The sequence below is a fragment of the Rattus norvegicus genome, chromosome 2 (genome assembly GCF_036323735.1).
Source record: "Rattus norvegicus strain BN/NHsdMcwi chromosome 2, GRCr8, whole genome shotgun sequence".
NCBI lineage: Eukaryota > Metazoa > Chordata > Mammalia > Rodentia > Muridae > Rattus > Rattus norvegicus.
The window spans coordinates 45,224,486-45,368,664 of NC_086020.1; the positions used below are offsets into that span (position 1 = coordinate 45,224,486).

Here is a 144,179-nt window from a genome sequence, read left to right on the forward strand (position 1 = left end):
AAAGAAAAGAAAAGAAAAACAAAAACAAAAACAAAAAAACAAAAACAAAAAACAAAAACAAAAACCAAACCAAACCAAAAAACCCAGCTTGCAAAGCAGCTGAAAAAATGCTATAGCTGTTCTGGTGAAACAGACTCTCTGTAATGAGACCCTCCATCACAGAGCCTGTGCATCAGGCACAGAAAGAACATCTTTCCAGATAGACTTCCATAAGAGATAGCACGTGCAACAGCTTCACCCACATAGCAGACACTCAGCAAGTGTTAGGTCCTCCTGCTTGGTTGAAGCACTAGGCTGCAAGCCCATGGCTTTCTCTCAGTGTTTTTTTCTTTCTTTTTTTCGGAGCTGGGGACCGAACCCAGGGCCTTGTGCTCGCTAGGCAAGTGCTCTACCACTGAGCTAAATCCCCAACCCCTTCTCTCAGTGTTGTAGAATGGGTTTTCTTACGGCAGACACACTGCTGCTCCTAGAATAGAAATCTGTCTCTGTGAGCATTCACCTGGTGCAGTGGGGGATGGGGAAAGGGTGTGGTGGAGCACTCTGATCTTGAACGCTACCGTTTCTGGTTTTATGATCTTCTCTGCAAGTGACTGTGCATACACCTACCTGGATGAAACTTCTCTTGATAAAGAGATGGACTTGTCTGGGGTTATTTCTGTCTATGGCCAGGGTCCTGGTGAGTTGGATTTTTGTTGAGTAAGTCAATCAATAGGTTCTTTATTCTCTCTCTCTCTCTCTCTCTCTCTCTCTCTCTCTCTCTCTTCTCTCTCTCCTGTTTTCTTCCCTTCCTTCTCTCTTCGATACTTCTCCCTCCCCTCCCCTTCCCCTCTGCTCCTCTCCTCTCCTCTTCCCCTTTTCTTCCACTGTCTTTCATCTGGGGACTTCACAATGATCCACCATAGCTAGGACCCAAGCAGTGTAAGGATGAGCGTTTGCCTCTCTCCCTCCACTCCATCCAGGCTGGGTAGCAAAAATTAGCACGATGAAATAGGAACATTTCTCCATGTGTGGCTGTTATCTGGCAGTTGAAAGGCAAAATTCAAAGGACAGCACATCCTTGGAAAAGCCTCTTCTCTCACCCTCTCCTCCAAGGAGGGAGGACTGTTTGGGGAGGAGTTGGAGACACGATCAGACTCTCCCGTTTTTTAGAGAGCTGCTATTTTATCACGTTTGTTATTAAGACTGTCCCTCCCCTTTGTCATTTCCTGTCACACTGATTCCTTAAACTAGAATTGGAGGTTCCTTCCCTATTCCTCTCCCTTCCTGTTCCTTCTGCAGACTTCTGCAATATCCTCTGTTCTATGCCCTCATAGGCTTGTGGTTTGGCAAACATAAAATAACATGATAGTTACTTTTCCCATTGCTGTAACAAATACTTGACAAAAACGACTTCCGGGAGGGAGGGAAGATTTATTTTGGTTCACAGTTTGAGAGCACAGTACATAGGATAGGGGTGTGAATCAGCTGGTCTCTCTCTGTCTCTGTGTCTCTGTGTCTCTGTCTCTGTCTCTGTCTCTCTCTCTCTCTCTCTCACACACACACACACACATACACACACACACACACACACGCACACACACGCACACACACACCACTCTGGTGTTTATCGGGCGTTCTCCCTTCTATTCAGTCAGGGATTCAAACCCCTGCAATGTCCAGGTCAGGGTGGTCTTCCCACCTCAGCTCTACCTCTCCCAGACACACTAGCTCCTTATCTCCTACCTGATTCCAGACCCCACCAACTGAACAACCAGTATTGGCCGCCACAGTTGGGATGCAGAAAGGTAAGGAATGAGGGGAATTGCTTTCCAGTATAAATGTGCATCAACCCCTTCCCTGTACAGGCATAGGAGGAGGCCGTAGAGATGGAGTATAGGATTACAAATGGCAATGGACCTCTAAACCAAGGTACAGGTTAGTGGATTTGGAAATCAGGGTGAGGGCTTCACAGCAATTTTGTAGCCCACTAGAGCTTCAGCTCTCTTAATTGCTTCAACAGTCCCAATGTGTTCAATACTTGAAACGCACACATACACACACACTCATACACACACATACACACACATACACACACACTCATACACACACATACACACACATACACACACACTCATACACACACATACATACACACTCATACACACACATACACACACATACATACATACTCATACACACATACACACGCACACACACATACACACATACATACACACATACACACACATACACACACACACACACACGTGCACACGCATGCACACAGCTGTGGATAGGACCATGGCTTAGTGCCATGGTCCGGTGGTGGAGTGTTCACAAGGACCTGGATTTGACCACCAGCACTCCAAAACAAAAACAAACAAAAAACCCAACTAAACGAACAACAACCAACCAACCAACCAACAAACCAAATAAACAACCCCCAACCAAAAAAAAATCTTAAAAGTTTATATGTACACATTTTATAACTGTTAAGAGCACAGGTATTAGTAAAGCACAATTGTGCCTAACAAAGAATTATGGTAAAAAATTGTTAGTGACTAAGACCTATTGGTTTTATGCAAGGTGTTGTTTAAAAAACAATCTTCAGTAACGGTTGGCTAATGGCTTTTTTGGAATTTTCTAGAGTCTTAAAGACTCTGGAAGTTTCTTATTGAATTAGCAGTCACAGTTTGGATTGAAATTTCATATTATATATTTGTTTATTTTTAAGCACCAAGCTTGGGCCAACGCTGGGTTAATATTTACTTTTTCCTTTATGCCTACTGGTATGAGGTAACTACAGACCTTGTGCTAATTGTAGAAGCGTGGGATGCAGGTGATAACCAAGAAGATGAACTTGTGAAAAGCATAGGAAAGGAGGCAGAGAGATGAGTGTGTTGTTTTTACATAAAAGGAATCTTCTGGCCTATCAGCAATTGATCTCACAGGGAAGCAACTTGGGCTGAGAATTCACTTTCACAGAAGTACTTTATTTATATAAGTACACTGTAGCTGTCTTCAGACACACCAGAAGAGGGCATTGGATTCCATTACAGATGGTTGCGAACCACCACGTGGTTGCTGAGAATTGAACTCAGGACCTCTGGAAGAGCAGTCAGTGCCCTTAACCACTGAGCCATCTCTCCAGCCCTTCTTTGCAGAAGTACTTTATAATATTCATCATGATGTCTTCCTCACAGGCTTTCAAATGATACTGTGAAGTTGTTGTTATAGTTGCTGATGGTAGTTTTGTGTGTGTGTGTGTGTGTGTGTGTGTGTGTGTGTGTGTGTGTGTATGTTGGTGTCTTAATGAAAGTGAATGGCAAACATTACTACTTTGTTTTCCTTATTTATTTTACATAGCAGTCCTTTGGGCCATCTGAGAAGCTCCCGTCTCTGAGGCCGTCCTACTTACATCCTTGTAGCCTTTTGGGTTGTCATGTCGATGAACACGCATCTGCTATCTCCCGGGAGCTACAGGCTTAAGTGGAATCTCTTAGATAGCTGGTTTGGCTTTTTGGAACCTCATCCTTGCAGGAAGAGAAATCTATCTGGAGAAAGGATTCAGTCATTTGTTGACCCTGTTTAAAAACATAAGTATGTACAGCTCAACAAGAGCAACAAGAAACAAGGATGCACCAAAAAAAGAAAGGGATCTGCACACCTTCCTCTCTAAGCTTCACGTTTTCGTGTGCCAGGAACAAACAAGGAAAGCTCCTGTAGGTCACATTTTCCTGCAGACAGCCTCCACTGGTTTCAGGGCAAAATGGCGCTGAAGGGGCAAGTGGGAAGAACGAGCTTCCTTCAGGGGAAACTTCAGATAGCTTAATGACTTTTTAAAATCTCTCTCCCAGAGAGCTCCAATCTTATGGAGAACTAAAGAGTCCTATGTTTTTTAGAAAAGCCATCCATCAAGCTATTTCTGAGGTACAAACTATATACAGAAGGCAACTGTCCGCTTTTGCTTAATTCACAGACTCACATGTAGTGTGGGGCCTGAAAGGGACAAGGAGATGAAATGCTAATAATGATCCGTCTTCCCAAGGGTCCCCTTTCTTTAAGCTTGACAGGGATCAACTATTTCTGCTGTCTACTCTCAAGAGGGGGAAGGGAACTGACTGATTTGTTCAATGTTTTCTCACTGAACCCCACTCTGTCTTGTTCAACCAGGTTGGCTGCACCAGGCAGGCATAGTGCAGGAGGAGCTGAGAGTTCTACATCTTCACCCGAAGGAAGATAGGAGCAGACTGAGCACGCTCAGGCAGCTAGGAGGAGGATCTCCAAGTCCACCCCACAGTGACACACTTCCTCCAACTAGGCCACACCTTCTAATAGTGCCACTCCCTGGGCTGAGCATACGCAAACCATCACAGGCCTGAACATCCAGGGGATGAACCTGGGAGGTTAGGAGGCTTGGACTCAAATTCCTGCAGCAGCATGGTGGGAGCAACTTTGGGAATTAGGGCTAGCTTTAAACACTACCTGGGACTGTCTAGCTGGCTGAGCTTAAACCACGTGTCCTTTGAAGCTGCAGCTTTCTTATCTGACTGAGAAGGTGTTTGTCAGGAGTGAATGGTTCCCTTTCCTGGCTGGGATTCCTTTGCGTGCAATACTTAGGTCAAGCCTTGGCTCCTGCAGTGCTCAGTAAGGAGCCGTTTCCATAGTTTGAGCTGAGAGTTTTGGATAAATCCTCCTATCTCTCCTGTATCTGAGACTTCATATCATTGTTTTGTGAAACGCAGCAGAATTTTGTGAAAGTGGTTGGCTCTCAGAAACAAGGAGGGACGAAAAATAAGAGCTGGGTACTGGGGGGGAGCTTCTAAACGTGGGCCTTGTTGCAAACCTGTTGTCCACTGAAGGTAGAGAAGCCAGATGGAGTATAGGGCTCTAGGACATGACACAGGAACCCATCCTGGGCAAGGGAGGGCAAACACATTTGGGAGAGCGACTAAGGTCATGGGAGAGAGGACATGGAGTGGGCTCACCGACCAGGGCTTCTTCACCTAGCAAGGCCTACGGAGCTAGGCTAGTATGCCAGGAAATGGGACTCGAGGGCAAACACTTCCATTTGCTCCTTTATTAGTGTCTACAGTTTTTGAAAGAATCCTTTTTAAAGTGTCATATATCTGCATTGTATTCACATCACCCCCACCGCACCCTCCCTCTACTGCCCCATGTCAAACACACGGTAAGCAACGATGCTTGTGCCTGACACTGTCTGTGTACACGGCAGCCATCCTCTTGTCTTCCTTGACAATAAAAAGACTGTAGTTTTAATGAGACGGCACCAGGCTCAGTTTCCGCAAGTGCTAATGATTGAATCAGTTATACTAGTCCACCCAGTGACTGCTGTGGAAGTGGTCATGTGACTACTGTTATGACCCAGAAAGCACGATGGCATTTTGCATCTACTATGTGGTGACCTGGGGATGCTCCCACACAGCTGTCCACGAACCTTAACTTCATCCGTAGCGTGCTCTAATTGTCTCACTGTGGAATGACTTACCTTGGGTAATGTTTGCTGAATGTAATTAATGTACAATGCCTTGGGCTTTTGTCTGTGTCTGACATAGAAGGTGACAGAGAAGCAGCTGGAGCAGAGGTAAACACTTTTAGAGATGGGTTAAAAGTCTTGAAACACTCTGGAAGAGAATATTAATGTGTTTTATTATCGAGCGCAGAGTAGATGTTCCTAGTGTCCTGATCTTATTAAGGTAATTACCCTGTACATTTCCAAACTGATAAGATTAGTGAAGATCCACGTTTGCCAATTCAACGTTTTGTGTATGTAGATGCTGCTTTGACCGTAGAAATGGTTCCAAGATTTTTGTTTATTAAAGTAAGATTAAAAGCCAATGGCTTACAGCACTATGGTCAGAATTCTCTACTTTTGTAATGACACAGGGTTAGGAAACAGACGGATGAAATATGAAAGTTTTGAAGCAGAAAAAGTTTTCATGTGTTTAATTTTAAGTGGAAAATTTAGAGCAAGATGGGCACCCCCGACCCTGGAATAACAGCATGAAAGCATGCTTGCAACCATTAAAGGAAGGAAGTGGAGAGACCTCGGTGGGGTGCACACTTTTGGGTACAGAAGGGAGGGTGACTGTCTTTTCTGCAGCAGGCACTTCTTGGTAAGGTCATAGTTTGGGAAGCGGAGGAGAATGTGGGCCCCAGAATGGGGTACTGGCAGGGCTCGATCTTTCGTCCTTGAAACTCATTGTCTGTGTTAGGTTCTGCAGAAGTAGGCCCAGAGATGACTTTCATAGTTCAGATCCTGTGAGGTATCCCAGGAAACACAGGCGATGGCTGGGCCTGGGAAGGCAGTCTAAAAAGGAATATGTTAACACTCAAAACACAGTGTGCAGCCAGAGCTTAGCCCCACCAGGGAACATTGGAAGGCAATGTGAACCATTCCCCAGAACTGATACGGTTCAGGGTAAGCCCCTCAGGTAGGGGTTGCAGGATGCATCTGGAGGGTGTTAATTCTCCAGCACTTTCTATCAAACATACTATCGGCACATTGGCTCTGGTATTGGGGGCCAGCTGAAGACCAACAGGTGCAGGTGCAGGTGCAGGTGCAGGTGCAGGTGCAGGTGCAGGTGCAGGTGCAGGTGCAGGTGCAGGTGCAGGTGCAGGTGCAGGTGCAGGTGCAGGTGCATGCATTGATGTAGGCTCGAGTATGGGAGGAGATCTAAGGAAAGCGGTGCATAGTGACACGCCCCACATGCCTTACCTGGCAAATCCAAATGCCAGTGGTGGTGTACGCCTACAGAATGTTTAAGAAGAATAAATGAGAAACACAAAGCTCTAGTTCAGTAGTTGACATAAAATAAACATTTGATAATGTTATTGTTACTTATATACTTAGGTTTTGCTAAGGTAGCAGCAATCCCAAGCCGAGTGTGACATCTTTTGCTCACATCAGTGGAGAATGAACAGCAGTGACCTTCTGAGGCCTGTTTGAAAGGCCGGGTCAGGGTCGTTGAGTGTTCTCTGACTCTGAAGTGTCCGGGCTATACAGACATAAGGGCCTGCCACTGACATATTTGTGCTCAAAGCTGCTGGCCTCTGCTTCTCTGACTTGAGCTGCAGTAGTAGAAGGCCCAGTACTCCATCCAGCAGCTACCTTAAGCACCCATTGTGCCACCTCACAGCTTCCTTGAGGAGTGTTGTTTACAGCAAGGCAGATTGGATATGCAGAGGTGCGAGCATGGATACTGAAGAGCTGGCTCTTACACTCTGGGAGCTGTAGGGGCTGAGAAGAGATGGTAAAACACGGAATACTTAAAATATGCACACTAAAGTAGAGACACTGGGCGTTCTGGGTGGGACTGGGGAGAGGTTTGAGAAAGATGCCCGAGGGGACTCCTGAACGAGGAATAGAAACGAAGCAGGCTGAGACAGAGGAGGGTTTGTATCCTGGGAGGCACGCAGAAGTAAATGGGTGGCAGACTGTGGCTGAAGTCGGGCAGGGGTGCATGGGGCAGGGAACTAGAGGTGGGAGGGAGTGTGAGCTGGCTTTGATGGAGGGTCTGATGTGTTATGCCTACACTCTTGGATTTTTCTCTACAAGCAGCGGAACCTCCCAAACTTTTAGTCAGGAAAGGGACACAAGGAGATCTGGGACAAGTGTGTGAGCTGGGGAAAGAAGAGGAGGGCCAGACAGAGTAAGATAGTGTGAGAGGTAGGCCAGTGAGTTAGAAGCCATTCCATCATGGAGGAGAGGCAGAAGAATGACCAAATGTGTGTGTACGTGTGTGTGTGTATGGTGTTTGTATGTGACTATGTATATGTATGTATGAGTGCATTCAAGATGTCATTTCTTAACTTGTTTGAGGCAAGCCTCTTGTTGTTTACTGCTATGTATGCCAGGGTAAGCCAACAAGCTTCTGGGAATTTTCCCATCTCCACCTTTGTCTTGCCAAGGAGAGTTGGGATTACAGGTATGCACTACTATGACCCTTTTTAAAAAAATTGCATTATTCATTTTTTTTATTCACCCATTCATTCCTTCTCTGTGTGTGTGTGTGTAAGTGCATGCCACAGCTTGTGAACGGAAGTCAGAACAACTTGCAGGAGTAGATTCTCTCCTGCTACCATGTGAGTCCTGGAGATAAAAGTCAGGTCCAACTCTGTAGCAAGTACCTTTACCTGCTGATCCACCCCACCATGCCCAGCACCTAGCTCCATGGGGGTTCTGGAGATCCGAACTCAGGTCCTTTGCTTGTGCTGCCGTACTTCACAGACTAAAGGACTAGAACAGGAGGGAAGGTGGAGCAGCGTTTTTATTGTTGGGAGAGGCTGAGGACAAGCATTTGAAGATTACTGACCTATCAGTTACCTCCTCCCAGAGCTTAAGGATGTTGTCTTCTCAGCAACCTGCACAAGGTCAACTCTGGATCCCTTTGAAATCCGCTGTCAGCTATGTCTGGATTTGTTTCTAGATGTCTTTTGTTCAATTATATCAATCTTTGGCATCTCTGTTGTAGGAGCTTGGAGAAAATATTTGATTCCATGGCTGCTTCTATTTCTAGAAAAGAAGCTTTCTTCTGGATGGTATATCAAAAAAAAAAAAAAAAAAAAAAAAAAAAAAAAAAAAAGGAAAAAAAGCCTTGGGAAAAACATGCCCGGGGATAGATCCCACGATCTGGAAGATGCATGAACATGCACGCAGTTGGAACATGCTCTGAATGGAAGATGCAAGGAAGGAGGCATAATGGGAAACTCATGGACTAGAGCATGCATGGGAATTAACATGCATGGGGTAGAACATGCATGGAATAGAACACACATTGGAGCGGAATGCGCACAGGCTATAGCATGCACTGGAACGAGAGAGATATACCGTGGACTCATGTCAGCTATTTGCAAAAGTGATGCATGATTTGAAGAACCATGTACTAAGTTCACCCTTCTGTTTGGATCGAGTCAAGATTCCGGTATGATACAAATACACAGGCCTTTAGGTCAAAGTCTGCTGTAGGAGAGCCAAGCACTAGTGAGTTTCAAACTCCTGCAACTATACAAAGAATGAAAGACGAGGCAAGTCATTTCTCTTCGGCATGCAGTCTCCAGAACTCTAAGAACCCATCTGCAACCGTTTATGGCTAGAAGCATGCGGACACCAACTCTTGGAGTCATCTATGCAATGCATTCCAGAACAGCAACGTTCTACTCTACCCTTAGTGAATAATGAATTATTATACAGTGAAGGAAAGCTTGTTCCAAAGAACCACCCATTTGTGCTCAATGACAATAACTTTATTCTTGGATCTTAACCACCCCCGGTTTTCTTGGACTGTGCTTTCCCCCTTCAGATGTGCACAACATCTTACAAAGAAGACTACCAAAAAAATGAGATGAAGGTTTGACACTTAAATGCTCTTTTGTAACACAGGCTTGCTTGCATGTGTAGTAGGGAGTATTACTCATATTCTAGCTTGGTAACTGTGCTTTAGGTGCAGAATGTAATGCCGTAGAGGATTTCTGGGTCCCCAACTGCCTCCCCGAGTTCTTTTTTTTCCTAGTCTTCATAACACTTAAGAGTCCCTTTAACTCCATTTTAAAACCTGGAGTCCTTGACTGGGGTGACAGTTTGGTTGATAAAGTTATTCTCTTACAAGCCTGGAGACCCCAGTTCAATCCCTTAGAATCCACATGAAATCTTTGGGAGTGGTAGTGCTAGCTTGTAATACCAGTGCTGGGGAGGCCTCACAGGCAGGCAGAACCTTGGGGTTTGCTGGCTAGCGAGCCCAATCTATTTGTCAGGTTCCAGGCTGATTCGAGACCATATCTCAAAACAAAACAAGGGACTTGAGAAATGGGACTGAAGTTAACCACCAGCTTACACACGCACATAGACATGGGTATGCGCGTGCACACACACATAGACACACACATAGACACAAGCACACACACACACACACACACACACACACACACACACACACACACACAGTACCACCACCACCACCACCACCACCACCACCACAACCACTATCACCACCACTGCCAAAACAAGTGGTATATTTGGGAGCAACCAGCAAAACAAGACAGCAAACATGACACACCCAGACACATACACATATGACACACCCACACACATACACACACTATCTGATTGATGTGGAATACATGGAGTCATGAACATTTTTATTTTTATCTAGAGTGGGTTGCCTGAATCTTTGGGGGTTCTTCTCTGCCCCGAACCCTTCTGCTTATTCATTACTATCTATTATTATTATTATTATTATTATGCCATTATAGATTCTTTGGAGGGAGTAAAGCAGAGTCTTAGAAAGACAGTAGGTAGGTTTCAGAAGTACCTTGACTTTCCTGTGTGGCAATCCTTAGTCATCACAAGCAAGACTGTTGGATACAGTCTTGTTTTTCTAGCTAGATCGGAAGGTCACTCTTCTCTTACTGGTGATAAAATAATCCTGTTAAACGTCGGCATCGGATGTGCAAGGGCTTGTTTGTCTTAGAAGTCTAGGTTACAGTCCGTTATTGAGGGAGGTTGAGGCAGGAACTCAGGCTGTTAGTCACACCACATCCACTGTCGAGAGCGGAGAGGACCAATCCTACACACGCTGCCGGCTTGCTTGTACTTCAGCGGATCTCCTCTACCCTTCTATGCACCCTTCCATGTCTCCCGTCGGCTAAGCTCTCTCAACTGTCCCAAATTCAAACCATTCCTTGTCTTTCCTACACAATTCCGTCCACTCCACATAATGGCAGCGGGGGGGGGGGGGCGGCGGAGGGGAGGGGGGGCCATTAACATACACTCTCTGAACCACACCTGCATGGTCCTTCTGCTGCCAGATGCTCAGTTTAAAAGGTGACTTTTTTATCATAATGGGACTCTTTTTTTTAAAGTGGCATTTATTAGATAGGATATCATTCTATGCAAAACTCGAATGTAATGGGCTAATTATTCCCAGGGCTGGGGACTATCTCAGCAGATGGCTTGCTTTAAATGCATAAAGCCCTGAGTTTGATCCCCAGGAATGAGAGTCTCCTGTGACATTCCGACAATTCCAGCACTCAAGGAGGTGGAGGCAGGGGGATCGGAAGTCCAAAGTCATTTGAGGCTAGCCTGTGAAGTGTAAGACCTTGTCTAAAACCAAAAAACAGTAAACAAACAAAAACCGAAAAGCCAACTCTGGGGGCTGGGGATTTAGCTCAGTGGTAGAGCGCAAGGCCCTGGGTTCGGTCCCCAGCTCCGAAAAAAAGAACCAAAAAAAAAAAAAAAAAAAAGCCAACTCTGAAAAGCAATTGAAAAGAATTTCTGGTTTAATAAGACAGGAGAGCACGTCGGACAGGGACCAACAGTTTCCAGGGTGTCTGGATTAAGACAGCCCCCACCTTCACCCCCCAGTTTCTTCTGCTCCAACAAATCACATAAAGGGAAATCACAGAACAGTTTAAGCCGTGGCGGAGTCGATTCACCCAATAGTCTATACAGTCTGTCCTTATCCCTGACCCCTACAAATTGCCCTACACAATCTACTCCCCTGGCTCAAAGCTTCCCCACCTAAATCCACCCAACAGTGACTTTTCCCATCCGCTGAATTGGGAGTGTGCCTGTGGAGTTTCCTTCGAGAAAGAAGAAATCAGTTTCACACAGGTGTAATGTCCTGCCCGGCTGCCTCTCTCCAACAGGACCCAGTTTTGTGCAACTCCACCCTTCCACTCCACCGCCCCCTCCCGCAACCCTGGCTGCAGTGCGAGGCTCCGGGTGAAGCCACCGGCTTTCATACAGCCCAGTGTGAGGGTGCTGCAGCTACCCGTTCTAAAGGTGACTGTCTCTCTGTTGTAATTACAAAAGCTCACTGCAGAACCTGAAACCTTGCTGGGAAACCATCTAGGGACACAAAGGACGCAGAGACCCTATCGCTTCAGAACTCAGCCCTTTCTAAGCTCTTTTTTCTGTAAAGGAGTTTTTTGTTTGTTTCTGAGTCTCTAGGATCCGAGATCCAGTTAGCTGATGGCTTGGAGCATGCCCACTGGGAAAGCCGTCGTTGGAGATTCGCACACAAGCGCCTTACTCTTCAGCTTAGGAAAGCAGGTTAAAAAAAAAAAAAAAAAGGCTGCGGTGTTCCAGCAAGCATGCGTGAAGCTGGAAAAGAGAAAGAGCAGGAGAGAGCATGCCACCAGAGTCCCTTGAAGGAGGTGTCATCCTGTGCTCATTCTCCTCTGCTGGTGCTCACCACCCCCTTTGCTCTGAGGGCTGAGTACTATAATCACTACGCAGAGAGTGTGGGGGAGACGTTTATTTTTAACGCTACCGCCAGCATCATCACAGCGTGTGAGATCCAATTTTACACTAAGCATCTGCTCAGCGTGTGGCCCTGCTGCCAGCCCAGCTGCTTTCTCCAAAGCTGAGCCGTGCTGACATTTCATGTTTTACCCCAACAGAATATGTGATAGGAAAAACGGAGGAGTTGAAACGTGCACCCTCAGAAGCTGGCTTAACATATGCATAACTTGTGGTCCAGCCGGCCGTTCACCGGGGAGCCCAGAAGGAAGACTGCCCGGGAGCTGGGACAGAGCTAGAGACAGCTAAGTCTCTCCCCTCTTTCTAACTAACAGAAGCTGATTTCTAGGGCGGCCAGGAGATCAGCTCAAAGCTCACATTTCTCTTGAGCCGGGCGTGGCCCTGGGACCAGGCTCTGGCTGATTAGAGTGTTCTGTGGGACTTCCAGGAAAGCTTCTTAGACTGAGGGGGTGAGGGTGGGCTGATACTGTCTTCGCCGCTCAGTTTCGCTACACTGGCTGTAGAACGGATAGTAGGGCAGCGCTCCGTGTAAGCCTGCTGGGTTCTGAGGCAGTTTTCAGATAAACCCTCTGTGGAGCTTGTAGCACAGAGGTAGAAGAGACCTTAGGCCTTACAAACCGTGCTGAGTCATGCAAGCACCAAGCCTTGACCTGCCTACTTTAAGGTTTCCTGCCCTCCCTCTGTCCCTCCCTCCCTCCCTCCCTCCCTCCCTCCCTCCCTCCCTCCCTCCCTCCCTCCCTCCCTCCTTCCCTCTCTCCTTCTGTGCCTTCCTCCCTTCTTTCCTTTCTTCCTTCTTTCCCGAGAGAAAATACCTTTGTGCACAGAAGTCACCGTTGTTTTGGTTCTCTATCAGAGCAGTCGTATACAATTTCCTAACTAACCGTTGTATCAATCTGAGGTTTATCATTAACAGACTGTATTCTAGGTCTTTATAGACACAGAATGCAGGAAACAGTGCCTGGCATCTGGTAAGTGTGCATAAAGGCTGCCTATTAATATCCCACCGGGGAATCACCATATTTACCAATCACCTCTGAGTTTATACTCTGAGAGAGGAATGACCAAACTTTAATGTGGCTTTATGCTGGGTTTAAAAGGCTGTTTTAACTGTAGCCCAAGCTTGCCTGCCGTATTTGATCTGTGACATTTGAATATATATTCAGTTGTGCCTTTATTTTTTCCTTCAGGGAACGTTACCTGTTATGGGGCACAGCTCACGATCATGGTGGGCTCCTAAGGGAGAAATGAAAAGAAGACCCTGACTTCAAAGTGATGGGGTTGGGACGGATGTGTGAGAGCAATGCCAGCATCGTCTGAGCACTTACTCCATGGACTCAGTGTCTTCATTCAGTGTTGATAACAGTTCACGGAAACCGGTGTTTGTACTGTTTTCCTTGTCAGTCCAGCACAGCTAGAGATGTAGTAGGAGACCAGCAAGGGCTGTAACGTTAGGAGTTAGTAAGCTGCAGCTTTCCTAAGGTGCGTTCAAAGCTCTTGACCTCAAGACAGCAAGCACGTTATCATTTATAATCGGGGCCCTGCTCTGTGGTGTAGGGCAGCTCTCGAGGTGGTCCTAAGATGGGCAGCTGAGCATCATCGGGGAAACTGGAAATGCAATCCCATTGGCCTCCTCGAGGGTGGGGCCCTGGAGTCTGAATTTTAATATTCTCTTTGGGTGAGTTTCGAGAACCGGTATGGCAGGTAATTCTTAAGGGAAATTTAGCTTTAGAAGGAGGGATAAGCAGGCACAGACAGATTCAGAACTCAACCACAGATAAACTATGCATGCACAAGGTTTGAGTTAATCTTCTTACTCTTCGAGAAAGTCAGGAAACCAGATTTATTGTGTATCTTCATTAGCTGCTTATTGACTGCAGAGATGGCTCAGTGGTTAAGAGCACTGACTGCTCTTACAGAGGTCCTGAGTTCAAATCCCAGCAACCACATGGAGGCTCACAAGCATCTGTAATGAGATCTGATGCCCTCTTCTGGTGTGTCTGAAGACAGCTACAGTGTGCTCACATGTAATAAATAAATTAAAAAAAAAAAGAAAGACACATTATTTGCTTATTTGAATATTCGTAGATTTCTCATGAGCTTCAGACTTGTTTTCTCATGCCCCAGGGATCTCTTAGTGGGCGTCCACGGCTGAGGACTCACAAGCAAGTGGGAAGCTACTGAAGAGCGGGACATTGCCCAATTGTGGGGATAAAAGCGAATATGTTCAACTCGAAAACCGCTTTACAGGGACACATGTTCCTTTTAGTTTGCTCGTTTCCGAAGCGTGAGAGCTGGGCAGGTCTGTGTTATTGGTACCCAAGATGTGGAACCAAGGTCTTTCTCCTTCGGCCTTCTCAGCATTCCCAGCCGGAGCCGCCATATCTGCACAGCGCTCTCTCTTGCTCTCTTTCCTGACCTCACCTCCCATCCGTCCAGGTCTCTGTGCGGGCTGCCAGAAAGTCAGATTTCGAGAGGAAATCTTTTATCTTCAAATATAGAGACACAATTGAGCTAAGAAAAAATAAATAAACAGGCAACATTAAACCTGCTTGCTAGGTGGGGTCCAGCCGGGGAGCCCTGCTGAGGACCATGGAAAGGCCACCAAGAGTAATTTTGATGCACACAGGCAGGCAGGGGTTTGCTGCTGCTCTGAGTTGGGCACCTGAAAATGCTTGGGAAAGACAAGTCCCAAGGGCGCGGAGAGGCTCCTCTGCTCTGTTCTGAGGAGGCTTCTGATGCTAACATGCATGAAAAAAAAATGAGAATTTTCTAATTCTAGTTAATTCTAGTTCATCTTTAAGACATAACTCCAAGTGTTAATGGAGAGGTTTTTTTGTTTTTGTTTTTGTTTTTTTTTGTTTTTTGGTTTTTTTTTTTTTTTTTTTTTTTGCCATCAGTTTCCTTGTCTGTGGTTTCTATAATGAATTCAAAGTCAATCATGAAATCAAACGTCCAGATGACACAAGGGAGGAATCAGCATTGCAGACTTGCTTGACCATTCCCATTTCTCTTTTAATTATGTTAAATCTAGTGATATGCATTTCTTGCCTTCTTTCTTCAAAAAGCAATCTATTTCAACTTTCCTCTTCTCTGATATATAAAACTCTCTATCTATCTATCTATCTTCTAAAATATCATAGGCAAGTGCAACGAGAATGGCTTTCAAATCCCCTTCCCCTGACTCACCAAAAGCAAAGGAATTATTTTCACAGGAAGCCCCATGACTGAAAATGGAAGCATTTCTCTATTTCATAGGAAGCAAGCATTTTGCAGGAAGTTCTCTCACTGAACCAGGGCCTGGTGTGGCGACACCTACAGGGTGACCTCACTTAACCTTCATTACCTCCCAAAGGTTTCATTTGATATTAGCATGTGACTTTGAGATTAGGTTTCCAACATGAATTCCAGGGGAGGTACCTATGGGCTGTGAAGGAGACTCAGAAGGGGGAGGAAGTTGCTTGTCCTCAGAAAGCGATGTTTCCTTCTCAGACAGGTTTGTAGCCTGAGTTGGTTGTAAACTTACAATGTACATGGCCCCCAACATGGGATCCTCCTTCCTCAGTGTGCCAAGGGCTGAGATTTCAGATGTACATTAGCACTCTTGTCCTCTGCCAGTGTCTCAGCCCATCCTGCCCTTAAGAACCGGACCATGGGTTGAGAGATCTGGGCTTAGACTCTGCTAGGTACAACTCAGTGAGTTCTAGAATGTCTCCCCTTCTCTCCAGGCCTCTATTTTCCTTTCTGACAATGAGGAGGTAAGACCACCTATTGCTTTCCTAGTCTGGATCTATGCGTTTTGGAACACAGGCCAGAGTATGCTATTCCTCACTGTCTCAGAGGGCACCTTCTAGGAGGCTCTGCCTCTGTTGTAAAAGTGACCCAACTAGCCAACTTCCCTGTACCTTGGTGGTGGGGGATGGGGAGTGGGATTTCAGTGTGTGAACTTTTGAGAGACCTTTATACCGTGGCAGATCCCTCCAGTTCCTTTGTCTGAGGCCAAGCTGATAGGCATCTCACCCGAGAAGAGAAAGTCCTCAGGTTACGGTGTCACCTCTTTCCTTGGAGGATGTGCTCACACACCAAGGCTGTGGAGAATTATGGGTGACAAACAGGATAGCGTGAGAGAGGACCAAAATAAATACAGCTCTCCCTGGAAGAGTGGTATTTTTATAGAATCATGTGGTTTCATGTCATGTTCCCTCCATAAAGAGCTCTCATGTTCTCCCAGCTCCTGATATGGTGTCTGTCCTGTAATTTTCAATTCGTTCCCACCCCACTTTCTACAGAACTATGTGTCCAGTGAGGTTAGGGTCATGCATCATTTCAGTTCACAAATTTTCAAGACTTCTTCCAGCCCAGTGTTTGTTTCCCCCCCCCCCCCGAGAGATACAGATTTTAAAAGTTTGATGGCTATGTATTTGCTTGATTTAATTCTAGAAAGTGATAATGGTTGTCATTGGGGATGAGCTTCCCTTGACAAATATATCCCTTGAAGTTAAAAAAGTAGTTGGTTTGAGTGAAAAACACCCCCCTCCAAAATTTAGGTAACGAGTTATACATATGTACAACATAAAGATGTACATAACATTTTTTGGAGGAAGGGGGGTAGGGGAAGGAGAGAGGAGGTTAAAGACTAACCCACTGAAGGGAAAAAAAGAAGGGAGTTTCAGATCTGAAGTAGGATCCACCTTGATCCAGAAGCACGAAGCAGAGAGCTAACTGGGAATTTCTTGAGCTTTTGAAGTCTCAAAGCTCAGCCGCTCACTTTGTTCACCCCCTTGCCCCTCCCACTTGCCCCCAGTGACATAGCTCCTCCAACAAGGCCACACCTCCTAATCCTTCCCAAAGAGTTTCACCCACTGGGGACCAAGAATTCAACATGGAGGCCATTCTCACTCAAACCACACACCTGCTCTGTGTACAGCAATGTAAAGGTTTAAAACCCCAAAGATTACTTAGTTCTTTCTCTTAGCTTTGATTTTTACCTCTGATAACTTTCCATTTCTATTTCTCAGACAGGAAGGCAGCCCAGGGACTGGTGGTGGGTGTGGGATGCAGGTGGCGATGTGGATCACCCCGGGGCCGTAGCAAAGATCTCAGAATGGTTATCTCTAGTTGTATTATGAGAAGTCAAGGTCAGCTCAGATTTATGAGGGCACTATCATAAAAGCTAAGCAAACAAGCAGGAACGTTAAATCAACTTCGAAGCTCTTCTGTGCTACGGAAGCCTGTGATCTGTCTCTCGTGGATGCTTTAATACCTTGGTTGTGTATGTTGGCTACCACCACTGTGAAAGGGGCACTCCACCTCCATTAGTTACTCACCAACAAACGAAAAGCCTAGGGTTCAGTATCCACAATGAGTGTGCTTAGGCCTTTGCTGTGAAAACACAAAGCATTTTAGTTTTATTTCAAACCTATATTTTTAAAAACTCCTTTTTGGGGGGGGCATGTGGGGGTGTCTTGTGAAACAGGGCGTTGCAACAAATTCCAGGCTGGCATGGAGCTCGCGATGTAGACCAGGGTGGCCTTGAACTTGCACCCATCCTGCTGCCCCAGCCTCCTAAGTGCCAAGACTATAGGCATGTGACACCCCACCCGGTTGGAAAATTGCTTTTAAACTTCTTCGCTAAGGAGTTTGAGTGATGGGGAAATCATGTTAAGCCATTTCAACAGTTTGGCTCTCCCCATCCTCATCTCAGGAACTGGACTGCTAGGCTTGGCCAAGAATAAATGCAACTTGGGTTTCAAAACCTTGCCCGGGCAGCTTTTGCTTCTGTGGGCTTTGAAGACAGAGATGTAAAATGTAGCAAACCTCAGGCAGCATTTACCAACAATGTTTCGGAGTATTAGGCCAGAAATTCTTCTTGGCCAGGATTCCCAGAGGTTTCTTTTTCCTTGTCTGAGGGGCCGGAACCCCACAGCCTCTGCAGCCCTCTTATCTGCCTAGCCTGTCTTTGATCCACCCACCTTAAAGGGAACAGGAACAGGTTTGTTTTCGACACTGTCACGCCCTCCATGGAAACAGTTTAAGTTGTGTATTAGACACGGCAAATTAAAAACATCTAAAAATAACACTTTAGAACGGGTTGTTTATCATTTCTTTTGAGTAAAATGTGAGTTCCGGTTTGGAGGGGGGAAAAAAAAACTTGACAAAAATAATCTTGCTGAGGAAACTCCTTTTTTGGCAATTTGAGATTTTTCTTGTCCTCTCCAATCTCCTCATGTCCTTTCGCTGTTGTTTAAAAATCATAAACAATATATTGGGATCAATCGAATCTATTAAAATCTTCTGGAAACAGCTCAATTCTTGTCATCTTAGAACTTGCAAATTGGCATTAGCTATTTCAATATTGTGGTTTCTTAAGGTATGCAGAGCTTTGGAATCATCTGTAGGAAGAGATTAATTTCCATTTGAGCTGTAATCATAATAGAAAGCAAAATATACCCCCTTAGAGGAGCTGTTATATATCTAATCATTTCCCCTGGAATGAACAACATTCGCAAGAGAATTTGAACTTTTAATCAGTTCATTGTTAATTCCTCAAATGGTATATCTAATGATACATTATTTAAGAAAGACGCTGTCTGGACTTTTGGAACTTGTGGTGGTTTGAATGAGACTGTCCTTCCTAGGCTCACATGTGTGAAAGCTCCTTACACAGTTGGTGGAATTGTTTGGGAAGGATTAGAGGCTGTGGCCTTGTTGGAGGAGGTGTGTCACTCGGAGTGGGCTTTGAGGTTTCAGGAGAACATGCCATTTTCAGTTAGATCTTTCTTTTTCTGACTCCGGTTGTTGTCTTAATATATAAACTCTTCGCTACTGCCACTGTGCCATGCCTGCCTGCCTGCTGCCATGCTCCTAGCCATGATGGTCATGATTCACCCTGTGGAATTGTAAGCAAGCTCCTAATTAATTGCTTTTTTAAAAATAAGTTGCTTTGGTCATGGTGTCTTTACACAGCCATAGAAAAATAACTAAGGCAGAGCTGAATTATACTGGAAATATTTTACTTAATAAGTAGATGGGAATGAAGAAATTGAGTTGAGATATTTCCTATCATTTTTGAAAATGAATCTAAATTCCAGTTCAAATCAAGTGGGAAGCATACATTTTAGTTTCTAGAATCTAGAATCTCATTGAAGACTCTCATAGTCTAGCCTTGGAACTGGGGCATGAGCCTGTCTCATCATGTGGGCTCATTAAAGGGCCTCCCAGATCATTTTGATTTGATTGGAACTGCACGAAAGTTTAAGCTCTTGTAGTTCTTAAAGATGAGAATGTAAGACCTAGAGCGAGGTGAGGAGACTAGAGCGTTTCTGGCTTGTGATGTTAGACGCATCAATATGACAAGCCAAAAACAGAGTTTTCAATGTAGCTCTCTAGTTAAAGCTCTACGTCCTGTTATTCTATTGGAAAAGAAGTTGTGCATTGGATCATTGGATGAGTCCTGATGTTATTCTCGAATTACATCCTTTACTTTCATTCATTTTTAGGTTTGTCCATAAACAGTGTCTCTGAGCCCTAATTTCTCAGTTGTGAAATGTCCAAAACAACAGCGTATGATATGGTTTTATGGTGACTGATGAGAAAATGTGCAAGTCACCTGTTAATAGAGGTCATTATCTCCGTGTCCTTAGTAGAAAGTCAGTAGCATTAAGAACTCGTGTACTTCATCATTCAGTGTACCTCCCCAGGTATCCCAGTCTCTTGTCTGTCATGCTTTCTCATTGCCAAGCCTCTTTTATGTGTGTTCTCTTCAGCCTCATTCTTCTCTGCTTGATCTGGTGTTCAACCCCTAATACCTAAATCTCCTACCTTAGGCTTTTCTATACCACCCGACTTTAACCCACCCGCCACCCCAGCCAAATAACTTCTTTTCTGAAACACTTTCTTATTGTCCGAAACAATTCAGGTATGTAGGTTACTTCTAAAAAGACTTGTAAATAACTATTTTCTCTAAAGAAAGAAAAAGCCAACACCATTCCCTTTCAGTTCTTGATCATGATTAGTTTTTTTAAAAAAACACTATCTGGAACAGAGAAATGGTTCAGTGGTAAAGAACACTCACTGATCTTCCAGAGGACCCTGACTTGATTTCCAGCCCTCACATGACAGCTCACAACCATCTATAATGCCTGCCCCAGGGGTTTGATTCTGTCTTCCAGTCTCTTTAGGCACTGAATGCACATGCTACACAGACATACCTTCAGGCAAAACACCCACACATGCAAAATAAAAATAAATAAGCATTTGCAAATATGCATTCTGTAAATAACCACATCGAAGGCACTCACAGACTAGTGTGGTATATGAGAAAAGTGCAGAGAGAGCAGTTTCTGTCCAGCTCTGACGATCTCCCTCCTCTGCCTGGGTACATTTATTTCTCAAGACCTCAGTTTCTTTATCTATAAGATGAGGCAGTTGGAGAGATAATTCTTGAGATTCCTTCTGGTTTTAGGAATACCCTGTGAATTAGTATCTCTATCAAAGGGAAATGGCCTTCTAGTACTGGTTAGTCAGGGAGTGCAGCTGACCACAGACGGATGCTCAGATTGTCCCCGTAGTTCCTTGTTGGAGAGAAGGAGCATAGACTAGCTCACAGCAGCATGGGTGGGGACATTTCTGCTGGTGGGTTGCTACCCTCTCTTCTGCCTTCTCTAGTCCTTGGGCCTGCTGGTCTTCAGCTGCACGGTGCTCTTAGATGGCTTCCTTGTGTGTCCTTGGTTGGCCTCTCCTTGGGTTGTGAGATGGCTGGGGGTTGGGGGGTAAATATTTCATCTCTATCCTGAAAGAGAGTAGCTCTATGTGTGTTAGAAGCAGAACATAGATTAAGCAGACCATAGATTTCTCTCCGCTATGGGGAAAACCAGGAGCAGTCTCACCAGGCAAGCGATCCAACCAAGGGCTTTGTTAGCCTCCCAAGGGTTGGGGCAGGGGGCACCCAGGGAATTCAGAAACAGGCATGTATAGAGAAGTGTTCTTATTTGTCTCTTGCCAGTTTTGTTTTTTAGAGTACGGAAAAGGCATGCTGTCCTCCTTAATGACAGCGGTCTGAGGAGCTGGGACAGAAGGTGCTGTGTTAAAAGGTTAATGTGAAACCTCGCTGTATGCTGAGCACTTAAGGCACCGCTAATGGGAACTTTCCAGGGAGAAGGGTGGGTGTTATTAACATGAAAATATGTATGAGGATCCTGAATGAAGGCTTTATATGATAGAGTTGGAAGATTATAGGACCCCCGGCTGTTGGAGGAGGGTGGGGAGGGCGGAGAATGGCTCTGGGAGGCAGACAGAGAGAAGGAGGGAGGAAGAAAGCCTTTGTGGGCTGCCTGTTTCAAGGGTCTAGAAGGAAGGTTTGGGGGATACTTAGTAAAATAAGAGACGGAAGAGCGGTAGCAGCCTGAAATTTTAAGTAGGAAGTACTAAGGTTCGTTTTTAAAAAAAGAAATAATTTTCGAGGGTGAGGCTCCTCTGGGAGGGAAACGTGGAGAAATAATTGTCTTTGAACTCGAGCCAGGCTGATCCAGTGAGCCACGCTGCCTTCCTTGAACTTTTGCAGCTAAGGCCCCCGGCTGCTCAGGCTGGACAGGGCTTGGAAAATGACATTGCTTTTACAAAACAGCTAGGACAGAGCATTCCCAGCCACAGGTTCTCAGACGGGCGCTGCAGTCCCAGCCGGCTCTGTCTGGTAACTGCTCTTTCCCTGCCCTGTTTCCCGTGGATGTGTCTACCTGGGCCTAACAGCCTCCATCTTGGACTAATCCTGCCAACATCTGACTGGGTGACAGATGCTATGCACATTTCAGAATGGACCTCTGAGTGGTGAAATACTGTCCCCACTCCATGAACGAGGAAACCGAGGCTTGGAGATTAGATTGTCTTTTTTTTCTCTTCTTATCCCGGACATGACTCAGAGCCAGGGTTTAATCCAAGCAGTTTACTGCCATATACCCAGTCTCCCACACTGTTACTCGATCCTGCACCTGCTTCCCCATTATTTTTTACCTCTTTTTTATTTTTATTTGTTTATTTATTTATTTTATATATGAGAGTACACTGTCAATGTCTTCAGACACACCAGAAGAGGGCATCAGATCCCATTAGAGATGGTTATGAGTCACCATGTGGTTGCTGGGAATTGAACTCAGGACCTCTGGAAGGGCAGTCAGTGTTCTTAACCACTGAGCCATTACCTCTTTGTCTGTCACTCAGATTATAACTATTCTGGAATGGGCCTCCGGCCTGTTCTATGATCAGGCTAGACATTGAAGGCCTTCAAAATGGTCTGCCCTCTTCACTTTCTTTGCTGATGCTCAAGGGTCTGCCTGGTTCCCTGGTCTTGCTATTTTATATTTTATGGACCTGTTGCTAATGTAGAACCATGGCACTTCCCCGAGGTTTCCTTTAGTACCACAGGTTGCCCCAGGTTCTACAGAAAAGTGGGATTCTCTGGGCACCGTGGCTGCTAACAGACAGGAAGTGAATTTTGGGGAGAGGAGATGTGCATGGAACATTGATACTGATTAGTGTGGAATCAGGCCCTTGGTAGTCTCAGAAAGAGATGAGTCTATAGGTTTGACTTTTTAGATGAGGCCAGGGGTGAAAAAATATTGACCTTCGGGATGTCCAGGCCAACTGGAGGAATTATGGCTCAGGATTTGGAAGGCTCTTGTTGCACATTTTGCCCTCTTAGGAATGGACCAGTATCTCCCTGGGCATAAAATAAGACAGTACGCAGGCAGATACACAATATTTACGTCTGAGAAAGAAAGGAGTCTTTCATGTCCCTTTGCCTGTCTGTATGTTAAAGAGTCTAAATCTGATTGGAGAAGAGTCACAGAGTGGTCACTGACCTGGAGGAAGAGAAAGCAGAATACTGGTCTGAAAGGTTCTGTGGGCCAGGGCTGTCTAGGGAGAAGGGTAGATCTAAGAGGCTTTTCTGGAGTGTAGGACACTCTTCCTCAGCCCCACCAAGGACAGTAGCAGGTGTGGAGTAGAGCTGTATATGCTGAAAATGGAGAACGGCAGCTCTCCGGAGCTCAGAGGACTGTGAGTGAGTCCCAGGCATCAAGCATCCAGCGTCTTACAATGTTGATGTTCGTTTGCTTTGCTTTGATTGTTACTCCACTTCTTCCCAGAAGCATGAATGATGGAATGGGGTGTATGGTGTATGGACACAGCCCGTATAGGAGTGGTTTGTTATCCGGGCTGATGCTATTGGCAACAGACTCCGGGCTTAGCAGAGCTTTAGAGAAGCATATATGCTATCTTCACAGTTGTCTATTGTCAGATGACGGCTGGACATTTCCTTGTCTACCACTTCACCTTTGATAGAAGACTTTCAAAATGCCTAGAACATGTGCTATCTGGACCCCTATGTATTTAACATTGTCACGGAGGCAGGAAAGTATAAAATCAACCTGCGATGCATAGAACGGCCTGCTAAAAGAACTCAGAAGGCTGTGAGAGGATGCGATAGGGACCAACGGTGTCCCCTTAGAGTCCCCTGGAACTCGCCGAGCTCCTGTTAGATTCCTTGTGTGTGATTTACATAGCAGAGGCAATCTGGTGTTCTGGGTAGATCTATTGGCCTGTGTCAGATCTGAATTCTGATTATATTACATTTCCCTACCATACGTCTTAGCAAGATACTTATCTTAGTCCCTGTGGGATGCTGTAACACAATACCTTAGACTACAAAATCAACGGACAATGGACATATATTGTTTCCCTCTCTGGAAGGTAGAAAGTCACAGATGGCTGTACCAGCAGATTGGGTATCTTGTGGGGGCTGGTTCCTTCAGTTGAAAAGGGACAAGGGTGTGTCCTGGGGTTTCTTTTTTCCTTTTCTTTCCCTTTTCTTCTTTCTTTTCCCTTCCTTACCTTTTCCCTCCCCTGGTCCATTTCCTTACCCTCCCTCCACGCTTTCCCTATGCAGCCCTAGAAAGCCTTAAACTCATGATGAAGTCCAAGCTCTCTCAAGCTTACGATGGGATTCCTACCCCAGTCCCAGTGCTGTAATTACCTTCATGGCCTACTCTGCCTGGCTTCCTCGGGCTGATTATCTGACACAATCCCCTTCCTGAGGGCTGTGCTCTTAGCACTCAATCACTCCTTTAACAGCTCCACCTCTCAGTCTATCACGTTGAGTGTTAGGTTCGAACATTTGCATTTTGAGGAGGTATCCTCCTTGGGGCAATCATTAACTCTTGACCACCCTAAGCTTTTGCCATCTGGGAAGGGTTACTAAAAGCTTCTTGAAGATGTTGGCGTGGACTGTCCCAACCAGGCAGAGTACTCAGCTCTGTGGCAGTGATAAGAAGCTAACAGATTTGGCTTCCCCAGAGTAATATACCAGAGGAACATTTGGGGAAGTCACTGCTGTCTAAATGGTTTGGTCAAAGTCCCAAACAAGCTTGGGCTAAGACGTCAGCGTAGGAAGGTATGAGTGACCTTCCCTGGTGACACGGAAGTAGCATTCATTTTTTCCCCCTCCACTCATGTATGACTTTGGTAGAGTGTAGAAAAAAAATGATGTTTATTATATTTCGTTCTTACCTTTCTCAGGAGCCTGTTCCGAATTTGTTGTTGATGACATTCCTTCTAGAGATCATGTCCCTATGTGTTCTAAAGAACTGCCCTGAGGTAGGGCGTGAGGCTCCCTAGTTAAACTTCTTGAGTCATCCTGGCGATGGGTGGATGCTATTGGCACAATCCTAGATTAGAAGTAAATCAAGCTGTTTCTGATAACTTTTGCTATGTTTAACATAGAATAGCCATTTCCCTACAGTTTGCTGGGTAGGGTACTGAACCCAGAGGATCTGACTAGGGAATGAGCAACCTGAGTGCCCTTTCTTTTTAAGAAATGTCACTAACATCTTTTGGAAACATCAGGAATGTGATTGCTGGAAGTCAGGGATGGGCATGAAGAGTCAAGATTTAATTCTAAGTTTAGAGTTCAGCCATTTTCCTACATCATGAGTTGGCATAGTATTAAAAAAAATGGCTGATTCAGTAACTAGACAGCAGGTTGGTATTATACAACTGTTTTGGTTAGAGTGAACTGACAAGGAGTTGGACCCCCAGGAGGAGAGAAGTTACTGCCCCACAAAGCCCAGGTAGATGCTGCTAAATGTTTGCTTAGTGAGCTGTTCTGACGTTTGGCTTATGTCCCCTCACTCCAGGTAAAGCATGGATGTTCAATAATCAGAATTCCCGGATAAAGGGCAAAGGCGATGAAGTGGACTATGGGACTACCAAGTATAGCCACAGTTAGCTCTGATCAATGGCTATATACATTTGGGGTCAGATGATAATACATAATTACAAGGTTTCTACGTTGTTAGTTATCGAGCCTGACATTCTAATTTTAGCCCCAGTCTTTCCAGTACAACTAAAACAACTAGTCCAGTACTTTGTTTCTAGATAAAACAGGTTTTTTTTAGGAGTCTGCTGTCACATTATTATACAAGAGTGATAAAGACTGATACTGTGGGGTGCTTCATGAACTGAGCTCCACTTGGTCTGAGAAGCAACCATCTACTGCCCGTGTTTGCTCTGCAGATTTGCCCTTGACATCAGAAACGGTGGTTGTGTCCTTGTTACCTTCCTGTGATGACAAAGTTTATGGTGACTTGACCTGGCTTCTGGTTTTGAAAGTGATCATTTTTAATTAAGTAGACACTCACTGGCCTGAGGGTATTTTCAGTGTCTGTCTACTGTTTGCTGAAGCAAAACAGAAAGGGAGAATATACCAAAGTAACAAACCCAGTCACTGTGTCTGCTATGACAGGGTTTATCTCTGGGTGAGGAAACTACGGAGGAAGGGCAGTATGGAGCATAGTAGGTCTGAGCGCCTACTATGAGCACTGTGATAGGAAGTGGATAAGGAAGTGTAACAAAAGTTTCTGTTTTGCTTGACTGTGCTGGCTGGTCTTACTTATGTCAACTTGACACACAAACCAGTTGTCTGAAGGAGGGAACCTTAATTGAGATAAGATGCAGCTCTAAGGCATTTTCTTAATTAGTGATTTATGGGGGAGGGTCCAGCCCATTATGGATGGGGCCATCTCTGGCTTGGTGGTACTGGGTTTTATGAGAAAGCAGGCTGAGCAAGCCAGGGGAAGCAAGCCAGTAAGCAGCACCCTCCATGGCCTCTGCACCAGCTCCTGCTTCCAGGATCCTGACCTGTTTGTCCTAGTCTGGCTTCCTTCAATGATGAAGACTGACTGATCTGGAAGTGTCCGCTAAAGAAACCCCTTCCTCCCCAACTTTCTTTTTTGGTCATGGTGTTTCATCACAGCAACAAAAACCCTACCTTAGACAATGACCTTAGAGCCTGGGCAGTGAGGCACTGTATGCATGTCAGAGGCAGAGGTCTCTATGAGTTGCTCTGTGAACAGGGTCTGCGTGAATGATGCACACATAAGGTCCTAGAAAATCAAAGTCAGGATCATCTCACAGGAACTGCAGGGCTTAAGTAGTCCAATGAAGGATGACTGCAAAAAGACGAGAGATCGAACTTCCTAGGCATGCTTTGTAAAACTTAGTATTGTCTGGAAATCTAACCAAATGAATTCACCCTGTTAGAAGTGGCCAGCAGGAAGGAAGTCTCGTCTTTGTGCCCAGGGTTGTTTTCCGTTGTTTTCCTGACAGGAAAATAGTCTGCCACCTCCTTTGCTTTGCCTAATGATGACATCACCTCCACAGCTGAGGGCTCAGGTGTCTTTGGAGGTTTTGTTAATACTGTCCTACAGACAGGGTGGGAAATTGGAACTCTTACTGTGCACTTGACAGAAGTCTCCTCCCTTTCCAGAGGCTAGTTCCACTAGAAATGGCACCATTTCTTTGTTACTCTTGGGTAGAAAACTACATGTAGATGGTGTCTTGAGAGTGATAACAAGTTTATCTGAAGAGAAGCTGTCCATGAGTCTAACATCAAATTGTCCCTGTGTCTTAGTTAGGGTTTTACTGCTGTAAACAGACACCATGACCATGGCAAGTCTGATGAGGACAACATTTAATTGGGGCTGGCTTACAGGTTCAGAGGGTCAGTCCATTACCATCAAAGTGGGAAGCATGGCAGCATCCAGCAGGCATGGTGCAGGAGGAGCTGAGGGTTCTACATCTTCATTCGTTGACCGCTAAAAGAAGAATGGCTTCTAGGCAGCTAGGATGAGGATCTTAAAGCCCACACCCATAGTGACACACTTCCTCTAACAAGGCCACACCTACTCCAACAAGGCCATACTTCCTAATAGTGCCACTCCCTGGTCCAAACATATTTAAACCACACCCTGTCTCGGGTTTTCATACATAGTATGCTTTAGTTGCCTATAACTGTGTTTGCTCGTCTCTTCTGAGCGTCACCTCTGCTGGGTGATGGGGACTACCGTGGGTTTTAATTTTCAGGATACCTATCTCAGAATTCCCACTCGCTTCAGTTTCCTACCTTTACCCTGTAAGAACTGAAATTTCTCATCCTGGAAATATATATCTATATATCTATATAATCTATATATCTATAATCTATATATATTCTCTATATATCTTGCAAATACATATATAATTATATATATATATACATATGCATGTGTATATGTATGTGGTATGCATGCATGTGTGTATGTATGTTCACATGTATGCAGGCACACTTTTTCTGAGGTCTATGTTCTTTAGCACTGGGAAGCTGGCTAGGTTTCTGAGACTAGGCATGATTTCCCTCCTGTTGAGTGGTCCTTAAGTCCAATGTGACAGCTGTTGGTTGCCACTGACACATGATTACAACTTATTATACCTTTGTGCATATCTTGCGGTGCTGGTCATTGCTATGATTCGGAGATGTGGCAGCTGGGTCGGACTGTTTAATTACTTTCTTCCCTTGGCAGCTTGCACAATATTTTTTGGGACCGTGGAGGCTAGACTGCAGGAAAAAGGCCTTTAGGTCAATCCAGATCAAAACACTGTAATTCTAAATCCCAAGTATATGATGTTTTCAGCAGTAGGGGTCTACCCCCGATCCTGGAGAGGCAATGGTGGGTTACAGCAATGGTCTATGTTGTTTGGATGACCCTGACTGACCATTTGAAGGGAGTTTTCTTGTGCCTAGAATTGGGAATTTGTCAATTTAAGTGGTTTAACTTACTTTAAGGTCACACACACACACACACACACACACACACACAGTGTATGATATTAGTGAAGTAGAGAATTGAAACTTTATCAAGCAACAGTGGTGTTATTGGTCCCTTGACCTTATCCTTTGGTTTTACCCTCCCCCTCCCTCCCTCCCTCCCTTCCTCCCTTCTTTCCCTGTCAGTTGCTCTGACTGGTAGGGCATGAGCTGGGCTTCATAGCCCCTGCAGTGGCCAGTGTACAGACAGCTGTTTTAAGTGCAAATTGAGCTCTTGCTGGGTAACTGCCTATAACAAGCAACGAATGCTTGCCAGGTCCTTAAATTTTTTTTTCTTTTCTTTTTTTCGGAGCTGGGGACCAAACCCAGGGCCTTGCGCTTGCTAGGCAAGCGCTCTACCTCTGAGCTAAATCCCCAACCCAGGTCCTTAGATTTTTGCTGTTACTCTTTCATTTATTTCTCTAGGTCTTATCTTTTCAGTTCCAGGTTTCTTGTTTTTAATTCAGTTCCTTTTATGTTTTCAAAAGTCTGAGAATGCCACTTACTTGGAGGAAGTGGTGAAGCACCCCTGTGTCTTCTTCCTTCTTATCCCCATGTGATGCCTCTCCAAACGATTGTACGGGAATCGTTTGCTCATCCACTGTTGCGACGCTGGGGATTAAATTCAGGGCCTTCTGCGTATGGGAAATTTCTCAACATAATTTTATTTTCTGAATAATGTCCGGCTCTGTGTTTCTCAGCAACTGTTTTTCTTTTCTTTTTCTTTTTCTTTTTTCTTAACGAAGATAAAATGCTTTAGAGACTCGATTACAATAATGACATAAGTTAGACATCCCAAGGGAGAGAGTTCACAAAGAGACTTCTCCAGTGGCGGAAGGGCAAGCCTATAACTGACCCTCATGCTTTGTTCTCTTCATGGGAAGGTTGATTTTAAAAATGTGCACAGAGCTTAGCGACTATTACAGAATACGATAGGCTCCAGGGTGTCAGTGAAATAGTATATCCTGGCTACATGGTGTTGGCAAGTCAGGTGGAATGCATCAGAAAGGGTACGACTGAGGATGTGCATTCACAGGTAGATGTGGGTGTCGCATAAGGTCTGTCTGGTGAGCCTGGGCCAAGATCCCCGACTGCAGAACAGAGTTGGGAGAACCTGGAGAGGGGGTGGGTTTTACTGAAGGAGTGAGGCACAAGGACGTGTGAGCCAGTTTGCACACAGCACAGAAAAACCTGATAGAACAATGACAGGCCTTGGAGATTCCAGAATTTAGAGTTCCTAAATCGGTCACTGTGGAAGAGAGACAACTCCTTTACTATTCCCTCCAAAGTAGGAGAGCCCTTACCGTGAGGAGAGGGATGGAAAAGCTTGAAAGGTCAGGGGCCACTTGGTTGGGTACCAGCAGGCTGAACTCTTGTGGGCACGGCAATAGCAACAGAACTTCTATTTGGTGTGGCGTCTCCAAGCGCCAGTGTCTAAGTACAGGACAGCCACACCCCTGAGCCACAGATGCCATCTGGGCACAGGACAGATGGGCAACCCTCCTAATCTCCATGCCTTTCAGGGCCTTGTCATTAACAAAAGCAGGGCTTTTGTTCAAACTTTTGCTCTTTGGGAGTGACTTTTGGGTTTGTTGTTGTTTAGTTTTGAAATTGTAAAATAAAGGGTCAAACATTTAAATGGAAAAAAGTTAAAAGACAATAACCAAAGATTGCTAAGATCCTAGAAGAGTCCTCTATTTCGTAAGCTGGAATCTAAATTATGACTTCTTTATCCCCGGCCCTCCAATCGCTTCAGACTCTGTGCTAATTGTTTCCTTGATTTCCTTACAGGTTTTTACTCTTTATGTGGGCATTTCTAAACAATGCTGGTGATTGCTACTTACTCCCCTCTTGCTATAACATTTCCTGTGTTTCCCCACGTCTTACTTTCCTTTTTCACTTGACATGCTGTTTATTAATAATTTCCTTGCTGTATGGTTCTCTGTTGTGGATTTTACCACAATGCAATGTGTTGATCCATTGTGCCCTCAGTAGACATTTAGGTCACTTCTGATTTGGTGTCATTATAGACTAGTATTGTCACCAAACATTCATATCCATACATGCTGGAGCACATGTGTACAGTTACTGGGAGGTTAAAAGCTAGGGACACTTAAGCTCACTCTTTGCTGGTTCCCAAGTGGGGCGTCCATTTTCTTCTATAAACAGTATTCCACAAGGGAGGCCAGGAGCTAAGAGCAAGATGGTGTCCTTGAGTCTTTTTTATGTTAAATGCACCCCAGTGCTTTGTTCTCATCCGTATGTATCTTGCTTTCTGGAGTCTACTTGCTTTTGTGCTGTGTTATAAAACAACGGACTTCACCGATTCCCATTCCAAAGTGCAAAAGAAATCTTGGCCTCCTGGCTCTCAAGCAACATCTTTGCTGAGGTCGATTTTAATAGAGCAACTCCAGCTTACGTTTTAAGCCAGATACTTTCTTAAGGATATTTTCATTACATAATGAAATAGAGGATTAAAAAAAATGGCCAAGCTATTCCCTCAGAGGCCTGCCTGTCCTTTTTATGATTCTGAATTAGCTTGACTTGGGTCTTGGTTGAAAGCAGGAGAATTATATAAGGGGATAGCTGAAAGTGATCGGATTAAAATATCTCACTAGCTCATGCTAGAGAGGACGAATGAGAACCTGGAGCGCTGTCCGAGGCATACGGTGGCGATCCCTCTAGAACTCGACACGCTTGGATGTCAACCGTGTCTCAGGCAGGAGACCGCAGCGAAGAGGTTCAGAGGGTACTCGTGCTGTTACGAGTTCTCTCTGCCAAAGTGGCAAAATGTCAAAATGGAGACTTTCCACAATGTTGCCCTTTGCCAGAGGCGAAGACTGAAGCAATTGAGAGCTGGAGCAGGCTGGGCAGCCGGCAGGCCAATGCATGTAATGCATAGCATTAAAGATAGTTAGCACAAAGAAATGGTTGTTATTGTGCTTCGTCCAAGTTGGGCTCAGTAGCTAATTAAGTGTAAGCGCCTTCTCCCCCCCCCCCCGTGGTCATATGCAGTTTTTGAATTCTTCCACCACTAACTGTTTTAAAGAAGAAGTTAAATGCAGAATGCATTGAGTTTGGTAGAGAGTTTAAAGGTCTCCATTTTCCCACTAAAGCTATTTAATATCAGCTGTGGAGTGGGTGTGTGTATGTGTGTGTGTGGAGGGCTGTGACCTCCCTTATTTTTACAACCATTGCCATGATTTCATGGTACTGGCAGCAGTCGCCCAAAGGGAAGAAGGAGACTTTATTACAGTAATTATATGCCAGAATGTGGGTATTAAAACAGAAATACTTTTCTACTGATAATTAAATGTCAAAGGAAAAATGACTTTGCCCAACCAGCAGCCCTCCGTTGTGTTTCTAATACACTAATGGCCTCTGTGAAGACAAGGTGGTGTCCGTCGTAGGTTAGAGGTTCAGATCCCGTGTGGCCTTCGGCTTTAGTTTCAGGATGGTAAATAGAGCAGTTGGAGAGGCGGGACATGTCAAGACAAGGTAGGTTGATCTCCCCCCTCTCCCCGCCCTCAGTGTAAAGTCAGATATGTATTTACTTGAAAAGATGTGGCCATGGGATCTGCAGACAGGGTGTGGCCCTCCCATTGAATTACACTGCTGTTTCTGCGATCCTGTGGTGCCAAGGATCAAACTTGGGGCCTTGCACATGCTAGGCAAACAGGGATCCCCAGGCCATACCGGATCCTTTATCTCTTTTCTCTAATATGTTTTGGTGCATTTGCGAATGCTGGAAGAAAAAGAATATGGCTGGAAATTTATCCATAAATAGTGTTTTTCTGACTTATTTAAAAATGTAGTCCTAATAAGATAAAGAAGGGCAGATATGTACCAGAAGACACAATTTTTAAAATTAGCCCTATGCTGAAAAAAAAAAATAAGCCTGTGGCTACTAAGTTCTATTCATCAAACACTGATTGGAGACCAATACAGGCCTGAGATGGTGAGTGTGATCCCTATGTCAGAAGACTGCATCAGGCCGAGTTTGATTCACTCCGCCATTGAGTTCGGTTCGAGCACCAAAACAACTTGTGAGTTTCTTTGACCACCCTCAAATAGCTAAAAGGTACAATTCTTTCTAATCTTTGATATGAAGTGGGCACTTGGATCATTTTCTGAGGTGCTGATTAGCCCGCGAGGATAAACAGATATTTGTAGGAAACCAGTAGCAAACATCAGAGCAAATTTGAGAGTTCAGTCTCCATCAACTGAGAATCGAGACACGGTGCCCTGCTTGAACTTTTGGCCAGTTGGTAAGCCACCCAGACCATCTGAAAGCTATCCTGGACCTTTCTATAATACGTGCGTTTGATTCGGATACAAATGCTTGAGGTTGATTTTCAGTTGGAGTTTCAGCCTGTACTGTTTTCTTCGTGGTCATGTGGAAGGATCTGGTTCAGTATGTCTAGAGGTAAGTTAACGGTGGATTCTGAAGTGGGGAATACCTGCGGGAAGCCTTGGTCTGGGAAGCACCAGTCACCCCAGTTCACAACAGTCTGGGGTACTTGCTGCTGCTGACAGCTGGCTTCATTTCTGGAAGTCCAGACTGGCGCTCAGATCATGACACTGATTCCTCCTCTGTGTTTCCTCTGTTCTCTGCAGTGGGGTTGTCTTCAACAATGAGCTATTCATGGGCCCTGAGCGAGCTACCCAGGACAGAGGAGACGGCTGCAGACCCTGCGGGCAGTTGGCCATGTTCCAGTCCAGATATTCTTGGGAATGTGGAATTATTTGAATCAAAGGGAAATAAATCTTTTGCAAATGTTAATACAAATGGCTGTGGGAAGGGCTTGGTGCTAAAAGAGTAGCTGAGGATTCTTGGTGCCTATTGAGCTATTTTTTTTTTTTTTGGCAGAGAACAACTAGGTTGCTACGGGAATGATAAAGACATGATGATCATGATATTTTAACAGCTCTCCTTACAGTGTTGTACTGTGTCCTCTTCAGCTACTCTGGGATGATAAAGCTTCCTCTTTGAATCATCTGACTCCTCTTATCTTCTGTTTAGTTTTCTTACTCGGTTGCATTTGAACTTGAAGGCGCAACACTCCGAGTCTGACCATGGGTCCAGCTGTAGCTTCCTTTCTTTGCACCAGCACATTCAAGGTTTCTATGGCCAGCTGTAAGCTTCCTCTTTCATAAGTTCAATTGGAAGAGGGTGTACCCTGGGAGATCTGAAAGACTCTATACTGTTCTGATATAATGGAAACAGGAAACTGTATAGTATGTGCCAAAGCCAGTTGTTCCGGGCTTCCACTGTGGGGAAGTCACTAAACTGTGCCTCTGTATTTGTAAAATAGAGACAATTGCATAACTACTGTGATGGCATGAGCTCCTTAGACCGTGTAGATAAAATTCTAGCAAGGTGATCACACGTATCTGTCTCTCAAAAAGCTAAAACTAGATCTACCATACGTCCCAGCAATAATTCTCCTGGGTCTTTACTCAAAGGACACCAAGTCACCACAGCAAAGATGCGAACACATCAATGTTTGCTGAGGCACTCCGCAGCAGCTAAGCTCACAGAGGAACAGATAAAGAAAATGCGGCCTACATCTCAACAAGAGGGAAATCATGTTGGGCACTGGAAATCTAGCCGACTAGTCAAGGTTGGTGAAGTCATGGAACTTGTCTACCCTCAGCAGGTGATGCCTACTAAACTAACATCGCTCCTAACTGTATCCTAAAAGGAAAGGAAATATGTTCTAGATACAGACTAGAGATTGCTTAGATATAAAAATGAATGAAGTTATACAGTGTGCAGGAAAGGAATGAAACCGGAGACAATCAGATTAAGCGAATTGAGCCTAGACTCAGAGGAACAAACATCACGTATTCCCTCACTTGCGGGCCCTGGATTTTATATAGATAGCTACATAGCACCATGTATGTACACATGACACAAAAGTAGAAGGGAAAGTGTCTAGGGGAATGAGGAAAAGTAATGTGAGACAGAGGGGAGAAGATGCAGAGAGGGGCGGCCATCACAGGAATATATTCAATGTATAATATATACATAAAGTATAATATATACTTTGTGAAAATGTTCCCCCATAGCACAGTACTATATACATTGAATGTATACAGTGAAAATCGAACAGCAAATACACCTATTACTTTGGCAGGCTCAGCCATAAGGGGGGAAGCAAATTTAGCCTCCCGTGTCTTCTTTGTTCTGTTATCGTTCAGCCTGCCTTTGGAATCATCAGTGTGGGTCATGGCCTGCTGGGGATACTAGCCTCCAACTTTATCTTCTGTGCTGGGATCTTCATCTACCTTTGGCCTTTCCTCCGTATCCCAATGACCCCTGAGCACTGAAGTGTCCTGGGACCCTGTATTTTCCTTTTTGTCTACTCTCAGCAGGTGATGCCATCTGCTCTCATCCCTTTCACTACTATCTGTGTGTTAATGACACCAACATTCATGTCTCCAGGCCGCAGATAAATCTCCTTTGTGTGTTCAACTGCAATCTCGAGACACACCTCTAATAGGACTCGTCTGCTAATTATGTCAATCAGTTTTATTAACTGGGTATCTAGGAGGCACCTTTGGGACTAGACTCACGATCATAATCCCCTGAAATCCAAGTCCTTCTCCCCTGGCCTTTATCATTCTTGCAAATGGGGATTCCACCCGAGATGCCTTTGATTCTTTTTCTCATACTCCACACCCAACCCACCAGAAAGCCCAGCTGGTTCCACCTGCAGGAATCTAATAGCTTCTCACCATCTCTGCTGATTCTGTCACAGTCCAAGACACTCCCATTCAAGCTACCACCATCATCGTTATGTAACCATAACAGGTCAACAATACGATGCAGCTGCTTCTCAACTTGTGGGCAACCTGGGGCAACCCTCCGTCTCCACAAATATTTGCATTACGATTCATAGCAGTAGCAAAACTACAGTTACGAAGAAGCAACTAGATAATTTTATGGCTGGGGATCGCCACAACATCAGGAACTGTATTAAAGGGTCACTGCGTTAGGAAGGTTGAGAACCACTGGTTTAAGTGGAAAGCAGGTGGGTTCTCTTTTATTCCATACCTTCCAATACCAAGAAACTGGATGAGCTGTCCCTTGTGTTGTCCCAAGACTAGGCCGCCTCTGCTTTTGGCTTTTGCATTTGCTCAAAATTTGGGAACAGCAACCCACTGATCTGCACAGAGCTGGTTCCTCATTTCTTGTCACCTGTTAATTAGTAAGGCCATCTTCTGCACCCTGCACAGTGGGTACCCTTCTCTTCTCCAGCCAGGAGCCTACTCCCTCATCTCCCCATGTGTGCCAACATCTGACATATGTTTTTCTTCACTACCAGATTTAAGAAGGCAAGAATCTTCTTCTCTGCTGGCATTATTATTTGTCCACCTGTTCGATAAATGAAGCAAAGGTCCCTGACAATTTGCCTTTAAGAACAGGAGATTGAAATAAGATTTTATTTTTATTGAAATCTTTCAGTATCCTAACCTAGTGTTTATCTAAATTTATTTACACAGTCCAACATGGGAATACGCCGGGGATGATAATTAATTTACCCTTCAAGGTTGGTGATACAGAGAGCGATTTAAAACTGCTTGGATATAACATGGGCGCCTGAATGCATGCTCCACTGAGCTCTACCGCTGAGTTACTTATTTCCAAGAGGAGTGCTATTTTTCTTAAAGAGATAAGTACCTTTAGCCTGTACTGGTGCAGTCACATCATATAAGAAAGTGGAAAAATATACCAATTGCTCATGTCAGGGAGCCAGGGGATGAACAAGACAGAAAGGGGCCAAAGTCACCTCTCTCTGGAGGATAAATAGTTCCATTCAGTAACTGTATGACTTCATTTCTTTAAACCTCAATTCCAGTATCCGTGAAGTAGGAGGCTTAGAGTATAGTATTTGTGAAGTCCATTCTCTCCCTCTCTCTCTCTCTCTCTCACACACACACATACACACACACACTCACACACACACACACACACACAACACTATAAAAGGTCTCATATTCAGATTCTCAGATAAAGCTTCTGTTAAGGACTAGAGCAACAGGTTACTGGTTGAGAGTATGTATTGTTCTTGCAGAGTACCCGTGTTTGGCTCCCAGCACCCATATCAGATGTCTCACAACTGCCTATCATTCCAGTTTCAGGGCATCTGATTACACGATACACATAGTCTCATGCAGGGACACACAGCCATGTATATAAAATAAATACATTTTATAAAACCTTCTGTTAAAATGGAAATCTCCTTGGGGGCCAACCTCCCTCTCTGCAAAACGGAAAGATGTTTTTGTCTAAGGCAGATTCTAAGACTCACGTTTGCGCGTGTTTTTTTGTTTGTTTTTTTCTCTCCTTATTTTCATTGTGCTTTTTTGAATTCTGCCCCTCTCCCACAATGATGGTGAAATTAAATTTCTCTTATTTCCTACCCCTTTCTTCTGTTATTTTAAATTTATTATCGAACCGTTTATTTGAAGCCGTGGTCACACATATGCACAGAAGATGAGGTCTTGTGACACACATTTCTAGATATGCTATACAAAGTTTTGTCTTGGTGACTGCCAGAAATGCCTTGAAACTGTGTGGGGGAGCAGAGTTCACTCTTGAGAACCAAGCTTTGCAGGAGGACAGGAAATGGTCTATTGAGAAACTGGTGACGTGAAAACACTGAAATCCATCTTCAGCCTGGGTTCTGGTCAGTTTGATTGGGAAATAGCAGCATTTTAAATCTGAATGTCTTCTCGTATTCCTGTGATCTTTGTTATGGTTTCTAGGCGAAGATCTGGGCTGCTGGGATAGTCTTTTGGTTAACTGATTACCCATAAGGGCTGCTTATACCTGTCTCTTAGCTGTGTGCCTTGGGTGCTTGTACAGGTGCAGAAACAGAGAAAGTAGAAGACCTGTGTTTGAGATAAAAGCCTTCATGAAAGGGAGATCATGTTAATATTTAACAAATGTGCATGGGCACTGGGCTGAAGTGGGAGCAGCTTTCTGGAAAGATGTTTATCAAATCTACAGTTCTTTCTGGTGTGTGTGCTTGGGAGTGTGTGTGCGTGTGCCTGTATATATGTGTGTGCAGGCCAGAGGTAAACTTCAATGTCATCCCTCAGGATCCATTCAGTCTGGTTTTTGAGATATAGTCTCTCACTGGGACCTGAAGCTTGCCAATTAGGCCAGGCTAGATGGATAGGAGACCCCAAGGATCTACCTCTCAACTTGAAAGTATTGGGCTTGCAAGTGCACATCACCACACATGGTTATTTATTTTACTTTTGTATGGGCTCTGATGATCTTACTTAGGCCTTAATGCTTGTATAGCAAGTGCTTTTTTTTTTTTTTTACAAAGTTGTAGACTTTAAAATGGGCATTAAAACCCCCTCCAAACACACCCATACACATACACACACAGGTCAGAACGAAAGAGGTGGGAATTTTCTCTGGAAAAAATGGCTGAAATTAGAGGCCATTAGAGTGAATTAGAATGGCTGAGGGGACATCACAATACCGTAGAGCTAAATAATGTTAACTGTGCACATGCGGAACCAGTGTGAATCTTTTCCCAAAGCATAGCATTTGCCACTGACGCCTGTGAGCATTTTCATGCTTAAAGATTTTAGAGGAAAGTAAGCACACTGGGAGAGAACCAAGAATATGTTTGAGGTCTTAAAAAGAAGTGATCACAAAAATCAATAATTTAGGGATCTACCTATTGGGCTAGTAGAGCAGCGAGCATAGGAAAAAATACATTTGTAATCTGTCCTTGGGTAGTTGATGTACTAACTCCTAGAGTGGTTATAAAAATATATACTCTGACTATATTTAGCATTAAATTTGAAATGCCTTGACTGGGTTTGTGTCAATTGAAGTTACATCAGAAATGTCAGCAAGCAGAGAGCAGAGGCACACACCACATGATGACCTGATTCCATAGGCAGACCAGCGCTGGGAAGCCAAGGAGGGGGAGGCTAGAGGTCGAGTTCTAGCTGCAGAGAACTTCTTTTTGCCCTTGAGGGCTGGGCATAGAGTGATTAGTCATCGTAGGACAGCAGCTATATCGCCTGTCCCATTGACTCATTTACTAGGAAAAAGGCCAAGTGTCAGGAAAGAGAGATGGGGTGGAGAGAAGGGGGAACTCATTATAGCGTTTTGTCAGGAACACCCAAATGCTCACGGATTCTACAACCTACACTTCATTCTTCTAACGCCATTCCACCGTTCAATCCATCCGACGAACAGTAGTCCATGAGTTCTGACAAAGATTGGGTGACATAAACACAACCAGGGACAATGTATACTCTCAACTCACAAAGTTCTTTTGTTCCTCTTCCCAAGTAACTCCTGGTCCTACCACACTCCCTGAGGCAATCCACAGCTATTCGTGTGAGAGCATGTATGTGCGTCTGTGTGTATGTTTGTGTCTTACCATTCGTTAGTCTGGGAATTTCATATTACAACCATAAAACATGTGCTCTCTTATATATAAAGATTCCTTCGCTTGACTTAATATTTTCGAGATGTCTGATTTTGAACAGTTGAAATAATGTACACCAGTCTTTGGAGATTCTTGGGTTAGCATCAGAAATGCTGGGCGGTGGTTGAACATGCCTTTAATCCCAGCACTCAGGAGGCAGAGGCAGGTGGATCTCTGAGTTCAAGGTCAGCCTGGTCTACAGAGTGAGTTCCAGGACAGCCAGGGCAGCACAGAAAAACCCTGACTCTATAATCAAGAATTCCAAAGTAAGTAAGTAAGTAAGTAAGTAAGTAAATATAAAATAATTTTTTTTAACTGAGGTAGAGAGGGTAATGCGGAGGAGAGGAAATGGACCCTAAGGTTAGAAACTCTGACCACTTGGTTTTCTGATGCAAGGTTGAGGACTGGTTCTTGTCAAGGTCATGCAGGTTGAGTTGAAACTGGAACCCAGGTCTCCTGATCCACTCTTGGAACAGGGAGCCAGCAGCTGAGTGAGGTGGTTGCTTTGAGCCAATGCCATGTGATACTAGAGAGTTTCGACAGAGCTTTGCTTAGAGGATGTGAAACTACACTAACCTCATGTGACAAGAGATCCTTGGAGGCCTTGGTGTGGGGCCAGGAGAGGAAGTCTGCATGGCTTCTGGTTACCGGCTCTACCTCTGAACCCACTGGCCTGGGGTGACTTATGGCGAACCTTCTCATTTGCAATAAAACGAGACATGGGGCAGGAAACGCTTTTCTACACCACCGTGCTTAAAGGCAGGGCGCCCCTAAAAAAGGCTGGGTGGGCGGGGCCTCTAAAAGGCACCTTCAGCCACACGCCCCTCCCAGAGCAGAGGATCTGGTGCTGAAAACACACCTCTTGGGAGGGAGAGATGCTGTGGTTACAGACACAGCCTTTGTGTCTTGTATGCACGTTCCAATTCAGCCCCAGATGACAATGACCTGGTAGTTCCTGCCTGCCAGCTGTTGGCTGGCCTCTGTGAAAGTCCCCAATGTTTGGGCCAATGCCTCGTGGGCAGGTATCCATATCACGAGGCCAACTGGCACCGTTGGCACCTTTGTTGGTCAAATGAGCACAGTGACTTGGAACAGAGGTGGCCGATCCACCCTCCCTACCAGCTGGCCGGTGGGAGCCTGTGGGCAGGTGCCCTGGGGAGAGAGAGGGTTCCGGTTGCCATGGTAACTGTTCAGAAAAGGAGGTTTCCTCCTCAAGGTCAGTTTGATCTCTTTTCTGCCAGGGGAAGAAATGGATCTGTGGCAGCCATGTCATGTATATCAATTCGTGTCTCATCTGTTTGGAATCTTCACTTCTAATTGGACCTATTATTAGTTAGTGTCTGGGAGAATCTGAGGGCTGGTGGATCTGTTGAGGGATGTCATTATAGTGAAGACTAGGTCACCAGAGAAGTCCCAGAAGAATTATTCCAGTGTATACCAAGCAGAGCTGGACAAAGAATTCCAAAGGCTTTTTTTTTTCTCCCAAGGCAGACTGGCAGGTTGGACGAGTTCTCTGGACTATTCCGGGATATGGAGATTAGCCCTGACTGAGGCCTTCACCCTAGATGTCCTTTGGCCAAACTGTCCTTGGCACAGGGGTGAAGGGACCCTTGTCAGCTTGCTGGGCCTGACTAGTTTCCCACAGTGAATTTACTGTAAAGGACCATGCATTCTCACCGATGCTGTCTGTTCTGCGAAGGTTCCACGTGTGCCTTTACCGATGTTTCTGGCTTTGACCAGAAAGTTCAACTCGTTCATCTACTCACTTCTGCACCTCGCTTCTGATGAAAGCTGTTCTCGCCCGGGTCACTGGGTTGAGCGTCAGTGATTTTCCCACCCAGCTTTTCCTCTGTGTGTTGGTAAAAAGATCCTCTGTTTCCGGCCTTGAGATGCTTGGGAGAAATACTAGCATCATTAGTGCAGGAACTCCTGGGGAGTGGAGGTTAGGGAACTGTGCTCTGTTCTGCCTACTGATATCTAGTCAAAATTATTTAGATCGGCTGGTAGATACCTAAGAATAGGAAATGTGAGTTTCTCTGGGTAAGCCTAAACACCTTGCCTGCAAGTGTGGCCATAGACACGGCTGTCAACTGTCTGACGTAGCCAGTGAGACTAGAGTAGATCGCCCCACTCCTTTTTGCCAGCTGGTTTTGGAGACCGGAATTTTTATGTATACATAAAAAGAGAAGTTCTTGTTATATTTAATGATTAACGGACTGAACATGCAAAGTGTTGTCCTGTGTCCTAGTGCTAAGTAAATATTTAGAATTTGTCTGGTGAGCTAGGACATGGGCACTACAGAGATAGACAAGGCATCATTTGCAACCCCAAAGGCCCTCACAGTCTGACAAGGGAGAGATGACAAGGAAAAGGTTCTCACAACTGTCAGGAACCATCGATGGAAACAGATGCAGAGACCCACAGCCAAACATTAGATGGAGCTTGGGGAGTCTTGCGGAAGAGCTGGGAAAAGGATTGTGGGAATCTGAAGGGAATAGAGACCAACAGAGTCAACTAACCTGGACCCGTGAGGGCTCTCAGAGATTAAACCACCAACTAAAGAGCGTCTATGGGCTTGACCTTGTTCCCTACACATTTGTATCAGAGGTGCAGCTTGGTCTTCATGGGGGTCTCCAACAACTGGAGTGGGAACTGTCCCTGAATCTGTTGCCTGCCTGTAGATCCCATTCCTCTAACTGTCCTCTTGCTTGACCTCAGTGGGTGAGGGTCCGCATAATCGTGCAGAGACTTGATATGCTAGGGTGAGGTGATGGATGCTCAGTAGAGGCCTCTTCCTTCTCAGAAGAGAAGGGGAGGGAGCTGTTGGGGGAGGGAGGCAAGAGGAGGGAAGGGGTGTGGTTGGGATGTAAAGTGAATAAATAAATTAGTGAAACAAAAGACTGTCGGGAAATTGAAGGCAAAGTTTCACTTGCCTTGTGGGAATGTTCTCTGGGTGGCAGAGGACAGAGGGGACTAGGCACGGCTAACTACCTTCTTAGGCAGTTCCAGTGACAAATCAAAGTTCCCTTCCACTGGATTCACCCTGGGTGACCAATGAGTTCACTGGGGTTGCTGACAGAGTATGGATGAGGGGTTACAAAGAGTCTATGTCATACCAGAATAGGCACACTGGGGGTTTGCACCCAGAATGGATGATGGCTTCCCCATGGCACATACAAGAGGCCTTCTCCATAGACCTTCCAACTTATGTATACGTCCAACCATTCCATGAGGCTGCATGTAATTAGGATTGAATTACATATAACTGGTTGAGAAGAGTAGAAAGGTCCCATGACCATCCTTCTATAAGAGAATGTCAATGTCAACAAGCAGACTTGTGACAATCTTCTGCAAGTAGGTACAGTTTGTACTCATGAAGGTGATGGCAGGTCGAGTCAGAGGACAGTTCTGTAATTTGAGAAGATAATTTATTATTCGGGTTGGAAGAGCACTTTTATAACCACATCTAATATAGGGAGATGAGTCCTTTCTTCTAACTTTCCTCACTCAGGAGGGCCAGCATTAAGGAGATTTGAATGAAACATATTTGTTCTGGGTAGGACTTTAGCAAAGGGAACACCCTCCCCCAAAATGGTCAAAATAAATTGTATCATAATATAACATCTAAAAAGAAAGAATGAGGAAAATTTATGATAAACAAATATGGAAATTTTAAATAAGGAGAACATTAGACCCTGCATACATATGTCCTTGTTTTACCCTGTTCTTCACTCTGACTCCAATGAAACTTTATAAAATTTGTCAATTTGATTCTTTTTAAAAAAAAAGCACTAACTAATAGGTTAGACAATGGAATATATGACAGAATTCTGGTTTTAGAGGGAAGTTTGTCAAGAGAATAAGGTGGGGGTTCCAAGAGGATGAGGTGACTGTAATTCTTTCTTCATGGTGGAGAAAAAGGAGATACTTGTAATAATGTGTTTTCAAGTGGTTTCTTATTCTACAACTGCAGCTCACCTCCCTTCACCCGGTATAACCTTCGGGTCTGCTTCATAGTTTATGTCTTGAATTCATGATGATTTGAGAGAAAGGAAGGAAGAAGGTGATGATGGAATAGAAGGACGTGGGCTGGTGAGAGGGGATGAAAATGTAGGAGGTAGGCAGGAGGCAGTGGGAAGAGGCCCAGGAGAAGCCTTACCCACCCACACTCTGGAGAGAAGGTGGGGATGGGCAGGGGGGGACTTTCTGCTGGCCTTCACAGTGTTAAAGGAAAAGAGAGGTCCTTGGACAATGGATACTGGGTGGTGCCTGGCAGGCAAGTCATGGTATGATATAATGCTTTGGTTTGCCCGTTAGGCCTGCTTACTCCTTCCCCCTTACCGTCTTACCCGAAGGTGGACCTGAGTAGAGCATATCAAAGGCTCTTTGCCCCTGGATTCCAGATGGACTGGAAGAAGAAAACAAAGTGGCTAGGGGCTCCCGCAGATCCTTCCTGAGCATTTGTTTAAGGGGACTATGCTCTTCTCCTAAGGGCTGCAGTTCCTGGTCAACATCCTCTTCCATTCCCAAGGACTCCTGGGAATCACTTCCTCTCACTTTTCCAGACTAGAAGTGACTGCTCACTCTTCATTGCTCTGACTGTCTGTCTTTTGTGGTTTCTATGTTGAACTCTCTTCAATGTGAGGATGCTATCTGTCTCTCACAGAGACTCCGATTTTGATATAGACACATGAACTGCAACAGCCTTATTTAGAACACTGGAAGCTGGAGGTGGAGGAACCAACCAGCTGCCTGATGGGAAAGGAGTACAGGTGGTTACTAATGCAGGACTCCATCATGGGTGGGTGATGTTTGAGTGACACTATGGGATGAGACCTTTCCTTCAGATGAAGGTGAGCCCCACTCTCCCATCTTTCCGGCTAGCGTCCATCTATAAAAACAGGTGCCACCCGGTCACAGGAGGTGGCTATGACCCAGTGGTCTTAAGAGGCACAGAAAGCACAGACAAGGACGTCATCCAATTGTAATTTCTGCTGCTCATCTGTCCCGCTTTCCTGGATTCCTTGCAGCTATGAATGGCCTTGGGTTACGATTTTCTTTAACATCATGGAAGTAATCTCCTCCACGACTGAAAGAATTTTAAAATATCTATTTGGAGGCAGAATAGCCTTAAAAAACAACAGGCTGGGGATGTGACTTAAGTGGCACTGTGCTTGCTGTACTGGCTGTCAACTTGGCACAAGCTAGAGTCATCTGAGGAGGGAACCTTGGTTGAGAAAATGCCTCCGTAAGATCAAGCTATATGGAAGCTTGCAGAGCATTATCTTAATTAGTGACTACTAGGGGAGGGCTTAGCCTTTTGTGGGTGGTGTCATCCCAGGGCTGGTGGTCCTGGATTTTTTATGAAAGCAGGCTGAGCAGGCTGTAGGAGCAAGCCGGTAAGCAGCACTCCTACCATGGCCTCTGCTTCGGCTCCTGCTTCCAGGTTCCTGCCTTGTTTGAGCTCTTGTCCTGAGTTCCTCCAATGATGAAGAAGGATATGGAAATATAAGTTGAACCCTTACATCCCCAAATTGCTTTTGGTCATGGTATTTTTATGACAGCAATAGAAGCCCTAACTAATAGACTCGCCTGGCATGCATGAAGCCACAGGGTCTATCTCTAGCGTAGTCTGTATAAACCAGCCAAGGTGGCACACAACTCCCATCCCAGTACTTGGAGGGTAGAGGCAGAACGATCAGAAGTTCCAGGTCATCCACAGCCACAAAGCAAGTTCAAGGCTGGGCTACATGAAACCCTACCTCAGAACACAAAGGACGGAATGCCACCATATCATAAAGGTAAAGTGTGATTCTTTTTTAAAAAAATATTCCAGTAATTTTGTACATTTATCCTATTAATTTGTTTTTGCCTGCCCCAAATTTTAAGTCACTGCCGAAGTACCAGACTATAGGCATAACAGTGTTTCAGGATGGTTGAGTTAGTATAGGCATTATTATTGTTACTATTATTATATCTGTTACCATCCCTCTTTTTCCCTTCCTCTTTCCCCCCTCTTTTTCTTTCTCCTCCCTCCCCATCCTCCTTCCTCTTGAAGACTGAGTTTTCCTTTAGTGGAAGAAGACAAAGACAGTACCAAGGAGTCCGCTTGGAGCACAGATACTCTGCCTTGGACAGGAAGAGTCCTGAGGCCCAGCAGTAGCAGCAGTGGTGCCCAGCTCCTCTCTAACCTCCTAGTGGAAGCGCTGCTTATAATGTACCTTCTTTTTGTGGTGCTCTATACCAAGACAGGAACAGAGCATGCATGAAGAAAGGAAGGCTGCGAACATGGCCAACAGGGACAGAACTGATAAGATGAACCAGGAGGGACTGGAGGCAGGGGATGGTCGCTGGCCACCTCACAGGAAGAACATCCAATAGCTGAGCCTCTGAAATATTGACAGGGTCACCAGACTTCCTACAGCTCAAATGATTACACTTACATATCAAAGGAAAAGGCAGCTCTGAAGCCTGGGAAAACACCTTATAGGAAGAAACAAAGGAAGAGATGGATGGAAGGGTTAGTGGTACTGTGTGGGGAAGTGATGAGGTTACAGGTGGATTATGCAGGTAATATAGTACCAGACTGGCTCCTGGAAATGAGGGATGAGATTGTGTTATGGTTAGAACCGGGGCTTGGAAAGAGGGAGAGAGGGTAACTCTTTCTCAAAGGCTTCTCATGGTTTTGTGGGTGGTGGTTTGGTTTTAGTTGTTTGTGTTTTTGTGTTTTTGTTTGTCTGTTTTTGAGTCAGGGTCTCTTTCCGGGGACTGAGCAAATCCTCCTACTTCAGCCACTGATTACTGGGACCACAGACTTGGGTCACCTTGCCCAGCTTACAAAGTACGATCTTGTAAGACTGAAATGTGGCAAGGTGTACTGACCCTGTGTGTTATTTGTAATAGGATCTTATAGGCAACGGATCAACACTGCGTTGGGCTTGAACTCCAAACGTAATATGATTCCGTGAGTTTCCCCTTGCTTTAGTTTATCCCATAATTATAATAGTTTAAAGTCTAAATTTAGCGTTCATAACCGCCTTTGTCTCTCTCTTTCTGTCTCTCTCTCTCTGTCGTCTTTTTCTCTGTGTATGTGTGTGATTGTGTGGGCGTGCGAGCATTCGAGCATGTGTTCGTGACATTAAGTGACATTTCCCCCGCCATTAAACTCCAAAGAAGCAACTTATTTATATTCATGTTATTATTCAATCCATTTTTCAGCTGACACTCAGCCTCTGTTAGTCAGGAAGCTGGGGAATGGCTGAGGCTAAACATCTGATGGAGATGCAGTCGTCCTTTCACATGACTTTGCCAAATGGGATCTTTGTATTGTAAACCAGACATTTTCCACCCGGAGAGCTGCCTTGACTTCACATTCAGATCTGCTGAATAAAAGGCTCACAAGTTTTCTGTGAACCTAGTATCACATGATGAGCACACGGGAGCAGGGAGCAAGACAATGGTGATGAGATCCCTGTTAGCTTCTGCACAGCTTCTTCTTTTCCTGCAAGAAGAGGGCTTACTATCTCTGCAGAAAACTTTGGGGGAAAATAACACTGGTTTTGGTGTAGCTTTGAGGCCTCCCATTGGTTGGAAAAGCTTTGGTATAAGAATCTGTCGTAGGGGGGTTGGGGATTTAGCTCAGTGGTAGGGTGCTTGCCTAGCAAGCGCAAGGCCCCGTTTGGTCCCCAGCTCTGAAAAAAGAAAAGAAAAGAAAAAAAAAAAGAATCTGTCGTAGGAAGGGACACATGGAATTTGGGAAGGTTACTTTAACAACCACAATAATAATAATCAATAGACTTCTTTAAAACTTGAAAGATGAGTGTCTAGTGCATTAGAGAAGTTGAAAAGCTGTAGCCTCTGCACCCATGGGATTCTACGTTGCATCGAGTCAGGGACAACACTGAGTGAGTCATCCTCCCATCCAAAGGTCACAATGCAAAATGTCAAACAACACCCATGGCCAGTCATAGGTGCTTCCTATGGGCTCCGTTCCTCGGTGGGAAAACCGGATGGAGCTCTCCAGTGTTACTTTGTATTGCATGGTTGGAGGTTTGCACATGACACGGCGGTGTGACTGGTTTTCTTTCTCAGTTTTGCCTCCACTCTTTTGAACAGTTTGAATGAAACCCAGAAGATGTGCATGGTTGAGCATCTGTGGGTTATGTGCATTGGAGAGAGTCCCTGAGTCCTATCAATGTACCCCAAAGAGCACCCCCAGGTTAGACTGACAGGCTAGCAAGAGACTAGATTTCAAAGAAAAATGAAAATTAGGCATTAGGTTTTAAGAACAGCAGCTGACCGGCTTACCAGAAGTTCACGTGGACAGACTCATGAGTTTTATCACTACGGGAGCTCAGGGTCACATGACGAGATGAAGTCTTAGGGTGCATCAGAGCAAGGAGAATCCTTCTATCAGGGACAGCCAGGGCGTGTGTGTTTTAACCTGATCTCGCCTTGGCTGAGTTCCATACAGTTGGAATGGCCCACGATAAACAACTCGGTTTTGAAATAGCCAGGTGATAGGAGGCCAATTTGTAACCATATCATCTGTGAAGCTATGGGAGGAAAAAATGGAAGGACTCATAATCTGGCACTAAATGAAAAGGTTCAGAAGGAGGCAGGAATGATTTTCATGTGGAAATTGTTTTATCTGAAAGGTTGAATGTTTAATGGAACTTAATGAAGTTTGTCTGGCATTTGGGCAGGCTAGGGCCTCGTGTGATCTCTAATGAGTAAGAGCTGTTCAAAAGTGGCAGGGACAATGGTCAGGACTGACTATGCCCAGAACCCCGAAGTCAGGCAGTGGAGGGAAGAAGAACATGAAGAACATGAATTCAAGGGTAACCTGGGCTACATAGCAACACCTTGTCTCAAACATAAACGGACAAACAAAACGACTAGGCTAGCTGCAAAGAGCACCTTGGATCCTTTAGAGCAGGTCAGGCACTGCTTTCTGTTAGGGAAGATGATAAGGTTTAAATCAGGATCCCACAGGCTCGAGAGGGATGGGTCCCCAGCCTTGCCATGCTATTTTGAAGGCTGTAGAACCTTTAGAAAGTGGAGCTCACATGGTCTCTAAAGACCTCATAAAGTGAATGAAGACCTTAAAGACGGAGGCACTGATGTGGCATACAGGCTGAGGTCCAGGTAGTCCAACAGTGGCTGTCTCTGGAAAGAAAGGTCAAGAATCCAGTAGTTATTCAGTCCCAATCTGGTGCCAATGTCCCAGAGGACTCCCAGAAAGATGCAGGACTTCAGAGTGTATTGTAATCCAGAAGAAATAGGCTAGAATATCAGTGAGCTAATGACTCAGCAGTAGAGTAGATGAACTTGCCAGCAAGAGTGAGGGTAAGCAGGCAAAAAGCAAAAGCTTCCTTCTTCCCTGTCCTTGTATTCCCTGCTAATAGGAGATGTGTCAGAGATTTAGGGTGGGCCTTCCCACCTCAAACAATTTTTAAAAAATCCCTTACAGCCACGCTCAGCTGCTTGGGTTTTCATTTGAATTCTATATCTAGGAATTCTATATCTATTCTATATCTATATTCTGCCAGGTTGACAACCAAAATTAGCCACCATGCCAGCTGTGATGGACTGGGATTCTCTAAAACTAAAATAAATACCCCTTTCTGTGTCATAAATTGTTTCTGTCTGCTAGGTATTCTTTTTATTTTATTTTCTGAGATCGTAATTAAATTACGATCTTCTCCCCCCCCCCCCCCCCAGGCTCCCTCCTTGGTCTCCTTCAAAGTCATGGCCTCTTTTTTCCACTAATCGTCACTATATATGTACAGTTGTGTATTGTATATGTATATGCATATATATTCCTAAATGTAGCCAGTTTAGCCTGTATAACACTGCCTATTCCCAGCTTTCCACAGTTCTTTGTGTAGGGTTGAAGACTTCTAGGCTTTTCCTTGTCCAATTTAACATGTTTGGTGTTATCTTGGGACCGTTTACATTTGGGTAGTCATGTTGATGAGACTTTAAGCACATAGCTTCTGATTTATAACAATGCCCAATAGCTAACTAATAGAGGCATGTAGCTGCACCATTTCCCTCTCCAAACTCTGTCTGCTGTGAAGCACACGGTTTGTCTCTGGAGGAGTGTAGGATTGATGGTCCTGCATTTGCTCTGCTGCAAGGCATGGCGACTGCTCGGGGAGGCAGAATGTGGGGAGTTTGGCAGCACTTGTCCCACACTGTGCCGGGCAGGTGCTGGGCCACAGGGAAGCATCGAGCCACTGCTTGGGGTGGGAGAGCACAGACTAAGGCATGGGACAGTCAGAGCTGGCTCTGGGGTCCCCAGGCCTGCGAAGTTCCCAGGCTCTTGAACACTCAGGTGCCATTCGAGGAAGAGCTAAGAACTAAGAATGGAATCTGGGCCTGAGGGCAGATCTAGCCTCAGATCTGCAGGCTTGGGCTTGGTGGCTGTCATGGCTGGGAGAGTGCAGAGAGGCCTTCTAGGAGAGATTAGACAGCGGCTCTGTAGACAAAGACCTTCTCCATGGCTTCCCACGGCGGATTCCGATAAAAAGAGACAGTCTATAGTTCCAAATCATTTATTTCCTTGGTGGAAAGTGGATGTTTAAAACCACACCCCACTTCTCAGGGTGGGCCTGTGATTAAATACCTTGGGATGTCTGGGAAGGAAAGCTTATTGGCTAAACCCTGCAGGCCTCTAAGTACCTCATTAGAATGGCGATCTCTGTCTTGAGCCTATGTGACCACAGACCACATCCTTTTCCTGTTGTCTTTGTCTGAGATATTAGGGATGCCTAATCTATATGTGGGGGGCTTAAGATGTTGGTTGTCCTTATGTAACTGATTGCCACAGATCTTTGGGGGGCTGTGACTAGTGACAGGGGCTTGGTACCTGGAAGCAGTTGAAGTTCCTACAGTCTCTTCAGGGTTTCTGGGATTGAGGACCAGGCTACCTCTCACGGTCCACCATCCCACAGAGAACCCCTTTCCTTCATTGTACCACCCACGAGAATAAACACATGAATACTAATGACTCCACATCTGGAGTTCCGCGCTGTTATGCTTCAATAATTATCTTTTACCAATAAATGTGTATGTGTGTACATGTGTGTGTACATAGGTGTATATATACACTAGTGTGTGTGCACATGGCCAGTGTGTGTTTGGTTTGTACTCATGTGTGTGTGTGTGTGTGTGTGTGTGTGTGTGCGTGTGCATGTGGACAGAGTTGATGTCTGGGGTCTTCCTCAGTCACTTTCCCCCCCTCTTCCTTACTTCTTGAGACAAAGTCTCTCTCTGAACCTGGAACTCACCAGGCTATTTAGCCCAGTGAACTGCTGAGATCGGCTTGTCTCCACCTCCCCAGTGCTGGGATTGGAGGCATGTGCTGTCACTCAGACTGGATGTAGCCACTGGGGGTGAAGGGCAGGCCCACATTTATGGCAAGCACACTGTTAACTGAGCCACCTTCGATGTCCTCAGCCCTACAGGTAGACGCACTTTTATCTCTCTCGACTGTACTGTCTCTCATGGATTCCATCTGCAACAAGGTCTTAAGGAAAGACAGAGGCAGGGGATTAGCTTGCATCTTTCGAATGAAAACACACACGAAAAAAAAATCTTTGTATGCCATGGAAGCCAAAAGTCAGGGATGGTTCGTGCTCACCTGCGTCTACACTGGAAACTGCTTTGGTCTGGTTCTTGTGGGTGACAAGGAATTATCTTTACAGAGCACAGGAGAAATGGTACAACCCTGCCTGTTGTTCTTCTGGGTAAGTGGGCACGCGGGCCCTTTCTGGTTCCATTTTATTTCAGCAGGAGAAGCAGAAAATAAAGATGAATATTTGGCCATGGATGTCTAGCTGTGACCTCAGCGTTTGAGAAAGATTAATCCCTCCTCTCTCTTGACTCAGCTATCGAGAAGGGCCGCACGCGGTGTGTCTGAGCTGGGAGAAGACAGGAAACCGAATGCTCTTAGGATGAAGAGTGGCTACTTCAGGAGATGGAGGAAAAAGCCCGGAATGAAGGAGGACTGTTTTCCCCCTCTCATCTAGCGGGCCCCTGGAGACCCCTTTCAGAATCCGGCAGCCCTCCCATTCGTGTCTTTGCAAGGATGTGCAGGGCCCCGAGGAGTTCCTGAGGAATCCTGCAGCTGTTGGGGCCTCGGAGGAGATGGGCAATGTGTCTCCCAGTCCTTGTTAATCCCACAAACGGCCCATTGAGGGGAGTGGGAGAAGGGAGAGGCAACCAGGATTGCCCCTGAGGTCCCTCAATGGGGGTACTGTTCAGGCTTGGGTGGAGGCCAGCCCTGACCCCATGCTGGTTGTTAGGGCTTCATTCTTCCCTAGGAGGTGGCTGGAAAGGCAGTGAGCAGCTGAGGCTCAAGGGAAGGGACTGCTCTTGTTCCTCACAGGCGCTGCTGACAAACGAGGGGAAGCACTTCCTCTTTAATTGTCTCTATTGTTCATTACATTTACATCCCGGCATCAGCCCCCTTCCTTCTCATTCTTCTCTGCCACTCAAGATCTCTAAGTCATGGGTTTTCCCTTTCTCTCTCCAATCCTTCACCAGACAAGAAACAAATATCATTTTCTCTTCCCTTCTGTACCAATTCCCTTAGGCAGCTGGCTTATGGAGCAAGTGGGAATGGCTGCAGGTTTGCTGTTGGGCTACCATAGTGCCTGCTACGTACACATCTGTCAGTCATTCTGACTGCCCAGCACCCACCCACCTTCCTCTTTCTTTTTTTTTTTCTTTTTCTTTTTTTTCAGAGCTGGGGACCGAACCCAGGGCCTTACGCTTGCTAGGCAAGCGCTTTACCACTGAGCTAAATCCCCAACCCCTCACCTTCCTCTTTCTGCTCTATTACCTTGATTTTCTTTCATTCTAACACAGCTAGCCAGTGGGCTTTGGTGGCATAGACCGGCCTCTGGGTTTGGGAGTAGACACAGCATGTGTTAATAGAAGGTGGACGATTTCTTCTTTGGGATTTGTGTAGTGGATAGGTGGGACCACACTGGGCTGAGTCGTTAAAATCTGGAAAGAGTGTGCTGGCTGTATTGAGAGGGAGACTATGTCTACTGTGGCTGCCAAGTGGGTACAGTCTCGCCGGGGAGCGGTGTTATCACCTTTGCTACCACTGGAGACAAGCCATGGTGAGAACAGAGGCTTGGCAACTGCCCCTTCTCATTTTAGAAAAGGGAGCATCAGCTGAGGAAATACCAGATTGGCTTGTGGACAAGCCTGTGACGCATTATCTTAACCAGCGATTGATGTGGGAAGGAACTGATGTTTGCTATGGGAGGTGCCATGCCTGGGCTGGTGGTCCTGGGTACTATAAGAAGGCAGTCTGAGCAAGCCATGGAGAGCAAGCCAGTAAGCAGCACCCCTCCATGGCCTCTGCACCAGCTCCTGCCATGACTTCCTTCACTGATACACTGTTTCCCAAACTCTTGGCCTTTCTCAGGCGCGAGTGACTTAGCAGATTACAAGCCTACACTACCACACTCAGCTAAAACTGGATTACTATTGACCATACTGGAAACTAGTCTCTCTGAGTGAAGGTTGAGACAGTAATTATATTGTTTCCTGCTTCCAACTCCCCATTCAGGCTCCCCTTGTTAGATAATTTGCAGTACCAGAGAGAAGATTCACTGATAACCATCCAAAATCTCAGTCTTGATGAAAAGAAGGTTCATCTATTTGGTGCCTCTCTACTAGGCCCCTTCTGTGTCTCCCAGGGTCTGTGATCAGAGGCCCAGCCTCACCCATCCATTCAGCAGTCACTTATGTACCGACTGCATGGCATGAAATGGTCCTGTGCAGCTTCCCAGCAAGCCTTGGAGAAGTCTGACAGGCAACATAATAAAAACAACCTCTTCTGCTATTGGAACACCCACTGAGGAAGGGATTAGTCAGTGGGTTGGAGAAAGGCCGTGCAAAGGACAGGAGCCTTGACTGTGCATTCAAGGAGGCTCTCAGGGGAAAAAGCTCAGCCCTACGTCTTAATACACGTCCCATGCTCTCTAGTGCACAGGAGTCTGTGGCCCTAGCTACCCACTCCTTTCTCTGTTTTTAAAACTTTCAAGAGAATGTGTAAAGTCCTCTTGCTGGTAACCATGGCTGCACAAGTGCTGGAGACAACCAGTGGAGAGAAACAGCTTCGCATAGCCAGTCCGCAGCCCAGGTAAGGGTACCAATCCCAGTAGCTTCTCTATTTCTGTTTACCGCTTCAACGGTGTGTAAGCACTCCACCCATATACTAAGTCTTTTGCATACAACGTACATAAAAGTATACAAAATACTTTTGATTTCAATGCTCAGAGTAGGTTCTGTTACCTATACTACAGTGGCTACAATGTTTATTCATTCATTCTGAGGTATGGTCTCCCTGTATAGCCCAGGCTATATTGAAACACACAATAGAATTTATTGCCTCAGCTTCCCCTGTGCTGGGATCATAGGTGCAGACTGTCACACCTAGCTGTAATTACTGTTTTTAAATTTTCTGATAATTTGCTGTCTTAAAATATTTGCTTTTCGGGGAGAAACTGCCTTCCCCAAGACTAGTGAATTCTTAGAAGTAGCTCATCTGCCATATGTAAACTAACAGACTCAGCACAATGATACCCTTGCCCCAACCCAACCCCTTTAACACATGACACCAGTGTTCATCCAACCATGAACGATGTGGTCCTGTGTCATATGTGTCCTCGTCACGTGACACGTCTTCACAGGGGATGTATTAAAATTGTTCTTTCTGTGTTGCTGGCTTCCCAGTGTCATTACTCAAACAACTGTGCAAGTTAAAATCTCCTGTTGCAAGAGTGGAGGAGGAGGATTGGGGTAAGTGTTAAGGCCTTCTCAGTCTTGTCCCTTATCTTGTCTCTTGTCCCAAGTACAATGTTGTGGAGTAGTAGATCTCAGTAAACTTTTTTTGGGTCAGCACTTAAAAGTGAAGGCAAAAGGTCTTGGCATGATGTTTTTGAGTTTTGCCAAACCCCAACATTGCGCTTGGAACCCTCCTCTCCCCATCAGACCTCAAGAATTACCCTGTCCTCTTTCCATAGCCACATCAAACGTATTTCTTAATCTTCTGGGAAGCCATACACTCGGCAGGCAGATCTCTGATCCTGCTTCAGCAAAAGCAGGGCGTGGTCCGAATTCAATCAGGAGAATTCTCCACGGAGTTTGTCCAGAGTATTGGCTGACAGCCTATTCCTCCTGAGCTCCTGCAGTGGGTGAAAGGTTTGGTAGACAAACATTCTACCATTATTCGTGGGCGACAAGGACATTGATGTTACTGAGAAGGTCTTGACCCGCCCCAAGCAGATGAGCACTATCAGAAGGACACCTGTGACCATGTGTCTCTTCACACGGAACCCAGCCCCGACAAGGCCATCTCTGAGTTCAAGGTTTAGCAATAAACTAATTTATTATTAGCTTTAAAACATTTTATGACAAGAAGCTCGTGGAATTGTGTGAAGTAAATAAACCACATTTTACTATCCCCTGTAGTTCTGACATCAAGATTGACTGTCAATCAAATTAATCAGTTGTAGCCCAAATAGAAGAGAGACAGCAAAATGTCTACAGAGCTTTGTAAAACTTCAGACTGTCCTCATACCATATTCACGGGCAAAGACGGAGGAAGGACACAGGCCAAAACTCTGTGGCTTCTGTTGTCTTGAAAGAGGGGAGTTGTCTTTGTCTTAGAGGAGTGGCAGAGAATACTACTACCTTAGGTTCCTTACTTGTTATCTAGTTGATATGAGTCCTTGTTTCTTATTTAGACAAGGATAAGTTTGGTCACTGGGGAGATTTCTAATTTTAGGAGTGAGGTATGAGAAGCCATGGCTGTCACGTTTGCTATGCCGAGATCTCATTGCTTTGCAGCCTAACCTAACCCTCCATTGAGCAAGTTGATTAAACACCTTAATCTTTCTAAGCTCCAGGTTCCTCATCCATAAAGTTCTTAGGGACTTGAGAAGGTTAATAGAAGTTCCTTGTATATTGTTTAGTTCCAACCTTGTAGACCTTCCGGAAGCATTAGTCACACTTACTGCTGTAATTAAGTTATGTGAGTCCATCACTTTAAATGATTGCAGATAGATGAATGGATGAGCCAAATTAGACTATCGATGACAAACCCTGAATATCCATCTCTGGCTTGGTATGTAACTGTAGTCACCTGTGTATGTCTGGGAGAGGGGAAGATATTGGACTTGGCATCATAACAGGTCACATGATAGGATATTAGATGGGACATAATTGACCATAGGTTCTAGGACTCACCTAAATGAAAAAGCCATTTGAGGCTATACAAGTCTATAGGGTTCACAATGGAAGACAGGGTACCAGGCTTTGAGAATAGTGATAAAGTAGAGGATACAGGGTGGTTAAACTTTTGTGGATGGAGAGATAGATTTACAGTATTGGGAAGAGAACAACTGATTCAAACCTGCAGCAGTTTGAGGGTTGTTGGAAGAAAGTGGCTAAGGCTAGCAGATGGAAGTTATGGATAGGTATTTTTATCTGTCTTTGCAAATGGGTGGCAGAGACTTCTAGAAATGGGTAGTGGGATGTGCTGCCACTCAGGATTTCTAGAACTGTTTAGTTTGTCTGGGATGTTTTCCAGGAATGCTGAACAAAGGTCTCACCCAGGAGCACAGGGAAGAGACTTGTTTTACAGCCGCGTGGGTGGGGTTGATGGTCACAATAGGAAAATTTTCCTTGGAGACAAAGTCTCCAAGACAGAGTGGACATTAGGCAAGGTCCAGAGCTGGATACAGAACGGACCTTCAGTAACTATTAGTCACCGTTTATTATGATGATTATAAGCCTGAGGTTTCAAAAGTTTATGGACAAGTGGACTGACTGCTGAGTTACACTGACTGCATGGGAGACCAGAAATCTTGAAACATTTTCTGGGCTTTACACTGACTTGATGTGTAACTTCAGTTACTTCTATAAGTCTGGGAGTGGGGAGAGATGGGAAAAGTTTTGGGGACTGGGTATGGATAACACACACAGGGATAGGGAGACCAGGGCCAGTGCTGATAACTGGAAATAACTTTCTAGAGTGTAGTGCACTGTGAAAGGAGATCAATGAGAAGAGACCAGAGAGCTTTCTTTTATTTTTTATCTTGAAATAGGACCATATTCTGGGAACTGTGGGAAGGTATAGAAGGATGTTAAACAAGGGAGTAACATGGCCAGAGAATGGTGTGGAAAGATCACTCTCATTGACTCAAGGCCCACAGAGAGGAAGCAGGGAGCCAGTATTTGTTGATAACCTGCCGTGACCTGGAAACTCCACATGAATGATAGCATACCATACTGTCAGCCATTGATTGGGTGGATGCTTGCCTATATTTTATAAATGGACAAAGAACACCAGAGGCTAAGACTTTTTCAACATTCCCTAGTTATTAAGCAATGGATTAATACTAAAATACTACTGGGTCTGATCCCCAGGTCTGGGATTGTTTAAGTCCAATGAAAGCAAAACTTCGTATAGTTTAGAAATATGCAAAGTTGAATCTTCAGAATGATTAGTGGATGCTTAAGTCTTGTCCCTATCGCACTGAGGCATGCCAAGCCATAGACTTTCCTCTTGGGTGACCCACTGCTTTCAAGTCCTCCTCCCTAAAGCCATCAGGCCACGGACCACCTAACACTCTTTTCTAGAATTTGAGGTTGGTGCTTTTGTTTGGTTTCTGTCGGTGGTTTGTGCTTTTGAGTAGCTGGACACTTGGGTGTTGGCTTCCCACTATGCAGGTGGAGAAGCTGGGAGACAGCTGCAGAGACAGAGGGCTGTAGAGAGGAGTGAGAAGGGTGTTTTAGTCAGGGCTCTCTAGTTTTCTTAATGTGTCTGACGTTTCCCCTTCAGTGTAGAATAGCTAGAGTTAGTCTCTGTTGCTTGGGAAGAAGGTAGTGAGGGACTGAGGGAGATAGGCAGAGGGGAAACATGGGCAGAAAATGATGACTAGCAGGATTTGGGGGGCAGGGGGGTCCCTTATGTTTTCTCAATATCCCAGTACTACCAAGTGTAAAAGTAAGGGCTTTTCTGAATAATGACACAGAGACCTTTATATTTATTAAAAGCTTCAGGCACTATACCTGGGTAGAAACTAGGCTATTCTAACCTGACAATGCTGACCTGGCCCCCTTCCCAGCCACATGACCCGTTACCTGCCATGTCCAAGTTGTCCTTACCGAGACTCTCAGCATCAGTTAACAGTAGCCTTTTTCTCATTTTGCTCAGCAGTGTGGCATCTGAATGAGGAGGTAGGTATGGGAACGTGGATTTAGTGAGGAGGAAGCTGCAAGTCTAGGATGGCTACTGACACGGTGGCCCATCTCTCCTTTCTCTCTCCATTTCTCTTAACTCTTATATGGACCAAGAAAAAAAATTACATCTGATAGAAGCCTCTCTTCCTTTGACCTAGAGCCATGTTGAGGACTGGTGACTTTGGGGTCTCTATTGAATGGAAGCTGATGAGTATTGGAAACAGAGATTGGATGATGATGCCTCTTCCTTGCCCCACACTTTTTCTCCATGACCATTCCCTTTGGAATGCCTAGGAGAGGCTTCACATCTTAGTGATATAGGGCCATGAAAGTGAGCCATGTACAGTCCTGGTAAATCCTGTGCTCGAGTCTTTTCCTTTCTTGTTCACACCTCTGTAGCATCTCTGTCTGGGTGTCACTCAGGTGATTTGCTTCTTGTTCCTAAAGATCTGAGCCTCGGGTGCTTTGCAACTTAGGCTCACTTCTCTTGGAGGAAAAAGAAACAATACGAACAATACAATACAAACTGAGCACCCTTGCGACTGAAGATGGATGGCCTTCCTTGTTAATCATGAATGATTCAGAACAATGACAAGTTAAGTCAGTATCTCAAGTTAAGTCAAGGTTTGCGATTGTATTACCAGAGAAACGGAATGGGATGCATGCAGAGACCTGTGGAAGCAGATGTACCACACCACCTGGCTCCAGAAATTCTGGAAACTACAGAGTTCTGTGGTCTACCACCCTTAAGCTGGGGAAGCAGGACAGCTGGTGGTGTAGTGTCAGTGCGAGCCAAAGCGAGCCAAAGGAAGGACAGAAGGAAGAAGACAACAGGCAGGACAGCACCAACAGAGGAAGTGAATTCTCTCCCTTTTTGCTCTGACTAGCCATCAAGGGCCGTATCTATCTATCTATCTATCTATCTATCTATCTATCTATCTATCTATCTATCTATCTATCTATCTATCTATCTACACGGTATGCTTGCTAACGTACACAGAAGTGAGAGCATCTTTTCTAGTCCATCAAATCAAATGCTTGCCTTCTCTAGGCATAGTGAAAACAACCTCTCACCAACTCCCTGGAGATCCCTTAACCCAGTCAAGTTGACACACACAATGCAGTTCAAGCTTAGAATCAGGGAGAGTGTCCCGGTGAGGAGCATCAGTTCCTCACCTGTTAGCATGGTGAATGCGGGGTTTAAAAGGTAAGGGAGCAGTGCGTGAGGAAAAGCCTGCCCTGCTGAGGAGGTGAAAGGGCTAGGGAGCAGCAGGTTGTTGTGAACATGAAGTTTCTGTCCAGTCTGATCGAGTGGGATTAACTCCGCATCTGGGAATCTTACACTCTCCCGTTTCTCTCATTTCCCTAACGCCTTGCTTTTACCTCTTCACAGCCTCTCGGAAGCCTGAGGAATTTATTAATGAGGTCCAATTATGAGAAATGTCAGGGTTTTAATTAACTTTGGATGTATGGCTGACCGGTCCAGTTCAGCCCCCCCACCCCGAGAGAATGCACATTAAACAGGATTTGCTATGAATTACAGTCGATTTCCTTGCTGTTCTGCAATTTCAGTCCTATAAGCCCTTCCCCACCATCCATAGCACCCCCATCTCCCCTTCCTCCTCCTCTTCCTCCCCAACCCCTGATGTCACATAGCAGTGGATTTTAGCTGACCCCTGTGCCCCCACTTTGAAACAATATGATAAGCAGAAAGCTGCAGACTAGTAGCACTGGCCGGCTTCTGTCTCAGGCTTCTCCTTCACTTGTGGCTTTTGACTAGGTGCTATGGAGAGACTTTTCCTGGCCGTTCCCACTCTGCTCTCAGGGATAAATAGCCTGTTTGCTCTTCTGGGCTATTTTTGAAGACAGATTAGAGACTTGACAAAAACACTTGGAATAACTCTTTGAGCAGGTTTTCCAGACACCAGTGGAAAGAAACAAAGACTTGGGTAAGAGAATAAGAGAATAATACCGTTCTGTTTACCATTCCTGATGCTTCAAGCCTCACAAAACAAGCCGTGGGTCCTTTCCAACCACGGAAACTGCAAGTTTCCAGGGCGTGGTCTCCTGAGCCTCCCTTCGCCCTGAGAGTTAAAGCCTCCCATCAGCTGCTGTGGGAATGCCACACGTGGTACTCTTTTGGTCATTTCCTCTCCTGGGAGAAGTCGGGGCTCCACCCTGTGTGGTTTCACAAAATGATGCTAGGCTCCTGGGAGCCTGTGGCAGCGAATTGCTAACATCCTCCCAACTCCTGCAGGGGTGAAGAGCCTCTGCTCAGCTGATTAAACATTCTTCAAGGGAAGACTTTTAAAGGGACCATTGCATAGTGTGGCTAGGTTTTCCACATGTAAGCATTCTGTTTTTATAAGGCGGGAGGTGCTGTTTTTGCTTTGTATTTAAAGGAAACGAAGTTGGTTAGAAGACTGGCTTTCAGAGGTGGGAGGTTCAACACAGCTGCTAAATAGCGAATTTATTAAAACCTCAAAAAAAAAAAAACAAAGAAAAGAAAAAGAGTAAAAAATTATTTAGGCACAAAGGTAATAAACCTCTGAATGTCACCAATTCCCCCCGATTTTCCTGTGTTTTGCTATGTTCTACATTTCGGCCAGTGTGGTGTGGAAGCGATATAGAACCGCACACCATGGTTTATTTCTCCTTAGGGATGTTGCTGTCATGATCGACCTTTGATGTCAGCCACGGTGGAAGCTTTCCTGCTTTTGAAACTGACCAATGTTACAAACCAAGGCTTGATCTACTTATTAGTGGAGTCTAGATCTAGGAGAATGATGGAGAAGGTGTGGGAAAAATCTGAGTCTACAGATTTGTCTACAGTTGGACATGGCGTCTCAAGCCTGGAATGCTAAGGCTTGGGATGGTGAGGCAGGAGGATTGCAAATTCTAGATCAGCCTGGGCTGCATAGCAAAATCTCATCTAATTTTTTTTTGAGAAGTCTGGTGACAGGAGACTTTTAGGGGAGAGGGGGGGTTCGGAAAGGGGCTATCAGTGGGGTAAGTGAGGATAGTGGGGGGTTATGATCGAATTGTAATTACATGTCTGTGTGACAATAACAGTAAACACAGCATTCTGCGAAACTATCTTGTACTGCTTTAGTTTGTGTCTGCAGTTGGATCGCATCCAAAATGGAGAAAATATTTTCTGTTCTCGAAAACTCTTGACTTATGAAGGAAGTCGGTTGTGTCTCTAGCCTGTGCTGATTCACTTCCTTCTTACCTCAAGAGAATGAGTACCAATTGTCACACCAGAACTCTCCCTGGCGAGCTGCTGTTAGACATTTCCCAGTCCTCCACCGAAGGGAGCCACAGTCTTTGATGTCATGGGGGAATGCCTTATCTCTTTCTCTGGTTGTTTCTTTGTAATAGGCTTATGTTTTTAAATCCCGATATTCCAAGAGGCCATATGTATTAGGAACTTCAGGTCACACAGCCCACTTTCCCTTCACCAGATGGTCTGCAAGAAGGAGTTCTCTCCATTTAGTCCCAGCCGGAAGATGCCCTGAAGGACTCTGGTGTGACTTGCGGGACGTGGCTCAATGATAGCACAGAGTGGCAGTGTACACCAGCTCTGTGAGTCTAGTTAAGACCGTGTCCTAAAAGGGGAGAGTGGGTTCACACTGCTAAAAGAAAGAGGTGCTTCGGTAGATGAAGTGAAAGCCTTTTCGCCAAGTGTGTTTCACCATTTTATTGTTTGAGTTTCAGTGAACAAGAGATCATGTAGTCCATCTCATTGGGTTCTGGGAATGATTAAGTAAAACAAGGTGCATCTTTACCTCAGTTGGGGCCACGATGGCTGTCATAAAACACCATGACCAAAAGGCAACACCGTGACCAAAAGGCAACACCGTGACCAAAAGGCAACACCGTGACCAAAAGGCAACACCGTGACCAAAAGGCAACACCGTGACTAAAAGGCAACACCATGACCAAAAGGCAACTTGAGGAGGAAAGGATTTATTTCAGTTACATTTCCATGGCCATCACTTGAGGGAAGCCAGAGCAGGAACTCAAACAATCCAGGAACTTGGAGGCAGGAGCCGGTGCAGAGGCCATGGAGGAAGGCCAGATACTGACTTGCTCAGCCTGCTTTTTTATAGAACCCAGGAGCTCCAGCACAGGGCTGCCACCACCTACGTTGGCCTGGGCCCTTTTGTATTAATCGATTATCAATCAACAATATCACCACAGATGTGCCCAAAAGATAATCTGGTGGGACATATTCTCTCTTCTAAAATGACTCTGGCTTGTGTCACATTTACATAAATCAGCCAGCACAATGTAGTATTTCACATACAGAAATTCTCATATCACAATATTGCTATTACAGTATTAAGTTCAGGTGACATTTCCTAGACCACAAGTTCTGATAGGGCAAGTGACTTCTAATGTTTACACCATGTTTAGCATCCAATGTAGTTTTTTTTCTTTTTTAAAAAAATACATAATGGGCAAAATTCCCATTTATGCATTAAAATGTCACTTAAGAGCTCCTAAAATCAATTATCCTCATTCCCTATTAACAGATCATGGAAATCCCATTCTTGGTCCCACACGTTATCGAGATGTTCTGAAGGGTTATACATATCCTTAACTAGCCATTGAGAATGTGTAGCGGAGAGACCCTGACGTCTTCCTGTCTATAGACGAAAGAACAATAGAAAGAGTCCCCTGTGATCTTTGATCTAGGACACGCTTGCAAACTTAGTCACTTGCCTGGGAGACTTGTCATTAGTTTATTTTTGAGGAGCTTGCTCTTTTACTACTTGTATTTTTTTTTTTGATCTGAATATTTTTATTTAAAATTTTTTTCTTTGTCAGTTTACATTCATTTGAAGTGTACAGATTTGGTGTTTTAAAATCACTGAGAATTTGACGAATCAATAGCTAAAGTATACCTGGGAATTCCTAAATGTTGGTTGGCTTTCTTTCTTTTTTTCCTCCATCTTTATTAACTTGGGTATTTCTTATTTACATTTCAATTGTTATTCCCTTTCCCGGTTTCCAGGCCAACATCCCCCTAACCCTTTCCCCTCCCCTTCTATATGAATGTTCCCCTCCCCATCTGCCCCCACCACCACCCTCCCCCCAACAATCGAGTTCACTTGGAGGTCAGTCTTGGCAGGACCAAGGGCTTCCCCTTCCACTGGTGCTCTTACTAGGCTATTCATTGCTAAATATGAGGTTGGAGCCCAGGGTCAGTCCATGTATAGTCTTGGGAGGGAATAGGGAGGCAAAGTTTAGAACAGAGGCAGAAGGAACACCCATTCAGAGCCTGCCCCACATGTGCTCCATACATATTATAGCCACCAAACTAGATAAGATGGATGAAGCAAAGAAGTGCAGGCTGACAGGGGCCGGACGTAGATCTCTCCTGAGAGACACAGCCAGAATACTGCAAATACTACTTGTATTTTTACTGACGAAAAAGAGCCGTCAGTGATTGGCCACTGATCTGTGTTTATGTTCAATGGGGGACTGGAAAAAGCCTCGGACTGTAGCTCTAGCCTTGGAAGCCAGACTGAACTGTTATCTCTAGTTAGCTCCACCCAGGTTTCTTTGGCTCTGGGTGAGGCAGCTTAGGCTCAGATCCCTGGGGTTTTGCTTTGTTTATTTTTGCTTTCAGCCTCCAAAAGCAAAAGCACCGCTCTCCCCCTCTACACTTACTTTGTATCTTCTCTCATCAAATTAGTGCAGAGTTCCTACGCCAGTTTTCCAAGGTCACTCTTTGTTAACGCCTCACTCTTGGGTTGCCACAGCCAGCTCTGATTAGTGTCACCAGCCTTTATCACTTACGCTGCTGGCCAGTGTGGTTCACTTGGGCTGTATGTTACACTGGCTATGGTTCTTGTTGCTGGAACCCAATGCCTGAGACAAACGACTTAAAAGGAGGAAGAATTGGCTCATGGTTTCAGAGGTGTCCATCCCTCACAGCTGGAAGGGTGTGGCGGAAAAGAGCAGTTCATGTCAACAGGAAACAAAGAATCCTGGGGAATCCTGTCTGGTCTGTCCCCTCTTCCTATTTGTCTTTTATTCCATGCAGGCCTCTGGTCAATGAGGTGGTGCTGCTCACCGTTAGGTTGTCTTATTTAATCCTCTTTGGAAAGAACTTCACAGACCCATCCACAGGTAGATCTTATCAGTCTCCTAGAAGCCAAAGGTGATTCTGAGCTTCTGATCCTCCTGCCTCCACTTCCCAAATGCTGGTACACATCACCCTACTCTCTTTTTGTGGTGCTTGGCTTTCGACCTGGGTCGTTGTGCATACCAGGAAAGCATTTTACCACTGAACTGTATCCCCAGGCCTCAGGCAATTTTAAGTGCAGTGAAGTTGCCAGTAAAAAAATGAACTATCTGGTCTGTTTCTGCCCATGCCTGTGTTTCCCACCAAAACAAAAACAGCTCTTTGTAGGGGCAGAGTAGCCTGGTCCTGTAGAGTCCTGCTCACTCATTGAGGTATTCTTTCTCCGGGGTTCTACCTGCCTTCATCAGGAAACTCTGGGAAGGGCAGCTGTTCACAGAAGATACCAGTGCTTCTGTGGAGTGTCAGGTCTGTGGAGTGTCGAGTCTGTGGAGTGTTGGGTCTGTGGAGTCGGGTATGTGGAATGTCGGGTCTGTGGAGTGTTGGGTCTGTGGAGTGTCGGGTCTGTGGAGTGTTGGGTCTGTGGAGTATAGCTGGCAGCTGGCCCTACATCGATCACTTAGCCTGGAAGTACTGCAATGTCCCCTGAGTCTATCCCTCTGCCTTCATGCTTTCATTTGAACTGTTTAAAGAGCATCATAGAGCCAGACGTGGTGGTGCATACCATTAATGCCAGTGCTTGGGAAGCAGAGACAGGCGGATCTCTGAGTTCAAAGCCAGCCTGGTCTACAGAGCGAGTTCCAGGACAGCCAGGGCTCTATAAAGAAAAAACAAACAAACAAAACCCAAAAACCCCCAAACCAACCAGACAAGAATATCGTGGGAAAAGACTTAAAAATACAATCGTGCTTAGGAGCACATCCTGAAGTCTCACGCTGTAATTATCTCCATCTTGAGTCCCCATTAGCCAGTTTTCCAGGTGTGTGCAGACAAACCCTCACTGTATCTCGGATATCTGAAGGATGCCCTTCCTCTGATCAAGGAGTTCTACTTTTAGGCATTTTCCAGCTCATTTGATGCCTGTCACGTGTTGGGCAAGGGCTTTGCCACTAAGCCACACTTACATCCCATCCCTAATTACCTCCTGTTTAAGTTTGGACATGATAGTGAGTAGAACCCACAGCATGGCCTAACTTGAACATTGAAATGGAAACATTTCTGAGAGAGAGAGAAAAGAAATGGCGTTAACAGATTCCCCAGTTCTAATCCTTGCTAACCTTGCAAAAAAAAATGTTATCTCCTTTATTTTGCGTTTTCCTACTTCCAACCAAACTGAACTGTAGGGAAGCCAGGGCAATGACTGACTTTTTCACCCTTCATCTCCTGCTCGAGTACCATATAAGTGACCCTCTGAAAGCTCATGGTCTTGTGGCTTAACAGGCTCTAAGACCTCAGGCTTCTGACCCGCTGACAATGGGAGAAAATGAAATAAAACCGTTTCAGAATTTTGTATGAGAATAGCTCATGTCTGAGAGGTCATTTTGAAAACTCCAATAACATTCCCAACACCTGACACTTCCTACTTAGAAGTTCCCCAGGTCTATTCTCTGCCCTTATATCTTGATCACTAGAATGGCCTGAAGTGGCCACGGCTGTTAGACCAGTAAGTTCTGAGTAGATGTGATGCTGCTACTGTAGCTGCTAAATAAACCCTTATGTTTGAAGTTGTTCTTGGTTAGGGACTTAGCTCAGTGGTAGAGCGCTTGCCTAGCAAGCACAAGGCCCTGGGTTCGGTCCCCAGCTCCGAAAAAAAAAAGTTGATCTTAAGTTGGGAAAATGGGGTTGGGTGGGTGATTCCTTTCAATGGTATAGGTTCTGATTGACAAGTATCTTGACTGGATTTTTGGTAGCTATGGAGGAATTTAGTAAAATATACTTTCCCAAAGTATATTATTTTGTTTTTATAGTTGAAAGGGACGAAAGCAATTTCTTTAAAAAAAATCAAGCAAATCCATAAAGAATAATGAATACATTGTGGCATAAACAAGCACATTCAATAGGCAAAAAATAACTATTTCTTTATGTTACAGGCGACTTATTTATTTTCATTTTGGTGTGTGAGTGTGTGCTTACATGTGTGTATGTGCACTGCCTGTGTATCTGGGGCTCAGAAGAGGGCACCAGAGCTCCTGGAACTGGAGTCACAGAAAGTCGTGAGCTACCCTGTAGGTGCTGGAAACTTAAGAGTTGTCCTCTGCAAATGCAGCCAGTGTCCTTAAGCCGCCATTTTCCAGTCCTAATGTTTTCTTCATTATTTAACAAAATGATACTATCCAAACACTCCTTTGGTTATAAATGCAGAGTGTGAGGGCAGATGGAGAATCAACCCAACTGTATTTGTAAGAGAATTATAACTGTGTTTAATTTATTATTTTTATTATTTTAATGTTTTAAAACATACTCATGTAGCCCACACTGGCTTTGAGTTTTCTATATATATCCAAGAATGACCTTCAACTCCTGATTTTCCTGCCTCTACTTCCCAAGTGCCAGGCTTGCAGGCATGGACCACCATACCTGTCTCTTAAATCTTTTCTTTACTTGAGGTAATAGTGGACAATGCCTTCTGGAAAAGATCCAAGCTGGCTTGGGTAGTACAGACATCTTCCAAGATAAGGCAGCTCCAGCGATGTTTATTAGAGGCCTCCTGTGGGTGATATTCCCCTTATAAATCCTCAACTCGGTGTTAGCCAGACCCAGCATCACTTACGGTAATGAGGTTGACAATAGGAAGGATAATACAGTTGTGTCCCCTAAGCCAATAGTCCCAGCTAAGCATATGTAATATTTCACATTCTTAACCACAAACGAGCAAATGTGGGGAGGCTAGATAATTTACTAACAGCAGAGCCAGGATCTGCAGCCAAGTCTAACTTCCAAGGTCAAGCTTCCTTTCCATCTCTTTTCATCAAGGCTTCAAACAGAAGTTCCTTCATTGGTTTCTCTGGGCTGGGGTGGTGGTGTGGGGGAGGGATACCACTCAGATACTATTCAGGAGGGAGAGAGATGGGCTCTGGCTTCAGCAGCTCTATGGGTGGGCATCCTAGTCCTGACTCACAGGAATTTAGAGACATCAATACTTTGAGCATCTCAGATGAAAGTATAAGGTGTAGCTATTAGAGCCCAGCATGCAATTTTATATAGAGGTGAGTGCTTACTAATTAAAAGATAGCTACTCATTTGTAGGTCTATTTTCTAGCTTAATCTCTCATTGGCACTCTCCTACAAGGACTAGAGAAGTGCCCACGGTTTATGACCAAGATTCGAAAGCTAAGTTTACCCATCACGTTTAGCCCCATTTGTTTATAATAATAATAATAATAATAATAATAATAATAATAATAATAATAAAATAGTGACCGTAATAAAGCTTGGTGATACCTTGTCTTTGCTTGACTGGGTTCAGTGTCTCCGAAAAGTTAACTTTTGACATCTTCCTTGGTATATTGGCCTCTGACTTACATAAGATTCTGAGAACATTTTAGCAATACAGGAACAGACAGGAGTTAATGAGGCATCGTCTCCATCCAGAGCATACCTGCTAGGGAGGAAAAGTGGAAAAAGCCAGTTACGTTGATCTGGAGCTTGGAAAGCCACACATCTTCTGAATGCTTTAATACTCCCAAATCGCCCTGAAGGCGGTTATTATAATGCACCTCCAGGTTCATGTTCTCTTTGTCAATTGTTGCCTTTTCAAGGACCCAGGCAGTGGCTTCGAAAGGAATGCAGTTCCCATATGGTGGGGGGTGGGGTGGGGTGGAGGGGGTTGGGGGGGAAGGGAGGGAGGGAGAGAAAGGGGGGGAAGACGAGTGAGCACATGGGTATGATGAGATTGGAGGAGTCGAAACCCTTGTGTAAAGATGTGATTGTTTAGGTCAGTGCCTTGCTCAGCCGCCATCAGGGACACTTCTGTCTGCAGTAGTGGGAAGCCACACAGAGATCCACAACGGGACGGTGTGCACAGACTTAGAGATTCTGGTGCAGTCGTTCCTAAACTTTATTAAACTTCTCCCTTCAGGGCTCAGGGAGCTGTGCAGAAGAGGAGGCAGAAAGCTTGGAGGAGCCAGAGGTGTTGGAGACACCAGGACACAGGTCCCCCAGACACACCAGGATAGCTGCACATATGAATTCACAGAGTCTGTGGCAGCATGCCCAGGCCTGAACATGTTTGAGTTAGTCAGGGTCCCAGCAGTGAGAGGGGACGTGGACATAAGGCCCCACTCCTAACCAGAAAATGTTAGCTGTCTTCAGTTGAGTCTTACTGGGTATATTAACCACACATTAGAGTAGCCCAGGGCCCAGCAATAGATGGCCAAATGCAGTGTACTTTTTTGTAGACTCTCTGTGTCATGTCGCTTTTATGTTTTTTGGTTTTTTTTTTCCCTGTCAGCCTTTTGCTTGTACATAATGCTTTCTGATGCAGTGATGTTGGTGTGTGTTTCTTGTGCTTTTAATCTTCGTTTTAATGTTTTGCTTTATAGACAGGTGGGGAGGAGGCGAGGAGAGTGTGGTCAGAATATATTACATAAAAATTCTTTTTCAACAACGAAGAAAGACTGAGAATTTTTGATCCTTGCTTTTCCTTTGTGGCTATAAATAGATACCACGGGGCGAGATTAAATGTCGTGGTCCAGGTCACAGAGTAGATGGCAGCCGCTAAACAGGAGTGCTGACGGACTGTCCATGTCCTGAGGTCTGTTATTTTATTCTTGGGACAGCCTTGAAAATCCATCCCATTTGCGACGCTTGGCTTTCTTCTACCTGCTCTCCCCCTCCCCACCAAATCTCCCCGGGCTCTTACCTAACCCAGCTCATCTGTACTGTGCTAATTAAAATAATAACGGCTGCTGTAATAAATACCCTGACTGGACATGGCTTGGCCACTCTCCAGTTGTGAGAGTTTGTTTTGTGCTATTTGTTTGTGGCTGGTATAAAGTCTATAGCGGATATCTGGAGGGACAAGGCTTCATTTGTTCTGCCGCTCCTGTGTCTTCAATTTCTGGCTTCCCATGTTACCCCAGGGCGTCAGAGCACCTTGTCATAAGGAAACAATATGGAAGAAGACGGCTGAGTTCAGGTGGACCATTGAGCGCCTACTCTGGAGGTGACCTCTGTCCTTCTGTTCGAGTTACCTTGCCTGGAACTCAGTCCCGTGGCCACGCCTCACTACACAGTGGCTGGCTGCATCTCCAGGAAAAAGAAATGGGCTTGTTGTCTGCCCAGACTCCCTGACTTGTTCCTCTCTCCGGCTTTGGTTTCTGCCACTCGTTTGCCTTTAGATGGTTGTTCAGGGATTCCTTGTCCAGCCCCTGCTTCTTTGAGGCTCCTGTTCCGGGCACATGTTCTGTGGGAGCCCCGGAACCCTGAGCCTTTTCCTGTCTGTTGAGTATCGCTTCTCTGGCACCTTGCTTCCCCGTCTCCTGACGGCTGTCACTACACTGCACTAGACAGAAGAACTCAGCCCTCTGTGTGCTCCATCACATCCCCAGTGTCCTGCTCTCTGCTTGCTTCTCCCTTTCAGCAGCACCTGAAGCAGCAGCTCTGGACCTGACCTCAGCACTCTGTGTACTTAATTCACCCTCAGTTTTGCTGTCCTTTCTGCCCCACTGAAACCCTTGCCCAAGCCCTGATCATCAACACCTCTAACTTTTCAATCCCCAATGATTCCAAACAGGCTTTGGGCTTAGGTTTCCCTTTTCTCTAAAGATGGCCCCAAGCTTCTGCTCATGGTCTCGGAACTTCTCCATTTCTTTACTCTTAGCCACTCTCTAGATGACTCCTCATTCAGGGCCCTTTCCTACACTTAGTACGAAAGACAGGCGTTGTCGGCGGTGCCATTTCACCTATAAAGAAAAACATCTGCAGGGACTTTCAGGCCACAGAATATACACAGGACAGACTCACTGTAAGATAAACCGAAGCCCACAAGCTTTCAAGGTTCTTCTAGCGCTCCATTTCTCCCCCACTCTGTATTGCTTGTCCTACCGAGTCTGTTCCCACACTACTTCAGTCTCTCATCTCTGATGCTCTGTCTGCTCAGAATCATTGAGTCTCTACCTGCTAAGCTTGATGCCACCTTGAGTGGAACACCCCTTGAAGAAGTAAGAAGATGCAGAATGGCTGAAACGTTGAAATAATGAACAGGGTTTATTTTATTTTATTTTATTTTTTTTTTTTAATTATCCTCCGTTTGGGTAGGGGGAGGGGGAGGTAGTACTTGGGAATCCAACCCAGGGCCAGTGCTAGGCAAGGGCTCTACCACTGTAACATATGGCCATTCACCCGTAGATTTGTGGACTGCTTTAAAAAAGTAATTAATTTTTTATGATATGGAAGTAGAGATATCAAATAAATCAGGTAATAATCACCAGTGAAGCCAGCAGTACTTTTAGACCCAGTCGGTTAAAAAATTGTGCTTGGACTTGTGAACCAAATGAAGGATCAACAAAGGGAACGTCTGATAAGAAGACTTGACGTGATGTATGGGGCTGGAGAGATGGCTCAGTGGTTAAGAGCACTGACCGCTCTTCCAGAGGTCCTGAGTTCAGTTCCCAGCAACTACACAGTGGCTCACAGCCATCTGTAATGGGATCTGATGCCCTCTTCTGGTGTGTCTGAAGACAGCGACAGTGTACTCAGATACATAAAATAAATCTTAAGAAAAAAAAAAAGAAGTCTTGATGTAGCAGGAGAGATGAGATCAGGATTCAACCAGTGATGATGAAGTGGGGGTGTGGGGGACAGGTAGCACAAAGGCTACCTGTCACTTCCGATGACTGCTAGTAAGAACAAACCAAGTTGGAGAGGCTGAAGGTGGAGTTTGATTATCATGACTAATTGACAATTAATATAAGCTGTGACGTGGTCCCTGCCTCTGGAGAGTTTACTGCCCAGCAGAGAGAGAGAAAGCCGCCAGGCTCATGGCTATACAAATAGCTCTTTGACAGGAACAATGAATACTGGGAAGGAAAAGTATGAAGTGTGTGAGATTGTGTAACGGGGAGATGGCGAAAGGGTCTGCGGCCGAGGGGCAGGATGTGGGACAAATGCCACATCCCTCATCTGGAGGCCCCGGAACCAAAAGGATATGCCCCCAGCAGATTCTAGAGTGTTTACATATGCATAATGAGACCTCGGTCAAAGGGGCCTAAACCTAAGCAAAAAGTGTGTGTGTGTGTGTGTGTGTGTGTGTGTGTGTGTGTGTGTGTGTATGGAGAAGTAGAAGGTAATTTTACATAATAGTTTCAGTGTGTCTGACTTTTGACTGCAACCAGTCAATGGAAGTCAAATGTGGAATTACCCGCTTGCAGCTCATTGTTAGCACTCTAAAGACTTCCGATGTGAAGCATTTTGGGTTTCAGGTTTCTAATTGGGGATGCTCACCTCTGCTGGGAGATGATGTGAAGAAAGAAGAAAACATGGAGGCATACAGAACGCAGTGCAGGAAGAAGAGAAGACAGCAGAGATGGACCAGTTGTGTGCTGGGAGCGTCTCTTTGGATGTCAGAGGTCTGAACTTGACTTGTTAGGCCATAAGGAAAGACAAAGGTCAAGGTTGTCCCAAGGGACCCTGGTGACAAAGGCCAAAGCAAAACCACATGAGAAAGAATTACAGGGCTTTTGTTTTTGTACAGAAAACCATGTCAACCACTGTGGACGGCCGGATGCGATATGGTGAGCCAGGGAGCGGCTGGGCTCATGGTACCCAGCCATGTAAGCTGTCCATGTGCTGTATGACTCAATGTCTCGCTCTGTTTGCTTGTCTCATATCTCACAAGGCAAGAGGTAACGGGGCAGGCAACACAGGGGGCGGGGCTTTCACATCCTATAGAGCCTGTAGGTTAAAGCTGGGTGCTCTCCAGCAAGGTCCAGTCAGTGCGAAGAGTAAAGGAATAAGGTACTCAGCGTGGACAGGGCAGCCGACTGGCCATCCCATAGGTCCTAGGGTTGTCTCTTTCCTCATCGCCCTCACCGGCATTGGTTCAGCCAGGGTGAACTTGGTTGGGTTTTGGCACAGCTCACCCAGAAGTTTAGAAGTGAGGCTCCCTACAGCATGAAGGAGGCTTGCCTCACCAGAGCCAGTCTCCAGGCCTCCCTGGAGGTTCTTTTTGAACGTCTTTAGTAAGCTTCCACGTGGCACACAGACCCTGTTAGCCTCTTAGCACATTTCTTACAAATCAAACCCACTGGTGGGCAGAGCAGGAAGATGTCTGGCTGCCATCCAGACAGTAAACAATAGAGGCAATTATTACACAGCCATTAATCTTGTCAATTACACATTAACCCAGGCGGTGGGTGTAAAGGGGAGTACAATCTTCATATGTGTGTGTGTGTGTGTGTGTGTGTGTGTGTGTGAGTGTGTGTGTGTGTGTATGTGTGTGTGCGTGTGTGTATTTACTTTTATTCATCATGAAAGAGAAAAATTTAAAAAGGACTGTATTTCTCTACTCTCCCCAGCTTCTCCATTTGTGGAGACAATCGTACCACTCTGAAAATTCCTCTAGCAAGTAGGTTGATTGTATCTTTCAATGTTTTCTTCCTGATGGCTGATAACGCAATCCTGCTGAGCATTCAGGAAACTGATTGTGTTGCTTTCTGTAAATCCACTACAGTTCCTCTTTCACTTTGAATGCTTCGGCCACGTGGTCTATATTAATATAAATACTAGCCTGACTGGATGATACAATGATTCGTAGCTCGAAGCAGGGCTTGGAATTCTTTTCTCCCGAGTCTGTTTATAAAGGACCTTCTTTCTGTTCATCTTTGAGCAGGTGTTACCAAAAGACATCCTCGCCCATTTGAAAACCTACGGCACTTGGCTTTGTAGTCTAAGGAAATGAAAATATTAACAATAGGGTGCACAGTCTAGAAACAGCTACATGCGTCCTTATTGGGGGTGGTGGTGAGGAGGCAGTTTCTCTTCAGACTCTTTCTCTAAACACTCACACCCCTTCAGTACTCTTGACCCTCTCATCCTCCTTCTCAAAAGCAGCTCTAAGAAATGACCCACATCAAGCCATTTATTTCTTCAAGGACAGTAATGAGCCTAAAGAAAACCTGTTCTGACCCCGTTTCTGTTGCCAACCTTATCTTTAATGATGGAATGAGAGGAATTTCAGGTATTGGATAATAAACCAAAGTTGAAGTTTTTAAGTTCTGTTCACACGGTGCTCAGACAAATGACTTTCTATTGGCAGGAAGGGCAATTTTCAGTGGGCACGAGTCACGATTTGAGTGGCTGCTTTCAGCTCTCTCTCCTCTTTGTGGAAGCAACGGCAGAGGGCAGGGAATGAGGGCGGGATGACAGGGTGAGTAGAAGAGAATGCCTAAAACATTACCAAGACATTTGAGACCTATTTAAGTAGAGCCCTAATGCCTGGCAGGTCAGAAGACCCAGGGATGTGGAAGGACAGAAGTATCTGTTCACAGCGAACATCATTTCTTCCTTGAGATGCCAAGAGAGCACCTGAGGAGAGTCCCCCATTTTCTAGGGCATGGGGGCATCTTAGAATGAAGTCCTGCTTGACTAACTGTCAGATTTGGTTCACCAACGTAGAGATGTACAAGGTGTTCATTAGACTCACCTTGATCCAATCTCTAGATCTAATAAATGTTAACGACATTTATTCTGGATCTTGGGTTTGGTAGCATGAGAGGGCTGACTCATCACTGAGGTCCCCTGAAGCTCTAAATTCCAGTGCTTTTTGAAATCTATGAAACTAGATTAAGTGGTGAAATTTGATATAGTGTTATTCGAACTGAAATGCTTAGCTTAGGACACTGTCAAAAAGTAAGAGGCCAGAGCGCAAGGGATAGCAGTCATTTCTCATGGCTTGCTTCCTCTTAAACTGGAGCAACTACAGAGTCAGAGGAAGACGTAGAAACTGCCGGTGGCAAATCGATACCAACAGTATTGTCAGCACACAGATCAGGAATACGTGGTTAGAAGGGTGGGGGAGGACAGAGAGATTCTGGGAATACTGCAGGAGTGTCAGTGTCTTCTAATGGTGGTGAGTTGATCTGAGAAGACGTGGGTTGTCCTTTGATTAGATGATTAAACATTTAAGCCACGGGAGAGTTACTCAAAAAATGAAACTGCAACTCAGCAGCTCTGGGGTGATCAGAGTATTTATTTCGCAGGCAGCTGGTTTCAGAACCTCAGGGAGAAGCTGTTCCATAAGCACCAGGTCTCATAAATCAATGAAGGACAATAGGGAAATTTAGAAAGGATGATTCTAGAGTTCACTGGGGTTTCTTTCAGGCAGAGCATTTCTATCTTCAATAACATCGTAGATACTTCCTAAAGAATCCCATTTGGTAGAGGAGTAGCCTTCATCCTAATAGGCTAGTTATCTATAATTCATTGATAATTGACAAAAATCTCTTGCATCCTTAATACTTTGCCAGGAGATAGAGACAGAAGGAAGACAAGAGACACTCACAATCTTAAAAGAATTTGGAGCTTAGCGGGAAGCACACTAAGGCATTTGCAGTAGGTAGCACATGTGGAAATCTTTTAACCTTGTAGCTAAAGCTTGGACCACCAGTCATTTCAGGAATTCGAGTCACTAGAGACTGAGTGGATCAGTTGGACCACAATGACTCCAAGTGTTTGTGTCTTTGGGCTCCTTGATAACTGCTATAGTTTGGGTCTTAAATGTCCTCCAAAGATCCCATGTTAAAGGCATGGTTTCCAGGTTGGCATTGCTGGGATTAGTAGGAACTTTAAGAGCTGAAGTTGGGTGGGAAGTCTTTGGAGTGCTTCCTTGAAGACAATGATGAGACCTCCGCTGATTTTTTTTTATTCCCTTTTTCTTCCTGGGTATGAAGTTGGTGATTTTTACCCTGCCATGTATTCTTGTCCATGGGCCATTTCATCACAGACCCCCAATGATGGTGCCAACTGGACAGGGACTTTATACATTGATTACCTTGGCCATTTAAACATCTTGTTACATTTATTTATATATTGTGTGTAGAACACATGAGTGCCAAAGTGCATGTGTGCAGGTTGGAGATAACCAGAGGGGGGTCTGTTTTCTCCTATCATGTGGGTCCCAGGAATCAAATATGGCATTAGGCTTAGTAGCAATTACTTGTCCCCAGTGGGCCATCTCATCAGCCCATCATGGGTGCTTTTAATACCAACATGAAGTGGCATTACTCCATGCTTAAACATTCCTGTAATTTCTAGTTAGGAAGTTGATGGTTACTTTTTCTTCATTAATAAATATTAATATTTAGTGGTGAAATGATTCTATGTAAGAGTTTGAGAATTTCTTCAACTTTTTAAAAGAAAGATCTATTTTTATTACTTTTATTTGTGTGTGTGTGTGTGTGTGTGTGTGTGTGTATGTGTGTGTGTGTGTTTTGATGTATATATTTAGTGTGCACGTTTGTGGATCTTCTGGAACTGAACTTACAGGCAATTAACGGGTGCTGGGAATTGAATTCCAGAACATCAGCAACTGCCTTTAATTACTGAGCTGTCCTCCAATATCTAAAATGGACAAAGAAACAGGCCTTCTGTGGTAGATCAGTGACGAAATCTTTTTCATTTGCTGTTTCTTAAAAATCTGTTCTGTAAAAGACCTTACACAGTTTCCTGGCTTCTTTTTCTCTCACCATCCTCTGGGGATGGTGAATGACGTATTGTGTTTGATCCTCAGGAAGACTCTACCAATAGTGGAAAGATGGGATTTTAGTAGTTTTGTTTGTTTGTTTGTTTGTTTGTTTTGTTTTCTTTGCCAAAGCTGATTTAGGAGCTGGATTGCTGATAGGTACTTATAGACCCTCTCATTCTGTCCTAGCCGGTGGAAAGGACGTGTGCCTTTTATAGATGTGAACAGCACGGAGTAAACTCATTAGATTGGAAATCCGCTCCCCTTGCTTTTTGCCTATCAACCTCAGGAGGTTAAAATGCCTTGTAGATTACTCCTCCTGCTCCCTGCTAGCCTTGAAAAGTGTCAACAGCTTAGCAATGTGTTATTTTTAAATAACAACTTAATCGTATTTGTTCTTAGAACTCTTGAGTTGATTCTACATAATTTTTTTATGTCAACCACAGAAACACCACATGATCATATTAGTAAATGTGGGGCAACTTAATAAAATGCTCTGTTCTTAATGTAAACTCTTCAGGAAAGACTGGAGGGAAATGCTTAGTTTATAAGCAACATGCCCAAAGGTTTATGGCAAATGTATGCTTTGTGGTAAAATGTTGTGTGCCCCAGGTGAGGTACCTCAGAACCAGAGATTGAGAAAGAAGTCTCAAGGGAGTCTTCTCTGGTAAAGCTCATCTAAAAGGGAAGTCAGCAGCATCAGGCAGGAAAGAGGTGAGGGTGTGGGTGCAGAAGAGATAAGCCCACAGGGCGTTCTGAAATGGAGCGGTCCATGGTTATCTCATCTCATAGCAAAAGGGAAAGCTCTGTTGGTGCCCAGCCTAAAACAGTTATCCCACATCACAACAAGCCTTTTAGGTGCCTACTCTTAGTTGTTGGCTACAAGTCACCTATCTGTGTTAACAGAACACTATTAACAGAATGAATCTATAATGAAAAAAATTATCTGGATCATGGCTGAGAAGCCCGAGAGCCTAACATTGGCACCCAATGAGTATTTTAAGTGGTATCATGCCATGACAGAAGAGAGAAAGGCTAGAGAAGATGGGGACAAGAGAGCAAGAGGACAGCAAGGGACTTGCTTTGGTAACAACCCCACATATGTGATAAGTAGTCTACTCCTGTGAGCACTCTATCAGTTCATTTTCGAGGGCAGAGCTCTCGTAATCTAATCACCTCTTCCATGTGCTCTGTCTCCTTCTTCAACTCTTTTCTCTGTGTCTCAGTGGACAGCACGCACCTGTCCACGTCTAAGGTCCCAGGTCAACCCTACACTTGGCTTCTTGAATGTCCTAGATGAAGGCATTTCTAGTACCGTTGCACTCTGTGTCATTTTCTGTTATTTCCCCCCTACCATATCCATTGCTCTACTAAAATTTCCCATCTGTTTTCCCTGACTACTGACTTCAAGCCATTTTTTTGATAAATATATGTACTTTCTAACTTTCAAGAGCTTGCCTGAATACGTAAAAGAATAAAGACTGAATAAATACTTACTTACTGACTAAAAGTAGACTTGTGTCTTCTACTAGGCCAAGCATCGTGGAGGAGAATATTGTTTTGGAATGATTTTGAAATCAGGAACTATGAACTATGTTTGTTTTTTAGTGTTCCATGGCTATCACTAATAAATCATCAGCCTCAAGTTTCTCTAATGTGATTTTGTGCTTAGGCTAAAGAATTGATTAGTGGGGGATTATTTTAAGTGCTCCCTCTTCAACTTGAAGCCTTGCACATGCTCTGTGCCTCAGACAGGGCTACAGTCTCTGCACTTACGCTCTACCATCAATACCCTCCAGACTCAAGTGTCTAGCCCAGTGGGGACACAGAGGGTTTCCAGTTGTCCCATTTTAGATTCTTTGTCTTAAAGAAGGCTTTGTTTTTGTATTTTAGAGATGATTTGGAAAGCATTTCTGTGCATAAAATATGTTCAATCGATCTGACCGGTCAGCCAATAAACCTCTTCTACTAGGCTAAAGAGACTTGAGCATCGAGATGCTTGATTGCGCAGGGCTTTGCAGATATGTGGAGAGCGCTTCTGCTCTACCGTTGCTCACGAACCTGGTGTGGGTGGACAGCCTGGGGCAATGCTGCAGCACTCCATGGGAGAGCTTCACAGGGCCCTGCTGAGATTACGCAATACAGCAGTTCTGGGTAGAGGAATGTTCTAGATCAACGCTGGGTTTGGGGAAGTTCACTGACAGCTCTGATACACAGGAACAATTCTTAATACTCAGGTCAATTGATTTACGATTTTCTTACAAGGATAGGAAATGAAAAGCTGATAGAAAAATAGATGAAAAATAAGTACTGACTTGCTTTCTTTCCTCTGTGGAGGTAAATTAATCTAAAATTGAAGTAGCACCATTGACCACAAAGCATTATAATGATATTAAGTGAGACAGTGTCTGTGGGGTCTTTAAATAGGAATGATACCTAAAGATCTGGAAATATGGACCTATTCTTAATGATGCTATCACTATTATTTTGTAATTTGTCTGTTGATTTTTTTTTTTACTGGCCCTTATAATTGGAGAGTCTTTTTTTTTTTTTCTTTGTATAAACAACTTCTGCTGCCATCATCTGATTGGCTCTTTTTCGCGGCGTGCACACATGTCCTTCTCCTAGATTTTTGACAATAAACCAATTTAGTCCTCAGCACTCTTGCTTCCAAGTCAAGTAGTTTAATTTTGTTCATTTTTTTCTTTTAGGTATGATACTTGGAGAAGCAGCTCTCAAAATTCTTATGTTGCGTTGATCTGAGGCCTGAAGCCAACTGAATGGAGCCATCACCACAGACTAATTAATGACTCCCTGGGCAGCTCTAATTTGTCCAGACATAAAGGGGGCTGCCCACACACTTTTCCCTGGAAAATGGTAACTCTGTACTCGTTCATCCCCCTACTCGAAAGGGGCAGGCATGTCCTTGCACTGACCTCTCCACGTGGGCTTTTAAAAGTACATAGATGCAGGAGGATTCTGGTCTGTTTGACTCTGGCCACCTGAGCCTTTTATATAGCCCCACCCCACACCCACTGCATCTTAGATCCTCCACTTGTAAAGAGGACTTGGTGGCTGCACATAGAACTGCTGGAGTTACTCATTCCCAGAGCAGAGGCTAATGCATCGGAGTGTAGTGGGAGGGCCATTAGACCACTGACAGACAGACAGACAGGGCCCCTAGCTTCTGGAATTTCTCTGGCTGCTCTTCTGTGTGCACTCCCATAGGCTTTCCTTTGTCAACTCTTTTCTTTGATGGAGAACAGTGTTTTATTTCATTTAAGAAAGAAAGATATTATAGATACCCTTAAGGCATTAGAGAAGGGATGGACTGAGAAAACAGTAAGTACAAACTTATGGCCAGACAACTCTTGGAGAAGTTAAGAAACATCATGAGAAAAGAAAGGATTAGAGAGAGGGGGAAGGAGGGAGGTGTGTGTGTGTGTGTGTGTGTGTGTGTGTGTGTGTGTGTGTGTGTGTGTATGGAAGGGGGGGAGGTGTGTGTGTAAACATTAAACAGTTTGCCATTGCTTAATTTCTTCTCTCACCTTCATAAATCTTAATCCACAAATGCAACGGGCCCACTGCTGTGAACAGTCATTTTGCAGAAGAGGAAACAGGCACAAGACCTATGACAATAATTAAAATCTGAGTCTGGATAAGATTAAAACAAACAAACAAACAAAACCCCTACAATAATATCTACATATAGACCAGATTAATATAAATTAAAAGGTAGCTAATATCAGCTATGGAGAATAATATGGAAGAGTAGAGGGTCAAAAACTGGCTTGAGGGGATGATAACTGGGCTCATTCACTATGCAAGACAATTGGCACCAACTAGTAAAACTGAGTGTATGCCTACAATGTGGCCTAGACATTTTCCTCCTACGTATCTCAGAGAACCTTCTATTCAAAAAGTATTAAAATGTTCATAAAAACATGATTCTTATTAGTGAAATATCTATATGCAATTCTAATACCCATTAACACCTGGATCAAAAAAGGTTAAGGGCAGACATCCAGTACTGCAAACCAGTGGACATGGGAGACAGTTATGTATCTCATTTACCAATCAAGCTACCTACTTACATGTGCATGTCTGAATATCCCTGTGTGCACACATGCGTGATGAACGATCTGGAACCACAAGAGGAAATTACAGAGCCAAATCACAGTGTGCATTCAAACTTACATGACCGTAGACTGGAAGTGCAGAGGAAAAAAAACACGCTGAATGACTCACCTTGGAAGAATGTTAGAGACAAGACAAAGAAAATGGTGTCTCTGGAGGATAGGTACCACTTAATGCTATGTTTTACAAAACAAAAGAATGCTCAGTGGTCCTTCACCAGAGGATGTCCTCTGCAGGCATGAAAGTGACAGATCAGAAAGGGTCATGTAAGGCCCTCTGCAGGGGTCAGGCCAATGGGGCGGAAGGGTGCAGGGATGCCATTTTGTAATTCTTGAGACGGTATACTTTCAGTATGCATGATTTAAAAATAATAAACATTTTAAAAAGTTAGACTAGAAAGTATAATAAATATGGTTACAATAATATTTTACTGCAAATATTGACAAAATTACGCACGCATTACTAGAAAACTGAGGGTGAGATTAGCTGGAGCGAGTGAATCTCAGTTCAGATAGAGGCTCCTGGTAGCTGTCAGGTGCTCCCAGCATGTATCAGGAGGAACTATGCTCCCAGCATGCATCAGGAGAAACTATTTCTTTAGAGTATTGGTTAAAGCACAGCATTCATCCTGGCTCAAATATAAAGCTGAAACAATTTTAAGGGAACACAGGTAAATTTTAAAATAGGATCCAGGGCATACAGACAGACAGACACGCACACAGAAATGTAGACTCGAAGTAGCAGCAGCTCACACCAATGTTGTCTTTACAGCTAGGAACACTGTTGTTGAGCTCGTTTTAACTCCTGAGAGGTCAATGGTTTCAGCATAAAGCAAAATTATGAATAGACAACTGTTAGCACTTATGCAGCATCACCTTCAGGGTGCTCGACTTCCAGGGAAGCCAATAATCACTTCACTGTGGGCTTCCACAACAGCCCAACACCCTTTCCTATCATTCATTCCTAATAGGAGGTCTGGGTTCAAATTCATTTCCCACTGGTAGGTACATAGCTTGATTGATAGATGAAATACCGAACACTTCAAACCATTTTCACTGGTTTGAAGCATTGCCTGTGTACCCTTAACCTTTTCTGATCAAGCTGTTGGTAGAAACTAGGATTGCATGTAGATTTTCACTAATAAGAATGTTTCTATGAACATGTTTTATAGATATGAGCTCATAGAAAGCTTGGTCCTAGTCTAGTGCATTGACTATTTATCTAGTAAGAGAGTACCTGACACAAAAGAGGGGTCCAATAATGAATATTTGTTAATCTCATACATATATGGTCAAATAAATGGGTATAGACTTGGCATAAAATAGGACTTTGAAATGGTGTAGAAAAACGGAAACCATCGAATCAAATAACTGAAACTATTGATCATATCACAACTGAAACAAACAAAAAACTGAATGGCAGAGGAAAGGCGAACTGGTGAAATGGGGGAAAAATGCGTGAAAATGTCAGGCAAACTGTACAAGACCCGTGCAAGACCAAGCCAGTCAGCATTCCAACATTCTAGCATGGAGAGCGGAGGGGCTTGTGATTCCCTGCCCCTAACTGAGGGATTATCAAGTCCGTGGCTTCTGAGAAATGGAGTCAGTTTTCTGTGAGTGTGGTTGCTGTGCTCTTGTGGATGACCCTGTACCAAGAGTATATGGGCAGCATGTACGAGTCGAGCTCAGTGATGTATAGATATAGACAGACATAGGCATAGATATATAGATGATATATAGCTATATAGCCATATCTCCATAAATATATAGGTATATAGATATACATATAGATTAACATACACACATACATATAAGAGGATACAAGGTTTGAAGGGGCAAGGGATTATAGTGTGGATCTAAGAAGAGTTGGTAGGGAATGTGAAAGTGATTATGACCAAAGCACATTGTATGTATGTATATGTATGTGTGTGTGTGTGTGTGTGTGTGTATACACACATATATAATATAATATATAGTATAATATATAGTATAATATATAGTATAATATATAGTATATAGTATATAGTATATAATATATAATATATAATATATATGTGTGTGTATGTGTGTATATGTATGTATGTATGAATCCTTTAAAATGAACAAAAAATATTTAAAACATCCAGTAAAGAGTTACTGTCCCTCATTGACAGGTGGCTCTTATAAATCAATGAAAAGAAATGAGCAAAGACTCTGTGCTTGTTAGCCCCACACATGCTCACAATCTACACAATCGTGTTTGCAGCATTGCCTGGGTTTCGGTGGGTAGTTCTTGCTCAGAATCCTCATGCGGTTGCAGGCTGTTATTAACAAGGGTGCACACTCCCCACGTTGGCCTCTGTCAAGCCTGCAGCTGCCCCCGGATGCTCACTGCAAGCTACTTGTGGTTTTATTGAGCTTCAGGTCTCACACAGCATAGAGATAAGGTCCCAGCAGAAACATTCCACCAGCCAGAGTTTCAAAAGTCCCTGGGGGAACTTGTACAGCTGGTACTAAGAGGGCAGCTCAGAAGTCACAGACACACTTTTGCTGTAGTTGTCCAGTCAAGCATACAGCTCTGCTCCAAGGAGAGAATCAAATGCCCCTTCCTCAGTGCAGAGGCAGCACATGGAACACAGGAAGCAACAGCACTGGTGGTGGCTGCCCCTGTAGGAACGGCACCGGTGGCAGCAGTCTCTGTATGCTGTTCCTTCTCACATCTACTGCTTGCTTTCTGTGCTGTGCAGGAGACATGATTTCACTCGGTGCTTAGTGGCCGTGCTCCGCTAGTGTGTTTCCTTTTTAAGTCCTATGTATTTCCTTCAAAACCAGCTTGTTTCGGGCAATCTGTAGAGATTTGCCTCTTGAAAATGAGTGACTTCGATACACACCTTCAGGCCCATCTGGTGGCTTTTAAGAAATGACGCACAGGGCACCTCCCCTCCATCTTTGAATTGTACCCTGTGATTACTGAGTTACAGGAACCAGTATCACGTTTGCTAGCAGTATGTGTGTGCATGACTGTGTGTCTGTGTGCACACGTGGGGTTTGGGATTAAAAAGATGGCTTCGCATTTATTTGAACGCTTGAGCAGCCCAAAGGGTTCTGGTGTATAGGCCCTGCCTTGGCCAACTCCTGTTATTATCTTGCTACGGAAGGTCATGCCAACTGCTTAATTACACGGAAAGTTATGAAACAGCCCGGGCAGCAGAACACTGATCAGCTGTGGGTTCCTAAAGGAAAATAAACCCTTCTTGCAGCAAGGATGGCTGCGAGCCACCAGGCGTGTCTGTCCGTCCATGCCTGCATGTATAGCTCCCTTGTATAAAACGGGTGCCTATGGTTGGGCAAAGTCCTGGATTCACCTTTCTAACAGAGCTATGGGTCATAGCACAATAGAACCATTTTAATCAGAGCAAGATTATATCTGAGCACTTCTAGTCAGACTTTTCCTTTCATTGAATGTAAACAATTAAACCTCTCTGTGGAGGCTTTCCTGCTCACTCCACAGTGCACCACAAAATAACCCTCCAGAACACTGAAATGGGCATCATTAGAGAGACTCTGCTCACGCAGTTTCAGGTCCCCTGACTTATTTCCCTTCAACCACCACCTTCAGGGAGAAACAATTGCTAAGAGATCTGAGTTTATGGAGGAGAGGGTTCTTCTGGTTCAGTATGTCAGGATACTGCCTGGCTTGGCTTCATTCTGTCCTTAAAAGCACACAGAGTTTTGGACTTCTTTACACATTGCTTTGTTTTATCTGCCTTCGTGGAGAAGACTCCAAAGGTGGCCTTTGGGAAATTAGAGGCTGAGGGGAAGACAGACTTCTCGAGAAAGAGAAGGAATTTCTGTGCTGAATTCAGAGCCGGTTTCACAGGAGCAAGTGGGATCCTCTCTAAGTCTTGCTTCTACAGGAAGGAGCTTGCCCACTGCGGAGGGGTGGGGTTCATTCTGATTTCTCTGAAAGCATTTGGAGACGGAAAAGAACAGGCTCCAATGCCAAAAGACAACTTTAACCCTCTGCTAGCAGAGCCCAAGGTCAACCAAAGGTCACAGGAGCAGTGCTGAAATCGGAGGGTGAGCAAGCCCCCTCCAGGCTGCCCTGATGCTGCAGAAATCGATAGTTGAAATCCACTTGTTGGCTCTAAGGCCGACCTGCGATGAAGTGGTTCGAGTGCCCAGCAGGTTGCAGAGTAGACACTGATACAGACTCGAGCTCCCACGGCTGCCCCGCCCCTTCTTGAAACCTAATTTAGACCATATCAGAGTTTTCATAAAGACATTCCTGATACCATTGTGCTGTAAATCCTGTCTGATCCGACCTTCAAATACTTATGCAAACTGAAATATGTCTGGAAAGAAGTCAAAACAAAACAAATATGCCGCACCGCCTCTTTGCAGCAGGCCCCTCCCTCCTCATTTGCATTTCAGCTCAGACCTCTCGAACCGGCTCCCAACTGTTTAGGACAGTTAATTAGTTATAATTGCAGCGACTGTTTCTCTGAATGCACTGATGGCCTTATGTCTGGAAGCCAGCTTAGCCGGGAGTTTTCGCATGTCTGAACTGCGCTGGTAGCATTATTTTTGTGAAAACTCATTACAGGATAAACGCAGTTAGTTTAGTCTCGGTCAAGACCTGCCTAGCAATAATTCGCTTTTCTTCAAACATCTACAGGTTGTTGTGTTCCGGGAGCTGTGACCTCCGCCTCTGCCTTCGCTCTGTCATTACAGTGGGCTGTTTTTTCCCCCTTGGAGCATTTTGGGTGAAGCGATCTAACTCGGTTTCGGATGCGGCGTGCTAATGATAATTTGCGTCACCTGCAAGTTGTAGCAACATCGAGATCTCGTGGTCTATCTTTTGGCTCGTGACACCGTGTAATTAGAGAGAGTGGAAGCTGGGAGAGTAAAGTGACTGTGAACTCACATTACAGTGCTGAAACCAAAGGGAAGAGAAGAGGAAGTGACTGTTTCTGTTGAGGATGGACTGCTCTTTTACTCCTACAAAGGAACGTTGCAATCTTCCAGATTTCAAGGGGAAATACAATGGTTTTTGCCTACCCCTAGATTATTAGTGGTTTTAATCCTTTCATCTAACATGCATTGAACACTGACAGAGAGTTCTGTTTAGAGAGAGGAGAATATCTCATTTGCCTTCAAATATCGTCCTTTCTTGGGGGAATTCTGTCTTGTGTGGTAGGTAGGCAGGGTAGGCACCCATTAGCCCACTCAGTGGATCAGGAAATGGGAGCTTGGAAAGGTTAACCAACTCACCAGCCTGTGGTCCCAAAGCTCGTGACAGTCATGGTTAGGAACCGAGGATCTGGCTCTATGCCTCATCTGTCTTCCTTCCATCTTTAAGACTGAAGAGTGAGGAAGTAGGACATGTAAAAAGATTCAGGTAAAAACAAGATGGCAGCCATAGTCCCATCTCACGGATCTACTGAGACCTGTCTGCACAGGACTAGATATTCTGTTAAGAGAAACGCAAACAAATGAGGAGGCGTTTGGGATGATAGGAGTTCTTTAAGACCAGGGCCCGTGAGCTTTGCACAGGAGACACTCATCATGTCTGCTACATCCTTACTTACCTAGCACCTTTTAGTGTCCTGAAATCAGGCAGGGGAGCAGGTTGTGCTGTTCTTACCACACTCTGTATGAACTGTAGTCACTCAGCTGACCTGGGAAGATATCACGGAGGCTATAAACATTGAGCAAAGGTCTGAAGAGACCAGGGTTAGGTGATCAGAGTCCACAGATGAGGGGACAGTGACTCAATTTGCTTGGCTCAGAAAGAGAGCAATGTAGGTTGGAGAGATGGTTCAGTGAGTAAAGACACCATGAGGGCCTGACCACCTGAGTTTGATCCCTGGATCCCATGGGGGAAAGATGTGTGTGTGTGTGTGTGTGTGTGTGTAATATATATAATATATGTGTGTGTTATTCTTATAATCTCTCTCTATATATGTATGAACATATACATGTATACATGTATACACACACACACACACACACACACACACACACACACACACACACACGACTAGTACTGAATGGAAATGTAAGCTATTGTTCTATCCACAAAGCTGACCTTTTTTGTGCAGAGTAAGAAGGGGACAGAGGCTGGCCTGCCAGGGCTCTTCAATAAGAATGCCAAGAAGAGAGCAGGGCGGATTAAAGCAAGAGTTGTGGGCAGCTTTAAACTTGTTGGGCCAAACTGACGATGGGGGTGGCTGCTCTGTGACTAGAAGCAGGGCCGGACTTCTAGGAATGTCACCAACTCAGTCATCAGACGGAGCCCCACGCTTTGCAGTTCCCAGCGGTGGGTGGGATGAATTCTCTGTCACTACGGCCACCTTGGAATTCTCTTTCCCTTTGGAATAGCAGGCCCTGCATTTGCAGTTTGCACCTTCTAGCAGTGCGGCGGGGTCCTGAGCAGGCAGCTTAGTCTGTTTATGCAGCTTTAGAGTACACTAGTGTTAGGAGAGTAATCTGAGCATTAGACCAAGGTGAGGAATTATGGGTATCAAACTGATGACCTGCCTGCAGAAGGCAGGTGAGAAAAGGAAATGTTTTCCTTATACATCAGCTGACTTTAAAAAGTTCCTTAATTTGGTAGAAAAATAGGAGGGGAAGTACCAGGAACTATCAGTTCTTGGCTCCATTGACATTAAACTGTGTAGGAAGAAGAGAAAAGCGCTGAGCTAATTTATTGTTTGTTTGATATTGAAGTATAAATAGCCCAGATCTCTTGAGTTTCTGAGCACCTCAGGGGATTTGCATAGTCTAAAAAGTAAGGATCATGTCATTTAATATTACTACAGAGTAAGCCTTTTGATCAAGATACAGGTAAAGAAAGTTTTACAGACTTACTCAGATTTGGGGGCTCCTGGGGATAGGGCAGATATTCTTTTATTTTCAATTAAAAGACGGTGCTTTCTGTTTGAAAACTTTCTTAAGGGAGGGTTTGCTGATGACGGTGATGAAGATGGTGAAGATGAAGATGGTGATGATGGTGGTGGTGATGATGATGATGATGGCGGCTTAAAGAGGAATGACACGTGAGCAGAATGGTAGATGATGCTTGCTGAGTGTTTGCTGTGAGCCAGGCACAGTTAAGTGAGCCTTAAAACATTCCTGAGGAGGGTTCCAGTATCCTAAACCTGAAGAATGAAGAAAGAGAGGAGGACACAAGGATTTGTCCCAAGATGCACAGAGTGCATCAGTTGGTGTTGGCCTTGAACCGGCAGCCTAGCTCCCTACCTAATCCCTTCCCTGAGCTGTTTTGCTTGTCAAGATCCTCCAGCACATGCTGTCCGCACCCTCAAAGATGAAAACCTACAAGAAAAAAAAGTTTCCCTATGGTTTCAGCTCTCAGAGCTGACCTTTTCCGCCTCATACGCTCTACCACTGCTTTTAATCCAGACAGCTCAGGGATGTGGGGAGGGCTGTGGGGATCCTGGGCAGGAGGGGCTGTAAACTTGGGTGTTAGTTGGTGTGGACTCTGGAGAAGCTGAGCAAATTGGAAGAAGGTCTGTCAGGGCTAATAGAAACCTGAGATGCCATTGGGACCGCCCCTCCACAAAGCTTCCCTTCCTGTGCAGAGCGAGAAGACAACGGTGTCAGGCTTGTCAGGGATCTCCAATGGGGAGGTAGGAAGTAGAATCCTCATCTAAATTGCTGTGACCCAACAAAAAATTCCAGAGCCCCTTCTTCTAGGTTTCTGAGCACCTGCCACCTCCCCATCTGTGTTGGGGCAGTGAGCTCGGTGGTCTAGGCCTCTTTTAAATGTGTGGACAGAGCACTTGTATTGAGTTTTCTGTTGACTATTGCTTTGCCCTGCAGTTCAAGCCAGTTCTCTATAAAGCAACAGGTATTGAATTTCGCTCAGTTTCCTTTTAGGCTTATCTTCCCCTTATCTGGCATCTCTGAACTTTCAGGAGGTAGTCAGCAGGTAAGAAGTGTGCCTTCAAGTGGTCCGTTTACTCAGTCTCTTCAGGTGTTAGTGGTAACTGGCAGTCAACAGAGATTTTAACCCAGGAAGGGGAGAGGAAAACAAATTTGAATCAATGTCGATGCCACCTGTCCTTGAGTGAAGGCTCTATAGAATGCATAAGGAGACACTGGCTCTCCCTTCTGAGGTTTGAAGTTCTAAAATGGAGGTGCTTCCTGGGGCAGCTGGGTGCCAGCTATCATTCTTGTCCTCCTGAAGGACAATTCTGTCTCCTCCTGGAGATTGGTTTGCTTACTGTACTAAGTAATAGGGTGAAGAGTTTGCTAAAACTAATGGTTTGTCTTCGTTGAGGTTTCTGGAAACAGATCCCCAAGATATGGATTTCTATGCAAGCGACTCAGTAGCAAAGCACTCTGGGAAGAAACAGTCAAGACACTGGGGTGCCAGACAGGTCAGGGGGAAAAAAAGAAGGATGGGGGAATCTCACGTAAGTGCCATAGGTCATTGGATTTGCAGACAATTATAAAATCTAGTTTGCATTGTAGCCTGGGTCATCTCAGCAGAGACAAGGGGCTAGTCCCTTATATGGCTTCATGATTTGGCTATGATTGTTAATCCAACAGGGTGAGAATAAGACCATTACCAAATTTGAATTTGAGCCAAATTTGAAGCACGCTTTACTGGACAGAATGATGAGCTCTTGCCAGATCCATCCCATTCCCAGAGAATGGCCTCAAATTATGTTAGCCAGGTGTTTATAAAGGTGACACCCATAGGCTATATACTTCCCACCTTCATCCAATCTGGGCGAGCATGCATCTTGACATCCTTCCTGCCCACGTACCTCCCACCCACCCACTGTGATCAAGCACATCCTGTGTAGTTGGGGCAACCAACCTTGTTTACAGAAGTGAAAGCACATGACTTGTTATGAACAGTAGCCTCCAGCATTCTAGAATGTCATCTGTCCTTGGGCAAGTGAGGCTTACAGGTTAGAGGCATTTTTGTTTTGTAGCTCTCTTCAGCACAGACATGTAAACGTAAAGCATACTTTTAGTAATCATGTGACATCTGCTTTCTGTGAATGCAGAGCCCCAGGTGTTTCCTGCCTTGGGTGCTCCCAGCCCACACAACCCTGAAACTCAGGGCCAGTTACTTCGGAAGGTTTCAGTACGGAGGTGGCATCACTTATTGACAGATACTGCCATGACAACAGTACTGTGTAGTTCCACTTCTGGTTTTGGAGAGTGATGGTTCCTCAGCACAAGTGATCAAGGAAGACATCCTGCGTGCGCCGACTCATTTTTTTCATGAACAGTGAGTGTTCGAAATGCTAGGCATACATTTAAAATGTGTGTCTAGGAATAAGTGTTAGATAACAGTGCAATCTCTTAAGTACATAAGCTGACTCAGAGTAAAGTGCTTGCTGCCAAGCCTGAGAAACTGAGTTCATTCCCAGCGCCTCTGTGGCAGAAGGAGAGGCCTGACTCCTGCAAGATGGCCTGCATGAGTGTTTAATGCATGTGTGTGTTTAATGCATGTGTGTGTTTAATATTTTTCAGACAATATATTTTGATCATGTTTTCCCCTCTCCCAACTTTTCCCAGACTCTCCACACCTCCTTACCTACCAACTTTCCTCTCTCTCTCTCTCTCTCTCTCTCTCTCTAAAAGACAAACAAAACAAAACAAAACAAAAAACCAAAAATTGCAAGCCACAAAAGCAAAACAAATCCATACTCCCCCAAGAAGCAAACAACATTCCCCTACAAAAACAAAATAAAAAACAGGTAAAAGACCAATAAGACAAAAATGCCAAAACAAAACAAAATGAAACAAAGTACACAAAAATACAGATGAGGTCTGTTTTGTGCTGGTCATCCACTCCAGGAAACACACACACACACACACACACACACACACACACACACACACACACACACACACACACATTCAGTGTAGAAACTAAAAATAACAATCAACATCACCAAGCGTGACTACATGTTGGGGACCGAATGAACTGTGTGATTTTCCAACAGCACCGCCCACTGTCCTCTTCACAGACTTATGAGGTAGGTGGTCATATTTCTTTCCTGTTTTAAAATGGGCCGATTGAGTCCCTTTGGTGCTTAGCTTCTCCAAGCGCCATGGCAGTGTTTAGAATAGATTTAGGACCATCTGACAGACCAGCATCACTGCTACCTCTCGCACACCAAATCCCAGCATTTATCAGCGTGTGTTCCAACATGGGACAGAGCCGGTGTGCCGGGATGGGAGGGCCTCAGGCTTGGTGGCCAGTAGGAGTTCTACCCAGGCCACCTAGTCCACTGCCAGCTGTGCGACTTGTGGCAAAGCCCTCAGACTTGACCATGAGCTTGGCAAGAGCTCACCTGTCCAGGGTTGTCATTTCTGTTGTAATGATCCAGAAAGAGCTGGCATGCTCTCTGTCCCTCAGTACATCACACACGTTATTGATTTTTTGTCCCCCAAAATGTTTGGCGTGTACAGAAAAGGAGATAGAACACACTTGGTTTTCATATCTCAATGATTAGAGCACTTTTCTTTGTGGGGGAAAAGCGAGCCTTGGACTTGTCTGTACTGGGAATTGATCTGTGGTGCTGTCAAGATACATCAGGTGGGTGGGTATATGGAAGCCTTGGCTGAACTGCCAAGACCTCACATTTCTCCTTGAGCTGGACTTTGGTATGTTTTTCTCTTCCAGAGAGAATTCAATTTTCCCCAGAGCTTCACCATACTCCCACCCGTAGCATTATAGTGACTGGTTATATAGAGACATCTCCTTTGAGTAGAGGGGTCATGCTGATGGGGCAACCAGTACTCCAGAGTCACTTTGTAGGAGATAGAAGAAGAACCTCAGTGTATCCTCCTCCCAACACTCTTGGCTGAGGAAACAATGGCAAGAGTGGGGACATCTAGACTGTCACTGCTGCTTCTGAGTCTGGTGTGGATCTCAATAGCAAGAGTCGGGGAATCAAGATCTGGGTGGGAAGAAAAAAATCCCTTTCATCTCTTTCTTTTGCTTCTCCATTTACCATTGTCAAGGATGGGGGACAGGGGTAGAGTCTCAGCTGTAAGTCCAGGAGCAGCCTCCTGTCAGTCATGGGGCTCACCCTTCCCCCTGCCCTTTCTCCACACCTCTCCTTTCTTCCCCACATCTCAAGTTGGTTCACAGAACTTCTTCCAGATCTAAGAAACTAATTGTGAAATATCTTTGTGATTATAGTTTAAACGTTTAATTAGAAGCTGGGAATGAAGCCTTCAAATGCCACACAATGAAAGCCCGAGAGTCTCCCAACATAACTCTGCTTTCCATGAATGTGGACTGAGTCACCCATCTGCCTTCTGCTCTCACCCCTGCACCGCAGCCCTTGTCTTTCCTGCTGGAGTCATCCACTTTCCACATCTGGATTTAGAAAGTTGCTGAGCTCTCACTCTATCTCGTCCTGCTACTGTTCTGAGGTAAGGTCTTGAAGAGTGGCTGCCTTGTGGGGCAGTGGGAAAAGGCCATGTTCCTCGAGTTAGGGAGCCTTGGACATCAGTTATCAACTCATTTCTGTACATGGGAACAGGCTACAAAATCCTGATCAAAAAAGCAGTAGAAGAAATATCTTGCTCCTATGACACAGTTATAAGGGAATCTTGAGTGAGCGATGGGAAAACATGTTGCTCATTTCCTTTTGTGGACTGAGATAAAAATGGCCGCCATTTTCTTGTCTATTTCTAGCTTTAGGGCCCTATGAAGGAATATTTATTTTCTTGCTTTTGGTGGGAGGTGGATATTTGTTGATTTAACATTTGTTGAGAATATTTTGGCACTAGAAAAGTACACAGATAGTCTGTTGCCTCTGGCCAAAATCCTTCTCACCTCCTTTGGCTCTCATAGCTGGAAGAAACCATTGTACTTCTCATCATAGTCTCCCTGTCTTTACACTGGCTTTCTGTTCCACGTGTCTCCTATATTATATCAAAGGCATGTGGTGCCTGAGAACACGGCTCAGTTGATAGAGCACTTTGTAAGCCTGGGACCTGAGTTTGATAGAGCATCCATGGAAAACCTATGTATGGTAGTGCCCTGGGGGAGGATCCTTGGGGTCTGGTGGCCCATCAGTCTAGCCAGATCTATGAGGTCCAGGTTTAATGAGAGGTCCTGTCATAAAAGATAAGGTTGAAGGAGATAGAGGAAAACATCTAATGTTGATCTCTGGTTTCCACATATGTATATATGTGTGCATGAACACAAACAGAATCACACAGGCACACATACACACAAGTTCTGCATGATAAAGGATGTTTTTCATGTCATATTTGCCTGATTCTAGTCAGCTCTATTATATGTGGTATTATATAGGCACTAGGTGCCTGTTAGTGCTAAATTCATGGCCATGCGGAGAGGACAACTAAAGAGTTACAATAGCTGTTCCTGGAGCAGGGGCTGCTGTTGACTCACCCGTGCTTCCGTGGCCAATTCCAGGGTTCAAATGTAGAAGAGTGATACCTCAGCCGTTTGCCTGAGGGCATTCCTGGTCCTTGGTGCGAGCTAAGACTATCAGTAAGAACAGGGGTTCTGATTGTGCTCCTCAAAGGAAGTGAGCTGGGGAGATGGAGGAGAAGGAATAGCATTCCATGGCTAAGCCCATGGATTGGACAGAGTGAAGCTGTCACCAACTGGGCCCAGAGGATGGTTCATTGAGAAGCCCAAAGCAAACAAGACAAAGGGCAAACCTCCAGCAGCCAGTGAAGGACCATGAGGACCAGAGCCATCAATGTCACAGACAATCCAGATAAATCAGAGGAGGGCTATAAAGTGGAAGAATATCCAGGCAACAGCCAGCGAGATCTTTGGGAGAAGGGAAGAAGGTTCCAACCTGTACAGAGAGAACCTGGCTACAATGGGGTACGTCTTAGATGAGAGCCAGGGGCAGGAATGGAGCTGAGCCTGCACTGCCAACGTAGCCCATAAGGAATGCAGTGTCAGGCTTGGCCTAAAGCCCCAGGGATTTATGACTTATCTGCTTTTAGCAGCTTTATATTAAATTCTTAGTAGAAGCATGTATGCTCACACCTCTGTAGGGGGGCCACATAGGTGCCTCTCGTTCCACTAAGAAGCAGGCCAGAACCCTAGCAAACCTATTTCCTCCTTTCCAGGTATCTGACTACGCAAAGTTCTAGTATACCCTCAGCCTTGATTTTGGCTTGAGACTTACATGCAAATTCAGAATCCTGTAGTCATGTTATGGGTAGTGTTGAGATGGCTCAGGGGGTAGCGGTGCATTCCACCAAGCTTAATGACCTGTTTGATTCCCAGAACCCACACGACAGAGAGAATTGATTCCAGAGAGCAAGCTGACTTCCATACATGTGCCATGGCATTCTCTCTCTCTCTCTCCCTCTCTCTCTCTCTATGCTTGAAATTTTAAAAAGAAACCATATGCTCAGAGAGAAGGGCTGAGGGAAACTTCTTATGTTTGAGGTCTATGATAAATCACTGTAGGATTTACGCACTGACATTACATAAGAAGTTACACATTGAGTAACTGTAGCCACTAACTTGAGACGTTGCACTCTGCTGTGCTGTTGCATGTCTACAGTCCCAGCATTCAAGAGCCAGAGACGGACAGATCATGAGTTTAAGCTCAGCCTGGATTACATATGAAGACCCTGTCTCGACACCTCCCAATCATCCCTCAAGAAATCCAATCCAACTCAACCCAACCCAACCCAACAAAACCCAACCAAAACCCAACAAAACCCAACCAAAACAATCCAAAACTCAGGTATAATCTAGATCCACCTTTCCCACCAGCAGTGATAGGAGCCACTTTAATTTCTTTTTTTCCTGATTGCATGGTGGAACACCTGGTGAGTCCCAGTTGTCAACCCTGTGTTCTGGGTACCAGGCCCACACACATGCTTAGAACACACCCTGCTTCGTGAGAAAAGCCAGCCTGCTTTTCTTCTGTGCTAAGTTTTAGAGGATTTAGGAGATGGGAGTTTCTGGGTGGGGTCACTGTTTATGTCTCAGGTGGCATTGCTGTTAGGAATCTAGTGGCTATCCCTGGAAACCATAATTATCATAATATTCATATTTGCATAATGATTTGCAATTTAGAAAGATATCTTGCATGTTCAATTTCACTTAATTGCCAGAGACATCCTGTGGAATCAGCGAGTGGCTAGAATAGACATCCTTATCCCTAATTTATACAGGCACAAAGCGGAGGCAAGCCCTAAACCCTCATGGCTCTCCTAATTCCAAAGTCTTAGTATCATTCCAGATCTTTCAGAAGATCATGAACTCCTCAGTGGGCAGAGGTACCCCAAGGCCACTTCCTTCTTGCCCCGAAAGCTGTTAATGTGATACCAGTCTCACATTAGACAGTGATGAGGGATTGTTGAGTGAAATGCAAACCCTTGTCTGGGAAGATGGCTCTTCTGATAAACTGCTGTCAGGCAAGCACAAGTACTTGTGTTTGATCCCCAGAACCCATGTTAAAAAAGGGCCGGGTGTGGTGGGGAACAGTTTCAATCCAGTGCAGGAGAAGAAGAGGCAGGCAAATCTCTGGGCTCATTGACCAGTCAGCCTAGGCTGCTTGGTGAGCTCCAGGCCAGTGAAAAATCTTGAAAAATCTTGCCTTAAAAAAAAAAGTGACAAACAGTATTCAAGGGTGTCTTTTACTTCCACACATGTGCACAAAATGCATGTGTGTATGCACACGCATATGCGCACACATGCCTGAAATCTTTCCCAAGTGGGATAAACCCACCTCACTTCCATACCACGAGACTTTAAAGATCCCCATGACAATTCACCCTATACTGGTCTCACCTCCGTCCTATGTAGAATTATACCTACATACCCGTTAGGGTACAAGGTTCATTTCACGAGAGTTCTGGGCCATCTCTGGGTGGACAGTAGCCTGAAAGACGACACCACTGAATTCTAAAGACTCTTCACTTATTTAGAACCTATCAGTCTCATGACGACTTTGCGAAGTCCTGTGGCGAGCGTGGGCTTTGTGACTGCTCCAGAGACACACCAATCAGATTTAATAACCTTTCAGTGAGCATCATAAAGCCAAGGCGGAGGGAGGTGGGGGAGCGAGGGTGTGGGAGAGGGGAAGTGGGTGCAGTGTCTTCTCTCAGCCACCACTACAGAGATAAGTCCAGCACTTGTCTCCAATTCAAGACCCAGGGAAAAACGCTCCTCTGGTTCCCGTCTTCTGAAATCATCCTCAGTAGAGGACAGCTTACAATAGACTAAAATAAGCACTGATTCCAACCACAGTCATTCAACCTAAGAGATCTGTGGAACCTCTAACAGGTGACATTGGACGACGTTGTCTTTTGTACCATGCGAATTTTGGTTTCTCTCGAAGGTCAACAGGCAGGATGCCGAAAGCTTGTCTGGATGCTCATTGACCTGAGCCATCCAGCTAGTACTCAGCAAGCACAAAGTCTATTTCAGTTCAGTCCCTGCTCCCATTCTGCCCTGTCAGCAGGGAAGAAAGGGGACAATTATTTGGTGATAATTACTCTGACGGCAGTAGTCTCTGGCAGCTGCTCCAGAAGAGTGGTAATTGCCTCCTGCCACCCCCTAACCTTTTCGAATAGCGCTCTGAAAGCTTGATCAGAGGGACTGAGGATCCGTGAACAGCCTCGGAATAACTCTCTGTCCACCTCCATCACTCAGGCGTTAATTAAACACAATCCATACCTCTTCAGAAACTTGAGATGATGCACGTTAAGGAGGTTCGTAAATGAGGGGCAGGGCTGCACAAATGTCACACATTGCTGTACATTGTTCAGCCTTGTTCAGCTCCCCTTATGCGAGCTAGGAGTCTTTCAAGTCTGCTGGGAGCCTGCTCTTTCTTCCCGGGGCAGGGTGGGGGTGTGAGGGTGCTGGTGGAGAAGAAGCAGGTTTTTCTTCTGGGAATTTTGAGAGAGGACTTTGGACTGGAAGATATGTCTGAGAATATAGATGTTAAAGTACACACACACACACACAAACACACACACACACACACACACACACACACACACAGCCTCTGACTGGTTATCCTGCTTGTTAACATCTTTCACCACATGGCAATGAATGCTGTAGAAAGGAAGAAGTTATTACAGGTTTTCTAAAGACCTTCCTTCCTTCCTTCCTTCCTTCCTTCCCTCCCTCTCTCCTTCTCTCCTTTCTTTCTTTCTTTCTTTCTTTCTTTCTTTCTTTCTTTCTTTCTTTCTTTCTTTCTTTCTTTCTCTTTCTGTTTCTTTTTTTCTTTTTGGTGTTTGTTTTTGGTCTTAGCCACAGCTTTTTGAGGTATTTAACTTCCCTCTCCATAGGAAGATTTGAAAGTAGAAAGATGTGCATACGGTTGAACACTATAATTTTTCTGGCTGTTCTAAGAAAGGGAAGGAAAATGGGGGCAAGCACGTAAAGTTCTAGGAAGACCGCTGTCCATGTGGCTGGTTCCCTTTCACATTATAAATATGTGTGCCTCCTCATAGGCATCACGCACGGGCTTTGGATATATTAAAATACTATGGAAACTTTTCTCTCCATCTTAAACTGGTTCGTTAAACACCCTTAATCAGATTGTCGGAAGTGTTGAGAAACTCAGAAGGCCTTACGAGCCCAGTTGAATGCATCTCATGGAAACCTGAGACCAGCATTTCATTGTTCACCCCTCTTCATGTTTCCCCATCCCTACCACAAGCCTGCGACTCAGTGGGCATGTTGTGAAATTCCACTCCGTTTCTTCTGGTCCTTGTCTATGTCTACAATTTATGGACATTGCATAATTTGTATTATTGTACGTTCCTGCTCTCCCCTGTTATGCTGCTGCTGCTGGGGGAAGGTTAATGAAAATGGCCAAAAAGAAAGAACAGGACACAGATGAACTTACCACCCCACAGGCATTATGAGCCCTGAAACAGAATAGCAGGATCCCTGCAGAGGTCCCATGGCTTTATGAGTACTCTTCAGGAGAACGTGTTGTTCCCGGCTGAAGGTCACGTCTGGGTTATGACTATCAACTTAGATAAGTAGAAATGGTTCAGGAGTCTATTACCCTGTGTGATGCTCTTCCTGGGGAGATAGGCGCAATCCACTCCAGATAGGGAACTAATGATGGGCCAAAGTAAGGATACCACCAAAATCCAATTTGGTGAGTCAATGAATTTAGTGGAGTTAGATACAGAATGTGGGATAGGGGTTAGTTTCAGGAGCAAGAATGATTCAAAGACAGCTCCATCACCAAAAGCCCACCCCAGCTTGGGCGAAAGCTCACGAAAGTATCACATGACTTTCAGGAAGCTTGGCAGGACAGAAAATCTCTCTTCTAGCCAGATCAGCTGGTCTAAGCCTCTTCAAGGCAGCTTGGCAGGTCTCTCAGCTTCTTTCAGGGACTCAGCTGATCTGAGAGTGTCTCTCAACAGTCCTTACTGCTTATATAAGCTAGGGTGGGGTCAAGAGGACTACTGTATCTAGTTCGTTTCAGGGATTTCCTGAGGCTTCTGAGTTGCTTATTTCCTGAATTTTAAGAAGCCTCCTTTAGAATGTAAAAAGTTTACCTGCAGAATGGAAGGAATATTTCACCTACCTTTAGAATACTCCCAATCTTAAGGAAGTTTTCCTCCAATGGGGAACATTTTATTTCAAAGTAAAGTACTATACAACACAGAACCAAGGCACTTTCTTTTTTCCCTGTGTGCAATGTTACAGATCACTACTGTTTCTTTCTGCTTACTCCTATAGAATGAATCTGTCTGCCCTGACTACCTCAAACCTGGTACAGTAAAAGCCCCTTTGGCTTCCAGGGTTCTAAAATAGCTCTTCCCATCAGATAATGAGTGTATTGATGTCTGGCAGGTCATCTGGTTAGAATGCAGATTCTGGTTTCATTTGTTGGGGTGGGGCCTGTGAATCTCTCTAAAGTTTCTAGGGACACATCAGCCTGATCCATGGGTCACCATGGGCAGTTTTCAGAGATGTGGCTCTAAGTAGGTACCCAGCATGGAAATGTGCACACCCAGGACTCATATCCTTTGACAACTAATCCTTAATTCTGCACATAGAAATCACGCCTTATTTTGGGAATTATTTTATTGGGACCATTAAACAGCATGTATTCCTCTCCATAGGAGGTCACAGCGATAAACCAAAGTATGACTCCAGTAAAGGACACCCTGGGGGATCAATAAGTTTCCTGGGGTTAATCATGGAGCATGGGTAAGAAGTTGCTTACAGGACATGGATGACCTAAGGTTGCCACACTGGAAAGTCTTCACTCAGCATGGATGAGAGTTTGACAGCTGCATAGAAGGAGTCCTCCTCAGTACCTTCCCCAAAGTCTATAATTCTAGCATTTGTAAGAGAGGCTGCATGCCCTTAGGGCGAAATTGCATTCGAAGGCAACAGGTACGTGGGGTGGGGGTGGGGAACCTAGAATCTTGGAGGAGAGTCCAATGGCTCTCCCTACTCACTCTTTCTTAGAAGGAGCATCGGCAGTTGAAGCAGCCACAGCTGACCTGCTGGAATGGCAGCTGCTTTCCTTCCACAGTCACAATCGCTAACACACCTTCAAATACTTTGGAAAACTCAGGACAGCTGCCGTCTCACTTTCTTTTCTTTTCTTCTTTTTTTTTTTGGACCATACAAAGTGCAGTTGTTCATAGAACATATTTTAGGCGAGGTCTTACTGTACACTTTTACGAGTTGGTGCGTTTAAGCGATAGGACGTGCCATTTCTTAACATGAATCACCTTTGAGTGTGAAGTATATTGAGTATGGAGGACATCAGTCCACAGCACGGGTTCAGCTACTCAGGAAGCTTTACTTCTGGCCTGGATGATCGACAATAATGATGTTCTCTTGGTGCTGAGAGCGAACTCACTGAAGGTCGTCTGTGGTGACCATCAGGGAGGATCGAACTGTGTGTGATGGTGTTCAGCCAGGCTTCTCAGCACCTGGTTATCCCTGGCTTTTTGGTACTGTCCTTGTCTCTTCTCTTTTTAAAGGGATGGATAAGTCACACATAATTGTCCTTTTTGTTTCTTCCCAAATTCTGAGTCTTTATCCTTGTGCAAATCAGTTAGCAGAATCAACTTCCAGCAATTTCATGCTAATAAGAAGAAAGAGGTTGATCTACTTTGTCTCCATGACTTATCCAGAAACATGGCTTTCCTTCCTTCCTCCCATCCTCCGTCCCTCCGTCCCTCCCTTCCTTTCCTCTTTCCCTCCCTCCCTCCTTTCTTTCTTTCATTCCTTCCCTCTCTCTCCCTTCCTTCCTTCCCTTTCTCCTTCCTTCCTTCCCTTCCTTCCCTCTCTTCCTCCCTTCCTTTCTTCCTTCCTTCCCTCTCTCCCTCCCTTCCCTCTCTCCTCCCCTCTTTCCCTCCCTTCCTTCCCTCTCTCCTTCCCTCTCTCCCTCTCTTCCTTCCCTCTCTCCTTCCCTCCATCCCTTTCTCCTTTCCTCCCTTCTCTCCTTCCTTCTCTCCCTTCCCCTTCCTCTTTTATTTCCTACTCAGGAGCAGATGGTTTGGTCTGTGGAGAAAGGAGTCACCTATTCTTCCCCTTCAGTTCTTTCTGATCTCTCTTGTCTGTCACACCTGGCACAGGGGAAGAGAAAGAAGCCTTAGCAAGCTACCAAGGAGGTAGAGGAAGGCTCACTTCATCCCCAGGCAGCCTGTGGGCCCTCTGGTCTATAGTAACGCTGGGGTAGAGAGTAGGTACTCACTGTGGCTGGAGTGAGAGAGGATACAGACTCATTTCTACACTAAAGGCTAGAAGGGTGGACACTTTAGGCTAGCAGTCTGCAGGAAGACAAACCCTGAGCTGTCACTATGCAACTGGCCTCTGGAGTGGGACTTTAAGTCCAGTGTCATTGGAAATCTTGTCTTCAGGGAAGCACTGGCTTGATGTTCCTCACACCTGACCTAAGGAGTCCTCATTACAACAGCTCCGTGGGGCTGGCCTTTGTAACCCCGCCACCCAGGAAGGGGCCCACTGAAAATTTCAGAGGCTAAATTAAATGGCAGAGACACCGAAGGGCTAAGTGGCAAAGCCAAGGTGTCGACTGAAGTCTGTCTGGTTATAAATCATTTGAAATCCAGCTCTGCAAGGCAGAGCGTTGTGGGAACTATTAAGACCTTTTGTAACAAGGTGGGTAACAGGCTCTGATCCTGACACCAAACTTAGATCCCTATTACAGTTTACATTAAAGTCCACATTTGATGAACACACATGCTGTGGTTGAGGGCCTTGTTTCTTCAGAGCACTAATTAAGTGTCCTTTGGAGTTCCTTTTGTACTGGGCAGGACTGGATTTCTAAGTGCTGCCTGGTCTGTGGCTAGTTAAAATGGTCCCTCCCAGGGGGGCAAGGAGCCAGTGATTGTGTTGATGGTTCTATGCCTGATGCTGGGGGCCAGAAGATCCTCACAGGATGTTTAAGAGAAGATCACAGAAGTCAATTCAACTTCCTTGTGGCCAAACCACAAATTGCTAAGGTTGCCTTGAAGTCGTAGAATTCTAAAGAGTATCGGCCCACCCAGTAGAAGAATGCTGAGCTCAGCAAAAACTCTATAGGGAGAAACAAAAGCCACCGAAGGGAATTCTGGCACGAGGTGAACTCCTTCAGTGTTCACAGGGAGATCTAGAATGTGCAGGTGTAGGTGCGGTCTGCATGGCTACAGTTGACCTCCACTGTGAATACGGATCCACGCAAAGGGTGCTTTTCAGGTAGGGCTTGAAATTCTCCATGTCTCAAGCCCCCAGCCTACAGTAGTGAGCCTGCTGCTCCATGGTCCCCTATGAGTAGGAGAGATCTTCCCTCTTAAACCTCCCTCCATCTTTATTGTTCCCCAAGCTTCCTGGAGATGCAGTCACTTTGTGATGATTTTATTTAGGGAAGCAGATCAGATAGGGAGAGGAACTATGCAGAACCTTCTGAGAAGATTGTCTTGTTGCTGCATTGTTTGGGGTGCAAAGAGGTGTGGGGACAATAGCAGGGCACTGGGAAGGTCTTATGGTCAGATAAACTCTGACAATGTTGGACGGAAAGCTTTAGGGCTTCTGTATTTCACCGCTTTTTTATTAGCCTTTAGTTGGCTAGCCTGTGTGGTGACGCTCAGTTGAGAACTTCAGGAATAATTTTTCGGAAGTCACTGAGGCTGGATGTTTCATACACTGACATAGGTAGCCCCAGAGGAGAAAGAATTCTTGGAAGTGTAAATGTGAAACTGCTCTCGCTCTGTGCAGATCAGACTTATTCTGAGATAAACCAACTTTTAGGAAAGAGGACTTGAGCGGAGGGATGGGATAACCAGAGCTTTGTACATGTAGAGATGTTGGAGGCAGAGGAGTCATGTAAGTGGATGAAGAGATATTAAGAGAAAGGAGATGTTTGAGATCAACAGGGCAGGAAGTACAGCGGGAGCCACTTGGAAAGCACTGAAATGTGGGAAGCTGTCACAGGGCTCAGTCACGAGGCGGAAAGGGCAGGGTGAGAAGAAACTGAAGAAGTCAGAGCCATGTAGTTCCCAACAGATGGATGTCCTCTGGTTCCCTTGGGCCATGTTTGTGGGCGCACAAGTCTGGATTATACTAAACTCTCCTAAACTCTGAAGCAGAGCAAAAGCAGACACTGGGCAGCCAGGCAGGACAGCAGTGGTGTTCAGTTTAGTTTCCAGGGCAACCGGGACTCCAGCTCCACGGCGGCGAGCACCCAGTGTCCAGGGCTGACTGTGCACATTTGCTGGTGGCTGGGTCCGTGCCCAGGAGAGATGGCTGCAGCATCTTCCCTGGCCCAGCTCCGCTCTGATTTGGGGCTTTGTTCCTGATGGAGCCTCTAATCCTCGCTCCGCACCATCCCAGAATCTCCAAACTACAAATGCTTTTATCTCTTCCTTTCCTTAAGGAAAACAAAACAAAACAAAAAAAAAGTTCCTTGTAGTTTAGAACCTGACAGACGTAGAGAATAAGTGGCCCAGCTTCGGAGAGCCGCTAAGAACGGTTTTCAACTTGAATGAAAACTCTAGGGTGGGATATGAGGCTCACGAAGCGAAGTCTGTACAGTCGCGGGGGAGGGCCAGCGCACTGAGAGCCCTGGTTTGTCGGTTCAGGTGACAAGAGAAATAAAACACTTCATATCATGCAGTGAGTCCCCAGAAAGCACTAGCTAGCGGCGGTTGTCTGCGCACCTCCTACATTTTGTGAAGGGAAGTTAGCAGGCTGCATAATAACATGTCCGCCAAGGACGAACCGTGTACTAGGTGTGTACTAGGCTACTTCCGGCCTAGATTGAACCCAGGGACTCCTGTGAGCTCGGTAAGCATTCTATCACTGAGCCGTGTCCCTGTACCCCAGCTGGATTTGAATGAGGGAGTATACTCTATAATGCACCCACCATGCCAAAAGCACCCCCGAGTTTCTCAGTCTACCCCAGCCAATAAGCTTGCTTTGTTAGTTTCACTTTTCCGGCATGGAGAACCGAGATATAGGATATTGCCCCGATTATAAACACCAGAACCAGAATCTGAAGCAAAAACTGACTCTTAATTATGCCTCCACCAGATTGCCTCTCAGTGGTCCGGCTTGCAGTTCTCTGTGCAGTTCTTCTGTGTGTCAGACGTGATGAGGCTTATGAGTGACCGCTGCCTCTGTGGTGGTTACAATGTGAAGACAGAAGTACAAGTTACTGAGTGTGAGAGAGCTATAAGGCAGGGGCATGTGTGAGGGGGAACCGCCGAGACGCTCTGTGTACAGAGGGGAGATGTTTTTTCCTCTGGGGGTGTCTGGTGAGCGGGGCAGCCAGGTTGGCTAGGGAAGGGAAGAGAACTACCTTGGTTGGGAGGACCAAATGCAGGACCACACACTCAGCGCTCAGTTGGCCTCCTCAGAATCCTGTCAACATGGCAACTTGTCCTTGGCCATCTGCTCTATTAAATACGAATGAGACGCCATGCAAGAACAGAGCGCAGGGTTCCAACATCATGGTGAAAACAGCCAGCCAGCTTGTGCTTAGAGACAGGTGGCCTGGAGCTGCCCACCCATCTACTTAGGGCCAGCCTTTCCCTGTCTGAGGAAATGAGCTCCCTCCAGGATTCTGGATGGAGACTGGGAAAGAGAGCCAACCGCTGTTGGGCTAGTCTCCAGCCGTGATGGCAGGCGGACCAGCAGACAGCGAGGGCAGAGAGCTGTGGGACATGCACCACTCACGTTTGCACAGGTTGACCCTCCAATCCAGGCTCCTGGATTTTGTGTTCAAGGATCCTGTCCTTTTTCTTCTTTCTCTGTCTCCTTGGAGTCCCCTCCCTGCCCTACCCAAAGAAAAAAAAGGACCAGAATCATGTTGGAAATATTATTCCTACCTTTGTATCAAAAAAAACCCCAAAACCAAGGTAAAAAAATATGAATATAAGACATTGATGGACATTTTGGTGTTTGGGTTTTTTCTTTCCCCAACCCCCCCCCCCCCAGAAAAGGTCTCATTTAACTAGACTGGCCTCAGACTCACTGTGTAGCTGAGGACAACCTCGGATTTCTAGGTCTCCTGCTTCTACTTCCCAATTCCAGACATCTTATGCAAACACCGCCAGGCCCGGTTTATATGGTGCTAGGGATTGAACCTAGGGGTTTGTGCATGTTAGGCAATCTTTCTACTGAGTGGAGTACACCCCATCCCCCAAGTGGGTGTTTTATAAAGCAAAGCTTTTTGAAACATCAACTCCATCCCGTGCGACTGTGAAGACCAAGCTTTAATGTCCTTCTGAAAGGTTTCCCTTGACCATGCCAGAAAGAAATGAACCTCACTGCTTGCACCGCTAACAACCTGTGTGCCATCTTTCCCGGGGACCAAGAGCACAGCCGCTCTGCACAGCCAACACTCAGGCTCAAGTGTCCCACCTCCCCGTAGACCAGTGGGTCTCAATATTCCTAACACTGTGACCCTTTAACACCCTCATGTCGCAGTGACTCTCAACTACAAAATTAGTTATCACTACCTTACAACTGTAATTTGGCAACTCATGATTTTTAATATAAATACCTGGTGTGTAGAATATCTGGTACGTGACCCCCCAAGGGGTCCTGACCCACAGGTTGACAAGGGCTGCTGTATATGCATGGAAGAGGAACCGCCCATACACCTAGGCCACAGGAATGGCTGGCGTGTTTGTGCAGAGCAGGTACTCCTGAACACACCTGTAAACAATGACACCTTCCCCTGATCATCATTTTTACCCTGAAGGTCCTTTTTCTCCCATCTACTTGGGTGTCTAATCATCTTTATAGCATTTATAATAATGTTGTCAGATCAAAAAAAAAATACATTATTGATCTGCTAGGAGAAGACCACAAATGGCAGGACATGGTGACTCTTAGGAACTGAACTGTTGTCTCTTGTCCTCAAAATGCACAGTTAGTGACTCAAAACCCTGCACCTCTGAGTATGACTATATTTGGACAAAGGGCCTTTAAAGAGGTAGTTAGCATTGAGTGAGGCCCCAGGGAGGCCCCCTAATCTAAGGTGAGTAGTGTCCTTTTCAGACAAGGATGTCGCTGGGATGTGTCTCTGTTGGTAGAGTGTCTGTCTAGCATGCGAAAAGCCCCACTTTTGATTCCCAGAAGAGCATAGACAGGGCGTGGTGGTGCACACCTGTAATCCCAGTACTCTGCAGGTGGAACGGGGTTGGGGGGGGGCGGGCGCGGATTCCAAGTTCAAGGTCATCCTGGTCTACTAGTGGATTTGAAGCCAGCCTAGAATATATGAGACAGCCTCAAAATAAAAAACAAAAAAGTCATGCCATAGACACAGCAGGACCATGTGACCTCCAAGGATGAAGGAAGAGTCGTTTACAGACCGAGGACGTTTACATTTACAGGACAAGCCAACCTGGCCCAGTCTTTAATCTGGGATTTCCTGCTTCCAGACTCCGGAGAAAATAAGTCTGCTCTCAGCTCTCCTGGCTATGGTATGGGTTGTGACAGCCTAGTGGACTAACAGAGTGCCTCTAAGTTCATGTACTGGTTAGAATAACCGAGGAAGAAAGAGTTCAGAGTCTTGTAGGTTAGCCTTCGCTTAAGCCGGATAATACGGACAGAACACGTGCGCCCACCTTCTAGTTTACTAGAGAGATTTCAGACAAGGCACTTAACCCCTCTGAGGTTTAACTTTCACATTAGAAACACATGGCAAGTGCTGTATTTAACTTGCAGATTTGCAGAGAGCACAAACAGGACACCACAGATTCACCCTTCTCCCTTTCCGAGGATCACCTCCATCTCCCCACCCCTCCTCACTCCTAACAGAATGGAAGGAAGACAGGCAGTCCAACGCCCTGCCTAGGGCCTCAGGTCTTCCTGTTGTATTTTTAAAGAGGAAATATAAACCAGCAATTTTGTTGTTGCTTTTGTGTTTTCTTTGCTTTTCCTCAGAGTAAAAAGCCTCTGAGGTCACTGATATCCATTTGTAAGGTAACAGGCAAAGCAAGGCACACATTTCCCAGTTTGACTGTCAAAACAATCAAGTGTCATAAATTACCCCAACCAATTGTCTTCCCAAGGTTGGAAACCCATATCCTTAGGATAGTCAGCCGATGGAAATGCTAGAAACAATGACAGTATCCACACCCTGGTTATGCTTGGTTGTAATCTCTGGAGTCACTTGTGACCACCCCTTGAGCTGCCTGCTTAGGCTGTTTGTGGTAAAGCCACTTGCCCAGTGTAAAGCGCACCTTACAATAGATTTTACAATGCCCAATGCCTGTAATAAGGCATCTTTCAGTCTCTTGGGAGTGCTGGGGTTCAAAGACCAGGCGGGCGTGACTTACAGAAAAGCTGGCCGGGCTCTGAGAGTCTGAGAGCCCTTTCTGCTCTGGGTTTCGGGACTGCAGAAAAGGGAAGAGACAAAGATGCTGCCATTGGTTAGTTGGGCTGTGGTGTGAAGGGGCTTTCTCTAGCAGTTGTTGTTTCTGTTTCCGTGGCAACCAGCAGAGAAATAGCCGCACCCAGTGCAGGTGCACAAGAGTTGAGCGCGCAGGCGGGTTTCCTCCTAACAACCCTGGCCAGCCAGAGTTGGTGACCTCGGGCTCCTCCCAGGATACAAGCTGAAAATTTCAATGTGTGGACACGGATGTGTAGAAATTTTGAATTCCAGGGCCTTTGATTACAGGAGCCGCGGCAGTGCCCCAGTGGTGCCTTGCCTGTTGGCTCAACTAAGAGGAGACCAGCCTGAACGGACCTCCAGGGTCTGTCTGGGAGCTACATCTCTAAGTCCACTGTTGCTGGGCCAGACCTGGGACTCACAATTCTCTTCACAGCTCTGATGAGAAGCAGGCCACCAACAGTGAATATCTCAGGGCTCTTCGCCTCTGTGCTGACCCTTACCAAGCAGCTCTGCAAAGCATACACCCAGACTCTCCTGTAAGAGCCCTCTCTCCGGCAGTCACAGGTTCAGAACTCAATCCCCAACCCCACGACTTTCACATGCCTTTTTCTCACTGATAGTGCAGCCAAGACATAACATAGCCAGCAAGCCCCACCCCGGGGACCTTGCATGTGCCTATTTCTGTCCCTGGTTTGTTTTTCCCTGCATGTCTTTACCTTTTGTGCCTTAGTCTCCTTGGCTGTCTGGCCCATTTGTGAGAATTTTCCTGACTGGGTGTGAGAAATGTCATTTGCATTCCCAGTCTCCACTGCTTTCTAGCACCCTGCTTAATTTTTCTTCATGTCTTACATGATGATGATGATGGCAATATATGTATGTGTGTGTGTATATATATACACACACATATATACATATATATAATGTATACACATACACATACACATATACATATACATATACACACACAATTACATCAAAATATCAGCTTCAGAAGCCAGGGAATTCTGTTTCTTCTTGAAGCCCCAGTGTCTAAAATTGCTTGTCCTGTAACAGTGAGCACTTAACAGACGACAGTTGACTGCATGACTGACAGACTAGAATAGGAGAAAAGGTGTACACACGTATCCTTAAATTGGCATTCATGGGTATTTTCAAACATTTAGTTGTCTTTACCCCTGGCTGTCTCTTTGAGAGCTTTTGTTTTGGCCTGTCTCTGGCATGAGCCCTTTCTGAGGTGTTTCTACAGAGCCACAGCCCTGCAGCACCGGGATACCTGCTTGGTCCTATCCACTGAACATGACAGAACACTCTTGGAGCATTGACTTGGGTTCAAGGGGTGGTATGTGGGTCTGTGAAGGCTTTTCTTATTTTATTTTTGAGGGAGCCTGTCATTGACATCTTGCCCTTCCTGAGGACTGTGTTTATATTTACTGAGTGTGGGTGACAGAGGCAGGGTGTGGTAGAAACAGCGGCTCTTGGGATGGGAAAACGGACAGGAAGTAATCAGAATCATTATCACTTGTGGTTCTGGTGCTCCTAGCTGCCCACTGAGAGGCAAGAGAGAGGCGCCCTGGGAAGGGAAGCACCTTCAGTCATGACACACTCACATGTCCTGGAAGCTTCCGGCCAGATGGTAGTTGTCCCCGGTGACACTCCGTATTTTTCTCTAAAACACACTGTAGAGATAAGAGTTGCAGCCAGAAAGCTACAGCGTGAAATTTCCTCACAGAACCCCCTGGGAATCGGCTGGCCACACAGGCCCAATGTGGCTGCCCCCTCTCCCCCCACTTCAGAACACCTGACAGGACCCAGTCCTCTGTGAAAACTGAAGAGAAGCTCCCACCCTATTAGGACGAGGCTGCTGAAAGGAAAGAAAGGGTTTGCACAGCTAACACAACACGGGGCTTGCCAAAATCAGCCCGCCCTAATTCTCCTGTCAGCAGAGTCACTTTCCTGAAGAGCCAGTGACTCGTGACTCGCTTGCTTGATGCCACATCCCTCCCATCGCACTCAGGACCTCTGCTCACAGCCCCCGTTTTCTGTATTTCTCTGGAAGGGTATTCCCCAGGGCTTGATATCTCAGAAATTCCTTTCAGAGCACAATGATCTGTACTCTGGATGGTCACAAATGTCATGTTGCTGATCTTGCTGTCCGAAGCTGATTTAAGAACAAGAAAGAAACAAACCCCATCTGATGCCTCTATCCCAGAAATTGTTCCACATCCTTTCCAGGGCAGGAAGAGCAGGTGACTGGGACACCAAACACTTGGTAAGCTGGTGGCTTCCCTGTTCTGGCATGCTTTGCTGGGGTTTTCACGAACAGACAATGACCTTTGCAAAAACACAATGACCTTTGCGGAGAGGGCCAAACCCTGGCAACCCCCAGCAAGCCCAGTTCCAAAAGAGCTCCTTTCGCTTTTCCCAACAGAATAACCAGGAAGAAAGGCTTTAAAAAACAGTCGCCAGAGATTTTAGCCAAGTTTAGAGCTCTCTCCCCGACCCTGAGAAGAAAGAGGGAGGAAATAGTAAAGGATATCAGATTGCACCTTGCTTGTATGTGTGCCTGCGTGTGTGTGTGTGTGTGTGTGTGTGTGTGTGTGTGTGTGTGTGTGTGTGTGTAGATGCTGTATGGGCAGCCTCTCAGGGGACTGTCTATCTGGGCTCCTTGGTCTGACACATCATGTGAAGATCCAAGGGTTTAGAGATGAGAGAGGGCGAGTCATCCGAGCCATTGTATGAAGCAAAAACTTTCTCTACCCTTCCAAGTTGTTTCCACTGTACCCACTGAGCTCTGATGTTTGAAAGTCATCTTCTGTTTTGTCTCCCTCACCTTGAAGAAACCTGTGGCTTCAAGCAGCCCCAGTCATAGGTTGTCCCTGAAGAATATGGTGCAGGTAAAGACTGGGGCTCAAACAGACAAGGTCTGACTCCTCTGTCTGTTGCTCCCCCTCTGAACATTTCAGTTCCGTTATGTTGAAGAGAGAGGTGTGTGTGTATGTATTTGTGTGTATGGGTGGTGTGGGGGGTGTTTTATCACACAGGGTGATAATGATTCCCCTCCAGAGCCATGGACCAGCTAACAAAAACCCAGTGTTAAACATGGAAAGTTTTCACTTCCAGTTGTGGGTCAAGGGAGTCCAAGAGACATCCGAACAGTATAGACTGTTGTCATTGTCTTTGGTGCCTCCTAGCACCTGAAGGTAAGACCCATGGTTGAAGACCCTGCATGTTTCAAACACAGGGCTTGGAGGGATCCAGGTGGAACTGACCTGGAAGCCTCCTCCCCAAGAACTAGCTCCCATAGCATCCAAGGGTGCCGTGCAAGTTACCAGGGACGAGGAGTAATAAAAAGTCCTCTCCAGCTTTAAGGCCTACAACCCACAAGAGTGCAATGGTGGCATTGCTTCTCAGGGGTGACCAACAGCTCTCTCGTTGGACTTAAGGCCTGCTCTACACGATGGAGCACATGCCTGGTACGGTAAACCTAGCCAAACCCACAGCCAGAGAGGTCACCGACCCAGGACGAGAACCCATTGCCCCTATTTTTGAAAACCAATATAATTTCTTAGTTAGGGTTTCTATTGCTATGATCAGGTCAACTCTCATAAGAAAAACATTTAATTGGGGGCTGGCTTGTAGTTCAGAAGTTTAGTCCATTATTTTCATGGCAGGAAGCAGGGTGATACGCAGACAGACATAGTGCTGGAGAGATAGCTGAGGGTTCTATATCTGGATCTGTAGGTGTGGGAAGAGAACAAGACACAATGGGCCTGGCTTTAGCATCTGAGACTTCAAACCTTGCTCCCAATGACACCCTTCCTCCAAAAAGACCACACCTACTCCATCAAGGCCTCGCCTTCCAAAAGTGCCACTTTGTACGCGCCTATGGGCACAATTTCTAACTGTATTTTAAATACATCTGCTGATATCCACACATGAGTATAGCTCCCAGGCCTTACCAAATAAGCTTCTTTTTGTAAGAGATGGAAACCATTGCAGAGATCTACAACTGGTCCAAATGCAGGGAATAAGTTACCGTGGGGTCCTTCGTTATGACTACTACATTTACTGTGCAACCCCTGTGCCTAAGGACAGGGGACATTGTGGAAGAGGGGACAGAGCAATTATAAGAACCAACAGGCAGGCCATCTGCTAGATAACCTCTAGATATGACAGGGAAGCTACAACTCTGGGTGTCTAACCAAGACCTGCACAGGCCTCGAAGGCCCAACAGTAACTAAAGAGAAACACTTGGGAAATCACATCCTTGGTGCACAGCTCACTGCACCAAGATTAGGTGAATGTGAAGCCGCAGAACATGGCCCAGTGATCCAGGGCTCCAGACTCCGTAATTTCCTTCCCATCTCTCAAGCCGAGTCACTTGCTGAGGCTAACACCTTTCCCTCTCGTAACTAGGGAAGACATGCATCATAGACCCGAGGATTTTATTTTGCTCCTGTCTTTTCAATATTAAGAATATTAGTAAAGGAATTCTTCACCCCCTTTTACGATTAGAATGAGAACCTTCAGAAAAATGCCATCCTGATTACAGTTTTACACACTTTGATTTTCCCTGAGCAAATGATTTGTTTCCAAGAGATGAGCGTGGGGAATGAGGTTACACCTGTCTCCATGCTGGTGACCCAAAAATTAGAGTCGGGTTGACTTTTTAGTGAGTTCGTCAGACCCCAAGCTGTGTATTTTGTAAATGAAGCCTTACCTGTCTGGGTTGAGCTTACTTTCTTGTTTCCATTCCCATTTCATCTACTTTTCTTTCCCTGTTAGTTAAAGCATTTTAAAATGTAAGTAACTTTTACAAATGTTTATAGTGAGAATTCAAAGGCTTTTAGGCTTGCCTATAAATTATCTAGTGTACCTCCCTGGGGATGGCTGGAGTCAGTGGCTTTCGTCTCTCCCTAGAGATGTTCTCTGAGAATGTTAATATCTGAGTGCATATGTGAGTTCCATTTAGACGTAGCAGGGTGTAATGTGGGTTTATAAGAAGTTTGCTGGTGCTCTGAAGTTACAGGATATACATGGAAAGTATCCTCATTTCTGCTCTTTGATAACTCTTAAAATTCACTTTCTTTACTTGCAATGAGTTATCTGGAAGAAAGTTTAGTTGCTCTAGTCAGTTTCCCTAAAAGACTAAACTAACATAGAATCCAACATGTCCCTCCTTCCTCCAGGCCTTGGTGAATCCCAGTGCCTGTCTCAGAACACTGCAGGCTTCCTCGCCCTCCCTGGCCTGGTCCCTCAGATCTTCCACCCACTCACATGGGCTTTCTTAACTTCTTCCAGGTTCTGGGGGGAGGGAGGCTGGGATTTCTGTGCCTACAGCTTTCTACCCTTGGGATACAGAGTCTCTTTGTCTACAGAAGTAGAGATCTAGGAATGTCAGGATTCCTTTCTCCTCTTTCTTCCATAGCTAGTGACTGGAAGAGGACAGAGGTCGCACATGGGGGCCTGGCCCAGGCTGGAACTCTGCCTAAAATCCCACTCTTGTTTCTTCTGCTTGGGCCCCATTTCCCTCGCCCCCATCCCAAATTCTCTGAGCACACTTAATGAACATTACAGATTCACCACAAGTAAATCCTCATTTCAGGGTCTACCTCTGGGAAGTCAAATAGGACAGCAGATATTCCAATCACTGCCCTCTGGAGGGATGCTTCTGGGAAGGGTGACTCAGCTCTCACCTCTGCTCTCTTGGCTGGGGCTGGATTGCTGCAAAGCAAGTGTCATCTTACCACCCCTCTGTCCCTTCTCCTTACTTAAACTTTTTATTAATATATCATATATACAGGACCAGCATTTCTGATATTTACATTCTGTTGGCTAAACAACACCCACATTGTTCTAGGTATTCCCTCTCAATGGATTGGGTGAGAACGTCAAACCCAGCAGTTCCTACTCTGGAACCTCTTTCCCAGTCACCCTTCGGTCACCTTGTAAAATAAGTGGTGGCTGAATTCCTGCATGTTTGGAAATGCTTCCATGCTTCTATACAGGTGGAATGTGAAATCTTTGGACTTATTTTTGCTGTTTAATTTTAAGGGAATTGTTGACAATACTTTACCATTTTATAGCAGGATCTTCTTTATACTCTCGATAACTGACTTGGAATATATATATGTATATACACACTCATACATACATACACATACACACGCATACACAATACATACATACATACATACATGATCTTAAAAGTGCCACCATTGTTATCTGACACATTTTTTGACTAGCAACAAGATGTAGATTTAAACTTGTAGATTTAAATGACTCCTACATTTTGCCTAGAATGTATGGCTTTGATACCTAACCAATCATGTGTATATGTGGTGTGTGTGTGTGTGTGTGTGTGTGTGTGTGTGTGTGTGTGTGTGTTACTCATCTTCCCTCAACCTTAATTTCTGAACCATGGTCTCACACTGAGCCTAGAGCTCATGGATTTAGCTAGACCGACTGGCCACAAGTCCTGGGGATCTCTTGTCTCAGCCTCTCCAGCACTTGGCCTTGACATGGGTTCTAGGGATCAAACTTGGGTCCTCAGGCTTTCCCAGCAAGCATTTTAGCCACTGAGCCGTCTTCCCAGCTCCACATACCTGACAGATTATTTTTATTTGCAGAAGTGTCACCCTCTTGCCAGTGGCTGATAGCTGTTCCAGAGGAGGCTGGTTTGGCCCAGCTCTGTCGAGGTTGGCTGGCCCTCTAACCAGGACTGACTTCCGCCGGGGTTTCTCACAGTGATGGCACCAAGAACCATTGAACTGTAACATTTGCTGCTCTGTTATGTAGTTTCCTTCTTTGGGGGAGGGATGTCAGTTTCCATATTTTGTCGTTTAGTCTCTTCTATATTTGTCATTTTCTTCTCTAAATCTTTTTGGGTTGCTTTGTTGTTGTTTGACCAGCTTCAGTTTTTTTTTTTCCTCTCATTTTTTTCTCAGTGTGACTTCCAGGCCTGTTCTCGTATTTCTGTGAAGAATACTGACTGCCGCACCCAGTGAGAACCTCATGTTCCTAAGGCTCTAATTCTATTTTTTACTCCCTTCTTCCCCCAATTCTGTCAGGTCTTGTTTCATCCACTCCCATCTTTGTAGATTTCCCTTGACACTGTCTCTCTACTCTGGATGATAGATAGCTTTTAGTGGCAACTGTTAGTATTTTTTCTTTGCTGAAGAGCTGTGCCATCCAGGGCACCAGCTCTCTTATTGCTAAACTTCCTGACGGCGTTGGATATAATCATTTGCATGCCAACCTGGAGCAGCCCCTCACTTTTGTAATTATTATTGTTACATCTTGACTCTGCTGTGGAGAGGCCCCCTTGGTGGTCTTGCAGAGAAAGGGCGCTGTGAACCTCAGTTGCCTCATTGGCAAAGCAGATACAATGTTACTTTCACAGTGAGGAATGGATTAATTAAGGGATCCAGATGGTGTAGCTCAGAGTCTGATGCTCAGAAAGTGATTCCTAAGTCTCTGCTGGTTTCCATCATTGCCACTGATGCGACGGTGATGCCAGCAGCTTCATTAAAAGACAGATATCACAACTGCTCTTGTGATAGACAAGAGTACTAAAAGCAACTTCAAAAGGAAAGGGTTTATCTCTCAGATCAAACTCCGTTACTGAGGGAAGTCAGGACAGCAACTCAAGGCAAGAACCTGAGGGGACGAAACTGAGCCGGTGTCCACAGGGGAATGCTGACTACAGAGAATGCTGCTCACTGGCTGTCTCCTTATGGTTTCCTCAGTTTGCATTCTTATGCTACCCACGACCACCTCAAGGATAGCTCTGCTCACAGTGGGGCCAGCCCATCCATATCAACCATTAATCAAGAAATGCTTCCATAGACACACCACAGTCCAATCTGATTGAGGCAATTCCTCAGTTGAGGTCTTCCCTCTTCCCCGGTGTAGTGGGTTGAATGAGAAATGTCCTCCACAGCCTTGGGCATTTAATTCTTGGTTACCAGTGGGTGGCGCTGTTTTGGGAGGTTCAGGTTTAGGTGGTAGAGCTTGCTGAAGGAAGTATGTCCCTGGGGGCTGGCTTTGAGATTAAAAAGCCTCTCTGAGGCCCTTGGTCCTGTCAAAGCTCGATGACCCAGTGTAGGGGAACGTCAGGGCAAGGGAGGTGGGAGGGAGTGGGTGGGGGAACACCCTCACAGAAACAGGAGGAGGGGGCATGGGATAGTGGGTTTCTGGAGGGGAAACCAGGAAAGGGGATAACATTTGAAATGTGAATAAAAAAAATCAATAATAATAATAAAAAAAGAAGCACAAGCAAAATAAATACTAGGCTCAAAGGGAAAAAAAAGCCTCTCCGACCTCTAGTTTGTTCTCTCTGCTTCCTGCTTGCAGTTCAAGATGTGAGCGCTCAGCTTCCTATTCCTGTGCCTTGACTGTGGCTTATCATCATGCCTTCCATCAGCCATCATGGATTCTATCCCAGACTTGTATCTCTCTGGAATAAACAAAACAAAAACAAAGTAAGCAAACAAACAAACATCCTTCACTATTCCTTGAGTTGCCTTTGACTACAGTGTTTTATAACACCATCAGAAAAGGAACAAATATACCAGGTAACTCTAGTCACACACACACACACACACACACACACACACACACTTGATTTCAAGGCCAGCTTTGGCGATGCCCAGCACTACAACATTTTACCTATTTTACAGGTGAACAAGGGGCACTAAGGAAGTAAGTGGTCACGCAGTACCTTGTTTTGAACTGTAATTTTAGTGTTAATATCAACACTACAGCTGATATTCTGGCAATCCTCTCCTTTTCTGTGACCAGAGCTGTAGAAGAAGCAAAAGTGTCTGAAGCTCCTCCACACATGGCCCCAGGAAGCTCACGCATGCACATACACAGGCACAGTCTAGTTGCACGGGAACACAAATGATTGTGGTCATTTTGTGCCCAAGTTGGGTGGGGCAGGGTGGGGAATTTACACTCCATTGAAGAAAGCTTTATGGTGGTGCCCAGACAATGCTTTCTTCCCCTAGGGGTCAAAATCTGCAGTAAGAGTTTTCCAAGCTCGAGTCTCTGTTTTTAGTTGATCTAGTTAGTAAACGGAATCAAGTTCTAAATCACACGCGATGTTGGATTTTCTCAGAATGTAGGTATCTGCTTTCAATGCCATCCTTGGGAATGGAGAGTGGAGGGGAAACTGGGCAGCAAGGAGGACTCTATTAAAAGAAACAGTCCATGCTATGCTATTTATCAAAATGTTTTTGCATTTGAAAAATGGGGCAAGCTTTGACTGGACAGACTGTTCAGGAAATTCCTATAAATACCCAGCGATTTAAAGTAGTGTCAGAAAGGAACACTGGTTTAATCTGCTGTTTCACTTAGGCAGACTTAAAGCTGTTCTGGAGGTGAACTCTGGACTCCAGGCTGTTTTCTAGTGTGTGTAGCATACACACAACAAAGCCAGTTTGCAAAGTACTGACTCTTAAGAACTGTATCGTTTGTGTCTCTCCAGACTAAACAAAAACTTCCAGAGGCCAGAGTAGGAGATTTTGCTCACCCTTCTCGTCCTGTATGCCACCTTCCTATTAGAGGACCAACTTTATAGCAGAAAGTGAGACCACTAGGTCGGTGGTTCTGCTGTGTTTCTATTCACACTGTACCTCTTGCTGGAATTCAGACAATGAGTGTTTCCTCCAGATTGGGATAGATTCTTTCCACCAAAAATATTTTTCTAGGCAAGCAGTCTCATGATTTATTACCTTCAAGAACCTCCAATGTCAAACGGAGATAAATTATAGTTGAAAGAAAATAAATAGGAGTTTGTAAAACGTGCTGACCGTAGCCCTTGGAGGGAAAGGTCGCTCAGAAGTGTTGAGAGGACCCTGTGACAAAGGCAGGGTTGGTTCCCTGTGAATCAAACCCCCAGACCTCTCTTGCTACATCACAATCATAATTCTGTCCTGCATGTTGTGTGCAAGTCAGACACAGGGACACTTACTGCTATCAAATCTCCAGCACCTATTTTCGGTACTGGGCAACCTGAGTTCTCAAAATTTCATTGCTTCCTCTTTAAGTGGCACAAGGAGCCAGTGAAGCTATTTTCTCTTTATGTGTCTTGACAGTGCTGAGGTGGTTATTTTTTTCCTTTTAGAGACTGAAAGTGTTGGTGCCACTTGCAGAACTTAGTACTCCTGCCTGTGAGCTGGTTCCCCGAGCTGGCCTTGATGCCCCGACCCAAACCAGCTGCTTCAGTTGGACACGGAATGAGATTCAATACCAAGCTTCTTGGCAGTGCCTCTTCTATATCAGAACATAAGTGGCGCCACCAAGACTCCGGGTTTGTCCGGAGTCAGTTACTCCAGGAATCTTCGGAGAAATGATTTTTCTCCAGTTGCTTTCCTCTGACTGCCTTCTTGGCTTCCACCCATGCCTTCCACACTCCTTCTTGTAGAGTCAGTCTACTTTCCCTCTTCCCTCTCTTCTCCTGGGAGCAACCATGTACCCATGTACGCTAGGGAGCTTCATACAGGAAGACGGCATTCCTGCTATCAAGATGAGTCGTAACAAGTAATGGCCCATCAGTGTGGACTCAGGTATAGTCCTGTCACATGAACACACTCTCTGTCCTCCATTCTGTCTGTCGCCATGTCCTGTCAAACTCTCAGAGCATCTGAGGTCTCTATCTTGACTTTTATCTTCCCCTGCCCTTCATGTTCTGTCCTGAAGACATGATTCCGTCCATTACGACACCGCTCACTCACACCTCAAGGCTCCCTTTCTTCCCTAGTCCATCTCAGGTACGCTGGTCAGGAACCATCTGGAACTGAGACTGAGGGGAGATGCATCGGTGCAGTCCCAAGGACAAGGGTGTGGTGATGAGGAAATGCCCTGTCAAGTGGCTTCACGTAGATGTCCAGTGGCGTGGCTGGTGAATTTCACCTGTCCTCACAAGCACAGGGATCACGCGCACGATAGACGGTGGGTGACTGATGCTCAGATTGCAGCCTGTCAAACATATTTGGCAAGGAAGTTTCTTCCCTTCCTTAACCTTACAGATAAATCTTATGGGTTTTGGGCAGAGCGATGCTCTATTTTAGTAACATAAAAATACAAATAGCTTTCATTTTTATTCAGAAGGGCTGGTGGGACACCCAGCATAAATGTGGGTACAGTTGAGTTTAACAGGAGCAGTAGCATGTAAGAATGGCCAGTGGTCTCCTTCTTGTTTGTTTCACATCACTGAGAAGGTATTATTATTGAAGGAAACTCTTGTCCCTTTCAAAGTTCTGCTTGGGGACGGGGAGCTTATCACTAACTTTTAAATTTTGAACTTAAGAAATTCACATTTATTCTTTGAAGAGTTCATCAAAAGATTTTTGTTTTGTTTTTTGTTTTTTTTGTTTGTTTTTTTTTTGTGGGGGGTATGTTCATGCGTATGCTGGTTCCCAAGTCTTAAATGTTGAAATTTAAGACTGAAAAAAAAAGTCCATAAATAAATAATTTTGTAAAGTCAGTATTTCTTGGTGTAATGTTGTGAATGGTAAGGCAAGAGAAGATACTGGCATCCTTATAAGTTGAAAAGGCTATGGAAAGGGGACGGAAGGGGAACTAACTCATCAAGTGTCCCAAGAGTATGGCTTCTTGTGTCGGAGCCTAAATTGCTTAGAACTGTGGCTATGCCTTACCTAGAGTGGCTAAACTCTTGGTGAGCACCTATAACATACAGACTGTGCCTTTGGCCCCAATCTAGCCTGAGTCTAGTTCTGTTTCATATAACAAGAAACATGGAGGACAGAGAAGGATTATGATAGCAGCTGCACTCAGCCAGCAGAGACCCTGGGAACACACCGATGTTCCACACCCATGTTCCTGTGCACTGCATGAAAAGTCTGTCTTACTAAACACATTCCCTTAATCTTCAAACTCAGTTGAGTACACTGCTGCTTTGACACCCACTCTATGTAAGCTTGGATCACCCCATGAATAGACTGATTTCTTTGAACAATCTTAGATCTTAAAACTGATTTGTCAGCCTCCTGTCTACCAGGAAACGCCCCCCACCCCACTCCCTTCCCTCAACTTCCACTATTTATTCTGTAAAGGAAGCCATGAGAAAACCAGCACGGGTTAAACAGAAGTGAGGATCTACCAGTCCCCCACCCACTCTTCTGTGAGCATGTGAGAAAATTGCTCCTGAATTTCTGGTTGAACCAGGAGTTAGGGTGTATGAGGGAGATGGCTCTCTTCCTACGTTCCCAAGGAGACTACCAGTCCCAGGCCCATGTGTGGTTTCATGAATCTGTCTATATTCTTTGAAGGGATACTGGCTACTTCACAAGTAGTTCTTGGATAAGTGAATTACACAGTTGTTCTCAACAGGAAAAGGTGCAAGAGTATATTTCCCCAAATATACTCACATATAGAACACAGTAGAATGTTAAAAGTTGCTTTTTAGTTCTTTTTGATTTTTGGAGGATTTGATGATTAATACTGATCATCAAGTTCTTGGGATTGAGAATCACCTCAGATGTAAACTTCTGGCCAGGTACACCTTTGTGGGTTTATATAGATTAGGCTAATTGATGTAGGAAGATCACTGTGGGTGGCACCATTCCTTAGGCTCAGTTCCTTGACTGCATAAAAAAGTGAATAGGTTCCTTGACTACATAAAATAGAGAATAGAAGTAGAGTACCAGCATCCATGACTGAAAATGAAATGTGACTAACTGCCTCAAGCTCCTGCTTCTACTTCATGATAAACTGTACCCTAGAACTGTGAGACAAAATTACTCTTCCTCCATTGAAATGCTTTTATCGAGGCGGGCAATGAAAGTGAGCCTAGAATTTTTTTTATTAGAATAAAACATTTTCAATGTTCTTTTTAGCATTCTTCAACGTTTATTGAGGTTGCCTTTATATTGTGCATTAAGAATGTCAAGTCAAAGACAAAATTTCATATAGTTATACAACTGTCACTTAGCTCAAAACCTAAAACTTCTTCCTCACCAAAGAAAATTAGGTCATGACTCTCCAGTCAAGGGTATCCCATTCCCTAGCCCAAGGTGACATTATTCTTCCTTCTATATCCATAGACTAGTACTGCATATTCCTGTAAATCCAATATAATGAGTAGATTGCTCATGAGAAGATTTGTAGACATATCTAATTTCATGCTGCTACCGGCCAGTAAATTAATTTCTTTTTATTGTTGTGTAGTAGTCCATACCTGGAAGATCAACTTGTTATATACAGAGCAAATTATTTGCCAATTCTCCTGTTAATAGGCCTTTGCGAGCATTTCTATTGTGAATAAATTTTCCATGGGAATTCTCTTTAAACAGCTCTTTTGTGAGAATGTGTATTTATTTCTTGTGATTATAAATTTAGTAGTAGGATCGCTAAGTCGTAGTGTGTTTGAGTTCAGGAGAAACCAATATTTTTTTTTTTAAAGCAATTTCTCCTCCTATTCTCATTCCAATTAGTAACACACGAGGTTTCAGTTCCTCTACCACTCCTCCCCAACACTTGCTGTTGTTGGTTTTCTGCCTTGCTAGTCAGAGGGCAGACCATGCTAATGCGGCTTTATTGTGCATTTCAGGGGTGACTAATGATGGCGAGTGTTTTCCATGTGCATTCCAGCCATGCAGGCACATTTTTTTTAATGTGACATGTTCAGTGTATAGTGGTTTGAATAAACAATGTCCCCCATCAACTTGGGTGTCTGCACACCTGGTGTCCAGTTGGTGGGTCTGGATGGGGAAGATTAGAAAGTGTGGTCTTCCCGAAGGAAGTTCTGCATAGAAGGCAGGCTTTGGACCACTCTTATCGGTCTGCGTCATGCTTGAGATAAAGGATGCAAGCTCTCAGCTGTCACACCTGCTGTCGTCACACCTGCTGTCACACCTGCTGCCAGCTGCCAGGCTTCCGTTATTATAAACTCTAACCATCTGGAGCTGTAAGTCATACTTTCTTCTGTAAGGTGTGGCTTGGTCATGGTGCTTTATCACAGCAGCAGAGAGATAACGAATACGGGGGTCCTTGCTCGTTCTACTGTTGGATTGATTGTGTTTTTATTCTTGGTTTAAAAAATATATATATACATATATATATATGTGTGGGTGTATATATATACATATGTATACATATATATATTCCATGTATAAGTATACACACACACACACACACACACATAATCTATGGCCTATATTTTCACTTAATAGTATCATCTGATAATTGAAAATTTTGATTTTGTAGGAATTATGATACATCAATGCTTCCTTTTTAAATTCATGTTTTGCTGCCTGAAAAGTCTTTGCATGTCTCCAATTAGAAAAAATGATTTTTAATATTTTCTCCTAGGAACTGAGTCGTTTTTCATACTCACATTTACGTCTTTGAATTAACTTTGGCATGCTGTAAAAAATCAAGGCCTGTGCCCGCTGTTTTTCATTTGGATGTCTCCCTGACTTGAATCTCAGAGTTCTTACTCTCCATGGCTTTGTTGCTCAAGGGCCACCACGGGATTCCGTGTTTTGCTCCCCAGCAGTGAAGACTCCGTGGCAGCTCTAGGTGTGGACCGAGTGAGTACAGGATCATTCCTTGATGTCAGTACCTACGCAGTGCTGGTTCTGAAGGGGTACAGGGGTAGGATGGGGTCATGGAAACTTCCACAGATTCACAGGAGGGCTCAAGAATTAGCTGCAAGGGTAGAACTGCACAGATTCCCCCATGGAAAACGGCATAGTGGGTCTTCAGGCGGAGAGCTACAGCTGGACTCCTTTGATGGTAGAACAGACAGTACGCCAAACCAGCTTACAGAAGCTGCAGACGGCAGCGGGCTGCCCAAGCCTCAGCTGGTACGTGGGCAGAACCAGCACAGCCATGGGCGGAGCTACCTGGGGCTTTGGGGCCCAATTCCTATTCAAAAGGTTTAAAGTCTTCCCTGCTGAGTTCTGGTCTTACTTTTAGGCCTATTTCTCCTTCCTATTTTCTATTTTCCCCATAGGAACCCTTGTCCGGTGTGGTATCTTAGAAGTAAATAACTTGTAAAAATTTTATATTCATCTTTACTGGCTTGTATCTGGACAAAATTTATCTTGAATCTCAGATGAAGCTTTGGACTTCTGAGTGACATTGGAGTAATTTGAGATTTGGGGACTACTGGGGAGGGACTAACGAATGAGTGTTGTGGAAAAATTCATGGCCTACGGTCCAGGGACAGAATGCTATGATCTGAATGAGTCTCTAAAGGTTCACATTGGAAGCTTGGTTCTGAGTTTGACAAGGTTGAAATGTGTGGAGCTTTTAAAAAAAAATGAAGACCAGCCTGGTGGTGGTGGCACGTGCTTTTAATCCCAGCATTCAGGAGGCAGGGGCAGGCGGATCTCTGTGAGTTCAAGGCTGATCTGGTCTGCAGGGTGAGTTATAGGACAGCATGAGCTAAAACAGAGAAATAGAAGAACCTTGTCTTGAAAAATCAAGAAGGATGAGGAGGAAGAAGAGGAGAAGGAGGAGGAAGAGGAGGAGGAGAAGGAAGAGGAAGAGGAGGAAGAGGAGGAGAAGGAGAAGGAGAAGGAGAGGAAGAGGAAGAGGAAGAAGAAGAAGAAGAAGAAGAAGAAGAAGAAGAAGAAGAAGAAGAAGAAGAAGAAGAAGAAGAAGAAGAAGAAGAAGAAAGACTAGTCATTGAGACCATTGCTATTTCTCCAGTCTCTCCCTTCTCTCTGACTTCCTGTATTACTGTGTGGCCACTCCCTCTTGTTACATCCTCGCTGTGATGCCGTCTACTATAGTGTTATACAACTAAAGTTATATTAGCTCAGCCAATGTCCATACAACACCCTGGAACTACAAAATTGTGAGCTAAACTAACCCCCTTTCTTTGCATATTACCTCGATTTAGGTCTTTTGCTACACTAAGGAAAACAAACTAACATACCCTGGTAAGACTGAATTGCTTTCTAAAACGAAGTAACAGGAAAATCTCTTGTGTGCTGGGAGAAATGTGGGAAATATGGGAGCTTCTCACACAGCAAACTTGAGGATGAAACAATAGCCTAGGGCAGTTAGGAGCCAGAAGATAGGAAGAGGTAGTCTTGGCTTGGATGAACTCTGAATATTGGGCTACATACTTTTGCTAGAAGCTAGAAGCTAGAAGGGGGTGACCCAAGAGCCTGGGTGGCATCCAACCCCTTTAAAGGTTGGGTAAGGCAGAACTGGGTTATATTTGGAAATAAGTGAGCAACCCTCACTATTTTGTAACATAAGGGACAAAGTAGACTTTTAGAGCACCTGCTCTTTCATTGTGGCATTCTCATCAGCGTGTCAGCATAAATAGTAATTCAAATAGAATGGCCCATTAACTTCAGTTACACATTCAGCCATTTGTCTTGGTTTTCAATATTGTAATGAACACAGTAAAAGAAATGCCTTTAGACAAGTAAAAGTAGCTTAGTCAACGTCCCCACTACACCCAAGGTTGCATGTGGTAACCATAACTCTGTATCGTCACTCCCTCAAGATAACGAGACACAGTCTTAGAGCCCCATGGCACCCACTGGACAGCATTTAGGCAGAGATTTTACATTTTAAACAATGCCGTGCTCTGCACATCTGGAGAGACGCTGTCTTTAGCTGCCATCAGCTGGAGAGTCTCCCCCAGGGTCCTGACCCTGGAACCAGAGACTTCTCTTGGAGATTGGACCTGACTTTCAACTAAGATATTCAAGGTGAACAGCCTTGGGGGAGATAGTGGCAACGTTTGTTATACTATGTGTATCTACCTTCTTGCTCGGGACAAATAGCTACAAAACCCATTCAGGGCATTTCTCAGAAGTTAGTCTCATCCTGGAAAACATGGCTAATGATCCAAGAGAGCATTTTGAAATGGCTCCCAATAATCCCAGGCTTCGTGTGTTTATTTCCCACTGCATGCAGGCTTGGCTTGGCGGTTTACATGTAAATAAAAGAATATGGTAAAAGTACACGGTACCACACTGGAGATGGGGCTATACTGGCCTGCGGTTTCTACTTGCTTGTATGCCCCTCACTCTGGTGTTCTCTCACGGTCACCCTGATGAAGCAAGGTACCCAATGTAAACTGCCATGGGAACTGAATCTTGCCAGTAGCTACTATAGAAACTAGAGTAATTACACAACAGGTAATTATGACACTTATGCCTAGACCTCCTGAGTGTCAGGCACTGTGCAAGGTACTGTACACTGATTTCTCTTGTGGTTTCCACAGTAATCCTTTGAAGAAAGACAATATGGTTATTTTATAGATGGGGAAACTGGAGCCGAGAGCAATTTGCTAAAGTTACAGACCAAGGAAGTAAAAATCAGAGCTCAACTTTCACGCAATCTTGCTTGAGAGACTGGGGGGTCAGGTAGCGTGCTGCTTTCGTACACTGGTTGATCAATCTCTCAAGCCCTGAACATATTTTCCCCTGACCTGACTGGGGTTTTGTTGCTTTGTTTTAAGGGAACTTTATCTTTAGGGTAAAGTTAACAGCAGCCCTGAGCCCGTGCTCTCCTCACAGAGAGAGGATAGCAATCTGCGTGAACGTCACACCTTCTCCTTTGATTATGAGCTAAAAACTGAGCACATGAGCAACCCCAAGGGAAGGATTTGGAATAGATGCTAGGGGGCATGGGAGACTTTTTATCTTAGCTTGTGGTAGAGCAGACCATCTTCTTGTGATGAGAAGAACAAATCAAACTGTCCCAGAAATAACATTATATTGGAACAGACTAGAGGCTGCCTCAATGGACTCTTATCAAGAAAAATGGAAACTTCAAATGTTGTAGCTTAGAATAGGGGTTGTAAAACCAGGTTTGCTGCTTTCTTTATTAAAATGTTATTTTAGAAATATCTCTTGCTTGTTTTAATGTAAATTAATTTTTTTACATGCTCAGTATACTAAAGGCATCAAATACAGAAAACAGAACTACCAGTCCCATCTGCAAGTGTTAAGGAGACCGATACCATTACCATTTTGTACAGATTTTGGTAATTCATTACAACTACCTTTTCATTTAAAAAGCTCCACTTCATTTACGCTGTAATTTCTGCATGTTCCTCCATTTGTAGGTACTTCTGTGGGCCACCGGGACGGATTATTGTGTAAAAGATGTTTTCTCTGAAAGTCTGACAACCTGAGACTGACTCCTTGAGTCAACATAAACATGGAGGAGAGACCTGACTCCTCAGACTTATGTGCTTCACTGTGCACACAGCACACAGCTCACCCTGCAAACATCACACACAGCACACACATACAACACTTATACATATACATGCCACAGACACATACACACAGCACTTACACATACATATGCCACAGACACACACCATATACATACACACACCACACACACAGACACCACATATATACAAATACCACACACACACAGCACTTACACATACAACACATACACACCACACACACACACAAACACACACACACATTACATAGGCACACACAGACATATACAACACACACACACACATTACATAGGCACACACAGACATATACAACACACACACAACACACACACTATATACATACCTACACCACATACACATGCACACACACACACAAACACACACACACATACCAAAAAGGCACACACATACCATATAGGCACACACAGACACACACACCACACACATACTTACACCACATACACACATACACACACACACCACACACATACTTACACCACATACACACATACACACACACACACCACACACATACTTACACCACATACACACATACACACACACACACACACACCACACATACTTACACCACATACACACATACACACACATACTACATGGGCACACACAGACGTATACAACACACACACACCACATACACCATATACATATCTACACCACAAACACATGCACACATACACATACACACACATACCATAAAGGCACACACACACCACATAGGCACACACAGACATACACAACACACACACATACATACACCACATACACACACATGCACACTACATAGGCACACACAGACATATACAACACATACATACCACTCACACAAACACAATATAATAATAGTATTAACAATAATAATAATAATAATAGACAAATGTTAGAAATAAGATCTTTTCAAACTTATGAACTAAATACCTCTGTGAGAAAGTAACTTGGTAGAGATGACATCTTTTGCATTTGTCTTATGACTTCTCTAGTGTAGGGCGATTCCTAGATGTGGGATAGGTGGGTCAAAGAGTTTACACGTCTTAAATTGTTATAGGTGTTGCCAAATTGCCTTCCAGAAAGGTTGTACCAAAATTAATTCCCACCAACAGCTTGCGAGAATGCCCACTTCCTACACCCTCGCCAGTAATGGTGTTAGCGCCCTTTGAACCTTCGCCCATCTGATAAGTAAGAGGCATCTTGTTTTCGTTTGCCCTCCCTTAATTACTGGGGGAGCAAGGCCCTCTTCCTTGGCAGTCGTGCCTCTTCCCTTAGAAGCTGCACACGTGTTATCCACCCAGTTTTGTGGATAATGTCTTGTGAAAATTCTGTGAGTTGTGGCGTTGCTGTCTTTTCTACGCTCCACACTTCCCTGCCCTCCACTCATCTTGTCCTATGGTCTCTGTACTTGGTCTTTCGGGATTTAGAGTTGTCCCCTCATGGCATCATCCTAGTCTTGCAGCTGTTCTCTAACTTACACCTTCCTTTCAACATTTTGAGTGAATATTTGACAAGTAAAACACGGGATATAATGAATTATTGAGAAAGACCTTGAGTTTGCCTAGGCCTCATGTTTCTCTCAGGGACTCCCTTCATTTTCCATGACCCTGTGGAACAACATTAAAGAAAACACCTCAACGATTTTCATACTTAGAGATTAGCGTATGCACACTTAACGCTCAATATTTCTATTGAATTTGGTTGTTGCCCTTGTTTCTATTGCTGATTAAAAAACAAAAATGACCAAACGCATTGTGGGGCAGAAAGGGTGCATTTCAGTTTCTAACTCAGCTCACGCTCTATCAGAGACCATGAAGGAATGCTGCTTGCTACTTGCTTCTCCTGGCTTGCTCAGTATACAGGCCAGGACCACCGTCTCATGGATGGTACTGCCCATGGCGAACACTGTAGGCAAGACCACACACACAGACTTGCTTATAGGCCAATCTTATAAAAAGCATCTTCTCAAGATTCCTTCTTCTCAGATGACTATAGCTTCTGACAAGTTGGAAAAAAAAAAAGCTACCCAGGATGGCTGAAGTCTTGCTAATGACAATAAAATCAGCATGTCGTGGACATACCTTTTTATTGCACTACAATTCTAAGAAATGTACAAATGTATATTCATATCAAGCTCCCAATAAACAAGGTGATTTAGTGCATGACTTCATTTAATTCTCAGAGCAACACTGCTAGTTAATTATTATCGTTTTTCTTTTACAGATGAGAAAACAGGTCGAAAGGGGTGAAGTGACTTTTTGGTGTCGCACAGTCAACCCTAGCGTGAGTCAGGATTCAAATTTGAATCTTTTGAACCCACATCCGCTTTTCCTCCCAGCTTTTCCTGGCTGCTGAGTGGAGCATGGTTTCTTGAGGGACTCGCTGCAGTTTTGATCTTATTCGAGGTGCTAATTTGATATTTAACTTCGAAATGGGTCAGGGTCACCGTTTCTTAGGCTAAACTGTCTTCTTCCGGGCGAAGATCCCAAAGCGGGCAGCTCTCTTAATTAACATTTTATTCAATGGGAAACATGCATCCTTTAAAGAGTGATTGCCCACCTATCCACAGTTGTCTGGTTCTCTTTCTCTGTGCCTCGCTCTTGAGTGACAGTCCCTCTCAGCTTTCGCACCTCCAGGGAGCAGAAACTCTGCCCCTTTCACCAGTCCCCTCTAATCAGGGACAAAGTTGGCCCTGGAATGTTACAAGCTCGCTCACTCCCGGGCTAGCTGCCTGCAGAGCCCCAGGGGCCAGGTCAGTCCGACCCAACACAGTGGAACCTGATCAGACTATGAGGCGTGTCTGCCCCTCCCCCCCACCCCTCCCCCACCCCACCCCCATCCCCCTCCCCCACCCCACCCCCACCCCCGTTTCCTGGGACTTTATTTCCCACTCTGCTTTGGCTCTTCCTTTCTCAGAGGTTTCGAACACCCGGATGAATGGCGCCGGGGGTACGCCTGCTTCCTCTGGAGTTGACTTACTTCTACTACCATAGGGGTGTGGTGTCCACCCAACCCCACCAAGCAAGACAAGCAGGTCTGCATTCTTTGTTCTTGTTCAACACCTCCTGTCTAGACTTCAGAACAGTGTGATGCGTGGCAGCCCTCACGATCCTGTTCGTAGGAGACGCTGTTTGAACCAACTCCTGAAGGATGACGAGTGTCTCCTCAGGCATCCCACATCGAGACTGTCACTTTATGTAAAAGAATCAGCACATTTTAGTAATGAAGAAATAATGCTGATGAGGATGGGTGATTCACGGTGACAGGAGCCTCGGGTGCATCCAGGGAGGGCAGCCCATGGAAGTGGGGGCGGGGGAGGGGAGGAGACATGGGCTTCACATCTGTGGGAGATCTGCAGTCCATCAGGGTACACGTTTGATGTGCCCGTGTATGTGTTTCTTTTTTCATACTAACTCCAGAAACCGTGTAAACTCTCCTGTCCTTACTGTTGCTACTGTTAAGTGGCAATTGCTGGACCTTCGTGACTCTCCTTGTTTGGTGCTGGATGTCTCATCTCGGGCTAGACGTTTGCTTCTCAGTCTTTTTCTCCATTGGAACAGAGTCCCCAAGAGACACAGAGTTTTGCTATAGAAATCACACCCTGACCTTGCTCTGCTGGGTTCCCACACCCCTAAAATAAAACACAGAGTTTTTACTTGGAGTTCTGTATTTTTCAGGTGCCTGCCAGCCTCTGCTTTCAACTGTTGTCCACTGACCCTCCTGCTTCTTATATAGATCCTGGTCTCCATGACAATCATGTTTCTGCCATCTAGTCATTGTATTGCTGCTTCTGCTGCCTGTGTCCATGTGACTTGCTCATATTATTAAGTCTGGGCTCTAAAGCTGATTCTCTAAAAGGAATTTATGCCCCCCCCCGCCCACCCACTACCTTCCTTTTTTTTTTTTTTTTTTTTTTTTGTTAGCAGTAGGGCCATTTGCTATGGTCTGTGCGACTTTGAATTTGACATGACTCGGAGAATGAAGAAATGGCAAAAACAAAAAACAAAAAACAAAAAAAAAAAAACCAACCCTCTGATCAGGTGGGCTGTTCATTTGGATGAAGACAAGCCAGCCTCAACCCATACACTCAGTGCATGTATTATGTGCAGTACAAACAGAAGGGGTGTTAGTCAATCAGAGTACGGGTCCCTGTAGGGGAGCAGGATTGGGCTGCAGCCAGGAATATGTAGCTGGTACTGTCTGTACACATTGTCAACATTCGTACTTAGACCAGGGGAAGGCCTTGCAAGTGCCCTGAGCCTGACCTAGGATTGGTTAGGTCTTCCCATCCCCATGGGACTGAAGCATGGGTTACATCCCAGTCCACAGAGTATCCATCCTTCTTCAGCTTTCTTTAATTTTTTTTGTATACCGCCCATCACTGCCTGTTATTAAGCTATACATTTATTTACTTGTATTTTGTCATATATGTAAATGAAGAAAGTGGCTGTGTGTTATCTTGTCAGTTAAGGCCCACCGCCTGAGTGACAGGGGAGGGCCGGTGCCCACTCAGTTCAGGAGGCTGTCAAGGTAAGTAGAGACTGGCAGCAAAGTAGATTTAGCTGTCCAGCCCATATTTTCTTGGTCACATTTTAATTCTGTCGGAGTTTCCTGAGCCATGCAAGGTCCTTTATGAGGCCTGGCTGTTCCTCAGTGGTAGCAAATCTCCCAGGAGTCTGCCTGTTGCTCAGGACTGGTACTTTTGCATAAATGCTTTGTACATCTCTTCCCAGCTCTTTGTGGTCAGTTTTGTTTACAGCTCACCCTCGAGTTGTTTATAGTGACTAGCCCAGGGCGCTCAGGGTTAGTCAGGCTCCATCAACCGTGTGGATTTGACTCAGGATGGGTGAGACTGGTTGGGTAGCATGGAGTTGGGTAACAGGAGATAATGCATCCTTTCTCCTCCCCCGAGAGGCAATCTCAGTGGTTCTCACAGTGAGCCTTCACTGTACAGTAGATGCAAGAGCTCCAGCTAGTGTGAGAACCAAACTTGCATGAGAAAAACACAGTCATGGCACAGTTCCTGCATGGCTCCTGGGCTATGTTCTCAGCGTTGAGAAAGCCCAAGTGTCTGAGCCGCTGACCCTGGCGTGTTGGTGAGTTTGCACAATTCCCAGGGGTCATTTAGTCATACGTACTCCACAGGGGAGATCAAGTAAATTCTGAGTAGAGGAAGATGTGGGTGCACTTAGGACACGATATCCTTCCACCGCCTCCCTAAACCGCTGATCTGCTACCGGAATTGTCCCTCCTGGAAACAGCTCAATTCTTGCTGCCGTTGGTCCGCCTGCTTTTGTAGGCTCCAGAGTGTTTGTAAAGACAGAGGAACACTTCATCTTGTATCAGTCTCTTTCTCCGCGGGCTGGAAAATATCAGTGCGGCTTGGCCTGGTCATTTGTCGGCAGAGAGCAATCATTCCTCATCAGCTGGGATGGAATTCCCTGGTGATCTTTCCCCTCCCAGTCATGCAATAGTCCCACATCGCCTCTCTCGTGTTGTAATTCCCCTGGTTACATTAAGTCTGTGGGCTTTTCTGAAGTTATTGCTTACAAAGACATATTTAGAAATTGTTGATGGAGTTATTTTTAGTGCAAAAGCAGGCAATGAGCTCTAATTGTCACTCTTCCAAAACTCCACAGGACACCAAAGGATCCCACTGAAGTTCTAGGAACTAGGTACAGGGCAACTCTTCACTGGGATGATGGCATGACCGTTGGTACTGCACCAAAGACTGTCTGTCTGCCGGTCACCGTGGAGACCACTACATAACCTTCCTTCATTTCCCAAGACACTTAGTTGGCTGATGTGTCAGATGAAGACTGAGAGTTGGAGAGTGGGAGCATTCGGTCTGTTTTGATGAATGTCGAAGTCCAACTACATAATAACTGTGGCTGTCCTGTAGAAGACACTGGCCTAATACGTGCTGAATGAATGAATGTCTTTCCTATCTACGAGCTGCCCACTTTCATAACTAACGGATTTGAGGCCACCAAATGACTGTTGTTCTTGTTATAGGTGCTTGATTTACATACATGACGTTGGTTAAAGCATTCGAGATTTATAGTTTCAGAACTCACATAATATTTATCCTCCGATGAGCGGTCATTGAATTACAAAGGAGTGGAGAATTCTGGGAACCTTATAACATTTTGAAAACAATAGAGGTACGTATACTATGTGAAAACTAATCGAAGCAAACCCCTTGACTTGAGCCCTACTCTACACTGTGCAGATACCCTTTATGATGTGTGTTTTCTTTTTCACACACTAAGACTCTGGAGCAAATTGTCTAAGTCCATATTTTAGTTGGATGACCTGAGACCAGCTCCTCAGCATATGTCCGTGCCTCCCTTTCTCCATCTGCTAGTCAAGAACAACGGAATGCATCACAATGTAGGTGTTGAGAATGAAATTACTTACTCAAGATCAACTAATCAGTAAATGCCAGTGATTCGGGCTTCGGAGGGTTTGGAAATCACCCCTGGGGGTGTTTTCACACTCCCCAGCGTCCAGGCAGGGTCACCTTGCATTTCTCTCAGGATCCATGTTCTTCTTCTTCTTTTTTTTTTTTTGGTTCTTTTTTTCGGAGCTGGGGACCGAACCCAGGGCCTTGCGCTTCCTAGGTAAGCGCTCTGCCATTGAGCCAAATCCCCAACCCCGATCCATGTTCTTCTTAATGCTCCATATGCATTTGTTTTTATATACTTTGCGAAGTATGTAGACCCTAGTGATTGGGCAAGCTCTTAAAATGCATATTCTTTACACCTTAGCATGTAGAAACTTTGTGTATTATGTAACAGGCCAGAAAATATCTTCCATGGTACTATACCTGTGTTGTCTGACGTGGTTGACAAGGACCACATGTTACTGGGTGTACCTAACTCTCACTAAAATCAAACCAAACGATGATAAAGTGGATCTCTTTGGTGGGTCTTACCTCTCTTCAGTATTCAGTAGCTTCAGGTACCAATTTGGAGCTCACTCATCCCATCAGGAAGTTCTATGATGGATATAAAAAAAATTTCTGAAGTCCAAAGAGTCAAAAAATAGTACCAAGGCACACAGCTACTTAAGATCACTTAGCTGGCTGGCATATAACTCAAGCCTCTTGTTTTCTCTATCAAGATATTTTTTCAATTTGCGATGAAGACACAGCTTCACCCTAACCCCTAGGGTCCTGGTTCACATACACCTGTCTTAGCCATACAGTTTTTAGAAGCCATAACCATGTCAACACCTATGAATTTACTTTCTGTATCTCTAAATACACCTCCTTTCTCACCTTCCTTCCCAAACCCTAAAGCAATACCCTTTAATGATAACGACCAGTACACAGTAGACAATTGTTCCCAGCCAGGCCTTCTGCTAGGCTTCCTCCTTCCTGGGCCTCAGTCCATCTGCAGGAGCTCTGAGAAAGCCTTTGTTGACTCGTGGGTCAGGGTTGCTGGTGAGTGAGGGAAGATATTGAAGGGTCAGAGCTGTCCTTTGGGGCTCTGATGGCAAGTTTGAACACCCGGCAGGGGCTTCTCAGTTAGGGCCTAGAGATGAGGACACCTCTGACAAGAAGAGTTTTCTACAGATTCACTAAGTATGGATAGAGGCAAACTTTTGACGCCCAGATAGGTCTAGTAGTGGATTTCCTGGTTTGGCAACAATTCCCATTTCTTCAGCATCTCCCTGTCTGCACTTGCTGGGAAAGGCTCATCGGCAGCAGTGCTGTTACGACATGCCCTGACTGGCACTGTTCAAACAGCAGCAGAAAGGGTTTTGGTCTCTCAAAGCCACCTCGGCGTGGGTGCAGAGTCCCTTCCAAGGTTTCCAATAGACGAAGGAATAATGTACCAAGTTGCAATCACCTCTGCGAGTCGGTCCAATCAGAACCCTGCTGATTACATCAACAGCAGTCTGTGGTGACTTAAATTCCGGTTCCTTCAACTTTGGCATCTGAATTTGAATTTTTGTGCTTAACATCTATCTTTTAAATGAAGTGCTTTGGTCAAGGTCGCTGGTAATTTTCATAATGTGTTCTGGGTTATGGGCAAGTGGGATCCAGTTGCTGAAGGATCTTCCTCCTAGAACTCCTTCTGGGAATGTCACATGCTTAAGATGACTGTCTGACGTGTATCTTACTTTGTATGTCTCTTCCTTTCCCCTTTCTCTTATAGGCTAGAAAGTATTTCTAGAAAGTAGCTCCTAGTAGATATATTAACTGACTTCCACTTAACCAATTGTCTGCCTAACTGGTAGCTCTGTAGAGGACACCATATCCCACCATAACCAGACACACACTCGCTGCTAAGGCTTCTTGAACACAAGATTTTTATATTCATTGAGTTTTAATTAATAGACTACTTACCTGATCATGGTTATGTTAAATAAGAGAGTCCTAGATTATTTTTTTTAATTTTCTTATTCCACCTTTTATTTGCTAGGTCAGGAAGAGATTGTTAGGCACAGATGACACTCAGCTAACAAGATCCTAGAGGTCAAGTCAGGAATCACCCTAGTCTCGTGGCTGAGGAAAAATAAATGTAATGGTCAGGGTACAGAGAGGAACTCAGGAAGCTGGTGTAGGCATCTTTGTAAAAAATAGACTGAGGACGGAAGGAGAATAAATAAAGGTGGTAAGTTAAGAGTCCAGGATAACTCGATAGAGTATTAAAGACAAGCTGAGGCAAGTGACGTCAAACTAAGTTTTGAGCAGGAGTGTTAAGGTTAGAATGTCCTTTGCAAGATGTTGCCATTCAGGCATGCTGGTCAGGGTGTCTCCATTTTGCATGTAAGATAGCCTGAAACAGACAGCTAGTGGTTTGGGAGCTCTGTTTACAAGGTGAGGAATTAAGTTGGCAAATGTCCCATGAGCAGGAGCTGGAGAGGTGCCTCAGTGATTAAGGATATTTGCTGCTCTTCTAGTGGACTGGAGATTGATTCCAAGCGCTCACACCAAGCAAATCACAGCTGCCTGTTTCTATAGTTCTAGGGGACCCACCACCCTCTTCTGGATCCCAAGAACCCATGCTCCCACCTATGCATACCCACGCACATTTAAAAACTATTTATTTAAAAACTTGTTCCAGAGGATCTTCAAGTACATGAAGAATGTTATTTTTACATGCAAGGACAAAGGGAGCCATGAATCACTTCCTCTGTTAAGGTTTTAGAATTTATAATAAACCAGGAAGCCTGATGTATGACTGAGAATTTATCCTAGAAAGAAGATCCACTAGACAGGGATGTGGTTCGTTGGTACAGTGCTTGCCTTGCATGGCAAAGCCTGAAATGTCATTCCTCAGGATCAGGGAGTTAAAAGAAAAGAGAAAAAAAAAAGAAAAAAGAAAAGAAATAGTTTGGTTAGAAATCCACAGGTGTCCCAAGGTTCACAAGAGAGCAGAAGGTCTCCTGCAGGAAGCTTAAGAGAGGGGCCAAAGGAATCTGGCCAGGGAACACTTACGTCTGCTTACTTTCTCCTGACAACGGAAGAAACACTAAAGGTCTGAACTCTCAGGGTTTTCTTCATAGTAAAATACACTCTGGAAGGATTGCTAACACCAAGTATGGGTGACCGCCTCATTTCTGTAATTTTATACGTCTTCGCTGTTCATGTGAGAAAAATCATGACTGCTTTAAACTAAGGGTCAAGGCGATTCCCTCATCAATCTCTGCAGGGACCTCTAGCAAGTGTACAAGGCTCCCCCCACTGTATTCCTTTAGCTGAGTTAAGCATTAGATAGCCCAGCTTCGTCATACTCAGCGAATCTCAATTAGATAGTTGGATATGGTTTTCTACCCGTATCTGAATTCTATTTTCTACTTCTACCAGAGTCTCCTGAGCATGAGAAAACTGAGTTCAATTTTATTTTATTGCATGCTTTTATTCACTCATTGCTCATGTGTAGATGTGTGCGTGCCACAGCATGCCCGTGAAGCTCAGAGAACCGTGTACCAACTTGCAGGAGTTGCTTTTCTCCTTCCACCAAGTGGGTTCCGGAGATTAGACTCAGGTCACCAGGCTTGGCCACATGAGCCTTTATCCTTGGAGACAGTCTTTCTGCCCTGGGTTAAATATAATTGATGATTATTTCACACCAGGGGTCCAGCCTCAAACAGTGTTCTTTCTCTACTTATGCTCATAAAAAGAAATTAAAAGGTATACTTAAAGTCAGCGAGCGATTAATTTTTTTCAATAAAAGTAGGAAAAGAACTATTATCTTTGGTTTTATTAACAGTTTTTCATTGCTATGGGGGTTGTTGGGTTCTAATGGTTTTACTGGATAGAGAAAAATATAAAAATTTGCTTTGGGCTTATGTAGTAAAATATAATTATATATATAAAACAATCCATGTCTCCGAATGGTCCTTACTCTCGGCTGAGCTCTGCTACCTGCCATATTATTTTGCAAAACTGTGTGTGCTGCTTCTTCTTATGTAGTGTGCACTCTGCAGGGGACAGGCAGGGACTGCTGCAGGGTCACGTTTTGCCTTCCAGATCATGATTGGGAAAAAGGAATTCCTCTTGGACAAGAGAGGCGGTGGAAAGCAGTCCTGCAGGCTTCAAATGTGACTGGGCGCAGAGGAGGACGGTCCTAGCCATATTGAGAACGGAAGCCATCCAGAGGAAGTGATGGCAGGTAAAGAGTATGTTGAGGAAAGTTCACCGAGACACAGGTAAAGACAGAAGGCAGGGCTGGGTCCCGGGCCAGATGGGAGCTCTGCAATGAAGCTACTAAAGGACAGGGTGGTGCTGAAGCTGTGGCATTCTGGGAGAATCCTCCCTCTCTCCAACCTGGGGTGATGCTCAGCTGAGAGCGCCTTAGGAGCACAGTGCAGGGTGCCGTCTGCTCATTCAGAGAGTCTTTCATTGGCTACACTTCCTCCCATACAGCTCTGCTGGGTACAGGCTAATGGTCAGAGTCCCAGTGGAAAGAGAATCACTACAGACAGGTTTAGCATTGTAGACCTTGATTCCAGACACTCAAGATGTTGAGGCAGGAGATGGCTGCAAGTTTAGTGCTTAGCCAAGGCCACATGGCAAATTCCACGACTGTCAGAACTACATGATGAGGTCCTGTTTCAAAACACAGAAAAAAGAAGCTGAAGAGGAGACTACTCCCAGCTCCTGGGGCTTGGTGACATTCTGAGAACTGTGGTGACATCAAATGCTCCACCAAGTCCTTCAGAGTTTTTCACACGACCTTTCCAGGGGCACACTTTTAATCAAACGCGAGCCTAAAACTAATTGGACTGCTTCGAAGTAATTGCTCTGCTGTATCGCAAATGTTTATCTGGAGATTACGTTGCTCCTGCAGCATGGCCGGCGAGTAACAGCTCGGAATCCCAAGAAATGGAACTGAGGCTCCGCCTGCCCAGAGGCCGCTGGGTGAGCTCAGACCACCCACACACTTCAGCTCACAGAGAATTAAAATATTTAGGGCAGATTTTGACACAGTAAACCACATTCAAGCATGGCGATCTTGCCTGTGTTTATACTGACCAAAGATCCCCTTTCTCCATTTTGTTGTCATTAAAATGACAAAATTTGGCTTGGCTTGAGACCAAAGCAGGGTCTTTAGAATCTTTGACTTTGAAGCAAACTTGAAGTCTTTATGGATCAACTCTCACTACCACTCCCCATGAACTTTTAACATATGCCTGTCTCAGAACACCACATCCTGTTGTAGGATTGCTCTTCTTACATCTAGGGAACTGGAGGGTCCCTGCCTTTTAACCCCCATGCATTCCTGGGTGCCCCGATAGTCACTAGACAGCCCAGGCTGGCATTGGACTCTTCTGCCTCAGATTCTTGAATGTGGGGTTTCACAGGCAGCACCAAAGCTGGTTCAAAAATTATGCTAATGAGAACGGAGGGACCGGTGAGGAAAGAGAACGTCACTGCGACGCTGCAGGCTGTTACCCATGCTTGCCTCTCTCTATGTGTCATCTAGACATATAAAAAAGCAACCATACTGCCCTTGAGACACTTTCCCACCTTTCACGCTGTGCTGCTGGGATCTCAGAGGGTCAAGGTTTTGAGATGCGGACAAAGTTCTCAAGCATGGCCTCTAACTCTGCCCTACAGTGTTACTCTTTAAAAAGTCAAGGCTCAGAGGTTGCCTTCTACATTTCGTAGACTGAGGACCTCATTAGGAATGGACCTTGAACAAAGTGTCAGAACTCAGAGGAGTTCACAGCTAAGTGCAGGTTCCGGCTCGGCCAAGGCTTTACCTTTGCTTTCCAGATAGGAATAAACAGGACAAGAACAAAGCCTCCACACAGGCCTTTGTCTCTGTCTCTTTGACCATGTTCCTCAGCTGGCGATGGCACGACAGGCCTCACCCCATTAAAAGGACTCTGTTGAGAATATGCGTAAATATTTATGTAAAGTACTTTTAAAGCTAGACATAGATAAAGTGTCCCAGAGCACCATGGCTACAGAAGATTCTCATAGACACATAGTGTTAGTTTCCATGGACTAGAGGAAAATATCTCCTTGAAAAAAAAACAAACGTTTTATTCATGTAGATGGACCTCAACTAGAATATACTGCCACCTGGGAACATTTGAACTCTTCCAGTTCCCCGGAGTGCCTCCTGTCCTCCGTCTGGCTGTGTGTTTCGTTTCCCACGTTGTATTGCCAGTTCCATATGAGAAGCCCAGAAAAGGGGGTCGAGGAGAAAGGGCGGCAAAAGAGGCTCTGGCATTCGTTGTTTGAGATAAGGGGACAAAGACCCTTCCTTGTTGGGTGAGCACCTACCCCATGCTCTGCTTGCTGCCTTCATCTGTAGGCCTACGTAGGGTGGTGCTGAGCGGTCGCCGCTGGCCTTTTTAACTGGAACTCATTCTAATGTACTCTCTCTGGTCATTTTTCCAGCATTTCCACTGGACTCCTTAGCATTCCTGGGCTGAAGTAGGTTATGTAGGTCTGTCTCACCTAAGTGAGCTACGCTTCTTGGTGGCTTAACTCTTGTCTAGTTACTGCCAGGACTCCAGTAGCAGCAGATACAGTGTAACTGCTCAAAGTCTCTGGATTGAAGCAGTGCTCTTCCTGCCGATGCCCTGGCTCTCTACCTCAGATGCACAGGGTGGTCTGCCCCAGAGGCTAGACAGTCAGGTTCACCGTTGCCCACGTGTTAGAAGCTGTCATGACTGGATTGTATCTGAGGAGCATACTGTTACTCAATGTTTTCGTTTCTTTACAACTTCTAGATTCCACAAATTAAACCAACAGATAATAAAGGTCAGAGAGAAATAACAAATATAAATAATGATTGGAGTTTATTATGTTTTCTTAAAGTCCTTTTTATATGTCCATACTATGTTTTGACACCTCTCTCTCTCTCTCTCTCTCTCTCTCTCTCTCTCTCTCTCTCTCTCGCTCACACACACACACACACACACACACACACACCACATACCATACCCCCCCAAACAATGATTAAAAAAAGCACATTTTACATACTAAACATTTTCCTAATGTTTTGTTCTAAACGTTTGTAGACCTCATTAGAAATTGCATAAATATCATGCACAATGATGACATTACATGTCTGCATAGTTTCCTAACAATGCCCCGTTAGTGGATGTTGAGGTTGTTTATAATTTCAAGTGACCATAAACAATAATAAGTAATAATAAGTAATGCTGCTTCTACCAACTTTGTGCTTAAAACCTTGCTCATATTTTGCTGAAATTCCTAAAATAGGGTTTTCAAAAGTGGAACTAGTAAGTCAGGGTGTCCGAAATTTTGAGAATGTATTTCTAGATTCTCTTCCACCGTTTGTGTTGATTTGTGCAGCGAGTAACTGGACCACGTTCTCAGGCTGCTGCCGTTGTGTCGTGTTAAATAGTTAAAACAGAAATTCCACTCGACTCCAACCATGGAGCTGCGGTGACATGTCACAAAACAAAAAGTCTGTTTTAAGACTTTCCATATGGAGGACACCGAGATCCCATTACTTAGCTACTGAGTTAATTACTCCACTTGCTTTTCCTCACCCACTGTATGGAATTCAGAAGGGAAGACTTTCTCACGTTGGTTGATGGGGTTTATTAAATACTTGAATTTATAAGACCAAGAACCCAGTGAAACTTGCTATTGCCCGGAACATCGAAGACATGCTCGACCCTGTCATTAAGTATTGTAGTGATACACCCAAATGAAATGGCTAAAAATTGTCTTCTGTGGTTAGTTTGGATCGTAAATGAACCATGTGATCGTTAGTAGAACCTCATGTGTTGAAGGTTTACAATATGGCAGTTTGAAGGGAAGGCCTCTGGGAAGGGACTGGCCCATGGGGCTCTGACCTGGTAAATGAATTAACCCATGTGTGGAGTCTCAGCACAATGGCTCATCAGGAAGACCCAGAGACTTCAGATGATCATCCACGGTAGAAGGCCCCTGCAGCAGTGCTTTGGAAGTGTGTGTTTTGTTTCTGACCACTCACTCCTCCCTGATGACCGTGAAAGGTGGGCTCTGATTACACTTCTGCTAAAATGGTCTGCTTAAGTGTTATAGGCTTAAAGACACCGGGCTAAGTGACCACAGTTGAAGCTGACGAAATCATGAGCCAAGATAAGCCTTCCCATCCTGAAGCTTATTTTGTAGATAATTTCATCACTGCGAGGATAGAGCTAAGGCACCGGTAAACAGTTCCCTTTGGGACCCTTGGAAGAAGAATTTAGACACAAAGCTATAGTGTATGATTTGATGGGATCTCAAAACTATCCCTGAGGGGTTAGAAAGAGGAAAAGATTTTTCATTCCTACATTTTGCCAACATAGGTAAGTTTATGAAAGACAAAGGAGCCCTTTCCAGCCACAATCACAGGGGTTTCACTCCAGTGACTTTCAGAAAAGATTCTGTCTGTATGTATCTGTAAGATGAGGTTGGTGAACTGGTTGAATATTTAGATTCTTCTCATAATATTCTGGGTGCTTTACCACTTACCACAAGAGATGTTTCTGGAAGGTTCAAATCTGGGGTTGTATTTGGGTTATTTGAGAGAGGACACAGCAAACGAAACCTGAAACACACTTCATTTAACCAGCATTTTGACCATCAAGAATAGTCGCTTCTGGATTTAGAGCTAAGGCCAAGTGTTCAAACACGTCCAGTTTTCCTTGCAGCTGTACATGCAGGTTACTCCCTGTCTTGTTGGTGATGGAATTAGTTCCCTTAGCATTGCAAATGGTTAAATGGATAACGCAAACAATCACTTGACCAGTGGTGACCAGTGCTGACTTAAACAGGACGGCAAACACATCATTTATATCTCTCTACGGTAAAGAGTCAGCCGGAGTATTTTCAGACTGTTCAGCGTCAATATTGCTGGAGTTCCTGGACAAAATTCAGCCTTAGATCTCCAAAACAGCAGTCAGAGCAAAGGGCTGGGATGTGTTTGAAAGAACAGTACCCAGAGCTGACAGGTTCAGAATCTGCGCAAGACGCCTCCCTCACAGCTCATGGAGCCCAGTGAGTACACACTTCAGGCTGTGAAAACCTCTATGTCTGTGAATCTGCTGTCCCAGGGGTGCAACAGGGAAAACCTGCTGCATTCAAAATAAGATGAGAAAAGCAGGGCAGGGGGCTGCGGTTAGGGCTCAGCAGGTAAAAATGTTTGTGGCACAGCTCTGAGGACCCAAGTTCAAATCCCCAGCCCAGTGCTCCTAAGGCAAGATGGGAGGCAGAGGTAGGAGTGTAGGAAGTGGTGAACACCAAAAGCAATAGAGATAGAAGGTGAGGACCCACACCTTAAGCTGGCCTCTTTTCACAATTATATACATACACATCTATGCACACACATTCTACTCCTCCCCCGGCCCCAATCCTAAAAAGTTGGGGGAGGAGGAGAAACAGTATCCTCTAGAGTTTCTTAAACTTTTCCACTCACAACTCCTTATCACCCAATAGGGTTTTTATGCATCCCTGGATATTTAGGTATCTAAATCAAACGTTTGCTGAAAACAAGCCATAAAGAAATTTACTTTAGAACAAGTCTTTCATATACATGTAATTTTCCCACTTATTGAAAATGACGGCAGATTTGGCTGCTAATAAGATGGGAGGACTTGCTTGGTTATTATTTAAATATTTATTTTAAATCATCAGTGTGTATGTGTGTATGTGGGTATATGCATCGGCGTGTAGGGTGTCTGCAGATAGGACATGAGGTCCCCTGGAGTTACAGGAGGTTAACAGCCTCTCCAAGTGGATGCTGGAGCTGAACTCTGGGCTCTCAATGGAACAGAGAGCCCTCTTAACCACGGAGCCATGTTTTAGCCCCTTGCTTGGTTATTTTGACACAAAGGATTGAAACTTTTGCATAAGTATTTGATATTTTATAACAAAACATCTTCAATATTCTTTAGAGTTGATCAATATATTGGTTTCTAATGATCAATTCTGAGAATGTTGCTTTCTATCAATACTTAGTGAAAAATGACAGGTGTGTTTAGAGTATTAGAGATCGTTAGAAATTCTGTCTTAATCTCAAGCCAGTTTTCTTTTTCTTGAGACAGGCTCTTTCGTAGCTGATGTTGGCCCAGAACTTGTTATATCGACCAGGCTAGCTTTAAACTCACAATGATTCTCCAGTCTCTATCTTCCAAGTGCTAGGATTAAAGGTGTGTACCACCAATGCCTGGCTTTAACATTTTTTTAAAATGAAATTCAAGTCAACAAATCAATCATCAAGTCTTAAAGCCAACACTCCAAGACAGTAAAATGCTAATATATACTTACTTGATATTTACATGCCAAAGAATGGTGGTAAGAAAATGTTGAAACTCTTTTCATCTATTATGTCTCTGTAAGAGCAGGGACCTCTATGCATACTGTAAATTGCTCTGCTGCGTAACACACGGCAGGCTGGAATCTGAACCAGGTGCCTTGGCCAGTGTTCTTTGTTGTTCTGTGCACATTGTGTGTTCAGAACCAAGACTTCGGGGAACCAGAAACACCGTGGAGACAATACATGTTTGGTTTTGAATTACGTTTCTCTCTTTATATTCAGAAACATTTTACTGTTGCCAAGTTTTTGGTGACCTCTAAATTCAATTCCAGGACCCTATGGGGGTCATGACCCATACTTTCGTACAGGCAACACTGAATAGACTTAGTACGTTTAAAAAGAGTACGTGAAGCTTGGGGGGGGCGGGGAAGGGGGACAGGCAGTGAGAGGAGTCAGAGGGGAAGGAGTAGGGGTGGATTTGAAAACACATTCTGTGCGTGTATGAAATTCTCGAGCAATAGAATTTTTTAAAAGCTAAGCCATAGGGAGGGATGACAGTGACTTTAGTGCTTGTGCTATGGGAATGAGATTGCTTACTGTCAACCCTGCACTCTCTTCCTCCTCTAGCCCCACTCTCCCACTCATGATCTTTGCCTCTTTGAGGGACAAGACATTAAAGACAGAACACCAGCATAGAACTGATCCCGAACTCCAAGCCAAAGGCTTCCCACAGACCGAATACCCAGTATTTCAGAACTCTAGGGCAGGAAGGTACAAGAAAGGTTATTTCTCATGACTTAGATTAAAAACACAGTAAAACTGCCCATCAAAAGTACTTTCATACAAGTAAAAGTACCCCTCAGAAGAAAAAGAGAAAACGCTCCGATTTAAAGTTTGTTTTCAGATCCAAAGTATTCTCTTACAGCAATTGTCCTGTGGATGGGACAATCCTATGAGCTAGAAGAGCTGGCCCTCAATCCAGACATCAGGAGACCATAATGTAAAGACCATAATGGTAAGGTGGTTACTACTCCTGCAGAAATGGCCTGGGTGGGCTGAGGCCAATCTCAGGTATTCATGGCCCCTGTGCAAGCTGACCTTGCACTCAAGTTCTGAACAGGCTCCAAAGGACCTGATTCAGGTGATCCTGCCATAGTTGGACGCCAAGACATGAAACTCAAATGTGATGGATTGTCTCAGAGTCAGCGCCAACTTTACCGGGTGTGTTGTGGATCTTGCAACATGAATGGATTTATGCTCTAGAGTTTGACAGCTGCGGCGCCAGAAGATAAACAGAATTACAAGATCATTCATGAAAGCTGATCTTGCTGGCACAACAGGCACAACATGGCTGGCCAAGTTCTTTCAAGATCAGGCAGGTACTGACAATAGCTTTATCTCGGATGCTCTAGGATGCCTTTCCACCCGCCGCAGTCAGCCTCAGTGAGGAGAGCAACTCACAGCAGCCAACTCTACATCCTGGCTGTCAGGTGCCCTGAGGTCCAGCTCATCAGAAGGTGTTTGGTTCATCAGCAAAGCATCACACCTCTAGGATGTAAGGAAACGGAAGAAAGACCTACTATGTACTCTCTGCTCAAGAGGGTAAAGACATAATCATGAACTAGCTTGAGAAATATGTCAGCTAATAGGAAAAAAATTTGTTCAAGAGCAACTCATTCAATCTTGGCACGGATTAGTGAAGAAGGCTATTCCAAGACAACCTCAAATAAGATTTAAATTAAACAAAAACCAATCCATAATAAAATATTCATGTATTTGAAGCTTAAGGAAAGAAATCTTTCTTCTGAACAATCTTTGTATGTCTTTCTTCTTCTGGGCCATGTGGTTATTAACGGCACATTTTCATAAGACTCGTCTGTTCCTCTTTTCTAGCCACTTTACCAAGCTGTAAAATAGACTGATGTGCATGTTGCTGTTGTGACTGTCCTTGCCTGGCTAATAGGAGAAGGGAAGAAGGCCCCAATCTCTGAAAATGTGAATTCCTAGGTTTTCTTGTGAGACAGCTTACTACCCCCTCGGAGTAGCTAATAAAGTCAAGATCATGTAGTCAGAACTACCTCTTTTTGGAATCCCAGAGGCCAGCTAACTGGCCCGTGACCTGGCTCTCCTATGGGGGAAATAATGACCTCTGGAGGTCACAGCTTCTTTGACAAGGCTACATTTGGCCTTTTCATCCACAAAGGCCTTCCTATCCTTCAGCTGCCCTTAACTCTTCTAGCATGGTATGCCAACCTCTGTTCACTATATAAGAAACTCGCCAAGGCAATTAAAAATACTGAGGACTGGGAGCTAGGCGTTAAGGCTCACATTTTAGTGCTTACTAGTTGACTGGGTAACCATGCACATGTCACTTTTTGACTTAGTCTTAATGTATTGCTCATGATTGGAAATGTTACACAATTCCTTGTGACTTCTCAAGTGGAACTTTTCTCTGGGCCAGTGAGCTCCATGCTTGTAGACTGTAGCCCGCTTCCTCTCCCACTTGCTTTCTCTGATGTAGAACTGACAGCCTCACAGAGGGGTTACAGAGGTGGCAACAAAGTCCACTGGACATTGCTAAATGTGCTGAAGATGCTGGACATCCAGAGCTCGGGACAGACTTTCACCGTCACTAGAGGGGAGAGGCGGGTCTCCTCAGCCTTTTTCAGGCCAGGCTTCTCCTTGTAGTTGCTTGTAATGCCCGCTCTACTTTGAGCCCACCTGGATAAAAATGATGAGAGAAGGCCAAGTTCACAGCAGAATTTTGGCCTTGAACTCTTCTCCAGAGTGACCCACACTTGATGTAGACATGTAGCATAGTACAAGGGATCTGATGTTTAAATCCATTCTTCGGAGTTTACAGGTGACTTAGGCCGATAGTATGGGTACCTACACACAGCTTCAACTTACTTTTATGTTTCTATTATTATTTTTAAGATTATAATCTAATTATATCATTTCCCGTCTCCATTTCCTCTCTTCAAACCCTAAACTATAAGTCACCAAGTCTGGTTTTTGTAGGCTTTTAAAATTCCATAACAGTGGTGGCTAAAATATGAGAAATGGAGTTAAGTTCCAGAGAGCTCACAGAAGTACCATGGTACCCTACCAGTAAATCTAGCCCCTGAAAGTGAAGAAAGAGCATTCCCAGAGCAGGCCAGTTAGCAAGACTAGCCATTTCACTGAATGCTGGCTGAGAGAACTTGCCTCAAAAGGATAAGGTAAAGAGTTACTGAGGAGGATTTCCAACATCAACACCATGCACACATGTATGTGCACACACACGTGCTTGCAAAACAAACATAGTGCACAACACACACACACACACACACACACACACACACGAGAGGGGGGGGGGGAGAGAGAGAGAGAGAGAGAGAGAGAGAGAGAGAGAGAGAGAGTTACAGTCTCATGGAGAGCTCAGGCACCTGGTTCCAGGTGACTGTGGGTCCTTTTCATTTTCCTGTGCCTTTCCTATCAGGGGTCTGAAGATCTGTTTACTGCCTGCAGCCATCTGTGACAAGTTGGCCAATGTCCATAGCAGGGTGTGGCTGCCTCATCATCTCCCACAGTTGCCAGTAGTGAGAGGCAATGGAAGGCGTTTGCTGCCTAGGTGCGAATCCTGTCTATGAGACTCATTTTAAATGCTATTTTAGGACATTCGCTTTCTTCCAGGAATTCACAAGCTTCATTAGCAGTTAAGAGAAAGCGATGCTATACACACAGCGCGCGCGCGCGCGCACACACACACACACACACACACACACACACACACACACACACGTGAACTTTCTCAGTCCTTGCTGCACTCACTGGTTCTGTGGTCCAGGTCAAGCCACACTCTGCAGGACACATGCATGATGTGACCTCTTGAGTTTTAGGCTAATGTCTATCATTTAGTCTGTTATGCTGTGGTAACTTCAGACCAGGAAACTGAAGAATTAAATAATCCTGGCATTATGCAGGCTAGAAGCTGGAAAGCCAAGCTTCATTAAGCCTTTAGAAAGCTTAGAAAAGCTCATCTATGCACATACAAATATTTACCTACGTGTACATCTGAGAGACTCCAAGTAGCCTGGTGTCGAGTCCTTCTGCTGGCATTTAAAGAAAAGCATCTTGTTTGTTTCTGAAGTACACATTGGATAAGAACAATTGATTTTGTTGGAAAGACAATTGGTATTGCACTGCTACTAAAATCACAGCAGATTTTCACCCATAAGCCACTGGGAAGTGCTTCCTAAACCACACGCTGGAAACAGGAAGTTTGGGGGCAGGTTTGTGCCCTCAGGAAATTTTTAATCGCTTCCTTTAGCGACTCCAGGTCCGAGCC

General features: G+C 44.9%; 2 long non-coding RNA genes across 2 annotated transcripts; one reads left to right on the forward strand and one right to left on the reverse strand.

Annotated features, from left to right (window-relative positions):
- Positions 1-5,578: 5,578 nt before the first annotated feature.
- LOC102554057 (uncharacterized) lies at positions 5,579-13,216 on the reverse strand. Its single transcript, XR_005500644.2, has 3 exons — positions 13,075-13,216; positions 8,831-9,004; positions 5,579-6,310 (listed from the first exon to the last, which is right to left on the reverse strand). It is a non-coding gene; the product is annotated as an uncharacterized LOC102554057 (long non-coding RNA).
- A 6,340-nt stretch (positions 13,217-19,556) lies between these two features.
- LOC134485837 (uncharacterized) lies at positions 19,557-59,215 on the forward strand. Its single transcript, XR_010064080.1, has 2 exons — positions 19,557-32,859; positions 33,051-59,215. It is a non-coding gene; the product is annotated as an uncharacterized LOC134485837 (long non-coding RNA).
- The last annotated feature ends 84,964 nt before the right edge of the window (positions 59,216-144,179 follow it).